The 144,179-nt window shown below is 42.7% G+C and overlaps 3 protein-coding genes across 8 annotated transcripts in view; all 3 read left to right on the top strand.

Annotated features, from left to right (window-relative positions):
• Positions 1 to 27,919: 27,919 nt before the first annotated feature.
• Positions 27,920 to 91,799, top strand: SCUBE2 (signal peptide, CUB domain and EGF like domain containing 2). 6 transcript variants are annotated; one of them, XM_045484439.1, is made up of 23 exons: positions 27,920 to 28,371; positions 29,725 to 29,847; positions 36,779 to 36,904; positions 41,319 to 41,453; positions 46,663 to 46,788; positions 49,474 to 49,590; positions 50,335 to 50,424; positions 55,599 to 55,715; positions 56,669 to 56,791; positions 59,216 to 59,332; positions 60,617 to 60,739; positions 61,167 to 61,283; positions 61,544 to 61,630; positions 63,578 to 63,682; positions 66,296 to 66,451; positions 66,850 to 67,056; positions 80,176 to 80,346; positions 82,231 to 82,398; positions 83,105 to 83,266; positions 85,271 to 85,468; positions 86,664 to 86,816; positions 90,769 to 90,848; positions 91,487 to 91,799. In XM_045484439.1, the coding sequence occupies exons 1-23, from the start codon at positions 28,251 to 28,253 to the stop codon at positions 91,637 to 91,639; spliced, it is 3,075 nt and encodes a 1,024-aa protein (XP_045340395.1). In that variant the 5' UTR covers positions 27,920 to 28,250; the 3' UTR covers positions 91,640 to 91,799. The 6 variants fall into 6 exon arrangements, with proteins under 6 accessions (XP_045340395.1, XP_045340400.1, XP_045340394.1 ...); XM_045484438.1 differs by lacking the exon at positions 27,920 to 28,371 and adding an exon at positions 28,605 to 28,893; XM_045484442.1 differs by lacking the exon at positions 27,920 to 28,371 and adding an exon at positions 28,964 to 29,492.
• A 14,748-nt stretch (positions 91,800 to 106,547) lies between these two features.
• Positions 106,548 to 131,532, top strand: NRIP3 (nuclear receptor interacting protein 3). The gene is made up of 7 exons (XM_045484437.1): positions 106,548 to 106,851; positions 123,930 to 124,091; positions 124,593 to 124,675; positions 126,620 to 126,759; positions 127,948 to 128,000; positions 128,127 to 128,221; positions 128,505 to 131,532. The coding sequence occupies exons 1-7, from the start codon at positions 106,678 to 106,680 to the stop codon at positions 128,518 to 128,520; spliced, it is 723 nt and encodes a 240-aa protein (XP_045340393.1). The 5' UTR covers positions 106,548 to 106,677; the 3' UTR covers positions 128,521 to 131,532.
• A 12,041-nt stretch (positions 131,533 to 143,573) lies between these two features.
• TMEM9B (TMEM9 domain family member B) overlaps positions 143,574 to 144,179 on the top strand; it is a 14,696-nt gene continuing 14,090 nt past the window's right edge. Inside the window, exon 1 of the mRNA XM_045484436.1 lies at positions 143,574 to 144,179. This exon is cut by the window's right edge and continues 149 nt beyond it. The gene's annotated coding sequence lies outside the window, so the exon portion shown is untranslated.

Here is a 144,179-nt window from a genome sequence, read left to right as displayed (position 1 = left end):
AACTGTGTATCTCCAGTGCAGTGTGTGACCTGAAAAATTACAACACACAACAGACTCACCCACAATAGGTCCCTGCATCTTAGGGGATAAGGGGAGGGAGTCTCTTTTAGGCAACCTAGGAGTACTTCTTTGTCTTCCAGCTTTTAGGTGCTCATGCCAGTCAAAGGTAGATGACACTGTATGTGGGGATGAGTCTAACTTCTAGAACTATCCAGTCATTCATGGTTCTGTATGGTGGGTGTACAGCACCCAGCACTTGGATATGTGCTTTAGTGGAGGGTGCTAGTGGCCTCAGGCAGCCAAAACAGTGCAGGAGCAACACCTTTTCCAGCAGTCATTGCTGAGAGAGTGAGTGTGAATCATGTTTTATAATCAAGACTCTTCTGGGACCATCTATCTCTCTATTCCTTCTAACAGCTGATTCTGCTGTGAATGTCTCACTTTCTACTGCATTTTGTTTTATAATCTGCAAATCCTTTTTGAAATGATGTGTGATTGAAGACAGCAGACATGTTCAGTAGCTCAGTATTTCAAGGATGCTTGAGTCAATTGCCTCTCCAGTAGCTCTGGGTAGATCAATGCATTCAGTTCAAGTGCTGCCTGCTTCGGCATTTGCACCTGCTCTAATTCAATGCTTCTCAGATTCTAAGATTTTAGGGACTGATAAATAAACAAGCACACAAATGAGCTCAGTGAATTACTGCAGAATGAGCACCCTTGTAACCACCACCCAGGTCAAGAATAGAGCTTTATCAGCCTTCCCGGAGTCCTCCTTGTTCCCAGTCTCAGCTCACTCCTTCCTTCCAACTTCTTGACCTTTATAATAACCACTTCCTCAAGTTTATTGTTGTGTAACTCAAGTGTACACCCCTACATGCTATAGCAGTCATACTGGTTTTTAACTTGATACATCTTTAAAGTCTCTTTTAATCGAAGGGGTCCCCTCTCCCCCTTTATTTTCCTTACAGTTTGTCTCTGGAAGAACCTGGGCTATTTGATATGTAGTCCCACAGCTTGAATTTTGCTAATTTCATGCTGGTGGTGCAGTTCAATGTGCTCCTTTATTCTCTGCATTTCCTGTGAATCAGCGGCTAGATCCAGGGACCTGATTTGCCTCACGTTTGATCCCTTTGATGAGACCCTATAGGTGGTGGTATACTCATTCATCAGAAAGCATGTCATATCTGGTGTTCACTTTTTAAATTTCTCCTTATTTTCTTATTTTATTTTAGAGAGAAAGAATGAGGGTATGAGCCAGGGAGAGGGGCAGAAGGGGAGAGAGAGAATCTTAAGCAGGCTCCATGCTCATTGTGGAGCCCTGGACTTGATCCCACTACCTTGGGATCATGACCTGAGCTGAAATCAAGAATCAGATGCTCAACTGACTGAGCCACTGAGGTGCCCCAGTGTTCCCTTTTTTTCATATTAGCAGCTGTCATCCTGTAAGTAATTCCCTGGGGGGTTGCAACATGGGGATATTCTAATCTATCATTTTGTTTCATTTATTAGGTGGAATAATTTTATAAGGAGATGCTGCCCTTCATGTATTTGATTTCTCAGTAGAGTGTATAGGAAAGGCGGGGTAAGTGCTTACTTACTTAATTCTTTCTTTTTATTAACTTTTAAGATAATGTAGTGGACTGGTTCCCTGCTATCATCAGAAGGTGGCTATTTTTTTAATTATTACTTTTTAGGGTTTTTTAAAAAAGTGTATTTCTTTTGAGAGAGAGAGAACAAGCAGGGGAGGGGCAGAGAGGGAGAGAGACAAAGAATCCCAAGCGGGCTCCATGCTGTTAGTGCAGCACCCAACACAGGACTCAATCCCATGAACCATGAGATCATGACCTGAGCTAAAATCAAGAGTTGGACGCTTCACTGACTGAGCCACCAGGCACCCTGGAAAGTGACTTTTTTTTTTTAAGTTTATTTATTTATTTTGAGAGAGAGAGCACAAGTGGGAAGGGGCAGGAAGAGAGAGGGGAGAGAGAGAGAATCCCAAGCAGGCTCTGCACCACCAGTGCAGAGCCCCACGTGGGGCTCGAACTCATGAACTGCAAGATCATGACCTGAGCCAAAGTCGGATGCTTAACTAACTGAGCCACCCAGGTGCCCCAGGATGTGGCTATTTTTAAAAATAATGTTGTGAACTCACAGACTTAAGTGTATTTCATGGGTTTCATTCCATTGCACTTACTATCTTTATTGTCCCGTCTTGCCTGTTGGGAGCCTCTTCAAATTGCCTCCTGAGTTGGTTGACATGACTCTGGCAGTTGCTTTCTGAAATTTCAAGATGACCTAGGCTCATCTTGTACATTTTCTGTCCCAGGATTCAAATCAGTTATTTATGAAGCAATTTCTCTGGGTTTCACATGTATTTTACCCATCCCCAATGTATAAAGGCAGCCCTGCCACCTCCTGTTGTTCAGGCCCAATGGTTTCTGCCAAGATGGTGACTCTTGTCTTCTGCTGCAAGAAGTCCGAAGTACCATGGTGGCAGCTGACACTTGTGGTTCAATGCACTGGGACCTACAGAATGTAGCTCTGTGTCCCCTGACAAGATTGTGACTCTTCTGGGGACCAGTACTTCCATCTTTGCAGAACTTATATGTAACTTGCAGATATACAAGGCACAATGTCCTTCAGTGAGTCCTCAGAAGTAATGGTAAGTGTGGTCAGTCTTTCTTCTGCCTCTTGGTTCCTAGACTTCAGTATTTTTTATGTGGGACTTAGCCCCACATAAAAGTCTCTGATGTAATGCAAATACTAGATTCTGAAAGATGGCACCCCATTCTTACAGATTATTGCCTCGGATGATCGAAGCCACTGCTTCACTTGTGCCTTCAGTAGGCCCTTCCAGCTCTCTTTGAGATTGACAGAATCTGGATGGTGCATTGTATTATATGACCTGTATGGTATATATGACTTAATGTTATGGCCCACTCCCTAACTTCCTTTACTGTCTAATGAGTATGCTGGTCGGATGCTATGCTGGATGGAATTCCGTACCTGAGGATTAGATATTCTGTAAGCTTTTGGATATCGGTGCTGGCTGAGATTCTATGGACAGAAAAAGCAAACCTATTCCCAGAATATATCTCTATCCCTGTGAAGAGGAACTGCTGGCCCTCCCAGAATGGAAGGGGCCTGATGTAGTTGATTTACCAACAAGTGGCTGGCTGGTTTCCTCAAGGAATAGTGCTGTATCTGGGCTGAGCATTGGTCTCTTTTGCTGACAGATTGGACATGCAGAGACAGCAGTAGCTAGATTAGTTTTGGAATGTGGGAGTCTGTGCTGTTGCGCCTATGTGTGACCTCCATCTCTGCCACTATAACCAACTCCATTCATATGCCTGTTGTGCCAGTTCCAGGATGGCCAATGACAAAGTGGCTGAGTCATTTAATCTACTTAGTTGTTCTTTTTGGTGGTAGATGCTCTCTGGTGTGTACTGACATGTGATACAAAAATCTTCATACTTTGTGCCTACTCCTAAATGTCCAGCCACATGCCTGTTCCCCAGACCTTCTTGTCTCCAGTCTTCTTGATGTTTTTCTTCCAGTCCCCTGACTAGCCAGCTAGACCATTGGCCACTGCTAAGGAAGGTACATGTAGTCTCCTGTACATAACCCTCTTTCCATAACCAGGTGTACCGTTTGCAGCTCTGCTCGTTGGGAAGATTTTCCCTTGCTTTTCTTTGCTTCCCACTGTCTTTCAAGGCAGTCCCTGAATGTGATTGTCATGTAGCCACTATCCATTTCTATTTTCCACCCACATACCAAGCTGACCATCAGCTAATCAAGCTTGGTTACCATGTCCATTTTACAGTGAACTACTATTCCATTTACAGTGAACTACCCAACTTTATGGTTTGGTAGAACCCAGTTCATAATGGGAAGTTCTTGATGTATTGTCACTTGATGCTCATGGTTAAGCATTTCATCTAAACCAGAGCCCAGTCATGTGCCAAGAGCCGTTTCATAAAAGGTATATAATTCTCTGTTGCACATGGCATGGTTTTGCTCCAGAATCCCAGGGGCCTACTTTGTGATACTTTCTAATTGTTGAAGCTGGATGAAGTACATGGAAACTCATTAAATATTTTTTTTTAATTTCATTTTTAATTTTTTAAAATTTACATCCAAATTAGTTAGCATATGGTGCAACAATGATTTCAGGAGTAGATTCCTTAATGCCCTTACCCATTTAGCCCATGCCCCCTCCCACAACCCTTCCCGTAACCCTCAGTTTGTTCTCCATATTTATGAGTCTCTTCTCTTTTGTCCCCCTCCCTGTTTTTATACTATTTTTGTTGCCCTTTTCTTATGTTCATCTGTTTTGCCTCTTAAAGTCCTCATATGAGTGAAGTCATATGATTTTTTGTCTTTCTCTGACTAATTTCACTTAGCATAATACCCTCCAGTTCCATCCACATAGTTGCAAATGGCAAGATTTCATTCCTTTTGATTGCCGAGGAGTACTCCATTGTATGTATGTATGTGTGTGTGTGTGTGTGTATATATATACACACACACACACACACACACACACACACACACACACCACATCTTCTTTATCCATTCATCCATCAATGGACATTTGGACTCTTTCCATCCTTTGGCTATTGTTGATAGTGCTGCTATAAACATGGGGGTGCATTTGTCCCTTTGAAACAGCACACCTGTATCCCTTGGATAAATGCCTAGTAGTGCAGTTGCTCGGTTGTAGGGGAGTTCTATTTTTAGTTTTTTGAGGAACCTCCATACTGTTTTCCAGAGTGGCTGCACCAGCTTGCATTCCTATCATTAAATTTTGTATTAAAATTTTTTTTTAGTAAATACGGTTCTTGCCTTTATGGAGTTTGTAGTCTAACAAAGAGATAGATATCAATTTTTAAAAAAATCACTCAAATGTTAAGTTGCAACTGTGATAAATTCTATGAAGACACCCAGTGCTATGAGAACCTAGGGGATTTGGCCTACTCAGTGAGGTCAGGAGGACTTCCCTGAGGTTGAAGGTTGAAATTGACTGGGCAAGTGGGGAGGAAGGGAAGACTGTCTAGGTAGACGAAGCAACGTTATACCAACTGTCTGTGCTGGGAAGGAGCATAGAGTGTACAATTCCAAAGGCTGGCTTGCACAACTGGAGCAGAAGATGATGGGGAGTGTGGTGGGGCTGAGGCTGAGAGAGAGTGGGAGCCCAGCTATGCAGGGCTATGGAGACCACCTGAAGGACTTTTATGTTTACTATTTGTGCTCTGAGAAGTCATGCAAAGGTTTCCTGGAGGTGGGTGACATGTTCAGATTTTCATTTTGAGGAAGGGATGTGAGGATCCCAGTTAGTGGCCAAAGGGGAGATGATGGAAGCTTGGACTAGGAATGGTGGAATTAAAGGGAAGGGAGTCTAGAGTTGCTTCAGAGGCAAGACTGAAAGGACCTGGTGATGGATTGGGTACAGGCTGAGAAAGAAGAGTTGTCAAGGGTATCTCCTAGGCCTTAGGCCTGCATAGTCTACACTTCAGTTCACTGTGCAGACTTGTGCTTTTAGCCAAATTAAAATGTATGGGTTGGTGTGTATATCCGTGCTTACTGACCCAGTCACCCATGGGACACCCTGAAGCTCTTTCGAACTTCTTTTGCTCATATTGATTCTGAGGGAGGTGGGGCTGGCTGAGCACTCGAGAATCCTTGGAATTTGAGGTTCCTCCCTGCCTTTCCTCACGCTACAGTTTCCTCCAGGGTAAGGCAGGCCCTGAACATTTCTGCTTTAGTCCTCAGACTGGGGTTGCAGTGATCTCAACTTCCGAAAGAGGCTTATTGTAGGGTCTGACCTTTAACTCGAGCTGCACGGCAACCTTAATTGCTGAAAGGTTGGTTTCAATTGCTTGATTGCTGACCTCAGTGCTTGACCAAGAGCCATTCCTAGACCAAACTGACCAAACTGTATGTTACTTTTCATCTTGGTCCAACTCTTGGTTCCTAATCTCCGGCTCCATCTTTGGTAAGTTCTGGCTTTGGGGGCAAACAATACCTTCCCTTCCTCTGTGGGCAGTCCTGGGCCAGACAACTCTTTGAATCTTAATGTTCTACTTTCCAAAATGTTGCTGTTCCTATTGATGTTACAACTGAGAACCAAAGACATTGAACACATTAGGGATAGGTCTTATTCTTTTTTTAAAAAATGTTTATTTATTATTACTATTATTTTAAAGTTTATTTATTTATTTATTTATTTTTTTTTTTTGAGAGAGAAAGAGTGCAAGCAGGGGAGGGGCAGAGAAACAGAGGCACAGAATCCAAAGCAGGCTCCAGGCTCTGAGCTGTCAGCATAGAGCCTAATTCAATGCTCAAACTCACAAACCGTGAGATCATGACCTGAGCTGAAGTTGGTCGCTCAACTGACTGAGCCATCCAGGTGCCCCAGGGTTAGGCCTCCTAATAAAGAAACCTTTAAGTAAGATCTTGTAAGACTTTGTAAAAGCTTCCTGGTCTTATGTTTGTGCCTCTTTATTTCAGTTTTGGGAATTGGAGAAAACACCGGTGAGAACTGGAGTTGCATGACCTTAGCCCACCACAGTTGCTCACCTAATTGTGCAGTTTGCTAAGCTTAACCCTCTAGCATGATGAGACAACATGGATTTATACAGTTTTGTAGCAAAAAGCAACCAGAAGTTTGAATTACATTGGTGCTTGGTTTTATTTGCAACATATTTCAATTTACTGAATTCACAAAGGTGATTCTCTTAGATATTTCTTTATTTAGAATAAGGTTGCTGATGATGCACAGGGGAACTTGTACCCCAATGTTTATAGCAGCACTATCAATAATAGCCAAATTGTGGAAAAAACCTAAATGTCCATCAACTGATGAATGGATAAAGAAATTGTGGTTTATATACACAATGGAGTACTACGTGGCAATGAGAAAGAATGAAATATGGCCTTTTGTAGCAACGTGGATGGAATTGGAGAGTGTGATGCTAAGTGAAATAAGCCATACAGAGAAAGACAGATACCATATGTTTTCACTCTTATGTGGATCCTGAGAAACTTAACAGAAACCCATGGGGGAGGGGAAGGAAAAAAAAATGAGGTTAGAGTGGGAGAGAGCCTAAGCATACGAGACTCTTAAAAACTGAGAACAAACTGAGGGTTGATGGGGGGTGGGAGGGAGGGGAGGGTGGGTGATGGTTATTGAGGAGGGCACCTTTTGGGATGAGCACTGGGTGTTGTATGGAAACCAATTTGACAATAAATTTCAAATATTAAAAAAAAAAAAAAAGAATAAGGTTGCTGAATCCCAAATGCAGACTTTAATCTGGGAAGCTGAAGCAGCTATGTTGCAGTCTTAAAATACTGTGGGTCCCACAAACTCAAATAGAGTGCCTTCCTGTTCTCAGTTTCCTCATATGTGAAATGAGCACATTAGCCTCCTGTTACTGGTGTGTGCTGAAGATTAAAAGACCTAGCAAGTAAATGGTTTTCCAAAACAAGTCACTAGCAATTAGGCAAGAAGACTAAACAAAATGCTTCCAAATTGGAAACGAAGAAGTAAAACTATATCTGCAGATAACATGATCTTGTATTTAGAAAATCCTAAGGAGTCTACTAAAAGCTATTAGAACTAATAAATGAGCTTAGTAAGGTTTCAACATATAGGATCAATATACAAAAACAAGTTATATTTCTATAAAGGAGCAATAAACAAACTGATAATTAAATTAACACAATTTTATGTTCAATAGTACCAAAAAGAATAAAATACTTAGGAATCTTTAATGAAAGAAATCACATACTCTGAAAACTACCAAACATCACTGAAGGAAATTAATGAAGACCTAAGTAAATAGAATGAAATCCACGTTCATGGATTGGAAGACAATATTGGTAAGATGGCAGTACTCCCTAAATTGACCTATATAGTTCGCTGCAGTTTCTATCAGTATTCCATTTGACTTTGCAGGAATTGATACACTGATTCTAAAATTCATATGGAAATTCAAGGGATCCAAAATAGCCAAAACAAGCTTGAAAAAGAAGAACAAAGTTGAAGAACTCACACTTCCCAATTTTAAAACTTACTACAAAACCACAGTAATCAAGACAGTGTGGTATTGGCAGAAGGACAGACATGTAGATCAGTGAAGTAGAATTGAGTCCAGAAATAAATCCTTAACATTCACAGTCAATTGATTTTTGACAAGAGTGCCAAGATAATTCAATGGGAAAAGAATAGTCTCAACAAATGGTGCCGAGACAATGATATCTACATGCAAAGGAATAAAGTTGGATGCCTACCTTGCATCACATACAAAAATTAATTCAAATTGGGTTTCAGGGCAGGTAATGCCCATGTGTAGTTTCTTAATTGGCCTATTTCTTCTCTGCAAAGTTTTAATCAAGTCAGCATTGAGCACAAGTTCTGTGCTGGCACCTGGGCTGGATGTGATGAATAGAGATAAATCATACCAGGCCCTGCCCTGGGCCTGGAGAGCTTCCCACATATGCCTGTAAGATGCCTTGGTCAAGGACAAAGTCTGTAGACATAGTGACAATAATAATGATGATGATGGTGATGCTCACTAACCTTATGGAGTACTAATTCCTGAAACAAGCACCATTCTAACTACTTTATAAGTATTTTTCCTTTGATTCTCACAAATATTATTATCCCCCATTTTACAGATGAGGAAACTGTGGGGAAGGTGGACTAACTTGACACACAGCTGTACCAGAGCTAGTGAGAGAGAGGACTTTCAGGGAAGGCTTCCAGGGGAGGGGACAGCATCTGAGCCAGGCCTGGGCAGATGATATCAATAGAGAGGAAAGGGGAAGGCATCATGGTCCTCTGGGGCAAGGTCTCAGCTTGTTTGCACAGGCCAAATGTGTCCTTGGAGTTCTGTTGCTGACCTGTTCACGCTGCGCTCAGCAGCCTTATGGAACTCTGGACCTCCCTTGGCCTCCACATTCCACACTGCGTAATGAGCATCTCCTCAGCCTGGCATGGAGTTGTGGGTGGTTGCTGCAGTCATGGGACTTGACATTTATACTTACTCATGGGCTGAACTCCTGACTTCTGTGGTATCTCTCCTATAGAAAATAATTTGTGCCTCTTGTTTCAGTTTTGAGGATTGGAGGCAATTGTGGTGAGAGCTGGAATTGAGTGAGCGCAGCCCACCACAGTAGCTCACCTGGTTGTGAAGTTTGCTCAGCCTGCAAAACAATTACAAAATGATACATAAAGTTATTATAGAAAATGCACAGTCATTACGCATGTAACGGGAAGACAAACAGAAGAACTGGCTCTGGCCGCTTTTTCAGGTTGGAGGAAATGACTCTTAAAAGAGTTCTTTTTTTTTTTTTTTTTTTTAAGATTTTATTTTATTTTTGAAAGAGCATGTGTGCAAGCAGGGGAAGGGCAGAGGAGGAGAGAATCTCAAGCAGTGTGGAGCCTGATTAGGGGCTTGATGCCACAACCCTGGAATCATGACCTGAGCCAAAATCAAGGGTCAGACATTTAACCTACTGAGCCACCCAGGCACCCCAAAAAGGTTCTTGATCATCTTGTGCATATGAAAGGTCAAGATTTTTCTGCTGGGAAAAGTAGAGGCCCAAAGGAGGCCTCATACTCTGTATAAGAAAACAAAGGACTTGAAAGATTTGGTAGTTTGGTAGCAGGTAAGGACCTCTAGAGAGGGTTCCAGCCACTTGGTGAAAGGCAGGGATGGGAGAAGAATGTCCAGTGAGAATCCCCAAGAAGCAGGGTCAGCCAGGACATGTAGGAACAGGAATCCTTCTGCTGATATTAATGTTTATTTTAGAGAGAGAGTGAGAGCATGTGCAGGGGAGTGGCAGAGAGAGAGGGAGACAGAGAATCTGACGCAGGCTCTGCACTGTCAGTGCAAAACCCGATGTGGGGCTTAAACCACAAGCTGTGAGATCATGACCTGAGCCTCAGTTGGATGCTTAACCAACTGAGCCACCCAGGTGCCCCCCTCCTGCTGATTTTAAGTTGTCTTCTGTGCCATGTAGAACTTTAGCCCCCTCAGCAGTGCCTCATGTAAGGCAGTCTTTGGGGAAATCAAGGAAAAGGGTCAGTGTTCCATATTTGTTTACTAGGGACATAGAAAAGGGAACAGCTGCAGAAAGTGGGATGCCACGGTAACTGAGAGTGGCAGGAAGAGGAAATCGTAGTAAACATAAGAACTAAGCACCTGGATATTTGCACTAGTGTTGGGGGAAGGCATCAGAATTTGCTTATATATATTTGCTTACATTTAAGTATATTTGCTATATACTTTCCTCAGTATATAGGATGAAGATTTCAGCCATTTGTTAAATGTTTGTTTGTTTATTTTGAAAGAGTGAGAGTGTGAGTGGGGGAGAGGCAGAGAGAGTGTGGGGGAGAGAGAATCCCAAGCAGGCTCTGTGCTGTCAGTGCAGAGCCCAATGTGGGGCTTGATCCCATGAACTGTGAGATGACCTGAGCTGAAATCAAGAGTTGGTTGCCCAATGAACTGAGCCACCCAGGTGCCCCTCAGCCATTTTTATTTAAATGTTAAAGGGTAATCTTGTGAAGCCAGAAGACTTGGGGATACAGAGATGGGAGATATCTGTGCATGTCATCTTGAAGTCTGCTTTTACCACTTAACATCCTTCCATTTCAATAATATTCATCTTGGCATCATTTCTAGGTATCTTGTATGGAGATACCATAGTTGACATACCTGATCACACAGTCAAGTCTTGATATTTTGATTTTAGCTACATGTGTTTTATTTTCATCCATTTTATTTATTAAAAAAAATTTTTTTTAAGTTTCTTTTTAAATGTTTATTTTATTATTTTTGAGAGAGAGAGAGACAGAGTGTGAGCAGGGGCAGTGGGGAGGCAGAGAGACAGAGACACAATCTGAAGCGGGCTTTAGGCTCTGAGCTGTCAGTACAGAGCCCGACATGGGGCTCGAAATCATGAGCTGTGAGATCATGACCTGAGCTGAAGTCAGCTGCTCAACTGACTGAGCCACCCAGGTGCCCCTTATTTTATTCAAAATTTTTAAAATTCAAGTATAATTAACATACGGTGCTATATTGGTTTCAGGTATTCAATATAGTGATTCAATAATTCTGTACATAACTCAGTGCTCATCACAATAAGTGTACTCTTAATCCCCTTCACCTATTTCACCCATCTCCCCACCCACCTCTGGCATCCACCAGTTTGTTCTGTATGCTTAAGAGTCTAGGAGCACCTGGGTGGCTCAGTCGGTTAAGCGTCTCTTTATTTCGGCTCAAGTCATGATCTCATGGTTGTGGGATCAAGCTCCAGGTCAAGTTCCACACTCAGCATTCTCTCTCAAAAAAAGAAAAAAAAAGGTTTTTTTCTTTTTTTTTTCTTTGTTTTGTTTCTTGAATTCCACATATGAGTGAAATCATATGGTATTTGTCTTTCTCTGGCTTATTTCACTTAGCATAATACTCTCTAGATCTGTCTATGTTGTTGGAAATGACAGAATTTCATTCTTTTCATGGCTGAGTAGTATTCCACTGTGTGTGTATATATGTACCACTTCTATATCCATTCATTTATGGATGAACACTTGGTTTGCTTCCATATATTGGTTATTGTAAATAATGCTATAATAAACATAAGGGTGTATGTATCTTTTGAATTAGTGTTTTTGTTTTCATTGGGTAAATATTCAGTAGTGGAATTATGGATCATATGATAATTCTATTTTTAAGTTTTTGAGGACCCTCCATACTGTTTTCCAGAGTGGCTTCACCAGTTTGCATTCCCACTAAAAGTGCAAAGTGCACAAGGGTTCCTTTTTATCCACAATTTTAGCTGTGTTTTTATGATAGACATGCTCAAAGTTTGAAGAACCAACTAATTCTATAAAATTTGCTGTGAAAAATAGCAATCAATCCCTTACCTACTCTCCCTCTGCCTGGGAGCAAATGTAACCACTTGTATCTCCTTTTTAGCCAATTATTTTGGTATTTACCCCTGTGGTTCTAAATAACTGCCTACAATTGCTCTTATTGATTTTTTATCTTAGGTTTTATTTCTTGATAGGTTGCTATGATTTTTTGCTACAGAAATTGGGGATTTATCTCTTTCCTCCTATGCTTCCAAGTCATATGCACATTTCCCCATTCTCCTATTCTCTTGATAAAATGATATGGTAGTTTTGGGTAGATCAATAGGTAAAGTTTACATTATTATAGTTATATAAATTTTATTGATAGATGCATAGTATAGTAAAATATGATGATTGTCCTTCCCTCCCCAAATTTTCTTTACTCTGGAGTTGTCTTGCATTGTAAGTTGGTGTGTCCAGAAAGCAAACTGTGAGATGGAGCTTAGTGTGTAGGATATTTATTAGGGAAAGTACCCTTAGGATCAACACCTGTGTATAGAGAGGAAGAAGATAAATTGGGGATTTGGGAGAGAGAGAAGATAGGAGCTCAGCCTTGAGTGGTGTTATGGGAGCTCTGGGGCTAGAGTGGTCCTTACAAGTGGTTCCTCCAGAGTTTCTTTGTTTAGCGTCCTTGAGTTAACCACTAATTTAACCTTGAACCCTTAGCTAGTTGTCAAAAATCTCCTCTTAATGCATTAGTTTGCACCAGGATGTTCAGTGCATTCCTGTCTTCTTAAAGAAGTCTCTCCTGGATCCTTGGACCTGCTCCAGGCTGGACTGGTGACTGCCTGGGGCCCACTGTCATCCTGAGGTCTCCTCTCACCATCATCCTGGCTGCAGGGCATCTCACTGTATACTGTATACACTCAGCCTCATTGTATAGAGGCTGTGGTTATTGTACTCTCCGGTATTAAATATTCTGTCTTCCTGGGTCCCATGCCTTCCTTTTCTTTAGTTTATTCCCTTGTTTTAGTGGAACATATCTTCCGGTAACATCCCTAGGAAGCAATCAGCTGTACATGTTCTGAGATCTTACATGTATGAAAATGTTATTCTGTTCTTACAGATTCCTAGTTTGGAAAAATATAGACTTCTAGCTTGGAAATACTTTTTCTTAATTTAAGATGCATTGCCTCATGCCTTCTAATTTCCAGGGTCACTACTCAGAAGTCCAAAGCCATTCTGACGACTGACCCTTTGTATGTGACCTGTGTTTTCCTTCTGGGAGCTTGTGGCGTCTTTTTTTTTTATTTCTGATGATGAAATTTGCCTAGGTGTGTGTGTGTTTTCATCCATTATTAGGCACTTAATAGGCCCTTTCAATTAATTTGGATTAATGGGCTTCATTTCCAGGAATTTTCTTTTTCTTTTTCTTTCTTTCTTTTTTCTTTTTTTAATGTTTACTTCTTTTTGAGAGACAAAGACAGAGTGTTAGCAGGGGAGGGGCAGAGAGAGAGACACACACATACAGCGTCCAAATCAGGCTCCAGGCTCTGAGCTGTCAGCACAGAGCCCAACAAAGGGCTCGAACCCACGAACTGCAAGATAATGACCTGAGCAAAAATTGGGCGCTTAACTGACTGAACCACCCAGCTGCCCCTCCAGGGAATTTTCTTAAATTATTCCTTGGAATTTTTCCTCCTCTTCTTTTTCTGTTTTCTCTTTCTGGAATGTCTGTTATTGAGATACTATATGCCCTGTACCTCATCTGCCTACTCACTCATTTTCCCATCATTTTGTCTTTGTTTTGGGGAAGATTTCCTCAGTTTTATCATGTAATACTTAGTAGGTTTTGTAAATGAAATATAACACACAAATGACAATGTGCACAGATCATAAGTGTGCATTTGGATCAGCAAATTACCACCACTGAAACTGAAAACACTTGTGTAACTCCCACCCAGGCCAAGGAATGCAACATTACTGCTGCTCTCAATCCTCACGTGGCCCTCCCTCCTCCCCACACCCTCAAGCAATCACTATCCTAACTTCTAACACCATAGATCAATTTTATTGTTTCTGGTGGTTTTCAAACTGCAGTGTACATGAGAATCAGCTGGAAGATTTGTTAAAACAGATTTCTGGAACTCATCCTCAGAATTTCTAATTCAGTGTGTACTGAAGGTGGAGAGTTTTCCCTCCTAACAAGTTACCAGATGATGCTGATGCTGCTGAGCTGGGACAGCTCTTTGAGAACTGCTGGCCTATTCTTTAACTGATGACAAATGGAATCATACAATGTGTCCTCTTCTTTTGTGTATGGTTTCTTTTGTTCAGTGTTAACTTTGTGAGGGTTGTCTTCTTTTTTTTTTCTTAGTGTAGCTGAAGTTCATTCATTTTAATTGCTGATAGTAACAGTACACTGTGTAGTATGAAGTTATTTATTCATTCTGCTATTGATGGTCACTTGGGCTGTTCCCAGGATTTGGTTACTATGAATAATGGTGCTAAGGAAGTTCCTTTAAAGTCTCTGAGTGAAAATGTGCATATATTTCTACTGGATATGGATTTTTATATATATGCAGAAGGGGAATTGCTGGTAGGCTACATGTGTCAAACTCTTCCAAAGTGATTGTATCAATTTTCACTCCACCATCAGGGTGGGAGTACTCTCCTTGCTGTGCATACTAGATAATGCTTAATATTGTCAATCTTCTTTTATTTTTAGCCATTCTGATAGGAGTACAGTGGTATCTTATTGTGGTTTTAATTTGCATTCCTAAAATGACTGATGATATTGAGTACATTTTCATTTGTGTTTTGGCTACTTGGCTATCCTTTCTGATGAAGTGCCTGTTCAAGTTTCTTGCTCATTTTTCAAAATTGATTTGTCTCTCTTTTTCTTATTGACTTGTAATGGTTCTTTGTATATTCTGGATATGACCAATTAGTTATTAGTAGATATTGCAATATCTTCTTCCCTTCTGTGATTTACCTTTATACTGTTAATGGTGAATTTTGATAAACAGAAAATTTTGAGTTTTGTATGTGTGGTGACAGCACCTGAATTCTACTCTTTTAGCAAATTTCCAGTATAAAATACAGTGTTGTCAACTATAACCATCATGCTGTACATTAGATCTTTAGACTAATTCATCCTACATAACTGTAACTCTGTACTCTTTAACCATCTCTCCATTTCTTCCATGCGCCTTCCCCTGGTAACCTACCATTTTACTCTCTACTTCTATATATACTTTTTAACTATATATACTATATATACTTTGATACTATATAAGCTTTTTAGATTCTATATACAAGTGGGATCACATAGTATTTTTATTTCTTTATCTGGCTTATTTCACTTAGCATAATGTCCTCCAGGTTTATCAGTGTTGTCACAAATTGCAGGATCTTCTTGTTTCTTAGGGCTGAATAATATTTCATTTTCTATGTATATACAGAAGACACAACAGAAGACACAGAACAAGATGAAGAAGAAGAAATGGATGTAGGAATGGATGACGATGAACAAGAAACAGCAAAGAAATCTATAGTTGAAAACAATGAATTGTAAATTATACTCTCACCACTTGGATCCTGTGTGGAGAGGGAATGTGAAATTTAAATCATTTTTTTGGGAGAGACTAGTCCTTGTACCAATGACTGTGGCCAAGAAGATGGAATGTGCTAATTTATATAAACCAATTAGGGCCAACTCCTGGAGATGGAATTTGGGTCAGTTTTCCAAAGCACATGAGTTACTTAGGGAGAGGTGGATGGATACCTGAATGAAATGAATGAATGAAAATCTGTGCATTGTTAGGAGTAGATAATGGGTTATGGAGGCTTGAGAGGCAACCAAAAAAATATCTTGCTACATTTTCCAGTGAGCACAATGAGCTTTGGCCTTGACTACTTTTGGATCCCCCTATTGACAGAAGTTGCCCCAGTTTAGTAGGAACTAAATAACTCTTTCTGTGATAGATTTGTTGATATGGTCGTCAGCACTGACTTCCAAGTCCCTCTAGTATTCCTTCCAGCAATGCATAGTCTGCCAAGCTAAAAAAAAAAAAAACCCAAAAAACAAACCAGCATAAACAGCTCTTCTAGGCTCCCTTGCAGCTAGGGTCCTGGATGTGACCTATATTCTGCTAGTGAAATGTACTCATGCGAGATTTGAAAAGTAGGGGTGAGACAGAGGCTATTTTCCATTAGCTTTTGGCTTTATTTGTTTTTGCTCATAAACAAAGTTGTAGAAATAATTCCATAGGTGTTGAGAAGCAGATACTATGATGGCAACTTCCTTATCTTGATTCTTGAGAGGTTAAGTAACTTGCCCAAAATTACATAGATAACAAGTGACAGAGTTCAAGATCAGGTATCTGAATTCACAGCTACTTGGAGAGTTCTTGAGGTTTGCCCTGGTTGTGCAGAAATGGTGGCTTCCCTGCAGATGAGTTCTGGTGTCTTTGGGAATCATCCCTGAAGCCTAGCCCTCTTGCTTTTCCAAGCATTCCATGAGTTCTCAGTTCTCTATATTAGGTAATTTTAGAGCCATTCAGTTTCCTGCATTGAAACCTCATTAGCACGAAAAAGCGAAACACCCTCTGGGATCTGAACAGAGCTAGCTTATCTCCAGAAATTCCAAGTTTCCTAATTACAGTCATGCCACGGGTATGGATTAATAATCAGGTTTCTTGCAACAGGCAGGGGCAAGTACCTGTGCTTTGTCATAGCCATAGAATAGCCCAAATAGAAGAACTTAGGAATATGGTACCAGCCAGCCTTGGCTTCCATGGGTCTTACCTCTACTGGGTGTGTGGAGGATGAGACTCTCTTTCACTGTGTGCCCACTCTGTGCCAGAACCTGTACTCAGCGCTTCACAAACACAGTGTCATCCGTAACTTTGACCCAGCAAAGCAGGTATCTATAGTTTATCTATTGGAAAACTGAGACTCTGACCAAGATCTCACAGATAATAATGACAGGATCAGAATTAACATTCAGGGCTGTCTGCACACTCAACCTATACTCATTTACATTAGCAAAAATCTTCTCCTTTTTTTTTTTTTAAATTTTTTTAATGTTTATTTTTGAGAGAGAGAGACAGAGCGCGAGTGAGGGTGGGGCAGAGAGAGACAGAGAGAGAATCAGAAGCAGGCTCCAGGCTCTGAGTTATCAGCACAGAGCCTGATGCAGGCTTGAACTCACGAACTGAGAGGTCATGACCTGAGCTGTCTTCTTAATTATAAAAGTAATACATGTTCATTGTAGAAACTTCATCATCATCCCTTTGGTGTCATGGTAGCAAGACAGAAATAAGGGCTACTTTTTCTACAAATGTATTTACCTAACTGTAAGTCCCTGTTTCTTCTATTACATATGCTGCCCCAGTTTTGATATACGATATATGAACTCTATTTTTTTCTTTTCTTTTTTTCTTGAATATTGGCATGAATAGTGTTTTAGAAATAAGAAATAATTGGGGCGCCTGGGTGGCTTAGTTGGTTAAGTGGCCAACTCTTGATTTCAGCTCAGTTCATGACCTCACTGTTCATGGGTTCGAGCCCAGTGTGGAGCTCTGCGCTGGCAGTGGGAGCCTGCTTGGGATTCTCTCTCTCCCTCTCTCTCTGCCCCTTCCATCTCTCTCTCTCTGTCTCTCAAAATAAATAAATAAGGGAACTTAAAAAATAAAAGAAATAATTGACAAACTTGCTTGTGTTGACTTAGTAATAAATGAAAGGGCATTGTTAGTTTTCTGCAAGAAAATTGCAGAATGGATAAACAGGTAATTGCAAGGAATCTTAGGTCACACTTTGACATATTACCTTATTATTAATAGGCTCTAAGAGCTCATTTAAAAGGATAATAGTATCTCTAATATCAGTAATCTTATATGATAATTTTAAAGACTGACCAGTTGTGTGTGTGTGTGTGTGTGTGTGTGTGTGTGTGTGTGTGTGTGTATTTTGATTTCCCATTCTCTTCCCACAGGCTTTGGGCAATAGTTAGCAATGTTGCACAAGAATTCAAAAAATGTTACCTGTTGCCTCTTTCGCCTAAATTGGTCCAGGATGATAACTTACCATAGTCAGGTGTCAGCAATTCTAGGGCAGCAGGAAAAATTCACTTATACTTTATGGCTGAAAATGGACTACAAACAAACCTCACACTGAAAATTTTCATGATTTTCAAAAATTGTTGGGATCTAGACTTCATTCAATTTTCAGTTACTTTGGTGGTCATGATAATAAAAACCACCTCCACTCTAGTTCTTCTCTTCCTTCTTCTTCTATGGCAATATAGTCACATGACTCAATAACCTAAACATATAAAGAGATAATCACTGGAAACCTCCCTCCCATCCTCCACCTCCATCTATCCAGCCATTTCCTTCATTTCTTGTATATCTTTCTAGATTCTTTATGTATATGTAAACAAATACAAATACAGATTCTTGTTTTTCTTCTTTACACAGAAGGTGGCAGAATATCTACATTATTCTGTACTTTGTTTTTCTCATTTATTTTTTTTTTAAGATTTATTTATTTATTTATTTATTTTTTTGAGAGAGTGTAAGTGGGGAAGGGGCAAAGAGAGGAGTCAGGAAATCGAAAGTGGGCTCTGTGCTGACAGTAGCAAGCTTGATGTGGAGCTTGAACTCACAAGCAGTGAGATCATGACCTGAACCAAATCTGATGCTCCACCAACAGAGCCACCCAGGTGCCCCTGTTTTTCTCATTTAAAAGTATATCTTGCAGGGGCTCCTGAGTGGCTCAGTTGGTTAAGTGTCCAACTCTTGATCTCAGCTCAGGTCTTGATCTCAGGGTGGTGAGTTCAAGCCTGTGTTGGGCTCCACACTGGGTGTGGAACCTACTTAAAAAAAAAAAGTATATTTTGGAGATCTTTCCGTATTAAAACTGTTAAAATGGGGGTTCCTGGGTGGCTCAGTTCGTTAAGCATCTGACTTTGGCTCAGGTCATGATCTCACGGCTTGTGGGTTCAAACCCTGCATCGGGGTCTGTACTGACAGCTCAGAGCCTGGAGCCTGCTTCCGATTCTGTCTCCCTCTCTCTGTGCCTCCCCTGCTTGCATTCTGTCTCTCTCTCAAAAAATAAACATTAAAAAAAACCCCTATTAAAATGTATAGAGCTTCCTCATTCCTTTCTGCGGCTGCATAATGTTCTATTTTATGGATGACACATAATTTCTATTTCCAGCCACTTATTGATGGACATTTGAGTTGCTTCTAATCTTTTGCTGCCACAAACAGGCTATAATGAATGGCTTTGTCCAGATGTCATTTTTTTAAACATGAGAGTCAATCATATTATATATACATGTATTTATTTAAATCAATATTTTAAGATTGCTTTTTGTAGAATTTATGTCCATATACACTCTTACCACTAATGTTTGAAATACCCATTTCCCTAGTCTTGCAAGGAGAGTGTGTAATCAAACTTTGGATTCATGTTTCATATGTTTAAGATTCACTTATATTTCTTTTAATTCATATCCTTTGCCTATTTCCTTTTGGATTTCTGGTCTTATTGATATCTAATGGCTCTTTATGTATGAGGGATATTACTCCTTTGTGACCTGATATGAAGATATTTCTCCCAGTTTATTATTGATTTTTTGACCTTACTTATAAAGTTTTTAAAACATCAGAGTGAAGTGCCTGGGTGGCTCAGTAGGTTTAAGCGACTTTTTTTTTTTTTTTTTTTTTTTTTTAGTTTTTATTTATTTTGGGGGGAGAGAGAGAGAGATACAGAGTGCAACCAGGGAACAGGCAGAGAGAAAGGGAGACACAGAATCGGAAGCAGGCTCCAGGCTCTGAGCTGTCAGCACAGAGCCCGATGCAGGCTTGAACTCAAGAACCGGGAGATCATAACCTGAGCTGAAGTCGGGTGCATAACCGACTGAGCCACCTAGGCACCCCAAGCATCCGGCTCTTAACCTTGGCTTAGGTTGTGATCTTATGGTTGGTGAGATCAAGCCCTGTGTTGGGCTCTGTGCTGGCAGTGTGGAACCTGCTTGGGATTCTCTCTCTCCTGCCCTGCCTGCCCCTCCCCACTCATGCTCCCGCTCTCTCTCTCTCTCTCTCAAATAAATAAACATTAAAAAAATCAGAGTATATTTTTGGAAGGTTGAACCTTTTTAAAAGTTTATTTATTTTGAGAGAGAGAGAGAAAGTGAGCACAAGTTGGGGAGGGGCAGAGAAAGAGGGAGAGAGAGAGAATCCCAAGCAGGCTTCGGCTGCCAGCGCAGAGCCCGATGCAGGGCTTGATCCCGTGAACTGTGAGATCATGACATGAGTGGAGATCCAGAGTTGGACGCTTAATCAACTGAGCCACCAAGGTGCCCCTGAATGGTTGAACTTCTTAATCTTTTATGGTTTCTGGATTTTGGGTGATAGACTTTCCGATGAAGGTATTTTCCCATTTTTCTTTCTGTACTTTTGGAATTTTTAGAAAAGTTAAGTCTTTTATGCATTTGAAATTAACTCAGGGAGACATGAGGAGTGGATTCGACCTCATTTTTGTCTCAGTGGCTACTCATTTGTCCCAATACCATTTATTTAGTGGTGTATATTTTCTCCAATGAGATGTCAGCTTTATTATATTGTATCTGTGTATAATTTTGTGGCTATTTCTGGATATTATATACTACTCCATTAGCACTCCATCTCTGTTTATGCGAACATTACACTGTCTGCTTACTGAGTTTCGTAACATCTTTTAATATGTGGTAGTATGGATCCACCTCTCCCACCATTGCTCTTCTTTTTCACACTTTTTCATTATTCTTGCTCTTTTATTTTTCTGTGTAAACTTTAGGATCATTTTATCTAGTTAAAAAAAAACCTCTTGGATTACACTAAAAGTTTTAATTAAGTTATAGAAAACTGACATTTTTATGATGTCAAGTATTCCTGTCCAATAGCATGTTATATTTCTACTTGTTCAAGTTTTCTTTTGGATGGTGTTTTAGCAGTATTTAAAATTTTTTCCTCACATAGGCTTGAATATTTCTTTCTGTATTCATTCCAAGGTATTTAATTTTTTGTTGTTATTATAAATAGGGTATTTTTATATCACATCATTTATATTGAGAAAACTTGATTTCTGTATTTTGATGTTGTTCCTTACTAGTTTACTGCATTTCTTATTGCTTGTAGCAGTTTTTCAGTTGATTTTCATAGATTTTCTAGATATACAATTATATTTCCTACAATATGCCTCTCTTCTAATTTTTATACCTCTAATTTATTTTTTCTAGTTGATTTCACTAAAGATTAAAAAAAAATGTTTTTAATGTTTATTTGAGAGCTAGAGAGACAGTGCAAGTGGGAGAGGTGCAGAGAGAGAGGAAGACAAAGAATCTGAATTAGGCTCCAGGCTCTGAGCTTCAGCACAGAGCCTGATGAGGGCGTCAGATTCACAAACTGTGAGATCATGACCTGAGCTGAAGTCAGACACTTAACCTACTGAGCCACCCAGGTGCCCCATAAGCAGGAATTGTCACTGTATATTTTGGAAGAGGTATTAAGAATGGACTTTTAGGTCTTTGAGGGCAGGATTTGCCTCTGATTCATCTTTGTGTCTTGTATAATGCCTAACACAATGCCTGGCACATGTGGGCTGTACAGAGCAGTGGTTAAGAAGAAGGATCTGATGGCAGACATTTTGGCATTGCGTCCTGATCTGCCACTTTCTAGCAAGTTACTTAACCTCTCTTCACTTCAAATTCCACATCTGTAAAATAAAGATAATGGTGATATCCACTTCACAGAGTTTCTATGAGGATAAAATGAGCTAATGCACATGAAGTACTTAGAATAGCATCTGACATTTTGTATTCACTCAAATGTTAAGTATTATCATTTTTAAGTAAGTATTTACTGGAAGGATTTGTAACCCTCTCTAAGCAAAAGAGAATGTTGATGTGGTTTTTAGAACCATTGAAAAAAATAAATGGAGTCCTGGCATTTACACCAAGATAACATCAACCTTGTAAATAAAACAGTCATTTATCTCTTAGGCTCCTAAGAGGATTCAATTCTACCCAGCTATCTTTCTTCCACTTCATTGAGAGGATCACCTGCTACTCAGCCAAAGTTTCCCAGTGGAGGCTTATATGGAACTGAATAGGAATATTTGGGGGCTGTAAATAACAGAAAACCTAATTAAAAAAAAAAAAAACCAACCCAGTGAACTACCCCTTCACATCCATTAGGATGGCTATTATTTAAAACAAAACAAAACAAAACAAAACAAAACAAAACAAAACAAAACAGGGGTGCCTGGGTGGCTCAGTCTGTTAAGCAGCTGACTTTGGCTCCTGTCATGACCTCATGGTTTGTGGGTTCGAGCCCCACATCTGGCTCTGTGCTGACAATGCAGAGCCTGGAGTTGCTTCAAGTTCTGTGTCTCCCTCTCTCTGTGCCCCTCCCCTGCTCACACTCTTTCTCTCTCCCTCAAAAATGAATAAACATTAAAAAAAATTTAAAACAAAACAGACTGTAAGTTTTGGCGAGGATATGGAGAAATTGGAATTCTTGTGCGTTGCTGGTAGGAATGAAAAATGGTGTAGCTGATATGGTAAACAGTATTGAAGTTCTTAAAAAAATTAAAAATAGAATTGCTATTATGATCCAACAATTCCACTTCTGGATATATACTCAGAAGAATTGAAAGCAGAGACATAAAAAGATACTTGTACACCCATACTCATAATCATATTATTCACAATAGCCAAAGGGTGGAAGCAACCCACTGATGAGTGAATAAACACAATGTGAAATACACATACAGTGGCATATTATTCAGACTTTAAAAGAGAGGAAAGGGACACCTGGGTGGCTCAGTCGGTTAAGCATCCTGACTCTTGATTTCAGCTCAGGTCATGTTCTCACAGTTCGTGAGTTCGAGCCCCACATCGGGCTCCATGCTGCTGTGCAGAGCCTGCTTGGGATTCTCTCCCTCTTTCTCTTTGCTCCTCCCCCACTTGCACGCACACGTGCACACACACTTTCTCTCTCAAAAATAAATAAATAAGCTTTAAAAAATTGTGCATTTACTTTAAAAAACAAAAAAGGAAATTCTGACACAGGCTACAGTATAGATGAACCTTGAAGACTTTATGCTTGGTGAAACCAGCCAGCCACATATAATGCATGATTCCATTCATATAAGGAAACTTGGAGTAGTCAAATTCATAGAAACAGAAAGTGGAATTGTGGTTGCCAGGAGCTGGGGTGGGTTGGGGTAGGGGGATGAGCAGTTATTGTATAATGGGAACAGTTTCAGTTTTGCAGATGAGAAAAGATCTGAATGTGGATGGTGGTGATAGTTGCACAATGCTGCTAAATTGTACATTTAAAAATGGTTAAAATGGTAAATTTTATGTTGCATATATTTTACCACAATTTGAAAACAAAGAAACAGGCCCAATTCAAACAATAAGAATGTGCACTGGCACATAGAACTAGAGACCCTGAGGTGGGGAGTGCCTCTGGGTTGGCTCTAGTGTTTCCCTTGGTTTACCCTCTTCAGGTTGGTACCAAGATGGCTACTACAGTTTCTCACTCACTGTAACCACATCCCCGGAAGAAAAGAGAACACTTCCATTCCAGCCTTTCAAGCAAAGGGACTGAGCTTCACTTTGATTAGAGTGCTGTCATATGCTTATCCCTGAACCCATGACTGTTGCAAGGGGAATAGAATGAAAGATACTGTCTCAGCCAAGTCCAGAGCCTGAAGTTGAGGATGGGGCAGCTTCCCTCAGGAACGTGGCCTGCCTTAGGAAGGGATGACTAACTGTTAGGAAAGAGAAAGGAGCAGATGGGGATGAGTAGGCAACTAGAAACATTTGCTACCTCACATCCAGCTCAGACATATTGAAAATGTTTTTCAGGAGATGTGAAAGCCATCCATGGAGGAGAAATTAACAGGTGAACAAGAACAGATAGGTTTTCCTTTTAGCATTAATTCTTAGGAACTGCTAACCTGCAGACTTCGGAACTTTCATCCATACCTCATTGCTTTTGGGGGGACATCTCAGCAAACACCTTTTTCTCTGAGGTATAGTAATATTCATATTACTGGATAAGATGTATCATTTCATTCGCTAAATATTTAGTTTTTAAAGTTTTATTTTTGTTTATGTTTGAGAGAGGGAGAGAGTGCGTGCACACATGTGAGCAGCGGAGGGGCAGAGAGAGAGGAGGGACAGAGGATCTGAAGCAGGCTCCATGCTGACAGCAGAGAGCCCAATGCAGGACTTGAACTCATGAACTGTGAGATCATGACCTGAGCTGAAGTCAGATGCTTAACTGACTGAGCCACTCAGGCACCCCTAAATATTTGAGACCCACTTCCATGTTTTTTAGGCCAAGGGATGAGTGTGGGCAAAAGAAAAGATGTATGAAGGAAAAATGATAAACTACTGGTATAAGTAGTTTGATGTCTCTAGAGCATAGCCTGTGAGAGAATGATAGGAGAGAAGCTGGAAAGTAGAATGGGATCAGATCATAAAAATCTTTGACTAGGCAGTTCTTGTTTCAGCTTACTTAGGTAAAACACAGTAAAGTGCATTAAGCTTAAGCCAACATCTCAATTTTTACATATGTATATAAATCCATACAATCACCACCCAGATCAAGACCTAAAACATTTCCAGCATTCCAGAAGTTTCCTTCATGCCTTCCCCAGTCAATCCCCATCCTCAGAGGGAACTACTATTCTGGCCTCAGTTGCTGTTAATTAGTTCTGTCTGTTCTTAAACTTCAGAGAAGTGGACTTGTACAATTTTAGCCTTTTGTGTTTGGCTTCTTTTACTCAATGTGATGGTCATGAGATATCTCTGTGTTGTTGAACGTGTGAGATTTTGTTCATTTTATTGCTCCATAGTATTCCATTGAATGAATATCCAGCAATCTGCTTATGCATTTTCTAGTTGATGGCCATTGGGGTTATTTCCAGTTTTGTGCTAGTGTGACTATAGCTATTATGAACATTCTTGTACATGTCTTTTGGTGAACATGTGTACTCATTTCTCTTGGGTATATACCTAGAAGTGTGTAGGCACGTTTTTGTCTTAGTAGCTATCACCCAACAGTTCTCCAGAGTGGTTGCATCAAGGGAGTTTTGACTTTAGCCTGAGAAAGACTGGAAACAGTGGGATGAAATTTACATTTTACTCTGGCATCCCCTATGGAAGATGGGTGAGATTGTAGACAGACTAGTAAGGAACCACAGACTAGGAGTAATAGACCAGGTGAGGGATGATGAGGCCCTGAGTTCTGGAGGCTTGCATGGAGGGAGAGGATGGTACTGAGAGATGATAAGAAGATAGACTTGACATGGTTGTTTGCATGTAGTAGGGAGGGAATGGAGTCTAGGATGACCGCCAGGTCTCTGACTTGGTGTTGGCAGAATGGCGGCACCCTTCTCTGAGAGAGGGAGCACTTAGAAAGGAGCAGGTTTGAGGCAGAAGATGAGCTCTTTTTTGAACATCTTGAATCTGAGAGACCTATGTGAGATCAAGGTGGAGGTATCCAGTAAGCAATTGGATACATGGAACTGAAGTTATGGGAAGAGATCCAAGCTGGAGATTTCTGTTATGGAAACAAGGGAATGGGTGAACTTTCAGGAAGGGGATGTAGAAAGAGGATCCCAGAAAGGTGATTGAGAAGGCATGTCCTGAGAGGTAGGAGAAAAATCAGGAGCTTGGCCTGCTGTGATGAAAATCCAGGGAAAAGGAGTTTCCAAAAAGAGTTTCCAAAAGCTGCTGAGAAATAAAAAAAGATGGGCATTGAAAGGGGTCCGGTGAATACAGAGTTTAACCTAGCCATACATGGTGCAGAGGCACCCAGGGTCTTCTGTCTCCACAGTCTTTCTGTGCTAGAAGCCCACACGGGTGAGATGGGCTGATTGGGGCTATCTTCCCTCTCAGGTCTTGTTCACTGGCCTCTCAGCCTGAGGCAAGGGAGAAGGAGAGGAGGAGGGAGATACAGCCTCAGTCTAGGGACAGTGGCTGTGGCCTCTCAGAGAAGTTTGTGGAGACCTCAGCTGGACAATAGAGGGCAGATGGCAGCTAGTGCAGGGCTCACCAAGTCCCTCCTGACATTGGAACACTGAAAACATTGACATTTGAACACAAATTTCCCCTGGAGCCTTTCCCCTATGGAAATTTCCAGTTATAAACCATACTGACTTTAATCTGAAGTGTCAGAAAGGTTGCCCAGGAGTCTGGGAGCCAACCAGCTGAAAGCACATTTGTGTGGAAGTCGGGGCAAACAAGATAGGATTCAGAACATTTTTTGAGATTTGCGCCAGTGGTGAACTTTTCCAGGAAACATGACAAAACTGACCCTCTTAAGCAAAACACTGGGTCTTATCATAATTAATTTGTATTCTTCCTGAAACATAAACTTGGGGAAATGGTGAAGGGAAAGAACAGCACATGTCTTATTTCTTTACCAGGCACAAGGGGCTGGAGGAGGCTCCTCTAGAGTTTAATGGGCAGCTTTATGTATTTCTATGCTTTGACTGGAGCTAAAGAGGTCTGTGCCACACAATGGGCAGTTTCTAGTTGGATTTTAAAAGAAAATAACTTTGATCATTTCAAAAGCAATGAAGCCTGATGCAGCGAAGAGAAAAGAAAGCGGTAATTTATGGCTACCATTAAGGACACAAAGACAAAGGCGGAGGGAACATTTCACTAAGTGAAGATTTACAAATGTGTAAAAACCATCCTTATGACTAAAAATAGCGGAGTGTCTCTCGGTACCAAACAAAAGGGGATAGGAGGGAGGGGCAAAGACAGAAAGAGGGATGCAACCTGCCTGCCTTCACTGGGGATGAAAAGGTCAAAAGAAAAACAACCACAGAAAAGTTATTTTCTCAGATTCTCCATCAGGCAGCAGCACTAACAATGAAGGCCCAAAGAGGCAGTCTTCACCTAGGCCCATGGGCATGGGAAGGACAGGGGCCGCAGTGGGGGTGTAGTGCTACAGAGTGGAGAGCTCTGGGAAGGGCATGGACCCCAGGAAGACATGTTTTTGTGCATGAGTTAGGTGGGTATTTTTTGTGATGTTTATTTTTTTTCTGATTACCAAAGGTGTGTTTGTGTGTGTGAATAGATAGATCTATATATACACTATTCATATATATTCATTATTGAATTTTCTTCTGTAAATATATACACACATACACATACGTATGTATGTATGTATGTATGTATGTATGTATGTATATTTACAGGAGAAAATTGGATAAAGAGGAGCTCTGATTAAAACCACTCAGTATTTTCTTGCATCTCGAAATTGTAGCGGCATTTGTTCCTGGAGTGATGCTGAGTGTAGTGGGCTCTGTCATCCGTGGCAAGGGGGGTATGGGAAGTCCCTGTATACATGGGTTCCCTTGTAAGGACTGTCTTGCTTGGAGGGCCAGCTCACATTTGCCACCTGCATCTGCAGCTGGCCCAATCTGACATTATGAGTTCAGGTGGTCGTAGATACCATCTGTGCCTCAGGCAAAATTGGTGGTTTCTTGTCCTTGGTGCTCACCTTTGACCTCTAGCCCCCTTTCCCTTCACGTTTTGGCTGCCCTGTACATACACGTTGAACTAGTGTTCAGTGAGATGAGCATCTTCTGCTGTGATTCCTGGCCCATTAGTGCACCAGAGAGGCACAGTCTAAGCAAGTGCCTCAGTGGGACAGGTGGGACACTGCCTGGGGCTGGGGATCACAGAAGGCTTGGGCTGGACAGAATGGAGAAGGGTGCAGAGTGTGTGTGAAGGTGAGCAGGGAAGCTGGGGTTGTCTCCCCTGAATCTCCTGAGGGTCCAACCACATTACTCACCCCAAGTGGAGAGGTGGGAAAGCCCTACAGGTGGCCTTGGAGTTCAGGGAGTATAGGATTCTGAGCTACACAGGACACTTTCTGGGAGCCTCGAGTCTAAATATTTCAGGCCAGAGTGCTATTTGTCCTCACAAAGAGGGACTGGGTCAAGTTGTAGGGCACTGCAAACAGGCAGAGCATGAGGCTCTGAGGGCTGGAACGGAGCAGCGGGGGTGCAGGAGCAGCGGGTTTGGCGACGGGGCCTGCACTGGGGACGCTGACAGCCGCCCTCCGGCCACCACGGCCGCGCCCCCTCCACCCCGAGCCCGGAGGGGGAAGGGAGGGGGACGGGAGGGGAGGCACTGCCCCCCGCGCCGCCCGCCCCGGCCCGGGGAGGACCGTGTGAAAATGAGGCCGGGGCTCGGGGGCCGGGCGGGGCCGGGCCGGGGGTGTCAGAGCGCGGCGGGCAGGGCGCCCGCACACACCTCCCGGAGCCGCCGCCACGCTCGCCGCCTCTGCCCGCAGCCGCCGCGCCATCCATGGGGGTCTTGGGCCGCGGCTGCCCTGGGACGGCCGGGGCGCTGCTGCCGCTGCTGCTGCCGCTGCTGCTGACCGCGGCCGTCCCGCCCGGCCGGAGCCGCGCCCCAGGGCCGCCTGAGGGTGAGTGTCCGCACCTCCGGAGCCTCGGGGACGCACCTGGCAGGGGCATGCGGAGCCGGCGGCGGGAAGGGGTCCCGGGTCCCCTGGTGGGGTCGAGCCGCGCTGGCCCGCCCCGGGCTCGGCTGCGGAAGCTCCGCGTGGCCCCCGCTCCCCTGGGGCCTCACCCGCGGGCCAGGCCACGGAACCACCACCGCTTGGGCTAGAGGCCCAGGGCCTGAGTGCTGCGGCCCGGCCTCGGACACGGGGTAATGACAGTTCCCAGCCCGGTCCCGCCGCCCGGGGTCCCTGGAGAGCGCCTGCTAGTCAGACTCTCACCCGCTGAGAAAGACGGAGGGCACCGGAGTCACCGGGGTCCGGCTCCTCATTGTGTAGATGGGGAAACTGAGGGCCCCGGGCGGGGTACGTCCGTGAGGTCTCGGCAGCATTGCTCCTTCTTTTCTTCTGGGGCCGGGAAGTTCGGCCGGCTTCAGGGTTGGCTCCGGAGAGTTTTCTGCCGGTTGAGGATCCATCTGGGAATACCCCGTAAGCCGCAACAAACCTGGGTTTTTTGTTTTGTTTCGTTTTGTTTTGTTTTCTGCTGCCAGAGAAAAGTACTCTGAACGTTCTGTATTAACAGGACTCGTAATATTTTCAAAACTTTTGTTTTTAATTAACATCCTGGAGTGGTGTCAACCCAGGAAATACTTCCACCAAGGCCGGTTTCCAGGTTGAGAGGGTGAGCAGCTGGTTGATGGGGTGTGGGAACCATTCCCACTTTGCACCTCCATCTGAGGGCTGGGGATGGTGTGGTCAGAGCCCAGGGCAAGCTACTCCCCCATCCCCCAAACCCTGAGAAAGCTGACACTGCCTGGTTTTCACAGTGTTTTGTTTTGTTGTGTTGCCAACCTGGTCTTTCCTTCAACAGGCATTTGTTATTGCCTACTCATGTGCCAGGCACTGTGCTTGGCATCAGGGACACCCACTCAGTCTGTAATCAAGACACCATTTAGAGGGGAGGACAGGCAGGAAAAGAGAGAGTGACAATTCTGTGTGATATGTGCTATGAAAGGAGATAAATATGGGAGCAGGTCGTGGAGGACACCCACCTACACTGGGGGATCATGGTAGGCTTCTTGGAGAAGGTGAGTGAAAGGGTGTGTGTGTGTGTGGGGGGGTGTATTCTAGTCAAAGGGAACAGGCTGTGCCTGGGAAAGGAGCCTGGAAGTGGTATGGTTCATCCCGGGGTTCCCAAAGAGTTTAGCTGATGAGGAGTGAAGGGGGGGTTCTGGTGGGAGGTGAAGCTACCAGAGGACCAAGGCCAGATCGCAGAGGGCTTGGGGCACCATACCAAGTGCTTGCTATGCTCTTTTGCAGATGTGGACGAGTGTGCCCAAGGGCTAGATGACTGCCACACCAATGCCCTCTGTCAGAATACACTCACCTCCTACAAGTGCTCCTGCAAGCCTGGCTACCGAGGGGATGGCAGGCAGTGTGAGGGTAAGTGACTGGGGTACCTGTGGTGAGTGGGCCAGCAGCTGAAGCTCCCTACCTCCTCAGCACTTGTAGTGACCACTCATGTTGGTAAAAGTGCTCCTCCTCTGCCCCCCCCCCAGGTCATACCACCCACCCCCAAAATCCATTTCAGACCTTTAAAGCACTAGGAACATCAGGTCTTTCCTAGAGCTGATCATACAGTTTTATGTGGTTCCGAAATGTCCTTTTGTCTGGCTTGTGAAAAAGAAAAGAGGTGCTTTAGTATTTTTGGTGCCTATCAATTTGGGAGCAGAAAGCCCCAATCAGGAGAGCCGTGCCTGCCAGGGAAGGGCTGATCCTGCGCCTCCCTGGGGCAGTTTACACCCTTGCCCAGGAGTCTGAGTGCAGGAGTCTTGCCCTCCACTGCTGGCTCTGGAGGCTCCATCTTGTTCTTGGCTTCAGGCTGGCGTTGTGACCTCCCAAACTTTAGAGGTACACCAAGCGCCAGCCTTATTTGAAGCTGCATGTTCACCCTGGAAAGATGTAGGCAGAGGGATACCTTGAGCCCTTGGAGTTCCAGATCTTTGAGCTAAAGTCTGATCTCTGTCATCCTGTGTTCTGGGCCAGCGTCATGAATTCTGAAATTCGGAACTAGCCAGAGACTGGGTACTGAAAGGAGGAGGCTATTCCTGGGGATGGAAATCATGGCATGTTGGAACTGGCAGGGCTCTTCAGGGGAGCTCTGACATTCCTATCCCTCAGATGTGAGACCCTGAGGCCCCTGGGGAATTGAGAGGGGGGCTTGTGGCCATAATAACACAGTTAAAAGAAAAGTGAAAGAAAGTCAGATGTCTACCCTATCTCTGTCCCTGGACCCATATCTCTTGTATTCACTCAGCCTCCTGATGTCCTTCTTTGGTGAGAAATCCTGATATTTATACTTTGTGCATGAGGAGCAAAACTTGCCTCTCCTATTAGAGGAGACATGCTCCTGGTCAGGTTCGTAGCAAATGGGGTTGGTAGTCTATCCTTAAAGCCCTTGTGTTTCTTCAAGTTCGTGTTTTCCCAGAGACAGGCAGCCATCTCTCACCGAAAGACTACCTCTCCCTGAGACATCTCTCTGCAGGTTCCTCCATACCACACTCTCACTGTATTAAATATTCTATTTATGGTACTGGAATTCACACATGTTGGTACCCTGCTTGGGGGAAAAATGTTCACTCTTTCACTGGTTTTCCAGTCACTGTATACTCTCTGGGGGTGGAGATGGGCAGAAACTGTGCTATGGTTTCTTTGAGTTAGAATACATATTTAGTAAATGATGTTGAATGACAAGTGGCAGGAATTTCCTTATTCTTAGCTGTTGGGCTTGACGTATGACACATGGAATTGAATTGCTGACAGTTTATAGCTGAAAAGCCTACTATTTAGCTTAAAATAACTAAAATGATTGACTGGAATTGTTGCTTTTATATATTTAAATTGGCTCTAAAATGATAATATATATTATTGGTATAAAAGTCAAACAATACAGAAAATGTATGAAATAGTATCTTTTATTTATTTATTTTTAAGTTTACTTATTTATTTTGAAAGAGAGAGTGAGAGAGCATGCCATGAGTGGGGGAGGGAAAGAGAGAGAGAGGGAGAAAGAATCCCAGGCAAGCTCCCTGCTGTCAGCACTGCATCCTACCAGGGACTGATTGAAGGGCTTGATCTCAGGACTGTCTCAGGGCTCAATCTCACAAACCATGAGATCGCGACCTGAGCAGAAATCAAGAGTCTGATGCTTAACCAACTGAGCAACCCACGAGCCCCTAGAGGGATTTGATCTTTTAAATGCTTGTAATATTTTTGAATACATATGAAGTTACGTTTTTTCATTATAAGAATTGATATGGTAGGAATTGACACAATAAGTGAATGTCCTGTGTTTCCTCACAATAAAATTAAGGTTATGCATTTGTAGTAATACACAAAGTAAAAGTAAAAAGTAAAAGAAGCTTTTGTCAAGGCTACTATGGAAGTGCTATTATACACTTTTTAGTGCATTACATGGGGAGGAGACACATGATGTTAATATATCCCACTACTGGTGATATTAACCTTGATCACCTGGTTAAGATGGTGCATCCTGAGGGGAAAAAAGTTACAAACAGAGATGGAGGCAAACCATAAGAGACTCTTAAATACAGAGAACAAACTGAGGGTTGATGGGTGGGGAGGGCAGGGAAAATGGGTGATAGGCATTGAGGAGAGCACTTGTTGGGATGAGCACTGGGTGCCGTATGTAAGTGATGAATCATGGGAATCTGCTCCTGAAGCCAAGAGCACACTGTAGACACTGTGTATTAGCTAACCTGGCAATAAATTATTAAAAAAAAAAAAAAGATGGTGCATCCTGGGTTTCTCTGTTGCAAAATTACTATTTTTTCTTTTTGCAATAACACATATCTTAGGGTAGATACATTCAGCCTGTGCTAATACTCTGTTACTTCTCAAGTCTTTTTTTTTTTTTAATCTTTTTAAAAAATGTTTGTTTATTTTTGAGAGAGAGAGAGACAGAGCACAAGCAGGGGAGGGGCAGAGTGAGAGGGAGACACAGAATCCGAAGTAGGCTCCAGGCTCTGAGCTGTCAGAGCAGAACCTGATGCAGGGCCCCAACCTACAAACCATGAGATCATGATCTGAGCTGAGCTTAGCCAACTGAGCCACCCAGGAGCCCCTCTTCTCAAGTCTTTGCCCACTGATTTTGGCATCCAACTGTGGATCTTGTCTGTAACAATTATTACTATGATGTAACAATTGGTAATTTTGTATTTCCCTCATTCCATATACATCTATTAACTGAGATTCTTCTGTAAGGAAGACTTGTTGCTTCTCCCCCATTTATTTATGCATTGATTTATGTATTTATGCCAGTATGGACTGGTAGATATTTAATTATATGTATAGTTATTTATTTTGGGCTCAAATTGTTTCAGCTTTAGCCATTGGGAGCTCCTTCACATTGTTTCCTGTGTCCTTTCGACATGCCCCCATCCTTTTTGGGGGCAATTCTTTGTTTTCTGGTACCATAAGATACCACAGACTCATCTTGTATTTTCCCTTCCCAGCCCTGGAACCAACCACTTCTTTAAGGAGCCCTGGTTTCTTTTATTGGAAAATGGTATATAGAAACCAAGATCTGAATGCTTGGTGTTCTTACTGTTACTGGGATGTCACTGCTCCTAGGCTATCTCACTGCACAGAACTAGGAAACATATGTATGTATTCTAACCCACATATACACATTTATCTATATTTATTGCTTATATTTATCCATTTGTATATATATTAAAAACAATGACTTACACTGATGATGCTTTGGATTCCAAAACAATGCCACAAGATTCATTGAATCTCCCTCTTTGGTTATTCATAACTTCTTTTTCCAACAGTGAGAAAGGTGGCTCTCATTATCTGCAAAATAGTTACTTGTTTGTTGAATCCAAGTGTACACATAAATAATTTACAACACTATTAATCTATAGCCTTGCAAGTAAAACAGATTTACGAGAGTACAGTATCTGTTTGTAGCTATCTTTATTTTTAGCCTTACAACATTCAGTTAATATATTGGTTTTCAGAGTCACTTGGTGTTAGTACTTTTTTTTTCTACATTTCCTTCAGTGTGGTTGTTATTCATTTGTAATACAGTTGAGTTCATTTGTTTCTGTTTGTATCCTATTTTTTATGTGTTCTTCCCCCACCTCTGTATACTAGATTATATATGTATGTACATAAGAAGATATGTATTTACTTATGTATATATGTATGTATTCATCTATGTATCACTATGGTGCTGAGAGTCAAAACTATATAAAAAGGCATACTCAGGGGCGCCTGGGTGGCTCAGTTGGTTAAGCGTCTGACTCTTGGTCTTGGTTTAGGTCATGATCTCACAGTTTGTGTCATTAAGCCCCACATTGGGCTCTGTGCTGACAGTGTGTAGTCTGCTTGAGATTCTCTCTCTCTCTCTCTCTCTCTCTCTCTCTCTCTCTCTCTTTCTCTCTCTCTATTTAAAGTTTAAATAAACTTTAAACATAAAATAGAATAAAATTAAATTAAATTAAATTAAAAGGCATACTCAGAGCAGTATTACTCCTTCTCCCTATTCTTGTTCCTCTGTTCCTCATTCCTCCTCTCTCTCTCTTTTTTAATGTTTGTTTGTTTGTTTGTTTATTTATTTATTTATTTATTTTGAAAGACAGAGAAAGAGACCATGCATGTGAGCAGGAGAGGGGCAGAGAGAGAGCAGGGGAGGGACTGTTGGGGCAGAGCCAGATGTGGGGCTCAATCTCACAAACTGTGAGATTGTGACCTGAACCAAAATCAAGAGTCCAATGCTTAAACCGACTGAGCCACCCAGGTGCCCCTCATTCCTTCTTTTCATCCTTTTCCCACATACCTTGGATTGATTACCAATCTTTTTTAGTTTCTGATTTATTCTCCTGCCTCCTAGATTTCTTTTGCAGCAAATGTGTAATTTTCCTTTTAACTACTTTAGTGAATTCTAATTTGTATACCATAAAAGACACCAATTCTAAATAAGTATAAAAATCAATGATTTTGAGTAAATTAGCTGAGTTGTGCAGCCATCACATAATCCACTTTTCAAACATTTCCGTTGTCTCAGTAAGATCCCTTATGCCCAGGTACAGTTAATCCTTATTCCCAGCCCCAGCTCCAGGCAGCCTCTAGTCTACTTTCTGTCTCTATAGATTGGCCTTTCTGGATATTTCATATAAATAGAATCATACAACATGTGGTCTTTTGTTTTTGGCTTTAAAAAAAAATTTTTTTTAAATGCTATTTTTTAATTTATTTTTGAGAGAGAGAGACAGAGCGTGAGTAGGGGAGGGGCAGAGAGAGACGGAAACACGGAATCTGAAGCAGGCTCCAGGCTCCAAGCTGTCAGCACAGCCCAACGTGGGGCTCAAACTCGTGAACCACAAGATCACGACCTGAGCTGAAGTTGGCTGCTTAACCAACTGAGCTACCTAGACGCCCCTCACCCAGCATGTTTTTGAGGTTCATCCATGTTGTAGCCTGTACTGGCATTTTATTTTATTTTTTAATTGTTAACTAGCATTCTGTTGTATGGACATACTATATTTTGTTTATCCATTCACTGGTTGATGGACATTTGGCTTGTTTCTACTTTTGGGCTATTATAAGTAATGTTGCTATGAACATTTACCTGCAAAGTCTTTGTTATGGACATAATTTTTCATTTCTCTTGAATATATACCTAGGAGTGAACTTTCTAGATCACACATGGTAAATTTATGTTTAACCTTTTAAGAAACTGCTATACTGTGTCCAAAGTGGTGCCATCTTACATTGGCATCAGCAGTATATAACGGTTCCCATTTCTCCACATCCTATTGTCTGTCTTTTTAAAAAATAACTATTTATTTATTTTTGAAAGAGAGAGAGAGAGAGAGAGTACAAGTGGAGGCAGGCCAGAGAAGGATCTGAAGTGGGCTTGGCACTGACAGCACAGGGCCCAATCCATGCAGGGCTCAAACTCATGAACTGTGAGATCCTGACCTGAGCCGAAGTCAGACGCTTGTTTAACTGACTGAGCCACCCAGCCTCCCCTATTGTCTGTCTTTTTTTTATCATAACTGTTCCTGTGAGTGTGAAATGGTATCTCACTGCAGTTTTAATTTGAATTCCCCTAATAATTAATGATGTCGGCCGTCTTTTCATATGCTTTTTACCCATTTGTATATCATCTTTGGGTGACATGTCTATTCAAATCTTTGCCCATTCGAAAATTGGATTGTTTGTCTTCTTTGTTGTAAGAGTCCTTTGTAAGTCCTTTATAATGTATGTGATTTGCAAATATTTTCCACCAATCTGTGGCTTGTCTTTATTTTCATAAGTATAAAAGTTGTAAATTTTGATAAAGTCCAACTTATTAATTTTAAAATTTATAAATTGTGTGTTTGGTGTTGTATCTAAGAAATCTTTACCTAATCCAAGGTCTCAAGATTTTCTCATAAAAGTTTTATGTTTTCTCTTTAAAGTTTTATAGTTTAAGCTCTTATATTTGGGTCTCTGATCCATTTTGAGTTGATTTTTGTGGAGATATGAGGTAAGGGTCCAAATTCATCTTTTGCTGATGGATATTAATTGTCTAAGCACCATTTGTTGAAAAGACTATCATTTCTCCCAACAAATTGGACAAGACGATCATTTGTCCCAACAAATTAGACAAGAGTGCTAAGGCACTCTTATCTAAAATCAAGTGACCATAAATATAATGGTTTATTTCTGGACTCTATTCTGTTCCATTGATCTGTTTTTCTTTATGCCTATATCACACTGTCTTGATAACTATAGATTTTTGGTAAGTGAAAGTCCTCCAAATCTGTTCTCCTTCTTCAAAATTGTTTTGGTTCTTCTGAGTCTTTTGTGTTTCTATATAAATTGGATAAGCTTGTCCAGTTCTGTCAAAAAACATGCTGGAATTTCATGTGTGTGTTTTTTCATATTCCCTTATTTTTTTCCCCTGATAATAAACTATGGGTGCTCTCACATTTTGATTTTTTAACTTAGTAGTATATCCTAGAAATCACCCTAAATCAGTTCATAGAAATCTTTCTCATTCTTTATTTTTTTAATTAATTAATTTTTAACAGCTGCACAGTATTGGATCAAATAAATGTACCGTAGTTCTTCAACTACTCTCTCCTATGTATGGGCATTTCGGTTGTTTCTAGTATTTTGTGATTACAAACAGTACTGCAGTGAATTACCTTGTGCATATTTATTTTCCTGTTGTTGGAGATGTGTCTTGAGGATAGAGTCTTAGAAGTGGGATGGCTGGTTGGAAGGTAAATACATTATATCTCCATACTAAAGAAATGCCACCTGTCTGGCTTACTTCTGTTTTATTCCTCAGACATTGATGAATGTGAAAATGAATTCAACGGAGGCTGTGTCCATGACTGTTTGAATATTCCAGGCAATTATCGCTGTACTTGTTTTGATGGCTTCATGTTGGCTCATGATGGTCATAATTGTCTTGGTAAGGAAAACAGTTGGAAATCGCAATTCTACTCTACCTACCCTCCGGCACCCCACCCTTTTCTTTCCTTTGATGAAAACATACTCATTAAAACACAAAGGGGATCAGAGACTTGTGTTTTCTGGCCCCCTCAAAATCATAGTCCCTGAGAGAAAACCAGGTAAAGTGCTTTGGTTTATATGTGATCGTTCATAATGTAAATTCTCCATTAGTCTAAGGAGATGGACAACATCATTGTTACTACGTATTGACTTTCTAGCATTGACTTGTCACCTTTAAGATCTTTGATTTAATGCTATAAGTATCTCTATTCTAGAATTAGGTAAAACTACTTATTCTGAAAATTCCAAATATGTGATCGGATTTCAGCCAGGTAACCCCACCTCCTTTATTCTTGAAAGGCAAAGGAGTTCAAACAGAAACCTTCCATTAACATCATCCTATTATCCCACAAAACAGAAACATCTATCGGAGTTTTAGTTCCTGAGTTACGGACTGCAAAGAGCATTGTTTATATTCGTTGCTTATGCCAGGAATAAACAGAATTCAGAAATAGCAAGCAACTGGATGGGACTGGGTGTGGAATAGTCTTAGAGGATGCAGCACACTTGGCAGAAAGGTATTCATGGTCTGTTTGCATTTTAAGGCTGGTGTTATCAGTTGTGCAGGAGGACATCATGGGACACAGATGGCATCAGGGTCCTTTGATGCTGATGACCTTTTATGCGATTAACCTGCTGATATCTGCTTGGCTGACCAAGGAGTAACTTGAACCAGGTCCTGACACAGAGTGGACAGCTACTGAGATCCTCCCTTATAGTACAGGGGGAATGGCCACTTGATTAAATGCTTTGAGATCAGCATAGATAAGTACAGACAGAACTTGTTTTTTGAGTGGTAGAGAAGGAAAGTCTTTCCAAAGTCTTTTGATTCTGGGAATCAATCCTTGTATGATGTTTATCCCGATTCACTGTCACCTGGAACCCCATCCTGAATTAGATTCTGTCCCTTCCTATTTGTGCTCTGTGTGAGAGGTCAGTCTTTGGGTCAGACTACTTGGCCTTCCAAGCCTGTAGCTGTCAGGAAGATTTAATTGAGGGCTGGGGGCTCACTAACCCCTTTGCAGACTGTCTAGGGCAGCCAGGCCTCAAAAAGACACTAGAGAGACCATCATGACAGCAATAATCAATTGAGATTAATTAAAAACTGAACAAAACATGAAGTCACTTTCAGTGTGTAATATTTTGGGAAGCATGCAGTATGTTTGGAGGGTTTGGCTTTGTTTTTTACCATTATCTGGGGTAAATCTCACATGTCCTTTTGATTTGCCAAAAGTGGCATTTTGGGAATTTATATCTAATGGCAGATCTAGTCATTACAGTTTTGCCTAAACCCCAAGTTGTGCTTGGGGGAATGTGTGAGATTCTTAAGAGCAACAGGCCAAACTATGCAGGGTTTAAGGACCTGGGCCAGCGTTGGGTCAGGTGGTTTTGAGGAAAGGCCAGTTCAGAAATCCTCAGCCCAGGAGTCTTTTCCTTGCCTTGTCTGCTAACACAGATATTTCAGCAGCCTCTCTCCATTCCCCCTCTTTGGGGTCTCTTTGTGGACTTGGTAGCAAGGATCTTCCTGACAGAAAGATCCTGAGTATCCACTGAGGGTATCCAAAGGGGCAAACGATTCTTTAAAGGAAGCCATGAGAAATAAAGTGATATAGTTAGAAGAGCAGGACCAGCAGATACAGAGATTTCTCTGCCATTTAGACTTGAAAGGGTTGAAGCATTTTGTGACAAGGAAGCTCAGAGCCAGAACTTTTCAGGAGCAGTACTTTCCTGTGTTCTCTGGGATGACCCCTTGCCTCTCCTCAGCCCCTTACCACATACTAGCTACAATATACCAGAATATACACAGTACAAATACTACTTAAATCTGGCACCAAACCCAGACTGCTCCAAGATCCTGAATGCCATTGACCTTGAAAAATGAAATGTAGCTCTTCCACATAGCTCACCTGCCTGAATTCAGTTTCCATTTTTTGAGTGTCTGGGGGTGCATTGTAGCTATTCAGTGTGGGGGCTGTGGTTCTCAACTCTGGCTGCACGTTAGAATCACTGGAGAAGTTTAAAACAACACCACTGCCTAAGTCTCATCCAAGACTAGTTATATCAGTGTCTCAGGAGGTGGGGTCCAAGCATCTGGGTGCTAACATGCAGCCAGGGTGGAGAACCACTGTTTTGCAGTCTAGAGAAACTTGCCAGGCTAGTGATACCTCTTTGTGCATGTGAACACACACACTTTTGTATTAATTCAGTCAGAGTGTGTCACTCAATGGCACATTTCTAATTGCTTTGGAGAAAGGAATAGTGGGTTAAATGGAGGGTGGGTGGGTGATGGCTCAGAGGGGAGCACACCTTTACTCAAAACCAATCCAGGATTTGGTGTTCAGGGAAACAGATCTCTCCAGCCCACCATGAGTCCTCACCATGGAACATCTTGGCCAGGTGTGTTCCACAGTAGCTCATCCTTTGGAATGTGCTCCCTTCACCCTTTGGCATAGAGAAGGGCAAGTTTGTTAGGCTTAAGGGGATGGCTCGGGTCCCATCAGTTTAGAAAAGCATCTGCCTGGTAGTGTGGGAGGATGCATGACTGTAAGATCAGAAACTTGAAACCAGATAACAGATATTTAAATGTGAATTTTCTTGTTATGGATGTGCCCAGAAGCTAATGATAGGCACATGGGAAATCAGGCTAGAGAAATAGATTGCTTTTATATCAGCCTTCTCCTTGAGTCTTTGTCATGTCTGAAATTTTTCTGGAAGTTTCCTCTTATTTGGCTCTAGTGATGCTGTGCTCTCCTGCTTTTTTGTTCATGCATTGAACAATTAATGTGCACCTGAAGTTCCAGGGCTATGCTAAATAAAACAAAGGTCTCTGTTCTCAAGGAGTTCACAGTCTAGTGGAGATGGATAGGTAAAAGATTTTGAGGGGTCCAAGGTACAAATTAAAAAAAAGAAGATTTTGAGAATACACTATGGTAAGTGTATTGGTAGAGCCATGCACAGAGTAATTTATGACACAGTGGAAGGAAAGTCCCCTAACTCCATCCTGGGGGGCACAGAAAGACAGAGGAAGATTCACCCCCTTTCTGTCTTTCTGATGGCTCCTCTTCTGGGGCTTCTGCTGTCTCACCTACCTCCTGCTGCTGGTATTCCCCCGAATTCTACCTCTGGCTATGTGCTCTCTGCAACCCTTCTGTCCTTCCCACACTCCTGCCTGGGGCTTTCTTATCTACATCCACCACTTTATAAGGCCACCACAAGTAAATGACTTTCAGAGGTGTCTTTACAACACCAGACTCAGGTTTCCCTCTGCTACTGGACCAAGGCCTGAATGTCAACATCTCACATATATCACCTCCCTACCGTGGTGGGGGCCAACCACAGCCCCATCCCCATTTCCCTACCCAGGTCTGGTCTTCACCATGTTTCTTGGCCACCCTACCCGATGCTCATGTGGCTTTCCACCCTGCAGGCACCTTGCCCACAGTGCTTCTGATTTTTCCTTCCTAGGCATCCCCTCAGCCAGGCCCCAGGCCCTGTCCCTGACTAGCACCAGCTGAGGCTATTTCAGGTTCACATGTGAAGCCAGGCTTTTGATTCTTCTCCTTCCTTGTGTCCTACCCTTGGCTATCACCTTATTCTTCCTAACTCCAGGATCTGGCCATGCCACCCTTGCTACAGTGGTTCCAACTGCCTCTTAGATTAAGAGACAGGTATTCAAGGTCCTCCACAGAGTGACCCAATCTATTCCCAGCTTTATCTCCTATAACTTCCCTGCATGTACCCATGCTCCAGCCAAACGAATGACTCACCCTTATCTGAACATGCTCCATGCTCCCCAGCATTTGTGCTATGCTCATACTCTTTCTTTTGTCCAGAATCCCTTCTCCTGATTTAGAACTGAACACATCCCATCTTCCATCAGCTTTTCCATAAAACCCAACCTGATACCCCACAACCAGGTAGCCTCTTTTCCCCTTGTACCACCTTTTACTGTATCTCACAATTACTTGTACGTTTGTCTCTTTCCCTTTGCTGAAGGCCATGCTCCTAGAGCAAAAGAATTTGATCCTACTCATCTGTGTTTTACTGTCCCCTCTAGCACCATACTTTGGAAAGAGAAGTTGTTCAATAAATATTTACGGAATATATTATCTTGTATTCATGTGGAGGGCCTGCTTAAGTGAGCCCCAGAACTTTGTGGTCTTGGGTCCCTGCTAGCGTCAATTCTGAGAGTTTCTGTGATGCAGGAAATGAAGAGGGACCTCATCTCTGCTTAGCGGGTGTCCTGAGATGCTGGGAGGGGTGGGCATTTGAAACAGTCACAAAAGCAAAGGCTAATCCTCCTCTCCCTCCAGATGTGGATGAGTGCCTGGAGAACAATGGCGGCTGCCAGCACACCTGTGTCAACGTCATGGGGAGCTACGAGTGCCGCTGCAAGGAGGGATTTTTCCTGAGTGACAATCAGCATACATGCATTCACCGCTCCGAAGGTGACTCTGCTCTGCTGTGGGCCTGGGCAGGGGGGGAGGGTGCAGGGGGCAAGGAAACCCCTCACCCTGAGTGAGTTTAGAGGGGAAGTACGGAGTATAGACATTCTGGAGGCTTGTGGATGAATCTAGACCCTGCTACTGGGTGAACCTTGGGCAAGCTATTTTAGCTTCCACTTCCTCACCTGGCAAAATAAGTGGGTTGGGCTGGGTGAGCTCTGAGAGCTCTTTAAACTCTCACATTCCTGATTCTAATCTTTAAATAGAGAACATTTCAAACATGACTAGGTGTCTCAGGAAGAATGTAATGGACAATCTGCCAAGTTTTTCAAAACGGTGCTGCAAACCACAGCCCCAAGCGCGAGCCTGCTCTGAGCTCTGGGTGGGCAGGGAGGGGCTGGAGCCTTTTTATAAGGACTTGCAGACCCAGATCTGGCCTTCCCTGGGTTTCCCATTTTTGAACCCTGAGCCTCTGGCGTTCTAGGACCCCCTCCCTACAAGTGGGCTTTCTATGCTGTGGTTTTCCTGTGTGGCTGCTTATGATTCCTCCATAAATTTGTAGACAACTCTTCTGATGGCCTCCCTTTTGTTCTCTTTGCTTTGGGCCTATACTTTTTTTTAATTCCTCTATTAGTTCAGTGGATTCTTAGGAGGGAGAGGCATTAGGAACATGTGGCCAGTCAGCCACTTTTAACTGAATGACATGTTTTTAATTCTCTGCACTTTCTTAAGCCAAAGAACCACATTTTGGTGGCTGTATTTCTCCTGGGGTTGCCTGAGTCTGTTTTTGAGGGAAATGCTCTAAACATTAGACTATTAACTCCTTTTGGCATGTGGTGCTGCTTGTTCATTCTCATAACTTAAGAATGAGGTGATTTCAAGTTCTTCTACTATTTCATCACACATTTGTAGATTTATTGTTAAATCATGGTTCTTGTGACTTTCCAAGGGTGTCTTTTTGGAGGATGATTTCTGCCTCATTTTCCAAGAATGATGGCTCCTTCCTTGTACCTGACTTAGGAAGCCTGTTTGGGTAGTAAGAAGAATGGTCATGGGCCAGTGGGTTTGAGGAGTCTTATCATCCTGAGCCTGCTAGTTCCCAGGGTTTGGGTGGGATGGACAAATACTGGTTCTAATCCAGCAGATCTCTTATCTCATGCAGGCATGGCACTTGATAGAGGAACAGTTGGGTTTAAAGCTCCTGGTAGGTGCTCTGGATTTTTCTGTGAGCCCCGCATCTGGGAATAGGCAGGATTAAGACTCCAGCAGTTAAAAGCGATCTGGATCTCTGGGCACCTCCTCTTTGGTTGCTCAAAGCTGCTTCCTGGGAAGTCACTTGGCTTTCCCTACAGGTGGTGGGGAATGGGGTGGGGACCTGTAGGTCATGCCATTGCTTGAACACAGTATGGATCCTACCCAGTCACAAAGCAGTTCGCAGTGATTAAGATTATCTCTTACTCTTGCACTTCCAAAGCAGTAGCTCAGCCCCTTTCTCCCCTCTGGCGAGACCTCCAGACTGATTACAGACACAGGCTCTTCATAACAGAAGTAAATACAAAAGCAGTTCCTTTTTGCAATCTGTGCTTTCTAAATTTTCTACAATTCAGACATTCTTGGATTCCCTGAAGAGTATTTAAAATGAACTTATTTGTCTGGAGCTAAAGCCAAAATCCAAGAATTTGAGTTGTGGTCTAAGTGTGCTCTCTGTGATTTTCCATGGTGTTTCAACCTGATTGCTTGGTGAATTCAGGGCAGTGTAAGCCAACAGATTATAGCAGTCTGTAACTGAGACCCTGTCCATCCTAGGGTTTTAACTCTTCAAATAGATCAGTCTGTACACAGTGTTCCTTTAGGATTTCCTCCTTGATGTGCACATTAAACCCTTAGAACCTGTTATTAAAATGGACTTTAAAACCCATTGTTGATACTCCAAAATTGGTTAAAAGAAGGTGACATTACAAGCTAGTATTTTCTAGTGTTGTGGTTACTTTTAATAATTATTTACTAAATGTTCTTCAATTTAGGGGATCATAATAGATGATTCTGAGGGAAAGCTTAAGCTATTGATTTTTTAAAATTATTATTCTTAGAGACCCCAAAGCTCTGATAAAGAGACTGTGTGTTTTCACCCATGTAATGGGGGTAGGCTGGAGAGAGACATACTGCCCCTGCTGGCCTTTGTCCCCATTCATGGGTGCTCAGGCTCTCAAAATGAGCATTCCTCTTTTGTTTTGTCTGGTCTGAGAATATTTTTCGATGCTTGCACCGCTGCCCTTGCAGAGTAGGGGGAAGGTGTCAGGGTAGTGAGGAAGGGGCTGTGCTCTCAACAGGGCCTGTCTCTGTCTTTTGTAGAACATTTCTTGCTCTGTTCGCAAGGCATATATTAATTCAGTTTTCAGAAATATTCTTCAGAGAGACTCTGAGCTGGGGACCACCGCAATAGGCTATTTCTAATGTTTTTGTGAGCTATTTCCCTCCCGGTAAACTAAACAACCCTAAACATGACTGCCAGCCCAATTTCTGGGGGGAGCCAGAATCTTGGCTGGGCCTCCCAGTTGGGACCGGACCCATCTGCTTCCCCTAGCAGTGGCATTTTTTTGTGTGTGTCAGGGTACTATGAACAGCTTTCGGGGCACCTTTTGAAAAGTCCCCAGCATTTCCAGAGTCATTTTAACCTCTATTACCTCCTGGTAAGTTTAGGTCTGGCTTGATATGAAGGACATTGGGGGCAACTTTTTGTGTATCCCCATGGCATCTGACACAGTCAATTCTTTCGTTCTTTCTTTCTTTCTTTCTTTCTTTCTTTCTTTCTTTCTTTCCTTCTTTCTTTTTTTAACTTTTTAAAAAGTTTATTTATTTTGAGAAAGAGACAGTGCAAGTGGGGGGGGGGAGCAGAGAAAGGGGGAGAGAGAGAGAGAGAGAGACAGAATCCTAAGCAGACTCCATGCTATTGGCAGAGTCCAATGTGGGGCTTGAACTCATGAATCATGAGATCCTGACCTGAGCTGAAACCAAGAATTGGATGCTTAACTGACTGAGCCACCCAGGTGCCCCAATTCTTTTTTCTTTTCTTTTCTTTTCTTTTCTTTTCTTTTCTTTTCTTTTCTTTTCTTTTTTCTTTTCTTTTCTTTTCTTTTCTTTTCTTTCTTTCTTTCTTTCTTTCTTTCTTTCTTTCTTTCTTTCTTTCTTTCTTTCTTTCTTAGTTTTACAGTCAATTCTTATGAAATATTTCTTGTGTAAGTGAATTACTCCTCTGAGGTGGTAAAGGTCACTTTGCAAATGTCTTAGACTTGAAAACAGAGTGAAGAGAAGCAGCAGCTGACCTGTTTGGGGAGCGTACTTTGCAGGTATTCCTGCTGCCTTTTCTTGGGCACTGTTATGTTTAGCCCTGGTACTCCTGGTGCCTGTCATTCCAAATGCTCTGTTGATCCATGAACAAATGTAATTCTTGCTGGGCCTTCCTAGGAGGACAGGGCGCTGCTTCTGGAGACAGCTCTCACCTCCTGTGCTGTCTCAGTATTGGGAGCAAATAACATTTCCAAAAATCACCAGCCAGAACTAAGAGAGAGCTTTGCTCTGATCCAGTACAAGCCCCATTCTGTGTTAACTGACAGCAGCCTTGGCATGGGTGAATGAATCTCAGCAACTTCCAGCAGACTGAGTGCTGGAGTTCAAACAGCTTGTAACTGTCAGATAAAAAACAAAATGGCTTTAAGAGAATATGGGATGTATTAACAGTTACGCTGTCTTTTGGAATAGGAATGACATCTGTTTGTATTAAATCAGCTATTCCAGTTAAGCATAGATCAATGACTCTATGGTGAGAATTAGCGAGAAGTGACTTTTGACTTAATTAGGACCAACTGATTCTAATTAAGTCAAAAGATTTTAGGGGCACAATACAGAACAGTGTAGGATCCTAGAGAAGTTGAATGAAACTTTTTGTACTCATGTTTAAAACAGTGCTACTTTGGGGTGCCTGGGTGGCTCAGTCGGTTAAGCATCTGACTTCAGCTCAGGTCATGATCTCGCAGTTTGTGAGTTCAAGTCCCGCGTCGGGCTCTGTGCTGATGGCCTGGAGCCTGCTTCAGATTCTGTGTCTCCCCCTGTCTCTTCTCCTCCCATGCTCATGTTCGGTCTCTCTCTGACTCTCAATAATAAATAAACGTTAAAAACTTTTTTTAAATTTCTACTTCTAGTGTTAGAGAGTGTCTTGTTGGTTGAAAACAAAAAAACCTACTCTCAAAGACACTTATTGTACAGAGGCAAAGAAGCATCACATGGGCATGTATTTAATATAATAATGCAGTACAAACTGAGCAGAGGTTTTGAGAATACTCTTGGGTGTGATGAGAGTTCCTCCAGAGTTCTGGCAGGTGGCAGGGTCTCAAAGAATTGGTTTGAGAAGAGCCAGGATTCTGGCAAACCACACAGATATACATTATGTTATGACCCCATCATTTAAATGCATATTAAACTAGCCAGGAAAAGAATCTTCTTCCCAGCTCTGTTACCACAAGATTGGACCTAATGAAAATGATAGTATACCTGGAAAGGATTTTACAGCATATGTGTGAGGTCTCTTTCTGTTCTCTCTGTTGTGTTGTTGCTATGCTCTGAACCTGCTGAGGGAGGGCCCAGAGACTAGGTGAGAGTGGTCACAGAAGAGAGGCCCCTGGGCTGGTGTTCACATGCTGATGCCAGAAGATAGTAGTCAGAGTCCCCTCCAAAGTGTGGATTTGGTTGGGGTAGAGAGGGGAGTTGACATTTTCAGAAAATCATCTTCAAGAGTATGTGAACCAGTTGGGAATCTTCGTCTCTGCAGATTTCCTTAGAGAGATTGTCCCCTCTTTGTATCCTTGGTCAGCATGGGTAACAACCTGGCAGAGGTAAGAGTCTAGGTAGCAGTTCCCGGGGTCTGCAGGCTGTGGTTCCACACCCCCCAGAGAGCTCTTGTGCTTTCTTTTCAGTGTATTTGGAAGGCTCCTACCTCTAGGAGACTTCAGACATTGTATCTCTTGGGTGAGATAAAACATTTTTTATGTCTCTGTTAATTGACCTGACTGGATTCGGATGACATGTTTGTTTAAAATGTGGGGCTGATGGAGACCCAGGCAGGCAGGTCCCCCCTCTCCCCAGCCTTTTGCAGTGCCCCTGGGGCTCAGGACTGTGCCTACAGCCTGCTCACTGGCTGCATGCTGCTGTTTTGCAGAGGGTCTGAGCTGCATGAATCAGAATCACGGCTGTGGTCACATCTGCAAGGAGGCCCCGAAGGGCAGTGTCGCCTGCGAGTGCAGGCCAGGTTTTGAGCTGGCCAAGAATCAGAGAGACTGCATCCGTAAGTACAGACTGGCACACGCCTGTGCTGGGAACCATCCTACTCCACAGGTTGTCTTCTGCAGCCCAGGATCAGAAATGCCACCTCATGGTGGAGCAATCACATCAGGAAAGGCAGCCATCTTAAGATACTGACCTTCACTGAGGACTAAGTTTGCTGCACAAGGGTAGTCTCTGATAGGGAAAGGAAATGATACTTTTTAAGGGAACCAATCAGAAGGAAATAAAATTTGGGAGTGAGGACTGTGAATGTTGGGGGCCAGTCTCCCTGTTCCCACAGAATGAAACCAAATGTTGTCATCTGGCAATCACAGCTCTTTGCTACCTGGTCCTGCTTCTTGTACAAGCCACATCCACCTCCTTTTCCCAAACACCGACCTATTTGCCTGCTGGAGAACAGCCCATGTTCTTTCATGCCTCCAAGCCTTCTCCAAGCCCTCCTCCTCACCTGGCTTGGTGAATTCTCACTCAATTTTTAATATTCTGCCTAACGCCTAATAATGATAAGGATAATAGCTACTTTTGGGGAACATTTACTGTGTGCAAAGTCTTGTCCAAAGATGTACCAATTCCATTCAGTTCTTAATATCACCACCCTATGAGCTAAGTATTATTATCCTCATTTTTAGTTGAGAAAATTATGGAGAAGGTAAAGCAACAAGGTCACACAGGGAGCACATGGCCAATTAGGATTCGGGTGTCGATCTCGCTCGAAGGCTCTTTAGCACTTTGCTAGACTTCCCCAGAAGCCCTGGCAGACCGGGCAGCCATTTTGTATTTTGGCTCCCACAGCACTGTTGATTCCTCAATTATAGCACACGACACCAGGGTTGAATTGTGTATTTATGTGTCTGTCTCCCCAGCTGTGAGCCCCCACAGTCAGGGACCTTGTCTTATTTTTGCTTCTTAGTCTTCCCCTGGTGCCTACCACAGAATGTGCTCACTACACATTTATTTATGAATGGATGGATCAATGGTGTACCCAGTCTGGACACAGCTGCCATACAACGATGAAACACAATAATGAAACTCCAACTGGTAATAGGGAACAACCTGCCATTAAAGGTGTTCCTAAACCACTATCTATGCCAGAGGAGACAGATGGTTTTCCTTTAGCAACTCTTCCCAAAGCCATGGACTTTCTATAATTCTCCTGCAGTTTGCGGAGGATGGTTGTTTACAGTGAGTTGACCTGAGTGGTTAAGAGATGAGGAGGTAGTTTCTCTGGTGAGAGACTTTTCTCCATTGTCTCCATCACAAAGCAGAGTGCAGCTCTGAAACCTGCCAAACCAGGGCTGGTGCCACCACCAGAAATAGATTCTGACAGACTCTTAGGACTCCTAAAAGTGAGGCTGTCCCTGCGAGCTTCTAGTGGGCTGAACCAAGTGGCTCCACTAGGTGCCTTCACAAGGAGGACCCGTGTCTCTAGAGGAGACTCACCTGTGAGACTCTTTGGCAGTTCAGTTTTTCAGGGGCTAGTAGAATACCTGGAATTTAAATTTTAAAATATTCTTGAGATGTCACTTCCTCAAAAATTATTATAATTACATTTGAGGAAAGAACAAAAAGAAAAACAGAATTCCACCACATAACCAGCTGTTTCACTGTTTTTGTTTGTTTTTTGCTCTTCCCTCATGTCCCTTCACTTTTTCCATATTCCCATTTAGTTGTTCTCAGACATACTCAATTTTTACACCACTGTGACCACAGAACAGTTTCTTTCTCACGTCACAAATATGTATTTCGTTCTTTCACATTGGAAACATTACAAATGCTTATGTAAGAATTTCAACAGCCCTAAGTGTGTAAAGAAAATCTATAACCTTCCCTTTCCCATTTCTCTTGCCAGAGGTAACCACGGTTCAGTTTGATGATAGGTCATTTTGAGTTGGCTTTTTTTTTTGGCTTATCATCAGTGAGTTCATACACAGTCTTCGTAATCGTTGGTTAATGTTGCATTAACTGTGTGCAGTCATCATTTCCTCTACATTCCCTCCCTTCTAAGTAATCTAGATAGAATCTGATGAGAGAAATTCTAACGTATTTGTACAAATAAGTATTATCTGTTTCTTCCAGAGTAAAGTGCTAGAACATTTTCTAAAGCCCCAGTATAGCTGTATTAATATGCAAACTTCTCCTGATAGAACAAAGCAGTAGTCTAGAATCTTTTGGCATAATTCCCCTGGAATAGTGATAATCTCTCTTACCTTCCTGTTGCCATTTTCCTGTATAACTGCTCAAATCTGTCATTCAGCATTTCTTTTTTTTAAATGTTTTTTTAAGTTTATTTATTTATTTTGAGAGAGAGAAAGAGAGAGCAGGGGAGGGGCAGAGAGAAAGGGAAAGAGAGAGAATCTCCAGTGGGCTCTGCACTGACAATGCAGACCCCGATGTGGGTCTCGAACTCACGAACTGTGAGATTGTGACCTGAGCTGAAATCAAGAGTCAAGATGCTTAACCTACTGAGCCACCCAGGTGCCCCAGCATTTCTTGAATTGATACTGTGACTATCTGTTTACATAGACAGCGTCTGGCTCTGAGTCAGGGTTACTTCTTTTATGTGCTGTGCCTCGCACACAGTAGGTGTTCAAAACTTGCTGAATGACAAGCAGAGATCTTCTGAAGCAAACCCATCCCTGGTTGTGGAAAAGTCAGTGCTCAGTGTGTTGCTTGGGTTTCCTCTTAGTGACCTGTAACCATGGGAATGGTGGGTGCCAGCACTCCTGCGAGGACACCACTGAAGGCCCGGAGTGCAGCTGCCACCCAGGGTACAAGATGCACACAGACGGAAGGAGCTGCCTCGGTGAGTGACCCCTACACTTGGTGAGGGTCTGCCCCAGCCTGCCCACCCCTAACCCCAAAACTGAACCTAACTGTTAATGGTGTTTAGCACCAGATTCAGGGTATTTCCAGAGCATTTGCCTCCAGATGGGTTCCGTGATGCTTTACATGTGGTGGTGGGAGTAGTCTAGTCCTGGGAGGGTGTCCCCTCTCTCCCTGTGCCACCATGGAAAGCCCTTTCTCTTCTCCTAGACTAGGGGGGCTCCTGAAGATGGTACTCTGGAGACTGGGACAATACATCCTAAAGGTCCAGGGCGACATGAAGTTAAAGCTAGCCATTTGTGATGACACAGTGGCCCTTATGGTCAGCAGAAGCCCATGTTGCCTATTTCTGTCAGGATGCTATCCTGTACTTCATGGTCCGTCCTTTGCTAGCTCCATTTTAGAGGTTCCCAGGCCCCAGGTTCTTTTTGTCCTGGACCGAGGGTACTGGAGTGAATCTGAAGCCTACATTCCCTAGTGTCTCTTTGGTCACTGCAATATGCTTCAAAAATCTTTTCCATATTTAATGTTTACTAAGGCTCTGCGGCCATTCAACATACTGTGTTTCCCGCAGAGCCTCTTTACAACACGTTTTTATTGAGGGAACAGAGTGGCACATCTTACATTGTTCTCGTGTCTGGGGTTTCGGCAGAAGGGGTTGTGCAGGGGATGAATAATCTGATTCATTCAGTCTGAGAACTGTGCTGTTTTGCGTCTCTTATAGAGCAAGAGGACGCTGCCTTGGAGGTGACAGAGAGCAATGCCACATCAGTGGTGGACAGTGATAAACGGGTGAAACGGCGGCTGCTCATGGGTAGGCACTGCCCCCTCTTCCTTGGCCACTGTCCTGTCCCTTTCCCTCCTTAACTTATTACATCAGGCCTGAACCTGGGCCTAACTTATTACATCAGGGCCCCTACACCCTCAGACCAGCTGGACCTGGGTCAGCAGCTCCTGTCAAGCTACATTGTGTCTGTTCTTCACCCACTGCTGTTACTTAGTCACCATCCAAGGACTCTAGAATTGTGGGAAGGGCGCCGGCCCAGCAATCAGAACAAGCAAGTTAGCCTCCTAGCGCTGCCCCCAACTGGCTGTGAGACTCGGGCAAATCCCCCTGAGCCTCGGTCTCCTGGTCTTTCTTTGAAACGGATATAATAAAACCTACCTCTTAGGGTTATCAGGAAGCTCAGTTATGATAATAATATGCAAAAGTGGCCATAGTCCAATGCCTGGGACTTAGTGGGTGGTCAGTGAATGTCAGTTCCTGTCCTTCTGAGTAACTAACTGACCAGGGAGGCACTTTGGGCAGGCAGCCCCTAGCTTAGCATGGTGATTTGTCTGGGTTTTTGTCAGCCGAGTCATCTTCTCTCTGACTTCAGCCCATGTTAATGGCAAAAGAGATGAATGGAGAAGAGTGGCACTTGGCTGTGGGATATAGGAAGGTCTGCCAGCAGATCTGCCAGCGGAGCTGGAGACGGGAACAGAAGTAGAGGCAGTGGCTGTGTGGGTGGCAATCAGATCCTCTGGCACATTATTATTCTGGAGAAAGCTTGGCTTGACCTAAACAAAACCAGTTTTTTGATAGCTTCTATATTTAACAGGTAATATATTGAGCAGACATTGGCCCCCAGGCAGGTGACATTTCTGAGCTCTTTTCTACCCTATTAAAATTATTTTTAATTGCGTTAAATTAAAATACTGCATACGAGTAGTATAAAAAACCTTAAAAACTTTAATCAGTGCTATTAGGCATGTAATGAAATACATCATTTCCTTGCCTCAAAACTTCCCTTTCCCTCATCCCATTTGACAAAGGCAACAATTTTCATTTCTCCTAGTTGTTTCTTCTTCTAACTTGCCCTCCACCATATTTCTGAAAAGTATATATAGTTATTTCTCTTTTTCCCACGTATATTGTGACATTATACACTTATTTCTTGATGTGTCAGTTTTAGATATTTACTTTGACTTCCTATTCCAGGACACAACAAGTTTTAGCTCTCTTCTGCCCTCTCCCCTAATGCATACACTCCCTCTCCCATACCCTTAACGTGGTTTTATCACTATTTAAATCAATATTATGTATTTACATCATTGTGATTATGAATATCTAAATATGATTCACCTGAACCACGTAATGTGCTATGATTATTATTTTCTCTGCTTAGTTTTCTAAGTACCTCTTAGCAGTTCTTTTGCAAATTTCAGGCAGAGTTCTAAAACCCTTTCAATGTGTTCAAATACAACAATTGTCTCATCAATTCCATTTTCTTCTTTTTATTTTATTTTATTTTTTTTTCAGTATATGAAATTTATTGTCAAATTGGTTTCCATACAACACCTCCATTTCCTTCTTAAAAAGTATCTTCTGGGGGCGCCTGAGTGGCTCAACCAGTTAAGCTTCTGACTCTTGATTTCAGCTCAGGTCCTGATCTCGTGGTTTGTGAGATCGAGCCCCACGTTGGGCTCTGTGCTGATGGAGCGGAGCCTGCTTGGGATTCTCTCTCTCCCTCTGTCTCTGCCCCTTCCCCGCTCAAAATAAATAAATAAACATTAAAAAAATGTTTTTAAAGTGTCTTATGAGGCTTCCCTGCCGTAGAGGGGCCTGATTCTTCAGGCTGGCTGTACACTTCTCCTCTGGGCCTTCCCATTAGCACCAGCCTGGGAATGCCCTTCACCATGCTCCTGTGTCAGTAGACCTCATGTCTTCTCTTTTGTTAGTTTACACGGGTAGGTATAGGTTTTTAAAAGCCTTCCACGCCTGAGAATGCCTTTCTACTCTCCTTTTATTGAGAATTTAGCTCAGTATAGAATTCCGAGTTGTGAGTAGTGAGTGCTCTATTTTTTTCAGGCATTCAGTGTTGTTTTAAGAAATCTAAAGTCATTTTTATTTTTGATCCTTTGAATGGAATCTATGAAAGCTTCTGTCTGGATGTTTTCAGGGTCTTATCCTTGTCCCTGTTGATGTGAAATTTCACAATAATGACCCTCACTATGGGACTTTTCCCACCTGTTATGCTGAAGGCCACTCAGTTGGCCTTTTCAATATGGATATTTGAGTCCTTTAGTTCTGAGACAGTTCCTTATATTTTTTCTTTGATAATTTTCTTCACTCCATATTCTCTGTTCTTTCTCTCTGGAACTTGTGTTAGTTGACCGTTTAACTCCTCTAATTTTCTTCTCTTTTCTTAAATTTTTGTTCTGTTTCTAGGAGATTTTCCATTTTTTTCTTCTAATCCTCTTCAGGATTTCTTTTTAAATTTCTGTTTTCATACTGTAATTTTTCAAGAATTTTACTTTGGTCTTTTGTTGTAGGTACATATTCATGTTTTGTGAATGCTTTTCTTATCTCTGAGGAAATTAATTACAAGATTTTCAAAACTTTTATTTTTTTTCCCCTGTATTAGCTTTGTTTCTTCCAAGTTCCCTCTTCTTTGTTTGTTTGATTTGGTGCATTTGTTTCATATTAAAGGCCTTCTTGAACTGTCTGGTGATTCTATGTTGAGTTTTCATATTTAATAGTGAAATACTAAAAAGCCAATTGGACATTCTATCAGTTGGTAGGCTTTCTACTTGGATGACTAGGCAGTGACTTAACCATTTCATCTGGAGATCTTCAAATGCTAATATCTATACGTCTTTTCACTTGGGCAGGCCAGTTCAGTCTCCTGCCAAGCAGACATAGTCTTGCCTGTCAGTGTTCCCAGAGCTGGGATGATGGTGGTGGTGGTAAGACTTTAAGATCTCTCTTTTCAGGGTATAGATTTTTACCTAACAGTGTCTCTTCCTCCCTCTCTGTTAGTCCTGGTACCCTGGAGCGCAGTACTTCTCTGGTCCCACTTCTCCAGAGGATAAATTTCTCTGTTGTAGCCCGAATAGGGAAGGGGGAGTCACCTGGCTGTGAAATTTAGGAGGGGATCTGAGGGTTTATCTGTTTCTTTCACAGGCTTATAATCAATCTTCCTATTTTTAACTCCTTCCTCACCTCCGCCTCTAGAGTAACTTCGTATCTACAATCCCCAGGCCTTTCTGGGGTTCTGTGGCTCATATGAGCTTACCACCTGTTGGCAACCCCTCTGCAGACCACTAGGGTTTATCTTTCTGCTGTGCCCATTACTGCGCCTCCACTGATATGCCACTTCCAGGATATTTATATTGTCTTGGCTCCCATTTTCTTTGTCCTTAAGGATTTGTACTTAAAAAAAATTTTAATTTCAGTATAGTTAACATACAGTGTAATATTAGTTTCAGGTGTACAATATAGTGATTCGGCACTTCCATACAACACCTGGTGCCCATCACAAGTGCACTCCTTAATCCCCATCACCTGTTTCACGTATCCACCCACCTACCTCTCCTCTGGTTACCATCCATTGTTCTCTGTAGTTAGGAATCTGTTTTTTGGTTTGTCTCTCTCTTTTTTGTCCTTTGCTCGTTTGTTTTCTTTCTTAAATTCCACATATGAGTGAACTCATATGGTATTTGTCTTTCTCTGACTTATTTAGCTTAGCATGAAAAAAAATTTTAAGTGTCTTCGGAGTATAGAGTATTGTAACTCCATCTGTGTTGTTGCAAATGGCAGAATTTAATTCTTTTTTATGGCTGAATAATATTCCAGTGTGTGTGTGTGTGTGTGTGTGTGTGTGTGTGTGTGTGTGTGTGTGTGTGTGTATCATGTTTTCTTTATCCATTCATTCATCAACGATGGACACTTGGGCTGTTTCCATAATTTGGCTATTGTAAATAATGCTGCCAGAAACATGGGGGTGTATGTGTCCCATTGAATTAGTGTTTTTGTATTTTTTGGGTACATATCCAGTAGTGTGGTTACTGGATTGTAGGGGAGTTCTATTTTTAACTTTTAGAGGAATCTCCATACTCTTTTACACCAGTTTTTAAGGATTTATACTTTATTATTTTTTGTTTGTTGTGTGTATGTGTGTGTGTGTGTGTGTGTGTGAGAGAGAGAGAGAGAGAGAGAGAGAGAGACAGAGACAGAGACAGAGACAGAGACAGAGACAGAGACAGGGAGAATTCCAAGCAGGCTTCTCACTGACAGTGCAGAGCCCAACACCAGGCTCTTTGCAGGGCTTGATCTCACCACTGCAAGATCACAACTCAAGCTGATATTGAGAGTTGGATGCTTAACCAGCTGAGCCAGCCTGGTGCCCCAAGGATTTATACTTGAAAAAAATCTGTTTACTCTCATGTTAGGTTTTGAGAGGAAACAGATATACCTATTCTACTGTCCTATTTAATTAGAACTAAGCTTCTCCCCCCAAGGCTCTACAGTGAGGTAGCTATGGAAGTAAAAGTAGTAAGTGAAACTAGAAGGACATTTGCTTGTTGTTCCTCATCTCTTTAGTTGTGACTTAACAACTTTGGCTGATTTTTTCATGTACTTCTGACAGGTCTTTCTCCTTTCAGCGAAAGGTAAACTTCTAATCTGAATTAATTGGCAGTTGCAGGGATGAAGTCCAATGGCTTCCCTTCTGCAGCAAGGGAATAGTTGGGGTAGGGGAAGCTTGCCCTCTCTTGCTTCTCCTATTACTTATATTGAAGGGAGAGGGTTCAGGATTGAGGAAGGGACATCCCCCTTTGCCCTGTTCTGCATTCACATCTAGCTTGCCAGATGTAGCCACGCTTAGCAGGTCACTGGCTGTGGATCAATAGGAAATTTTAGTGGCTTCAAATCTGCCAGTGGGGGATTGGGAAGGCTCAGCAAGTTGGAGAGAGAGACACTGTTAGCCTTGTATCAAGCTTCTTTGGGAGATGTCACTTATTTAGATGGGAGAGAGGAGCTGCACCTACTGTCTCTTTAGCTCACCTGCAGGTGGTAGAGACTTGGGATACAACTGTGAGTACCCCACCATGCTTCTTGGATTTCATGAACTTTGCCAGTTATTAATACTGCAGCGATATCCTTTCCTCCCAGCTGTATCAGCATTTCTTTAGCAAGCTAACTGTTTTTTCTTACCTCCTTGTCAGAAACGTGTGCTGTCAACAATGGAGGCTGCGATCGCACCTGTAAGGATACTTCAACAGGTGTTCATTGCAGTTGTCCCGTTGGATTCACCCTCCAGTTGGATGGGAAGACTTGTAAAGGTAGCCTGTGCCTCTCCATGCTGCTAATGTATGGGGATGAAGGAAGCTTTTCCCCTCCATATCTCCTGAGTGATTCCGGATTTGCTTATGATTCATATTGATCGAAGCTTTTCTTCCCTGTACTAGTGGAAGGTTATAATTGAGTAAGCTTAATTAGAACCAACTTAATTACACTAACTATTGAGAAGGTCAGCTTCAGCAAGCATCAGATGACCCATTTCAGGTAGGGCCTTATTAGAAAAAGGTGGAAGCTCAAGAAAACATTCATTTGCAGGTGATAATATCAACATCTTATAAATAACAATCTAGAGACTATTTATAAATAACAACCAAGATCATTATCTAGAGAACATAATGAATAACTATAAAATTAGCTTTTACTAATGAATAGATACCTCAGTGACCTGCTAGCATTTCATGGGCAAGAGTACAAAGGCTTAGTTTTTAACATGATAAAAAGTAGACAACCAGTTACCAGATGAAACTGAGAGAAGATAAGATTAATTTGAGTATCAGGAATCATTTAAAAGCATTGAGACTACTTGATTGTTGTGTAATTTGCCAAAGCAAATGTTCTAATTCCTTATAAACTGAAGCATTAAACTGGAATGGAAAGTATGCCCACGGGAGCCATCTTATCTTGAGAGAGCAGGGCAAGAATGATACTATAATAGGACATCACCATTCTTTCCCATAATATGTGTCCTTAATGCTAGTCCGGGGTAGCACAAGTCAGAGTTCTCAAGGGGACAAGACACTTGTCTTTCCAAATCAGTTAAGCCAGACTAGAAAACATGTGTAAGATTAAAAACATCAGCAAACATCCTTAAACGCTTTTATGGGTCTGTTTTTGTTTCAGAGAGTAATGAAGCACGCACACAATAGCACTTCAGGGATTTGTGGAAAACCAGGCAAGTATCGCTCTCTGATTTGCCGATGCTTACCTGTTACAGATATTGATGAGTGCCAGACCCGCAATGGAGGTTGCGATCATTTCTGCAAAAACACCGTGGGCAGTTTTGACTGCAGCTGCAGAAAGGGATTTAAATTATTAACAGATGAGAAGTCTTGCCAAGGTATGTGCTGAAACATAGCTGTGCTGTGCAATGCCCACTGGTTGGAGCAGAGAAGACGAAAGCCCACTTTGGCAGAGACTGGCTCATTGGGCTTCTTGATAGAGTCATTAATCCAACCTCCAGTCCATGCTTCACTTATTTCATCTGTTGGTAGAGTAAAAACACCAATGTAGCTCACAAGTATTAACGATTAGAGAACACCTTAAAGAATCCATCTGGTGTGATTACAGCAGAGCTGGCTGCTAGAAATGGAATGGATCACAGAGTGTAAACAGGGTTGCATTAGGGTGTTGAGATTATGAAGAATTTTTCTTTTCTAAAAATTTCCTTTAATTTTGAGGATTTTGTAATAAAACTTGGTGGGAAAAGTATGTAGATTGAGTTAACATACCTTACCTTTTCCTAGCGAAAAGTTGGGGTCAACCCATAATCAAGGTCATGTACCAGTTGATCTCTTCCTTATAGCCCTTGTTTTAATGACCAGCCTTTGGTGCTTGGGGAGAGGGACGGTGGAGGGGGAAGGGGAATTGAGTGGAGGCAAGGCTGGTGGGTCCTCGGGCAGGATTGCAGACCCCCTCTTACACGCTTTCCTCCCACACAAGAGGTGTGGTAAGGGAGCATCTTTGGGGAGCAGTTGTTGATATTAATAACTCTTATGGATGGGAGTAAGCTTTGTTGGGTGAGAAGCATCATATCTAGTTTCAGATGAGCACCTTTTATGCCCTATGGATATATAGGAAGCAGCTTTCAGGAAAGATGTACTGTCATGTATTCTTGTTCCATTTCTGGAAATAAGAATAGCCTAACTTATTTTGTTAGAAATCCCAGAATTAAATTAAAATCGGAAAATAATATCTGATTTCACTTTAGGTAATAAAAATGGAACATTACCTTCTTTTAGCCTTATGGTATGAATTAGGTTTCTCTCTTGTTTTTTTTTTTTTTTTTTTCCTCCCAATACATAATTTGTCAGGCAGTTCAAGTATAGCCCCCTTTAAATTCAGCAAGATCATTCTAGATGAGTATTGCATGGCTTTCTTCTATTTGACTTGGAAAGCAAATTTGATGTTGCACATAATGTTTCCTAATGTATAGGGCAAGAAATACTGTTTAAGCTGTGTAAACACATTAAAAAGGAATTAGAAAAGTGATCTCATTATTTTTGGCAAAGCAACAGCCCATCATGCGCAGCCAAAGCCAGCTACTGAACAAGTCCACATTCCCAACAACTGGTTGATGTTAATCACAGAATTCAGAGAGTGACATCAATTACTAGGGAAGAAATGGACTTTTTTCCTATTTTTCACTGATCAGAACAAATATTTTCACAGAACAAATTTACTGAGGAAATTGCCAAGATTTCTGGGAAAAGCAAATGATGAAGAGATTTTGTAAGAATTTGCCCTTTCTAATTTCATTTTTTCATTCCTCCAGTTCCTTCCAAATGTTTGGTTTTTATTAACATAGTTTCTTGTGGCACATTTGGTGTTGAAAAAGAGATCTAGCTCTGGGCTAATTGGCTTCCACTGAGTTCTGTACTGGTCCTGGTTTATCCATTTGGAGACACAAGTCATAACTCTATTTAAAAAAAAACCCTCCAAAGAGTTGAGGAAATGAAGCACTGAAATTCTAGTCTACAGGAAAGATGTGAAGACCAAACCAGGGAAGAAGAGATGATTAAATCGACAAAGGCAGCCTCCTGAGGCTAGTCTCCAGGACCTCAGCTGAAGCCAGCAATGCCTCCACATTGAACCAGGACAGGAGGGGCCTTGTGGGGCTGAACCATGGCAGAAGAACAAAGCCAAGGGATTGGCCAAGAGGATCCAGTTTGGAGCTTAAACACCAAATTTTCGTGTCTGCAATAGAAACTCACTGAGGATGTTTGTGTTCATGCATTCTTTTAGTGCAGAGGACATTAAAACCGAGGATAAATTGGACTCCTGGGGCCAGAAGACTAATTCTGGAAAGACAGGAACCACATTTATCTCCAACCCAGCTGTTTTCTCCTTTCAATTTGCTAGAGCTTATATAATTAGTACTGCTGTTTTACCAATAGTAATATAACAACAATAATGTGTGGGTTGCACCTTATAGTTTACAAACCCTTTTAAGGTATGCTGTCTCATTTAGCTTCATTTAAATATTTTAAATTACTCAGCTCTGCAAATAGGCATGTGAGAAAGACCAACTGAGCTTAAAGACAAGTGCAGTTTGCAACAGAATTTGGAAATAAGGATTCTGGTTGTGAGTATACTTATTATAGGCTGCCCAACATTGTCTAAACACAAGTGAGCAAGAGAACTGATACTTTTAAAATTCTGTTTATGTTGTTTTTGTTGTCAGTCAATAGGTGGAATTACAAATGCTCTTTCCACTCGTCCCTCAGAGTTGGTTTCAGCTCCCCTCTCCCTTTGACAATTGCAGATGTGGATGAATGCTCTTTGGATAGGACCTGTGACCACAGCTGCATCAACCACCCTGGCACATTTGCATGTGCTTGCAACAGAGGGTACACCCTCTATGGCTTCACCCACTGTGGAGGTGAGCAGAATGTCCCTCTAGAGTCAGGTGAACCTGGGCCTGCAGGGGAGGCCTAGCTCCCAAGGTTTCTCCAGATCAGGGTCAGTTTTCCTATATTGGGGAGTGAATGGGATGTTTTAGTCCCTGTATAGTCATAGTGGCTTCATCAACTCAAGGGAAACATCTGCTAAGGGAAATCTATCACACTGATCCCTTTAACGTGTTGAGTGTGAAATGGAGCAGAGAGAAGAAGTGAGCTAATCAACTGTGAATTCTTTGTTGACTTTATTGACATAGTTGTATTCAGTGGAAGGGTCTCTCAGGAGCTGGTATCCTGTCTGTTGGAACTTCCCAGTGGATAGGAAAGTCACAGTCCTCAGAGAGGGCACCAACCAATTCCACAGCCTTGCTGTGCACAGGAACTAGCTGAAAAGCCTTTTTAAAGCTTGGAGCTGGTCTTTGGACAGGTCTTTGAGCTGGGAGTGGGACCGTCGACTTGATCTCTCTGTCCTGTGCCCATGTAGCAGCATGTTCTGATGTCATTTGTCCTTATTCTCATGTAGACTATGGCATAAATAACATTTGACATCAAATGACTCCCCCCCACAATTCTGAATGACTTGGGCTTCTTAAAGGTATTACTGAGTATCCAAATATTTGGGAACTACTGGCCTAAATACTTCCTGCCCAATCCTTGTGTTCTATACATAATAAGAATGGAGCATAGTGGGATTTGGTATAGATAGTATTGTCTCTCTTCTTTTCGATACATCCTTGGCATATCTAAAAATGTACTTTTCCAGTCCACCAAGAATATATTCAAGAAAATATTCCCTGAATATGGATGTGTGTCTGGGTTTTTGATGGACCACCTTCCAACCTAGACTCAGTCTCAGGTTGATGGGAATTAGTGCAAGTCATTTTCCTTTTCTATATTCCACCTACTGAATATGAACTGTCAAGTGAAGAATCCTAATTCTATCTCCCTTGGTATGTAGCCCAGGAGGATGGGCTATGCAGTGCTTGAGCTTGGACATCTGAAAGTAGAGTGTGCCCCCCTTCTGAGTATCCTGAATGGGAGAAATGTTTGGTCAAGAACGGAACTTGAGACCATCCTGGCGAGGCCTATGCCAGGAAATCCACTGAGTGGGGAGTGGGGTCTGCTGGTGCCAGGTGCACATCCTGAAGGCAGTTAGCACCTTCCCTTTGTTTAGCGAGTTCAACCATGTGACTTCCTCAAGGGAGGGACAGCGCCAGCCCGGTCATCCATGGGCTGCTGTGACAGGAGAGTGTTTTGTTCCACAGACACCAACGAGTGCAGCGTCAACAATGGAGGCTGTCAGCAGGTCTGTGTGAACACTGTGGGCAGCTATGAATGCCGATGCCACTCTGCATACAAGCTCCACTGGAATAAAAAAGACTGTGTGGGTAAGGGGTACCGAGGCTCACAGTCAGCGGGCTCACACTGCCACTGGCAGCTCTCTCCCATGTCCAACTGGGCCCGGAGTGCACTTGACCATCCCTTCACTGATTCTTCTCCCCTCAGCAGCAGCAGCCATTCTTTAAATGGTTCAAAAACAGGAGATACTTTACAGGCTCTTTGGTGTTTCCTTCTGTGCTTCTGTGTATGTTGGAGCACTTCTGTTTTTCTGGTTGTTTTTCTGCATGGAAAAAAATAGCATACAAATAGCTTCCTTACCTTGGAGGGACATGGTGCCCTGTGTCTTGTGTTCTGTGCTGGGTATCAGTTCCACCTTCTTTTCTTGGGGCCTTGGATGTCTGGAACTCAGCTGCCTTTATCATGCCTGGAAGTGTCCTTCTCTTTCTATAAGTGTCTGCTTTTTGTCCTGTCTAGAAGTGAAGGGGGTCCTGCCCACTAGTGTATCACCCCATGTGTCCCTGCATTGCGGTAGGAGTGGTGGAGGAGACAGATGCTTCCTCAGATGTCACTCTGGCATTCACCTCTCTTCAGGTGAGTGGGTCTCAGTCCCTGGGGCAAGTCCTCATGCCAGAACCAGGCCTTCCTGGCCTTTAGGTGTTAAACACCCTCAAAGGATTTCCAGGTGTTTGACCAGCTGCCCCCTGACCACCAGAGGCCCATGACTTGACACCCATATGCTGAGCATTTGTCTAGTGGTCCACGTGGAATGGGAGGTGGGGGGTGATTTTAGCTCCTACCAGCAGAGACCGTAACCTTGCTTTCATGTTGACAACCCACATTCTGTCTGTCAGGACTGCAAGAGGCCTACTCTGTCACCTGCGGCTCTTCCTCTTCTCTCAGGAGCAAACAGCAAAAATCCAATGACTCTGCTTTCGGGGGTAATTACCAAATCTGCGTGTTCTCTCTGGGGTTCACTGTGTTAAATGGGCTTCATTCTTGAGGTGCAGTTCTGGGCATTGGCTTTATTTTCTTTTCTCTTAATCTCCTCATTGCTGTGAGTGCGTTACAGGATGTTCTTGCCCACAGCCTTGGTGCCTGAAAACTGACTCACTGTGTAACAAATACTTACTGACTGTCCACCGTGTGCTAGGATGCTCTGTGTTCAGCCCTGGTGGGTTGTCATCTTGGGCAGAGGTGCACAGAACTCTGAGATCTGGAGGTTCGGGTCTCCCAAACTCCCTGTACCCCAGAGCACCTCAAAGGCCCAGAAAGCAATGTGTGCCTGGAGCACATGGAGTTGGTAGAGATAGACATGGGCATGACGGGGCGCAAGGATTCTCTCCAGAGAAAAAGGCCTGAACACTTTCTCGTTTGTCAAAAGACAAAGAATGAAATTTAAAGCTTTTAAGTAGCCTTGTCCTCCTTGATTTAGATATCTATGATTATGTCATGAGAATATCTGAATGAGCAAATAGTTCCTGATGTCTGTATTACATATATGAGCAGAGCTAGCTGGTAATAATACTCGAATATATTTATTGAGCAGTTAAAACATACCAGCCTCTGTATTACACGTGTTATCTGATCTAATCCACACTGCAACCCTCGGCGCAATTTTGCTATTATCCTCATTAACCAGATGAAGAAACTGAGGTTCAGAGAGGTGAAATGATATACCCAATGTGACTCAGATAGGAAATAGTGGAGCCAGGATTTTAACCAGAAGTCTAGATCTAGAGTTGTAAGCATCATCCTTCACTGCCTCTCTTGCCTAACATTTGGACCCAGTCAGAACAGATATCATGGTCTGTTTCACCAAATCCCTCAGTGATGGGCACTTGGAAATTTAGGCCACCCCCAGGATGGGCAAGCAAATAGTTAATAGTCATTCAGTTCTTACTTTGTGCCAGACAGTAGGATAAACTTTTTTTTTTATTATCTCATTTAATCCTCATAAGGATTACATAATCCTCATGTAAGTACCCCAATTTTGTCTGTTTTACAAATGAGGAAACTGAGGCTTAGGGAGCTTTAGTAACTTGCTTAAGTTCTCATCATAAGTCAAAGAGCTAAAGCATGAATCCTGGTCTTTGGCTCCAGAAATTGACATATGATTAAGACTGATTGTGGGAGGGAGAGCAGAATTTTGCACAAGAGGCCCTAAAAGTGGGACTGTCGCTTTCCCCAGACCCTGAACATCCTAGCCACATTTAGTGAGTGCCATCCCTGTCTGCTCCCTCAACCTTGTCGTCCCAGGAAAGACTTATCCAGGAGAATCTGCCCTTCACCATTTCCATCAGCAGTCTTGTTTAAATTTGAACTAGGAGGGGCGCCTGGGTGGCGCAGTCGGTTAAGCGTCCGACTTCAGCCAGGTCACGATCTCGCGGTCCGTGAGTTCGAGCCCCGCGTCGGGCTCTGGGCTGATGGCTCAGAGCCTGAAGCCTGTTTCCGATTCTGTGTCTCCCTCTCTCTGCCCCTCCCCCGTTCATGCTCTGTCTCTCTCTGTCCCAAAAATAAATAAATGTTGAAAAAAAAAAAATTTAAAATAAATTTGAACTAGGAGATTCTGGTCTTCTTTCTTGGGAAGGCATAAAAGTGACTTCATGGTTCATCTCAGCGTTTAGGTTGTTTTAGGTTCTCTCCTTATTATATTCGAACACAGGATTCACTTCAGATGAAGGGATAAGTGTAACTCTTAGGAGGCTCCTGGTGTCCCCAGCCTCAGGGTAACGGGCACTCCATGATCCAAATCTTTTGTGGTCTCAGGGTAAAAGAGGAGCTCAGGGTGTGCAGTGTATAGCCTACGGATAGCTTGCCACTACCCACCAGGTATTTCCATTCCTTTGTCTCTGAAGATAACATCTCTCACTTGTTTCTTTCTGAAGATGTCGCCACCATCAGGACAAGTGTAACCTTTAAACTAAATGAAGGCAAGTGTAGTTTGAAAAAGGCTGAGCGGTTTCCCGAGGGTCTGCGGCCAGCACTACCAGGTATGGAATCAGATGGCTGGTGCAGGGAGCTTGCCTGCATGTTGGGAAAAGGGCCTGTAACAAGCCGAGCCCTTCAGATGGGATTGAACAGTCCAGAATCTGCAAGGACTCTCTTCGCAGGAGGAAGAGGAGCTAACCTAGCACCTCTGTATAGTTCTGGAGTTATACTTCAGGGTTTCCTTTGCCAGGTACAGATGGTAAAGCTCTGGGGTAACATATGAGTTCACAGGAATCAATAAGGACTTTAAGATGCATTGTCAATTTGTGATCGTATTGGGTTAAATTTTCTAGATCTTAGAGTCACTTGGAATATAAGCCAAAGAAATGAAAGAGGTTTGGCTCAGGATAATCTTTGATGAACTAAGATGTAATATCCAGCTTTCCTGCTGGATCCAGTCTTTGGAGGCAGTGACTCCATTAGCTTCAGCAGAACAAACACCATCCAAGTAGAACTGGCCTTTTAGAGAACAGAATGCAACACTCCTTCTGCAGCTCACATTTCCAGTATTATTTCATAGAATAATTTTAGAGATTAAAAAAAATCAGGATTCATGGATTAGGGATGCTTCTTTCCTTAGTTTACCTCTAATAAATCATACAAATGAACAAAGCTCACTGTAGTCACTTTTGCCTGTTTTTTTTAAAGAAACTAATTGAGATTAATTTTGGTACCTCCATTTGATGGGATTTTTTTTTAAGTTTATTTGTTTACTTTTGAGAGAGAGAGTGCATGTGTGCATGCGTGCATGCATGCATGCGAGCAGGGGAGGGGCAGAGAGAGAGGGAGAGAGAGAATCCCAAGCAGGCTCTGTGCTGTCAGCACAGAGCCCAACACGGGGCTCAATCTCATGAACCATGAGATCATAACCTGAGCTGAAACTGAGATCAGTCAATTAACCGACTGAGCCACCTAGGTGCCCCCATTTGATGGGATATTATGCAGCTATTAATTATGTATTTCCAAAGAATGTTTAATGACATAGGAAAATGTTCTTATAATAAAATGCTAAGATGGAGAAGGGGAGAGTAAGATTTTGTGTATCTAAACAATCCAAACTATGTAAGAAAAAGTGTGACTAGATGGAAAAGAAGGGAAACTCACCATTTCATCAGTAGTAGTAATAACTAGGTGGGAGGATGCAGGAGATTTTAATTTTTAATTTTTTTTTTGCATTTTCCAAATTCTCCACAGTGAGCATTTATACTTTTAGATCAGAGGGAAAAAGCATTATTTTAAAAGAGACTTGGTCTTTAGTTTCTTTAATGGTATTATACTATGTTAATTTCTTAGTGTTGATAAATATACATGTTAATGTAAAATGTTAGCATTAGGGGAAACAACCAAGTGTATACGGGAACTCTCAGTTCTATCTGAGCAATTTATCTGTAAATCTAAACTTATTTCAAAATAAAAAGTTTAAAATATAGATTTGGGAAAATTGAAGGAGAGAAATATTCAAAATGACTGTTTAGTTTGAGATTTGAAGTTAGCCTTTTGAAAAGGTAAGATGGATTTTTAGGGGAAATTTAGGTGTGAGGGAGAATTAATCTGCCTCCTCCTTCCTTTGGCTCCTGATCACCCATTGCTTTGAACATCCTTGTAGTGTTGAAGAAAAATATGATACAGATGATACATCAGTTGAGTAAAGTAAGAGTTTAAAATATAGATAAATCAGGGGCACCTGGGTGGCTCAGTCAGTTAAGCCTCCGACTTCAGCTCAGGTCACTCACGATTGGTGAGTTCGAGCCCCATGTTGGGCTCGGAGTCTGGAGCCTGCTTCGGATTCTGTCTCCTTCTCTCCCTGCCCCTCCTCCACTTGTGCTCTGTCTCTCTCTCTCACTCTCAAAAATAAATAGACATTAAAATTTTAAAAATCAGACAAATCAGTTGTGTGGATGATAATGTGGTTTGGGTTAACAGCCATTAGTTAAAATATACACTGGAAACCATGGGGAGGGGAGGAGGAGAGATGGCCAGAGTCTGGAATAGGGATGTGCAGAGCCTTGCCTTACACAACACTTTCCCTCCCACCCTAGATGCCTTCGTGATATTGTTTGGTTCTCTAGATGCTTTGTGCCGTATATTGCTCCTGGTTATTTCAAAATGAGACCTCACTGTTAATGTGCTTTCCAGCTTCCCCTTCAGGTTAGAATTACTCCAAGGTCAGTTTGCCTGAAAGCAGGAGTTGGTTTTCTTTCTACTTTTATGCTCGTTCCCTATTTGAAGCCTCAGCCCCTGCTTGGTACATCACAGTCCAGCTCTAAGGAAACCAACTGTGAGAACACGAACACACCTTAGCAGACTGTCAGTTAGGAATGCAAGGCGACCCTGGTGTCCTGTCTTCCACATATGTGGCTGGTCAGTCAGAAACATCTAGCATTCACCCATGCAAATAATTTTCAAGGGCTAAGTTGTTAAGTTATATAGGAGGCAATACTGGCTCTTTGAATTTAAAATGTCATCGTGCTCCTAGCTGCAACGTCTTGGCATCTGGAGTTAATCACTTAGTCCCTTGAGAGTTGTTTTAATGAAATGTTTACTGAGCTCTAGCGAATGTTCAACTGAGTGCTTTGCCAGGATCTGGCTTCCGATAATTTTGTTTCTTCATACAGAGAAGCACAGCTCAGTAAAAGAGAGCTTCCGCTACGCAAACCTTACATGCAGCTCTGGCAAGCAAGTCCCAGGAGCCCCTGGCCGACCAAGCGCCACTAAGGAAATGTTTATCACTGTTGAGTTTGAACTTGAAACTAACCAAAAGGAGGTGACAGGTTGGTTTGAACACAGTCTTTGGTGTCAGGCTGCTCACAGCTTGCTCCTTACTCTTTTGCCTTTCACTTTTCATCATTCTTGGGGGAAAAAGTACTGCAACCACTGAAGTATCTCCTGTTTTTTGTTTTTTGGTTTTTTTCACTCCCAAACTAGACTGAATTGGTTTGGAACCTCATGATTTAATCTGCTCCATAAAAACTCAAAGCTTCAGTTTTGGTCAACAAATTTCTGTTGGAATCAAATGCTGCCCAGCCTGCTAGGTGCCCAGCCCCAGGTGTCCCCCCACTCTGTCCACAGGGAACAGTGGGTGTTGGTGGGTCCTGCAGCGGGTGTCTGGACATCCTCATATCCTGCAGCCTGACCTCCTTCCCCACTGCTGTCTCTCTCATTCCCGTAGCTTCCTGTGACCTGAGCTGCATCGTAAAGCGAACTGAGAAGCGGCTCCGGAAAGCCATCCGCGCACTCCGGAAGGCTGCCCACAGGGAGCAGTTTCACCTCCAGCTCTCGGGCATGGACCTTGAAGTGGCAAAAAAGTCTCCCAGAACATCTGAACACCGAGTAGAGTCCTGCGGAGTGGGCCAGGGCCATGCAGGACACCAATGTGGTGAGTGACCTGCTGGCCAGGACCTTCTCGCTAACGGAATTGTTTCGATCTCCATGAAGACTAAGGGTAACCCAAGGTGTGGCCTGTTCTCCCTCTCTGGACTCACTCCAGAGAACACCCTAGACACCACTCTTACTTGGGATCTATATGTTGGTGTCTGATGTACCTGCTGGACCAGGAGCTCCCCAGCACCTGGCACAGTGTCTGGCTTGTTGGTGGGCACTTAATAAATGCTGGATTGAGGGATGGAAAGGAAGAGGTAGGGTTGATGACAAGAGGGAGTGCTGACCTTAAAGGGTCTGAGCGATGATGATCTTCAGAGCCTTGTGGTCCCGGGCAAGGGGCAAGACTATAGGTGTAAGGCACCCTTGAGCCTTCTGCACGCTCCACTCTCAGTTCCCCATTGTCTCCCTCTGGCTCGACTGATGTTGGCAATGAACAGTGTTAGCAATGAACAATCTCCTGACCATAGTTTTGTGCAGAGGCAAGGCTGGGGGGGGGGGGGGCACTTGGCAGCCTAATGAGATCCCTGAGCTTCAGCCCAAGGCTCCTAGTAGTGTCAGTTCCATATATGGGTGTGTCTGTGTGAGTGTTTCAGAATTAAGTTTGAGTCCCGGCATTTGAACTACACCAATTCTATTTCTCTGATGAAGTTCTAGGTAGGAGGTTTAAGGGTGGTCGGTCTTGAGATTTGTTGGTGGAGAGGAGCTGTTTTGGGCAATAATGTGAGAGTCTAGCTTTATAGGTAATCACTTTATAGTCTCACATTATAATAATCATGGTAATTTCATCTGACACAAGTACGACGTTAAGCACGGTATCTGTAGTATCTCCTTTAACCCAGTCATCTTACCAGGTAGGTCTTATTATCTCCACTGAACAGAGGAACAATCTGGAGCTCAGAAGGCCAGGTTCTTTGGCTGTAGATCACACTGATGGTCTGACTCCAAGCCTGTGGTCTGGTCTCAAGTAAGGTGCATTTTGATAACCAGACCCCTCCAGAAAAATTGCTGTCCTTTCTCAAATGGCATTAGAATCACAAAGCCCTAGAAATGAGGCTTGTGCTAAGGAGTAATAAGCCAGTGTTTTTCAAGAAGCAAAGCTGAGCCCAGGGCACTCATTCAGAAGAGTTGTGGGCAATAACCCCAACTCTGTTGCTTTCTCAAAACGAAGTAAAAATCAAGTATAAAATCAAGTGTAATTGTCCGCCAGGGGCTGGTTTTCAAATAGTCTTGAGTTTGATTCTAGCTAACTCTTTTAAAAAGAAAAAAAAATTAAGAAACAACCCAGCTGGTTGGTTTGTTCTCATTTAAAAATCTAGAAGTTCATTTCCGTACCAAAATGGTGATGAGAGTTGGCTGTTGCTGCCCTACTTTACGGAGTGAGTTGCAGAAACTGTCAGGGACAGGCAGACCAGTCTTCCTGCTGGCCTCTGAGAGCTAAATTGCATCCCCTTTCCCCATTTGCTATTCTGGTAGAGAGAGGCCTTACGGGCTTGCCAGGGAGCTTTGTGGCCAGTGAAGAAATCAGGCAAAACTAAAGTATTACTAATACTACCATGGCTGTGCTCCCATGGAAAAGGGTCAAGAACGAGGATCAAGAGTTACTTAAACAGAGGCCTCATGACCATGACAACTTGTGAAAGACACTTGGTATGGGGTTTATGTCACTGTTGTGTGTATTAATGTGTCCTGAGATGCTTGTCATGCTAAGTTAGGTTGAATTTGTTGTTGAGAGGCAATGTGTCTTGTCTCAAGAGCTCCCTCTAGCAATGGATGAATTTTGTAGCCCACATGGAACCAAATCAGGTTCACCCTGACAGCAGTGTTGAAGATTTTACCATGTAGAGAAAACAGCACAAAGAATTATCAGTGAAATTTCTTCCTTGGTGAAGGGAGAAAGTGTGTATAAGAAGGGGCTGCGTATGTTAATTAGAAAGGTGTTTTTTTTTTTTTTTTTTTTTACCCAGAAGACCATGCCACGGGCAAAGGGGCAGGGAATGAGTGAGGGGGGACAGGGAGAGCTTGTCGTATGTTCCTTATATTCCTGGACTATTTGAACATCATAAATCCCAAGCTTACTGTTTTTTTCTGAACTCTGGATGGTATATACAGTGGAGACATGCCTAGGATAGTTCTTTTTGGAAATTACTTTCAATGTCAGCAGAAAGGAGCTCCCAAAAACATTTTGAGTCACTGGGAGGACAGATGGAACCATTAAATTTTTACTTTAAAATATTTTTTATTTAGTTTTCCATTACCAAATTAGTGTACATTTCAAGTGGTACAGAAATGTATACAGTAAGGGTAAAAGCTCTCCTAATCCTACTCTTAGGAAAGAATCCCTGTCAACAGTTTGCTATGTATTTTTCTATATCTGTTGTTATATACATAAAATGAAATTTTATTTACTTAGTAATATTTATTGAGCACCTACTGTGTGTCAGGTACTATTCTAGGAGCTGGGAATCCAGTAATGACACAAAAAGGCAAAAATCTTAGCCTTCCTAGCATTTACAATTCTGGAAGAGGAAGACAGACCACAAACCAATAAAGAAGGAAATATGTGGTGTAGTGGATGGTGATAAGGGTATGAAGGGTAAGCAGGGAAGTGGAATAGAAAGTGGCAGGGAAGGGGGAGGGCTGAGGAGGAACATACTCTCCCCTAATGTAGACTATGGTCAGGGACTGTGGTTGTTGCAAAGTGTCATTTGGACAGAGATGTGAGAGATGGAAAAAGCAAGCTATGGGGATATCTGGGGGAAGAGTCCCAGATGAAGGAAACAGCAAGTACTGAAACCCCAAGGTAAGGGAAAGCAGGCCAGGAAGGTAGGTGGGGGAGGGAGGGTAAAGGGAGGATGTCAGAGCAGTAGCCAAGGGCCAGACCAGGTGGGGATGGAAATCTGGGTGAGGGCTCTGACTCTGACTCTGAGTGAGAAACAAAGCCAGCGAAAAGTTTTAAGCAGAGGAGTAACAGGGTTTCTGACTCATGTCTTAAAAGGATAACTGGCAGCTATAGGCTGATGTATGAAAAAAACATTTAAAAAAAAATGTATCAATACAATTTGAATAGTGCTGGGTTGTTTCTAAAAATAGAGTAGATCATGAACATCCTTCCATGCTAATAGAGGAGTTAAATTTATTTCTTTTAAAGCTTCCTAGTCTGTATTTGTTCTAAGATACTAGTATTTATTAACCATACCCACATTGGTGAACATTTAATTAAGTTGTTCCTAATTTTTTTAACAACAAAAAATGCTGCAGTGAATATCCTTTTTTGTGCACGTGGCCTGTAGGTTTGAAATGTCATAGAAGTCTACTTCTACCAAGTTTAACTTGTTTTTCTTAGATTATTAGTAAAACCGAGTATGCTATCATACATCTGTGGCCATTTGGATTTCTTCTTCTGGGAATATCTGCATTCTTTGCCTATTTTTCCACCAAATTGTTGCTTTTCCAATATCACTTAAAAAATAAATGTTAAAGTCCTAAGTTACATCAAAGAACATAATCACTTCTGACCGATAAAACACTTTATTTATTGTACTTATGTTTGCATAGAAAGGTCTCATTCATTTGGCATTTAAGAACTTTGGGGACAGTCTGCTGCAGGTGACCTTTGTACCATCTGTGATCAATTCTAGCTTGATGTCAAAAAAAAATAGTGATTACATTCTCTGAGGAACAAATTCCTTAAGCTCCATAAAATTCACAAAGCCCTTTATACCTAAAGAAAAAATAAAGATGACATGGATTTCTATTTTTCTTTCATAGCCATTTATCCTTTTAGAAAGGATGAATTATTTAAGGAATATACTTGCCAAAATATTTATTTTTATATTTGATTATTCTGAAAACTTGCTGAAATTTTTAGAAGACACAATCCAGGCAACTGGCAAACTGGGAATAATTTTGTGCCTGCGTTCTTGAGAGAAACTGACAAGGTTTAATTCAACTTTCAACAGCAGTGACTTTCCTCTGCAGCAATTGAGAAAAATTAATTCAAGCAATATTTATTGAGATACCACTCTGAACTTAGGATGAAGCAGTGAACATAATGGGTGAGGAGCTTGCTGTTATAAAGTTCACATTCTAACAGAAGGACATGGACAATAAAAAAGTAAAGAAAAAAATAATTTCAGAAGTTAAAAATGCTATGAAGGTAATAATACAGAGGACAGAAGGGAGGAGGGATTACTCTCCACAGTTGTTCAAGAAGGCTTTCAGAGCAGGTGACATTTGATCTAAGACCTAAATGAGAAGGAGCTGGCCTTGTAAAGCTCTGATGGGGGCAACGGACGTTCTGGCTGAGGAGGGATCACCAAGTGCAAATGGCCTGAGGCAGGAATGAGCCAGACATTTTCTTCTTAATTATTTCAGAATTGAGAAATTATTTGGAATCGAACACGCAGAAATTTTCTTATCTGTTTTAAATCATGGAAATTATAAAGCTTATATTAGCAATATGGACCAATATTAGACCAATACTTATCACACAGTCTTGGTAGGAAATTCTTTTATTTTTTATTTATTTATTTTTTTTAATATAATTTATTGTCAAATTGGCTAACGTACAGTGTGTAAAGTGTGCTCTTTGTTTTCGGGGTAGATTCCCATGGTTCATCGCTTACATGCAAACACCCAGTGCTCATCCCAACAAGTAGTAGGAAATTCTTTTCATTAAAAGAGTTTAAAAAACAGAATTTGACAAAATGTTTACATTTATTAAGCACTTACAATGTGTTTAGCACTGTGCTAAGCACTTTACACATATTATGTCCTTCAGTCCTCATTGCAAGTCTCTTTTGCATCATGCCTTTTTTACAGATAAGGAAACTAAGACATAGGGAGGTAAGGAGTTTTGCCAATGTCACTCAGCAAGTAAGTGGCAGAGCCAGGGTTCAAATCCAGATCTGTCTCAAGAGCCTGTATTCCTCTCTCAGTGTGAATGCTCTCATTTCCGGGTACAGCGTGTGTCGTGTGATTCTCTAACTCTTATGGCACTCATATAGAGAACCCACAATGGGCCAGCTCTGCAGTGGGTGCTGAGGAGGCCTGGATAAATAAGACACAATCCCTCAAGTCACCCTTAGCCCTCCCAGGGAAGAGTTAGAGAAGCCTTCCCCAAAGAGAAGCCTTCACTGAATTTTAAAGGATGCACGGAGGACGTGTAAATGGGGAGGAGTATTCTGGCAGAGGAGTAGCGCTGGGGAATGAGACTGAGCAAGATGTGCCCCTGGGGGTGGTTGACACCTCAGTATTACCAAACCAAGAGCACAAAGTAGGATGTGGTGGGTAGCTAGGCTAGTGGGAAAAGCATGCAGGTCATGAGAGACCTTGAATATGTTGCTAAGGAGCCTTGACTTTATATCTAGGTGACAAGGTGCCATTAGAGGGCTTGTAATCAGGGAATGTCCAGGTCATATTTGTATTTTAGAAAGATTTCTTTTACTGCATTGAGAGTCAGGATCAGAGGCAGAAAACCCAACTTGGGAGGCTTTGAATGCTTTGCATGAGAGATGTTGAGAACATGAAGGCACTAGATGGAGTAGAAAAGAAGCAATGGATTCTAGAAGTATTTAGCAGGAAATGTGAATAGTATTTGGTAATAAATTGGATTAGGGATTGAGAAGAGGAAAAGTCAGTGTGAGCTCAGAGGTTTCTGACTTGGCCTCGATCCTTCATTTCCTTCCCATAGGTCCTTCATCTCACCCAGCCCTGTTGCATATGCAAGGAGGCACGAAGAAAAAGCCTGTGGGTTGGTTGAATGGCTGGATGAATGTGATCACTGGGGAAGAAATAATCAGAAAAGATTTATAGGAAAAGCAGAAAAAAATAGGCTCTTGAGAGAGCATGAGAAAGAAAGAAAACTCAGAAAAGGAGACTAAAGGCTGAGTTCTGAATCAAAGATGCTAAGAGGAGTGCTGGGAGTCAAGTCAAGGAGGTTTTGGAGTCAGGGAGGGAAGCAGTCTGAGAAGTACTTTAGTATGACTTTATGCTGTGACAGAGCTGAAGCAGGGAGGAACAGAAGTCAAGGGAAGTAGTTGGGAGGTTATTCATCTCTAGATAGGAGATGGTGAGGATCAAAGGACCCTAGTGCCACAGAGGTGAAGATTAGCAGATGGACAAAAGGGACACAGCCACAGAATGCTGCAGCTGACTGATGGGGCAGGGAGGAAAGAGGTCTGGAATAATAACTACGTGTGGGATTGCAAGGGTTGGAGTCTTGGTGCCTGGGGGAGTAGAGATGCCATTTATAAAGAGCAAAGCCAGAGGGGTAGGAAGGACTGGGCAGGGAAGGGAAGAGAAGTATTCCCTTTGAGCAAGTTAAATTTGAGTTGCAGCAAGACTTCCAGGCAGTGATGTCCATGAGCTTCTGGGAGGCTAGGAAAATGACTTTATCTTATCATGTACAGACCAGCCCTCCTGTCCTGCATCTGTTCACACATATTCTGACCCACTTCCTGTAAAAATGGATGAATAGCCCATGTTCCTGCCAAGGTCAGCTCCTCCAGTTGGGCTCTGGAGCCCATTTGCTTTCACCTTCTCAAGAACATTGCTCCTGTTATTGTCCCCAGTGACCCCTCATCTCAGAATTCTTCCTCTCTGCTAGATCATTTCCAACAGCACACAAACCTATCTCTTGTCTGAAAAACCAAACAAACCTTCCTTTGACTTCATGCCTCTCTCCAAATACTGCCTCATTTCTTTGACCACCCTCCCACCCCCAGAGAGCCAAACGCCTTGAAAGAGTTATCTAAACTTGCTGTCTTTGCGTCCTCCCCTCCCATTTTCTCCTCAACTCTAGTCAGTCTGGTTTTTGTTCCCAACCCCTCTACTGAAACTGCTTTTCCCAAGAAAAGCACTATTACGCTTTTTGAACCACTTTCATGTTACCAAGTCCAGTTGCCAACTCTCATCCAGGTACTTATTTCCACTCCCTCCTCCTGGAAGCACTCTCTTCTCCTGAGTTTCAGACACCACACTCTTCTGGCTCTCCTCCCACCTCAATGGCTGCTCCCTTTTTATTTTACATGTTGCTTCTCCCTAATTTTTGATCTCTAAACATCAGATATCCCAAGGCTCAGTCTTCTGTCCCCCATCTTGTATCTTCACACTCTCCTACATGACCTCATTCGCTGCCAGATCTTTAAATACCACCATGTGCTGGTGACTGCCAAACTGCCCTCTCCAGCTCTAACCTCTCTTTTGAATTATGGACTTCTTTATCTCAGGGTGTGTTCAATGTTCTTTACCACACACACACACACACACAGTGAAATATTTTTGAATGTATGAATGTTTATGTAAAAGTCACATACTTATACTATTGGCTAACATATCATGCTTATCATAAAAGATAGAAGAATGAGTTACAGATTAAGTAAACAAAATTTAAAAATAACTGGCCAGCATCTTAAGGTACCATATTTATAATTTGGAAAGGTTCATTGCTAACAGTAGTGGTTATAAAGCCATCTTTCAAATAGTCTTTTTGTGAGTTGCTAGTGTTTTGGCTCAACTCTTGTCAGGTCTGATGAAATCATTACTGTTTCCATCTCTTGATGTTTGACAAAGAACTAGTTCGGTTGTGAAAGGCATGTCCACCTGGCTCTTCCCTGCTGTTTACCCATACCTGCTCAGTCCAGGGTTTCTGTATGATTGTATGAAGCTGCTCTTTATTTTGTGCCAGTTAGCTTGGTTGAAACTGGATAATATAATCAAGAGATCTATTCAACTAGGCAAACTGTAATTCTCAATACTTTGAAAAGAAGCAAAGCAGTCAGTACCTTCCCACCTTCAGAGCTGTGGATGCCTGTTTTTCCCTTTCCTTGGAGACCTTGTTACTTCATATGTGTCTCTGACTCATGGAGATGTGGACAGACTGTGGGACCAATCTTATACCCTACACTAAACCAGTGAACCTTTCTTTATTTCTTATTTTTTTTAGGTAAAAATTAATAGGCATAGATGGGAAAATGCTTTGTCCGCACCCAGTGGATCATTTTGTAAACCCCGAGGTGTAATATGCTACCTTGGAGACCAATAGTAAAACCAATGCCTTCTCAATGTCAATACTTGCATGGCCAACAGACATCTTAAACTCCACAAAACATTTTATCCTGCTCCCTCCCTCCCTCCCAAGTAAAACCTGCTTCTCCCTCATCTCAGCAAATAGCACTTCTATTTACCTCATTGCTCAAATTGAAAACCTCACAGTCTTCTTGACCTCTCTCATTCTTTCATGCTTCTCATCCAATCCATTAGCAAATCCTATCATATCTGCTTTCAGATTATATCCTGGATCTACTTAGTTTTGTCTTCCTCCATCATTACCGCTCTATTCCAAGTCACTATCATCCTGGGCCCAGTCTATTGTGACAGGCTCTGACTCGTTTTCCTACCCTTGCCTGACTCAGTGTGTTCTCCACATAGCAGCCATACGATCTGTTAAAACATAAGTCAGATCATGTGGCTCCCCTATGCGAAGCCTCCAATACACCTTGTGTAAGGTCTAATTTTCTTGCCGTGACCTTCAAGAACCTATGTAATCTGGCCCTTGCTTGCTTTTTAGAATTCCTCTCCTATCACCCTGACCCTTTCACTGTGTTCCTGCTACACTGGCTTTTTTTTTTTTTTTTTTTTTTTTTTTTTCCATTAGGCAATCCCATCACAAGGCCATTTCCCTCATTTCAGTCTGGTCTCTGCTCAGAGAGGAAAGCCTGGATGCTCTTTAAGACAACATATATACAACCCCCACTCCACCACTCTCCTACCTTCTTACCTTGTTGCACTTTCCTCCATTCATACTTACATCTAGGTAGCATTCTACTATATATTTATTTATTTGCTTACTTATTGTCCCTATTCTCCACTAGAATGAGAGCCCCTTGAGGGCAGGACCTTATCTGTCTTCTCTGCTATATCTCCAGTTCTGTTTAGAACAGTGCTTAGCACATCATTAATGCTAAGCATTTAACTGAAGTAATGAATTTTCACAGGGACAGCAGATGAAATCCCAAGGATAGCCACCAACATTAAAACAAAAGAGGGCAAAGGGCAAATCTTTGGGGAAATATTTAAATCCAGGGCAAAAGAGGCCCTCTGAAGGAAGTGACATCTCAGCCCCAGTTAACTAGGCAGGAAGAGAACACAGCATGCCTTGGGGAACCCCCCGCCCCCCCAGAAAGGTGTCAGCTGCACTCATCTCTCTGCCCCAACTCTAAGAACGTTTTCAAACAGCAAACCTGAGCACACACCAGAAACCTGGATGGGTGTGACAGCTCAGCCTCTCAGCCCCAAGGGGTGCTCTTTCCTGTTATTCTGAACAGCTCCTTTAAAAGAGCTTCAAACCAGAATCCCAAGGCCACAGCATTGTCTTAGCCTCTGAGCTGTGACAAAGCAGCAGCTCCAGAACACCCTGGGAATCGGCTGGCGTGGGCAGCTTGTGGCTTTCCTTCAGAAGTCAAGGCGTGCCTCGTAAGAAAACAAGTCAGATGCTAGAGAGTGACCTCTTTTATTAGGTTCACCATCTTCACCACAGAGAGACCATAGTGTTTGTCCATAGCCTGAAATACTCAAAGGCCATAGTGTTGAAAAGAGGGTGAGCCTTCAGGTCTCTTTGTCGCCATTAATCCTGGTCCCTGCTGGTCTCTCCTTTTTGCATCAGAAAAGCTTTCTTGTATTTTTTTTTTTTTTTTTAACAGGGGGAGAAAACAGCTGTGTGGGATTTGAGAAAGGGATTTTAATGGTCACTGAAGACACACAAAAGCTTTGCTGTGATCGTGAAGTGTTCTGGGGGCAATTGACTCCTTTGTCTGGGGCAGCAAAACAAGCTGGCTGCTGGAGGAGAAAAGAGAACCAACTGGAACGTGTGATTGAGGCCTCTTTAGGCCAGATCTTCAGCACATTTGCAAAAAGCTGTTTTCAGGCATCTCTTCATGACATTCAGCATCACTTTTTACTGTTTAGCTCATTTTTCCCTTGTGAAAGAAACAAATTAATTTGGAAGGTGCTTGGCAGGAATTATTTCTGTAGGTCTTTCTGGAAGGAAAATGGAAACTGTGAGTGACAATATGAGTTTGTTTGTGTGAAGCAGGCCTTTCACTGGGAGAAAAAAGAACCAGTGCCCTCTTTTCTGCAGGGCAGCCCAAGGGGCCATTTCTCAGCCCTTTGCTCAGTTGGAAAATTGCAACAGATGTGGGACATTGTGAGGCTTCTCAAAATGTAATCTTGAAAAGGCTTTGGGGGGTTTAAATTGTTCTAAGGAAGAGTGGAAACCCAGAGCAGCAGGAGCCCATCCAGTTACTCATTCCAGTGAGAACCAGAGCCATTCCTGTCCATCCATGGAAGGGATCCGTTTTCCAGGGCAACTATGATGGAACAGACTGTGCTGATCTGACTCAAAGTTATGATTCTTGGGGCTTTGAAATCATTGCCGCCGTCTGGTACTTTCCCTCTAGGCACATGCATGTTACAGAAATGGAAATGGCTTGGCTGGAGGGAATCCGGACAGACAGCCAGGTTTTATTTACTTTCTGCCAGACTTCATGACAGTTGACTTGGTAGAGCCATGAAGGAGTTACTCTGTCACTTACTGGCCTGCTGTAGGCCCATCCTAGGTCAGTCAGGAGGGACACAGGATAAGAAGTCAGGAATTCCTAGTACATAATCCAGCACCACTTTTCATGGGAGATGAACTGAAACCAGAGTCATTATGGAAACCACTATCCAGTGGTTCTCCTATTTGAGAATTAGGTCTGGAATTATAGGCTCTGTCGGCCACATATCTGTACATTAGACTCATTATAACGTTTGCCAGGAAAGCAAGAGAGCTTGGTTCACTTTCAATTTTTAAAAAAATATGATAAAATTAAATAAAATGATACTATGAATGTTATAAAAGACAATCCAAACAATATAAAAAAGTATTAAAAATTTGAATTTAGAGTATACTTTATTGATTGATGACATTTAATTGTAGAAATAATTTTGAAATATGGTATATTTTGGCTTATTATGATTTAGAAAAAACCTCGTTTGGGGTTTTTTTTTCTTTTTTAGATTTTGAAGTGAATAATGAAAAGACATTTTTATTAATGGTAATAGAGAGCCTTGCCATGTTTAACCCTAAAAGTATAAATGCAAATTGCATGAAAACAGATATTCCTCCTCAGAGACATTGAAGAGATATGATAGCTAATTTTATCATGTGACATTTTATTTTCTATTTCTTAGCAGCTTCAGTAGAAAAGAGAATGTGTTGAGGTGCCTAGGTAGCTCAGTCGGTTGAGCATCCAACTTCGCCTCAGGTCATGATCTCATGGTTGATAAGTTCAAGCCCCATACTGGGCTTTGCACTGACAGCGTGGAGTCTGCTTCAGATTCTCTGTCTCCCTCTCTCTCTGCACCTCCTCCCACTCATGCTCATTTGTGTGTGCACTCTCTGTCCCTCCCTCTCTCTCCCCTTCTGTCTCTCACAAAAATAAGTCAACATTAAAAAAGAGAGGGGGGCCTGGGTGGCTCAGTTGGTTAAATGTCTGAGTCTTGGTTTCAGCTCAGGTCATGATCTCATGGTTTGTGGTTTCGAACCCTGAATTGGGCTCTGTGCTGACCGCAAAGAGGCTGCTTGGGATTCTCTCTCTTTCCTTCTCTCTCTGCTCCTCCCTTGTGCTCTCTTTCCACCATCGCCCCTCAAAATAAATAAATAAATTTAAAAAAGAGAGAGAGAGAGAGAATATGTTTATTCTAGTGAAGGTCCCCTAATGCCACATAGAGAATCCTTGGGAAAGGCTTGAATTATGATTCCGCACTTTTGTTAGAGAACTTTCTTCCCCTTAAATCCAAGACTCTTAATCTCACTGTAGGTGTATTTCACAGACTAGCTGTGGGACCTTGGCCAAATTATTTCACGTCCTTAAGTCTCTATTTCTGTAAAATGTAGTTAAAAATAGTACCTAACTCCTTAGGGTTGTTAGATCCTAAGGGTTGTGTTTGTTTGTTTCTTTGTTTGTTTGTTTGTTTTTAAGTAGGCTGCATGCCCAAAGTGGAGCTTAAACTCATGACCCTGAGATCAAAAGTTACATGCTTTACTGACTGAGCCAGCCAGGCACCCCTATAGGGTTGTTTTGGGGGATATGAGATAATGTACGTAAAGATTTGGGCATGGTTAACAGGAAATATTAAGTACTTAGTAAATGTTAGCCATTAGAAAGGCTATTTTGATGGTTATGATGATGTTTGAATATGATATTAAAGAACCCAATTAAGCATATTTATTTTATATTTATATTCTAAAATAAGATATAAATCTATATTTAATAACTACTAATACCAGAAATAAAGTCAGAAGCATAGTTTATTAATTTCCTTGTAGTTTAGTCTTTCAGGAGACATTTACCATGGTTTCCTCTTTATAATATATTAATTTGATTACAAACATGAAGCGTGCTATGTTGGAGAGCTTATTGGTAAGACTTTTGAGATCACCCTCCTCACAGCCACCAGAGAGTGAATGTTTCAATGGTTCCTCTACCTGAAGAATAAAATCCAAATGCCTGGCATTCAAGAATTTTTAAAATCTATCCTAAACTTCCTTTCTTCCCTCTCTTCCTATATGTCAAGCATGACCTTTTATGACCTGCCCCCTTTTCTTCCTGGGGAGATCCTATTCATCCTTTAATGTCGCACACAGATGTGGCCTCAAGGAAGCCTTCAGGGATGCCATCAGCCAGAATTAATAGCACCCTCGTTTCTATTCCTTTAGCGCTGGGCCTATGTTCAGTGAATGATTTTCACTTTATAATCCTTCTGACAGCTCTGTGAAATAGGAAAAGTCATCAAGTGCTTGTGCTCAAAGATAATTAAGACCACTGTGATCCCTGCTTCCAAGGAGTTCATGGTCTAGGGAGAGAAAACCTGTAAACACCTCTAACAGTGGGCCATAGGGATCATGGCAGAGGGGTGTGCACAGAAAACCCAAAGGTGGCACACATTCTGTATTCAGGGGTTTGTATGAAGGAGTGTGGGGTCAATGCCATCTGTTTACTGTTATCTCTAGCACTCTTCCTTTCTTGGCCTCTGTCCCCTCACTGACCAGATCATTTCCCACTTTGGCTAGTCAGTTGCAGGGCTGGGACATATTATGATGGAGCACAAGAACGCTGCATTTTATGTCCAAATGGAACCTTCCAAAATGAGGAAGGACAAATCACATGTGAACCGTGCCCAAGACCGGAAAATCCAGGAGCCCTGAAGACTCCAGAAGCTTGGAATATATCTGAATGTGGAGGTAAGGGTTCCATCTGCTCCTTCTTATTCCTCCAGTCTCCAATATTGCTTAGATGGAAGGTGTTAAGTAACGTTTCAGTGCAGACAATGCATACTGCACCATGGGCTTCCTATGGGCAGGGACCACATTGGGTTTATCTTTGGCTCAAGTGCCTACCTTGGTGCCCAACACATGCTCGGGTGATGCTCACTTGGACAAATAAATGAAAAGTTGATAGAAGGCATTGTCAGAAAAGAAGGTGTAAGCGTTGCTAATGCACACTTTACTCACTATAAATAAATATACCTTGACACCTGAATGATTTCCCAGTGTGTAGTGTTACAGTGGAGAAAGTGGTTCTCACTGTTTGTCCAGTTTTGGTCTCAAATTCATACCGTATTGATTTTTAAGGAGTAACCATTTGGTGACTTTGTTAAAACTCTGTGAAGAGTTTTTCATGTCACTTATGTTAACTCTAGAGCCAGGTTGATTTAGATTTTTGTGGGCTTATTTCCTATTTATTTTATTAATAAAATAATTTGATTTTTGATTAAGTGGCCAGCTGTATTGATGCTCTGTGGGCTCGCATAGAAGGTGTGATCTGACACGGCAGTTTGTAGGTGATGTCTGTGGTGGAGAGCAGGTGGCCCCTGCCTCTCCTCCCAGTGACTCCCAGAGTCAGCTTTAGTTCCCACCTACATGACTCCAGACTCAACTGTGGGATCTTTCAAAGGGTTTAAAAATCTGAGCCTCAAACTAACTGCGTGACTCCTACCATATCTTTGGCCTGTTATGAAATCCTAGGACCAACTGTGGGTTGATAAGGAAGCACTTTGGAGCATCTATTTATACTTGTATGTGACCTTATTAAGATATATTTATAATAATAATGTTAGTAGTAATTATAATAATAATAATTTCTAACATTTATTGAGTACTTACCTATGCCAGGCATAGGCAAAGTATATTACATGAATTCGTCCTCTGCTTGTTGTATCACTACAACAACTTTATGAGGGTCAGGGAATTCACTGAAGGTCACACAGCCAAAGAGTGGAGGATCTGGCATCAGAACATAGGTCTGACAGATTCCAGACTCTTCCCCTGGGTGTGTGTTCATTAAATGTCATTATATCTAGAACTTATAGGTAGAAAGAAGACTGTGAAAATTAATAAGGGAGAGATCAGCAGTACAAGAGTCAACAGATTTTCATAATACCTTGGCAATGACAAGCTAATTCCTAAAGAACATGTGCTTTTAGAAGTCCTTTGGTTTATGGCTGTGCTTCTTGCCATAAACTTAAAAAATAATAAAGTAAGGTGCTTAAAGTCCCTCTGGTGCTTAAAGACCCACTGGGTCCCTCTATCAATGTGGATTCGATTGGTTGGATTTAGTAGGGGGAGTCCAGGGCACACTCTAGTGTAAGATGTAACTTAGTGTATATAATTGATAAAACAGGGAGACTCTTTCATGACCAGAAGAGTCTTTATATCACTAGGATGTAGCAGCTGGGTAAGAGTGTACTTCTGGGACAGATTACCGGATTGATTCCAGAGCAGAGAACCCTCTCTGGGGGCTCCTGCATTGCAGGGGCTATCTGGGCACTGTGTAGTCCTAAGCCTTAAGCAAATGCAGGCCTCATCCCAACTTTGGAAGCAGTTAACACTTGGCTCCTTGGTCTCCATCTTGGCACCATGCTTTGTAGCTCTGTGTGTAAACATCAAGCACTCACATGCCACCTACTCAGGGTCAGTGGCAGGGCAGGAGAGGGCTCCTCTCACAGAGGTGGGAGCTCAGGTCAGCATAGGGCAATAGGTCTCACCAAGTTCTGAGCTCATCTACAGAGAGATGGGAAAGGGTCTGCCCAGGGGGCCTTGCTCACTTAGGGTCATTGGTTTCCCCAGGTCTGTGCCAACCCGGTGAATATTCTGCAGATGGTTTTGCACCCTGCCAGCTCTGTGCCCTGGGCACATTCCAGCCTGAGGCCGGCCGTACTTCCTGCTTCCCCTGTGGAGGAGGCCTCCCTACCAAACATCTGGGAGCCACTTCCTTCCAGGACTGTGAAACCAGAGGTGAGGACTTGGCAGCTTGCTTTTTTCCAGAGCTGAATTTCCCTTTTGAGAACCGTGGGGGCCTGGTAAAGCTCCTATCAAGCCCAGCCCAGAGGTGCCTTGTGTGGTGTCCCAGTAGCTGAGAGGTCAGGTCCCAGCACCATCCACTCCTGCAGGATATACAAGGAGCATGGGAACTCCCTAGATGTGGACTCCCCCAGCCACCTGGCCCCCTTCAGACAGGGCTGACTGGTCTGGGAGAGGTGAACAGGTTTTATGCAACAGGTTCTTGGCTCCTTCTTTCCAGCCTTTCTCCCTCTCAGCCCCCTCCCCGGCCTCCCTCCCGTATAGGTCCTGCCCTTCCCCAGAGACCCACTGCCACCTCTCCCAGGACCTGGCATCAGTTAAGCACCCTCACAGCTCACAAGCGTGCTTTGCATGAGAACTCAGGCTGTGCTCATTTATGCCTGACTCTGCATGGACTGTAAACTCTGTGAAGATACACCCATACTTTGTTCCCTTTGTATTTTTCTCAGTGTCATGAGTCACAGGTCCCACCCAAGCTGGCTATTTAGGGAATTAAGTGTTGATTAACCCCAGATTAGTAGGAAAGCAGTACTTCATTTGGGCATACAAATTTATTTCACCAACTGTGAAAACTTTTATGTGACCGTTGATGAAAACACAATTTTTTTTTCATTTTCTCCACCCTCCCCCGACCCCACAGTTCAATGTTCACCTGGACATTTCTACAACACCACCACTCACCGATGTATTCGTTGCCCAGCAGGAACATATCAACCTGAATTTGGAAAAAATAATTGTGTTTCTTGCCCAGGAAATACTACCACTGACTTTGATGGCTCCACAAACATAACTCAATGTAAAGGTACGTCTCTCTAAGGCTTTCACAGTCTTGACCAAGAGGGAGGTGCCTGGGTCCACCTGGGACTGGGGGGGGGGGGGGGTTGGTGCAGGGGTCCCAGGTGCCTTGAGAACCATGAGGACACGGTTAACCCAGCTCAGGCACTGCAGGTCAGCACCGAAGAACCAGGCTTGGCTCCCAGGTACTTACTTGTGTTGATCCTGGCTACTTCTCTGGGCACATTGACAGGCTATGCTCGCTGAAATTTCCTCCCACAAGCAGAGTTTCAGTTCAGCAAACATTGTTTGAGGACCTGTCATATTCGAGCCCCTCCAAGCAGAATAAGTCCCTTGCCCTGCAGGCAGCACAGGCTGTAGGATTGAAGAGGAAAGAGCAATTAACTCTGCCTAGAGAGATGAGGGAAGGCTTCTGGAAGGCATGAGAAGGTTTTGATGGAGAGGGTGGGGGGAGAGCAGGAGAAAGAGCTTTATACCCAAGACCACAGCTGGAAGGAAACACACACTCAGAAAAATGAAAGGCTTTTTGAGAGACCCCCTAGACCTGGATCATGGAATGTCTGAGTGGAATCTGAGGCAGAGCAGGAAGGGAAGCCTTGAATGCCACACAAAGGAATTTTATTTGTGTCCTGTAGGAATGGGGAGCAGATCATTCAAGGATTTGTTGTATATTTAGCTGGTTGGTTGGTTTTTAACCATTATGTAAAATTCTCCACTAAAGGTCAGAAGTGAATCTCAGCTGACTCATTGTCATTAACACAGTGGTGTAGGGGAGCAAGGAGGCCTTCCCAAACTGGAGGAGTTTGGGATTGAAGTTCACAGTGTTAGAAAATTCTTCCCTGTACCCAGATGAAATCTCTTTCCTTGTCCTCCCATCCCCAACCTTTCATTGGCCCTTAGGAGCCACATGGCACGGATCTTCAGGCTGTCCTTCAGACTTGAAGCTGAGTCCTTCTCAACTCCATGGCTCTCCCCACTCCACCCCCTTCCAAGAAGAAATTTTTTCTAGTGGGAATAATAATTCACAGTTACAGGGCACCTGGGTGGCTCAGTTGGTTGAGTGTCCTACTTTGGCTCAGGTCATGATCTCATGGTTCATGGATCCAAGTCCCACATCGGGCTCTCTGCCTACAGCATGGAACCTGCTTTAGGATCTTCTGTCTCCTTCTCTCTCTGCCCCTCCCCCACTCACACTTTCTCTCTCAAAAATAAATAAACATTAAAAAAAATAATTGCCAGTTACAATTAGAGAGGAAAAAAATAGTCCCTTCAACATCCTCTCCTGCACAGGTTCACCTGACAGTTTTATACAATAAGCCCCTTGAGGGCAAGGACTGTGTCTTTCTCATTTCTGAACTCCCAGAGCTTTTGCTAACATTTATTGGATGAATGGAGATTCAATGGCTGAGGGGTGTGTGTGTGTGTGTGTGCACGCGCACGCGAGTGCTCCTGATCTTTGCTCCCAGAGGTGAGTATCCAGCAAGCCCCATATTGACTGAGACCTAATTGGAATTTTCTTCAGCACCAAAAATAAAATGTGGTCTTGACCCGAAAGAAAAGAGAAAGAATATGGCTATCATAAATTCATCAAGGTCTCTAGGAAAAGGTCACATATCTTCTAGTTAGCAGTCAGCTCTGTTCTCCCTATTTTTAAAGACCTAGAAATTCTATGTCATGGGTTCCCCTGGCACCTAGACTTTGTAAGCAAAATATTGAAAACCAAATTCATCCTTTGTTTCATGAATGCCTTCCTCTGATCTTGAGCACCTTCAAGTTAAAGAGAAAATGGTAACTCAGAGGGGAACTCAGTGGGGTGAGCTCTGTGTGGGGAGTTGGTGTAGTTAGGCTCCCATGGGCGACCGTAGGCATTACAGGACACATTAATTCCTGGGATGGTGCCATTCCTCAATGGCAAGAGGATGCAGTGGTTCTCCTCAATTGAGCTGCTGGTGGCCATGACAGAATGATGAAAATGCTGTGCCTTCATAACTCATGGCATTTCCTCTTCCAGACAGAAGATGTGGAGGGGAGCTGGGAGATTTCACCGGATACATTGAATCCCCAAACTACCCAGGCAATTACCCAGCCAACACGGAGTGTACATGGACCATCAACCCACCGCCCAAGCGCCGAATCTTGATTGTGGTCCCTGAGATCTTCCTGCCCATAGAAGATGACTGTGGAGACTACCTGGTGATGCGGAAAACCTGTGCGTCCCCTCTCTCCCCTCCCCTCTAAGGCTAGCGTGGAAGCCTGCTGGCATGCTCCCCAGCTTTAAATGTGAGCAGCAAGGCTAGAGTGTCACCTCTGTATTAGAACAGAGATGGGACATGAGTTTATAGTGTTTGCCAAGAAACAAAATTTAGACAAACTCAACTTGAGGCCTCTTGCTGAATCCCAGAGGTAGTGATTCTGCAGGTCAGTCTCCCCCCCGGGCTCACCGGGGACCCTCTTCCACAACATCACACAGAGCCAATGAAGCTCATGGAAGCCAGGCCCCAGACCGTTGTCTCACTGTGGGAAGCCACTCGTGGCTTTGGGACTGACCGAGGCTAAAGTCATAGTCCAGCCAGGAGGGACCCTCCTCCTATCCTAATGCATGACCCAGTGCCCATTAAGGGACACTGCCAGCAACACAACTTCAAGGCAGTGTAGTGAGTGAGCTCAGCAGCCAGACTGCCTAGACCTGAACCCAGCTTCACGTTTTGTTAGTTCCGTGATCTTAGACATACATTCTGATTCTTTCTGCAACTCCTTTTTCTCATCTGCTAAAATGGGGATGATAATAGTTGCTACCTCATAGGGTTATCATGAGGAATAAATGACTTCATGTACATAAAGCACTTAGAATAATAATGACACATGGAGCCATTGTGTTTGCCACTCTTATTAGTGGTTACAGTGTCTGAAGTCAGGTGTGGGTTTGAATCCTGACCTATCCACATACTGGCTCTGTGACCCTGGGCAAATGCTTAAACTCTGTAAATGAGTTAACAATGGCACTGACTTCCTATGGCTTTCAGAGGATTAAGTGAGATAAAGTCCATAAAGTGCATAGTGCACCACCTAGTCTCTGGGAGCATGCGGGGATTGGTGGTGGTTATTGCTGGATGACAGCAGGTAGCTCTGGAATTAGACGGCCTCTCCTTAGCCCCTGCAGTGAGCACCACAGCCTAGGCTGCTGCTGTTTGCCTAGCCATGGGCATTTCAGTTAGCCTTCCCTGGGGGCTTGCAATCACCAGTGGAGTCCACTCAATTCCCAGGACTTTGGTTCCTATGAGCTGAGCCCAAAGAGCTCTGGAGCATAACTTGTTTTACGGTGTTTTCCTTTGAAACAATGAGTGTTCATTGTCTGCTGCTCAGGATGAGTCCTGAACCCTGCCCTCTCTAACTTCCCTTGGCAGCTTCATCGAATTCTGTGACAACATACGAAACCTGTCAGACCTATGAACGCCCCATCGCCTTCACCTCCAGGTCAAAGAAGCTGTGGATTCAGTTTAAGTCCAATGAAGGGAACAGTGCCAGAGGGTTCCAGGTCCCGTATGTGACATACGACGGTAAGCGCTGTGAAGCTTGGGCTGCTTCACAGAAGCAAGGAGCTTCTCTGCTTTCGGGAGAACCAACTTCTGGGCCAGCTGGTAGATTGCTGACAAGCACACGTGCTCAGAAAGGCAGGTGGAATAAGGAGAAAGGACACTGCTGACTCACATGTGTCAAATTTTAAACAAGCATTTGGGGACACTGACTACAGGGATGAAAAGATGTTTTAGAAAATAAGTAAAAGTGAGCATGGGTTGGTGGGGAAGCACATGGGCCAGCCTCGACCTAATCTCTTCAGTGACTTTGTGTATGTTACTTACCATCTCTAAGTCTCATGTTCTTAATGTGTAAATGACGATAATCATTAGATCTAACATGGCAGTTAATGGGGCGCCTGGGTGGCGCAGTCGGTTAAGCGTCCGACTTCAGCCAGGTCACGATCTCGCGGTCCGTGAGTTCGAGCCCCGCGTCGGGCTCTGGGCTGATGGCTCAGAGCCTGGAGCCTGTTTCCGATTCTGTGTCTCCCTCTCTCTCTGCCCCTCCCCCGTTCATACTCTGTCTCTCTCTGTCCCAAAAATAAATAAATGTTGAAAAAAAAAAAAATTTAACATGGCAGTTAAATGCGATAATCCACAAAGGACTTGGTGCAGTGCCAGGCACATAGTAAATGCTCAGTAAATACTAGCTAATTATGACTGTGACTTTCATTACATGGAATCCTGAGGAGCAGGGGAGAAAGACCCAAGTTCTGGTCCTGTCTCTGCTACGAATTTGCTGTGTAATTTTGGGCAAATCAGATGACTTCTCTGGTTTCATTTGCTTCTTGTTAGGTGAAGGGGTGCCCCGTGTGAGCCCTGGGGGCCTACCTGGGTCTGGGACTTGGTTGATAAACATTTACTTAAAATACAAAATGCACTGGAAAGAATACAGCAAAATCTCAAGAGATTTGGGCCTTGAAAGAACATATGAGTTGTGTGTGTGTCTGTGTGTGTGTCTGTGTGTGTGTGTGTTTTGTTTTGTTTTGTTTTGTTTTGTGTTTTTTTTAATAATGGGAAGAACATTAGTTAGAGAGAATGATCTAGGCCAAAGGATAGAGTACCTGGCATGTATGGGGACTGATTAATGGCCTGATTTGGTCAGTCGGTAGGGTGCATGGGGCTTAGCAGTGAGAGATAAGATTAGAAGCGTGTGGAGTTGGGTGGTGAAGGGCCTGGAGTGCTAAACTCAGAAGGGTGGGCCTAATCTTACAGGGGGCCATGAGCCATTGAAGGTTTTTACACAAGTGCTGACAGTAGATGTTTTGGACAGATAGTATTCTATGGATTTTATAAAAGCATTTCACATTTATAACATGTTCCAAATCCAGGATTATCAACTCTGTGCCTGAAACCATGCCAAATCCCTCCTGATAAGGGCTCTTAGGATCAGAGCCCTAGGTGGACACAAACGCCTCCCATGTGGCTCTGCTGAGAGAGACAGAACACCTCATCTACCTGAAAGCAAACAACCAACAGCCCCCCTGCCCCCAATCTGGAATCAGTGAAAGAACCAAAAAAGACACGGAGACTCCAGAATAAATATCACTAAAGCTCACATCTTTTTGCTTGGCTGTTCTCAACTCTACCTTTGTGATACATGAAAACACCTTTTTTTTTTTTTTTTCATTTTCTCAAATAAAGAGTTGTAGCTTGAACCAGGGAAATTACACATAAAGCTGCTGAGGCCCATGAGAGTGTGTCTTATACATGTCACAGCAGATACTAGTTGAAAATTGCTGTTAGTAATATAGAAGCCTTTTAGGTCTTTACTCAGAGCTTATTTCATCTTTTTTTTTTTTTAACATATATTTCAGACAAGCTTGATACCTGGTTTCCAAGCCCGGAAGAATAGAAATCACATTTAGAAGGGGCAAGTGAGGCTGCTACAGAGTGGCTTACTGACCACTGGAGGATCGGGAGAACTGTAGTCCCGGCTAACTTGCGCTGAGTACGTGTACTGAGTACCGGGCATGTGCTGAGTGCCTTTGACACCGCACAGCCCTCATAATTGCCATAGACACGATTCTTTTCTGATTCTACGGACAAGACCACTCAGGCTTAGAGAGTAACTTAGACTAACTGGCCTGAGGTCAGGAGGACAAAGTGGCAGAGATCTTTGGGACTCCAGGTCCTGAGTTCTTACCTATGACTCTTGACTGCTTTTCTCATGACAGTTGTAGCAAGGGATAAAACACGGTAGTTCTTGATAGTGGAGGGAATGTTTTTAAAAGACAGCAGTCTGGGGTGCCTGGGTGGCTCAGGCAATGATCTCATGGTTCATGAGTTCAGGCCCTGCATCAGGCTCTGTGCTGACAGCGCAGAGCCTGCTTCGGATCCTCTGTCTCCCTCTCTCTCTGCCTTCCCCAGCTTGTATGCTCTCTCTCTCAAAATAAATAAGTAAACATTTAAAAAAGACATCAGTCTGGGAGCATTTGGTGTGGTGGCAAACAGTGCTTCAGTTCTCTCTTACACTAGGACATGGCACAGCAACTGGTCCTCCTAGTGGTGAACACCCATCATCAAGAGGAGCTAGTTCTCTGAGCAAGAGACTCTGCAACAAAGGAATTCAAGATAAACATGTACTCTTACTCATATTTGATATTCACTAAAGTAGAAGAATAAGAAGGAAGATACCACATGAATAGAGCACCAGTGAGGTTGAACCTATATTAAATTAGTAATCATGAGAACCATACGATAGTTAATAGTTAATAAATGTTCATTAATCACCACTTGACTAGGAGAAACTTTTTCAAGCACTCTTTCCACATAGTTCCAGTGATATTCTTATGATTTGTTTGGTTTTATTTGTACATGATATGCATACAAAGAGGCATTCTTTTCAGCCTGGAATTTGGAAAAGATTGTGTTTTGCATGTGCTTGGTTTGAATTATGACTAGGAAGTAGGCTAGACTTTGAAAGGTGGGGATTTAGATTTGGAGGCAGCTTACGTTGTGTGCACCGCATTTACTATGTACATCAGCACCAAAAATTAACTAATAAGAAAATGAACATAGCTTTCTTCCCTCTTTAACCAATGAAATTCTCCCCACCCCCTCCAAAAAAAAAAAAAAAAAGAGGAAAAAAGGAAAGAAGAGTCTTGCTTGGTACTAAGAAGCTTGATTGTTTTACATAATACAAGGGCAGAGAGAAAAAAGGGAGGACAGAAGGGAGAAAAGTAGAGAAGAAGAGAAAAGCCCTGAGGCTGGTGAACTCACCAGAGAGCAAGTATAGACGGAAGAGATGAGAACCAAGCTCTGAGCCCTGCGACCCTCCCATAGTAAGAGGTCAGGGAGAGGAGGAAGAATAGCAAAGGAACTTCAGGCAAAGTGACCAGTGAGGTAGGAGGAAAACCTGAAAGCATGGTATCCCGGAAGCTGAGTGAAGAATTGGATCGAGGAGGAGGGGTGACTAGAGACAGTGAGTGTTGACAATTCTTTTGAGTAGTTTTGCAATAAAGAGGGCAGAAATGTAGGATGGAAGCTGAGGGAGAAATGAGGTCAAGGGGGGGACTTTTTTGGGATTGCAGACATAATAACATGTTTACATGCTGATGGGGAAGGCCCAATAGAGAGAGAAAATGTCATCATGTAGGAAAGAAAGGGCAGAAGTACTGGAACAATGCCCTTGACTTGGTGAGAGGAGATGGAGCCAGTGGAAAAAGTGTAGGAAGGGTGTTGACTGGATGCACAGAGGGTTCATCCAAGGGAAGATGGAACAGAAGAGGTGGGTGCAGAGGCTGGTAGGTGAGAGAATGTGGGAGTCTGTGGAAGTTCTCTTCTGATCACCTTCTCAGTATCACAGCAGTCACTGTTCTGATAGCAGCTGCAGAACAGGCATTTCTCAGAACCTTATTTAAAAATGAAAGTAAGAGTGAGTTTGGAAATAACTAAATCCCATGAATGTCAATCATGTCCTTTATTCCAACAGAGGACTACCAGGAGCTCATTGAAGATATAGTTCGAGATGGCAGGCTCTATGCATCTGAGAACCATCAGGAAATACTTAAGGTGAGTACATAGTGAAGGTGGATGCTGCAGTCACCCATGGAGCTCCCAGGCACCACTGGAGGAAGGTTTTCCTTTTGCTCCATGTTGCCACCTTTCAGACACCAAGCCTGCTCTGGGGCTTTCTTCAGTGTTGTCAACTGAAACTGTATTTTTTTTTTTTTTTTAATTTGGAAATGCGTGGAGGAACAGTGGGAAACTTGCTTACTCTAAATCCAGGCCAGTGGCAAATCATGGTTCCATGTTCACTCTCCAAATAACTGAATATCATTGACTCCTTGTTTATCCTTCAAGCCTAAAGTCCACCAAATTTTAGATGCTTATAAGTACTTATAAGACACTTGCCATCTCACTAACCCTATAAATATTCCCCAGGTTCCAGTGTTGCATCTCATCTGGTTTAGAAAAAGAAAACCATTTTTTATTTATTACCCTTTCCTTTATAAAAGTAACCCATGTTTTTTGTAGATACTTTGGGAAAATAAATACTGGAAAAGATAAAAATCAGAGGAAACAATTTTCACTAAGTGTTTCTCAGCTCAGCAACCTACTGTCCAACACTGGGACATTATAGTTCCATTGGCAAAATGTTGGAATGTTTAAGTATTCTGGCCCAGTAACAAAACTTGTGTTCTTTTTAGGATAAGAAGCTGATCAAAGCTCTGTTTGATGTCCTGGCCCACCCCCAGAACTATTTCAAGTACACAGCCCAGGAATCCCGAGAGATGTTCCCAAGATCTTTCATCCGATTGCTACGTTCCAAAGTGTCCAGGTTCTTGAGGCCTTACAAATGAGCCGGGCCACGTGCCACTCAGTGCCATGATCTGCCTGTGGGCTGCTGGGACGCAGCCATCTGCCTATGCAGCCAACATAGTCGGATATCGCTGCCTCCAGTAGCAGTGACTCATTAGAGTTCAATTTTTATAGATAATACAGATATTTTGGTAAATTGAACTTGGTTTTTCTTTCCCAGCATTGTGGACATGGGCTATGAATGGCAGTGAGTCCCACCATCTTTCACTGTGGTGGGTGGATGTCTTGGGGACATCAAGGGCTGGCTGAGCTGGACGTTAGTCAGCTCAGATGAGACTCACCTGTCCTTCCTGGTTCTCACTCCTCCTCAAGGGGGCCGTGGTGGAAAGGAGTCCACAGAAGGGGCTGCCTTACCTGAAACTTCAGCTTCCTCCTTCCCAGTCCTCCCTAAGGGAGCCCTCTGCACCCATGCTGTGACCAGGCAGAGCAGGAAAGAAGGAAGGGAGGGTGGGAGAGCCCTTCAGGCATCATGCACCCACCTGAGACCCAGGAGGATTCTGTTTCCCCATAGCCTTCTCCAGCCTGTGTGACCAGAGCTTGATCCCAGGACCCTGGGTTCTGAGCAGTGATCATTTAAGAATACTTAAAGCAGAAAGAATTAGAAATAAAAAGATAAAAACTAAGCACTTCCACAGATGTAATAATGTGGATCTATGGACGATGGCCTTCCTAGTTGCCAGCTTCCACTCTGCAGCGAATGCACAGTGCTGGTTTTAGCACCTTCAGCTGTGCCTTCAGATGCTCCGCTGGGCCCTGCATCAGGGCCTGGAGAGTTCAGGCCGGATGTGATCTCCTTGGCGGATGAGAGTCACCCACTGTTATGAAAAGGAGATTTCACAGATCCTGAGTCACTACTGCCAAGGGTGCTACTTCTCAGTGGGCTTGCCTCCACAGGTGTCTGAGGGCCCCGTGGGCCACTGTGCAGCCAGACGGTTATGTTTGCCTTCCTTGCCCACTCTTCAAGGTCAGGCACTGCTGCAGCTCTGAGGATGTGAGCAGCACCACTAAGGGTGGGCTCGTTCTCTTAGTCACCACACCACCGCCAGGAGCCGCTGCACAAATCCCCGTCTCCAGGTACTGCAGAATCACATTTGGTTGGCACAGTGGGGACTCATAATCATTTTCTTCCACAGAATCTTGAATTTTCAACATTACTTAATTTGTAAAAATTTAAATCCATAGGCAAAAATCTCATTACAGTGAAGAAAAAAAGAATCCTATCAAACAAGCTGCCATTTCCCTAATGAATGGGCTGAACTACACACACCTATAGTGTTTTGTTACTTCAAAAACAAACTAACTCTGTACACCAAAGTACTAAAAAATGGTTAGCAAATATTTTTAAAGAAAGCAGAGCCTATTGGGAAGCTCTCTTTTCACCTCAGTTATTGTTTTTTTAACCTACTTACAACATTGATTAAAAAAAAAATACCCTAATCCAAATTTTCTTCTTTATTTGCATGGGTCCTAAATACCCATTTCCAAATTGCTTTTCAAAAATGTGAATATTTTCATTTTTTACAATCATCATCAAAATAAGCACTTGGAGTTTGTCATACAAGGATTTCGTCTACATTTCTGAGTCTCATCATAAGATGAAAATTCAAATGTAATATAACCTGAGTCAGTGACCCGATCCATGTGGAGGAGGGGTGAGCTGAACTGTGTCATCCTGTCCTAAGCACATTAGTAACTCTATGTTCATGACTGTGTGATGCTGTATTGCTGAGGTCACAGGAAGACTAGGGATGGAAATGCACTGTGGGCTGAGACCCCACACGAGAGCTGTGCTCCTGGTACAAGCATGAGCAACTGAGGTCCTCCCTAAGCTTCCTCTCTATCCCCGTCAACCACCCTGAGAGATGTTGTGGTGGGCTGGCTGCCTGGGGCTACTGTTGCTACCTACTAAATCAATCAATATTTATTGAACCTCTGCTCTGTGCCAGGTACTGTTCTAGGCCCTAGGGATGCCCAGTCACAAGGCAGACAGGGTCCTTGCCCTCATGGGACTTACATTTTAGAGGGAGGAGATAGTCAATGACTAAACAAATCACCACAAAAAAGTATCAGCTAGCATTAAATGTTATGTTGTAGGTTAATGTGACACATGACTGTGTCACTACTTTAGAATTATGGATTATGGATGTCCTTTCTGGGGAAATGACATTTCAAACTGAAAATAGCCAGAAGGAACCAGTCTTGGGACAGGAACAGTCAGGGCAAAGAGTACTGCAGAGAGAGGGAAACCAAGTGCAAAGGCTGGCCGGCAGAAGCCAGCGTGTGTGGGGGTCACAGTCCAGTGAGGAAGCAAATGGGATGAAGTGAGACCAGGGGACTGGACAGGAGCCAGAGCACATCAAGCTTTGGAGTCCAGAATGAGGGGTTCGGGTTTAATTCTGAATATGTTGTGAAGCTTTTAGAGGGGTTTAAGCAGAGGAGTGGGATGACCTGATTTATGTTTGTAAAAGATCGTTCTGGTTACTATATGAATAGATTTCAGAAAAAGGCATGGAGGCAGAGAGCCATTAACAAACTATTGCAACCAACCAGGCAGTCATCCAGGTAGGAGATGAGTTTGTCTGGGTTAAGGTTGTAGAAGTGGAGATGTGAGAATAGTTTCCGGACATGTTTTGGGGCAGAGTCAAGAATTCGCATGAGGATTGGATGGAGAGGAAGGGAAAGGCAGCAACCGAAGAGGCCTCCTACTTGCCTGAGCAACTGGTGGCTGGAGGAGACCACAGGAAGAGAGAGTCTGGGACATGTGACCATTTTAAAACATGTCCACAACTTCTTTGATGCTTCTTCCATGGAAAGTTGGTGGTCTTTTGACCCTCCCCTTAACTTGGAGCTCTGTGACTGCTTCCCCAGTTTAGTGTGGCAGAAATAACATTTTACCAGTTCCCGGGCCCAGGACTTCAGACACTGGCAATTTCCACTTCTTTTGCTCACACCGAGAACTCAGTCACCACAGCCTGTAGAGCAGCCATGCGGAGAGGAACCACGGCCCCCCACCCATAGCCCAGCTGAGCTCCCAGGTGACAGCAAGTAAAACTATGTGAGTGAGCCATGTGGGAGTGAATTCTCCAGCCCCATGTCCAGCCGCCCTAGCTAGTACTTCACAGAGCAGTTCCCATCAAGCCATACCAAAATTGCAGACTCATGAGCAAAATCAATGGTTATTATTTTTTTTCGTCACTAGGTTTTGGGGTGATTTCTTATGCAATAATAAGATACTGGAAAAGGAGAGCTCAGTTTGGGCCATTTCAAGTATAAGGTACCTGTTTAGGAATCCACACTCAAGAGTTCAGGTAGGCAATTGATTCTGTGAAGCCCCAGGAGAGGTCAGTGCTGGAATATGAATTTTAACATCACAGAATTTTAACATCATCATGAGACATGAGGTAGCGGTCACCTGGGAAAAGTATGTACATGAAGACCAGGGAGCTCTGAATTCTGGGATTCCCTGTGTGGGCACAGGACCAAGACTTGGAGGCACTGCTTGTTAAGTAAACAGGAAGAGGTCAGAGCTGTTTCCCCTGCCCTCCAAGAGAGCTCTTTCTGTGGGAGGACACTGAGTGGAAGTGAAATCTGTACAAGACCTTCCTTCCAGCTGTGGATATTGTTCTTGAACCATTTACTTAAGTGCTTCATTTGTGGATTTAGCAACGTTTCCCTTGAGTTTCCAGTGCTAATAAAAGAGTGTTTGCCTTTTCACACTACCAGATGATTATCTTCACTGTGGAAAATTGCTTCCTCTGAATCATTCTCTGAGCTGTTAAATGTGTTGTCTGTAGGCATTCACTGGATTTAGGTTTGCAGGTGATTTTAAAATTGTCATGTGGTAATCTGGGATTGTGGCTGCACAGCACAAAGCAAGGACTCACTTGCCCTCAGGCAGATCTTTGTGGGGAGAGCATCAGGGCTGTTGCTGCAGGCTGCTTTAGTGGGTGGGCCCATGTGCTGGGAAAGTGCACCCACACCAAGCCCAGCCTCTATCCTCTCTTCAGTCCAGAAGGGATGCCTCCTCCTAGGGCTGTCAGCATCTCTGCTTCCTTTCACCAAGCAGGGTGAGTCCTGAGAGCCTTACCCAAGCCTATATCACTCTTAGCCAGTATTTGGGAGGCAAATGGATTAGATGAGGAGTAAAGCAGTTTCCTCACCAAGTTCAGGGAGGTTTGTTATCTATGGCCTCCTTGCTTGGCAAGCCATCCTCGGAATCCAGGCCCTACGTGTGGCCACTAGGGGCCCATCCATAGGAAGTGAGAAGCCTTGGTGAGGCTTCATTTCTGTGGCATCTTCTACTCCAGGGGACTGTGAACCCAGCTTGGGTTTCCTGAGTATGTGTGGTTCCCTGCTTCCTTCTCCCTTCAGGTAGTCCTGATTGGCCTGCAGGAGACCATCCTCAAGGACCTGATGGCCCAGCAAGGCTGTTCCTGTGATAGACAGTCACAAAGACCTAACTACTCAGCGGGGATCACTTTCCAGAGAACACAGTAGGATCAAAATAGAATTATAGATTTAGAAAGTGAAACCACTCTAATTCTCAGGGAGGCTGCTTTAAAAGCTGAATAAAAGGTCACAAATTCACCTACTGCAAATAATGATAGTAGCTTAGCATTATTTGGTTTTCAGAGTATCTCATTAGGGGAATGCTACTACAGATATGAGTTACTAATAATTATTTGTTATGTGTTCACTCATTTATTCATTTATCCAACATATTTCTTGCACGCTTACTAAGCACTAAGTACTGTAGGAGCTGGTGTGCTGTAGTGAGCAAAATAAAGTCATTGCTTTTGTGTTTATATCCTAATGGAGAGAGACAGAAAATAAATAAATATAAATAGCAAAGTCAAGTGTGGTAACTGTTTAAAGGAAATAAAGAAGGGTAAAATGGTAGAAGATGAATAGGTGGTGAGAGGGAGTTGCTATTTTAGATAGGGTGAGCTCATCGTTGGAGTCATGAATCCAAGCCTCTCCCAGGGCACTCGCTCCTGAAGCCTACCATGGCAGTGCTGGCCCTGGCAAGTTCCCCTACGCACCCAGCAAGCACTTGACATTTCATCTCATGCCAGGCTGACCAGAGCTCCAAGTTGTGAACAAGCCATTTTGTAATTTCTAGAGCACGCACCACCTAGTGGTTGTAAAATGGAATAGATCAGTGTCTCATTCACCCCCCTGCTTTGGAGTTTAAATGGCCACAATTCAAGGCAAAATGTTACCAGTGAGATGTTGTGGACCAGGGCTGTGACTGATTGCATGTTGTTTAATACAGCCCTCAGAATGTATCTGTTTAGATCTTTTCCTTATCTCTGCCTGGCTTAATGACTAATGACCAGGTGGGAAGTCATTGAGTTGGGTCTTTTCAAACTGTCAACAGTGCTCTGAATCATGTCCAAACACACACACACACACACACACACACACACACACACACCTCATTCATTCATTCATTCATTGTTAATGGTCTAGGCACCATGCTAGGTTGGATATATACTGCTGAGACAGGAGGGAAAAGGAGTTGAAAGAATGAGGGAGGAGAATCCCCATATTGTAATCTTGTGAAATCTTTTAGCACATGTAGTTCCAGGAGCTACCATACCCCTGACCTTGGACTGTCCTCTGATCCTATAGTCTACACTAGGACTGAAGGATAACTTTGAAGCACAGTTTGGAGTTTTCTGTCTTTTCCCTACACAGTGCAAAAAGCAGAAATACAAACCTACCTCAAATGGGCTTTGGTGCTGGCTTTGCCTTTTTTTTTTTTTTTTAATTAAAAAAGTGTTTATTTATGAGAGAGAGAGAGAGAGAGACAGAGCATGAGCAGGGGAGGGGCAGAGAGAGAAAGACACACAGAAGCAGAAGCAGGCTCCAGGCTCTGAGCTGTCAGCACAGAGCCCAATGTGGGGCTTGAACCCACGAACCAGGAGATCATGACCTGAGCAGAAGTCAGATACTAAACCAACTGAGCCACCCAGGTGCCCCTGGCTTTGCCTTATTATACACACTTTGTGATTAAAGAAAAAATAATAGCTGCTGAGCAGGAAATGAAACTAATGCCCCAGGGAGGACAGAGCCCAGCAATGTGTAACATCAAGACAGTGTGGCAGTTAAAGAGTGTGAGCTTGTGGTAAACCCTGGCCAGGTCTTCTGTGCTCAGCCCTCCGCAGCCTTGTGGGTAACTCACTGTGTGACCACAAACTGGTCATTTTCACACACTGCCAATGCAGCTGCATGTGCATGATATCTGTCCAACATATAAAACTGGATGATATAGCAGGATGGTAATGGCGACAAAGAAGAATGTGTGTCCAGAATACCAATGTTAGATCCAGGTGACCTGGCTTGAGGAAGGGAGCTTTCAGCAGCCACAAAGGTACCCAAGCAGGAATTTTAGGTGATGTGGATGCAGGTATCAGAGGCCTGGTAAACCCTTACTGAGGACTTCCAGTAAGGAACTGGTGTGACTCAAGCAGCATCAGTCATCCAATATCCCCCCTCCCAGAATTCCCAATGTTCTCTTTATGAATGCATTCTCTCTGTTTATCTTAGTGAAAGGTTTCTCTAAGAGTGTTTCCTAATGCTCATTTTCTCCAGGACTCCTATTATGTCCTCTGCAGTACCTGGATTGGTATCCCAGCTCTGCCACTTAATAGTTGTGCGACCTTGCACAAGTCACTTTACCTCTCTGTGCCTCAGTTTCCTCATATGGTATGTACACTGACTGGAGAGGGTTGTTGTGAGAATTAAATGAGTTCCTCATGGAAAACTCTTAGAATACTGCCTGGAATGTAGGAAGAGCTCAGTAAATGTTAACTATTATCATCACCATTATTTCCCACTTCTGAAGACTTGAGAAGTTAAATCCAAGATGCTTTTTTTTTTTTTTTTTTTTTTTTTTTTTTTAACATCTGCTGGGTTTATTTGAACATTCAGAAGACAAGGCAGGAAACAATAATAGGAAAGAGGATGGGGTGTAGCAATCAGAGCTCAGAGTACCTCCCAGAGCCAGGAGACACTTAACTTAGCTCAGTGAGTAGTCAGGGGAGCCAGGGCCCTGGAGCGCCAGCCATGTCAGCACCATGGGAAAGAGGACTCAGGTGAGTCCACAAGCAAATCTCTGGCCAGCAGATGTGCCCACCTCAGGAGATGCGATGGCGGGAGGTGTCCGCCATTGGTCACCTACTAGAGGGTGTGCTGGGCCTTCCAACCACCCCATGGGTCAGCCTAAATCCCAAATCTATTTTTAATTTTTTTTTCAACGTTTATTTATTTTTGGGACAGAGAGAGACAGAGCATGAACGGGGGAGGGGCAGAGAGAGAGGGAGACACAGAATCGGAAACAGGCTCCAGGCTCTGAGCCATCAGCCCAGAGCCCGACGCGGGGCTCGAACTCACGGACCGTGAGATCATGACCTGGCTGAAGTCAGACGCTTAACTGACTGCACCACCCATGCGCCCCCCAAATCTATTTTTTTTTTTTCAACGTTTTATTTATTTTTGGGACAGAGAGAGACACAGCATGAACGGGGGAGGGGCAGAGAGAGAGGGAGACACAGAATCGGAAACAGGCTCCAGGCTCTGAGCCATCAGCCCAGAGCCTGACGCGGGGCTCGAACTCACGGACCGCGAGATCGTGACCTGGCTGAAGTCGGACGCTTAACCGACTGCGCCACCCAGGCGCCCCAACCCAAATCTATTTTTAAATGGGTTCACACTATGCTGGTTTCTCCCATCTCACTGAAACACAAGGTCCTTTAGTCACAGGCTTTGTAGTGGGATGTGTTCTAGGAACAGAATTAGAGCTTGAAGCAGGAAAGAAAGGCCAGAATGCCTGACTTCGGTTCTCACACAAGACCTCTGAAAACCCTTATCTTCCTGAGCAGGGAAAGTGAAATGGAGTTGTCCAATCTCCTCAGACTGCTCTCAGGTCAGGAACAGCACACCGCACAGAGGCCTGTCTGTCCTTCATTTTTCCTTACTTCCAGTCTTCAGCCCCTGATGTGTGAGGACGTCAGTACATCTTGCTGAGTCCAGGATAACACATTCTCCAGAAATGTCTATCTCGAATTTGATGTTACCAACATGGCAAAGTCCAACTTCTAACTCCAGAGAGGCAGTAATCAGGGTTGTAGGCAAATCAAGCCTACAAAGAGACTCACTAGGCCAGGATGTGAACTCAGGGCCCAAAAGGAAAGAGTGAGGAATCTGTATGAGCCCTCACGATCAGCAGGACAAAGTCCCTGATGAGACATGAGGACACAGGCCTGGCCAACGTGGGTGTGACCACCACGCAGCACGTGCCTGGGAGAGCACCGAACTCAAATGTGCTGATGGAGTATAGACAACCTGGAAAAGAGAGAATTTCATCTTTCAAAAAGTCATGAATGGAGGACGAAAAAAATCTAGTAATTATACAGAAGAGAAATACCTTGATCAGATGTTCAGAATTATCATCTCCAGTAAAAGGCATAAGGACATCACATGGCTCCACATCCCCTGAAAGAACATACCATCACCTATACAGTACTCAGGCCAAGAATGCAAAGCCTCAATGTCAATACAAAGAAATTTCAGATACAAACAAAATGAAGAATACTCTATTTTTAAAAAGGGAGAGGAGTTGAAAAACAACTTGTACACCAATGAAATTTAAAACTTTTGCATTTTAAAAAATACCATCAAGAAAGTGAAAAGGCAACTCATAGAATGGGGAAAAATGTTTACAAATCATATATCTAACAAGGGTCTTGTAGCTAGAATATATAAAGAACTCTTACAGCTCAATCATAAAAAGGCAAATAACAAAAATGAGCAAAGGATCTGAACAGATATTTTTCTAAAGAAGATAAATAAATGGCCAATAAGCACATGAAAAGATGTTTGCCATCATCAGCCATTAGGGGAATGCAAATCAAAACCACAATGAGACACGATCTCACACCCACTAAGATAGCTACAATTAAAGGGTCAGATAATAACAAATGTTGTTGAGGATGTGGAGACATTGGAATTCTCATACACTGCTGGTAGGGATGTAAAATAGTGTAGCCACTTTGGAAAAGTCTGTTCCTCAAAAGGTTATATCTCTATAAAATAATTTTTTTCTATAATATGGAAGACTGAATTCTTCAAAAATGTCAATGTCACAAAAGACAAAGCTTTGGAACTATTCCAGACGAAAGGAGGCTAAAGAAACACAGCAACCAAATACAATACCTGACCCTAGCCTGGGTCCTACATTGGAGGAATATGTCACAAAGAACATTATTGGATCAATGGATAAAACTGGAATATGAACAGTAGGTTAGATAAAAATGTTATATCCATGTAAATTCGAGAAGTTTATGTCTATACTGTGGTTACATAAGAGAAAAATCCCTATTCTTAGAAAATACACAATGAAATATTAGTGGTAAAGGGTGATGATATAGGTAACTCATACTCAAATGGTTCAGAAAAAAAAAGTGTGTTATGTGTGTTGGGAAAAGCAAATGATACAGCAAATGGAGTAAAATGTTAATAATCTGGTTAAAGGATATAGAGCTGTTCTTTAGACTGTTTTCATTTTTGCAACTTTTTGTCAGTTTGAAATCATTTACAAATAACCACAAATGACTTTTCCCTATGGGCCGTGCAGAGCTGTGTGAAAATAGGTCAGAGTAAATGTTGTATGAGTGTGTGTGTGTGGTGTGTAGATGTCTGCACACCCAAGTGCCTATACATGTTCCATAGGGCGCTTTGTGTCTCCTATACTATTCGCCCCATTTGGCCTTGGACTTGCTCAGCAAGGGCCACTGGCCTCTCGCTGTCACACCCAAGGAATTTTTTTAGCTACTGTGGGGAAAGCAGTAGAGCCTCTGTGTGCCTGAGGCAGGCGGAGGTAACCAGAGTGAGCTGCCCTGCAGCTTTCTTGCCTTCGGCTGGGAGCAGGCAGGTCAGGCCTAGGCTGCATTCTGAGAGGCTTGCCATCTTCAGAGGTCTGTTTCCAGACTGAAGAGCTCTCTACTGGCCTCTGGAGGGCTGATCTTTCTCCAAGTTCTCTGCAGTCCTGGAGAGGGGAATGAGAAGGAAAGAGGACTCATATTTATTGAGGGCTCACTTTGTGCCAGGCCCTGTGCTTTGCATGTTATTTTATTTAAACCACACAGAGCCCTGCCAGATGGGTAAACTGAGGCTCAGAGAGCTGCAGTAATTTGGCCAAGGTTCCACAGTGAGCAGGAGGCAGAGCCAGATTTGGAGCCAAGCCTAGATTCCCCTCTTTCCCCCAGAAACTCTTGCTTCAGATACTGAGATTTTTTTCCCCTTCCTTCTCTCCTCTTTGCTGTCTGATTTGAGGTCACAGCCTGTCCTTATCCCAGGAAATGAAACAAAATCATTGCTAACAGGAATGAATCCAAAAGACCTAGCCAACTTTGGAAAACACCAGCAGGGCTGCCATCAGCCCTGTTTCTATGAGGCTACGGTGATGCTGGGAATCACTCCGAAGGAAGAAGACAGAAATATCTCATCTTTGCTTTAACCTGCCAAAGTAGACATAATCTTTGGGGCTGTGTGCCAAGGCATGGGTTCTGTGTAGCCAGAGATCCTGGCACACATATGGTACCTGCAGTGGACAGGTGTTTGAAGAATCTTCCTGACAGAGGGAGTTGGGGTGGGGTGGAGGGCACCAGAGGAGAAAGCAGACTCTGCAGCTATAAGGATGGGGGTGGTGAGCAAAGGGGGTTCTGGGCAGTGGCCATTACTTCCAGGGGTGCCCAAGGGCAAAGTCAGAGCAAAATATGCATAGGTGGGAAAGAGGGGGATAAAAACTCTTTAGAAATCTCCACTTTCTCCTCTACTCTTCTCATTTACTCTTCTGGTCTCCTGGCCCCAGCACTCTTTCTATACTCCATTCTCAAAGGTCTTCCTATTAGCTGAAGACTCAGAGGAGGGGTGCTGGGAGAACAGATTATAAACTGGGAGCTGCTGACAGTCACAAGACAGGGAGAGCCTACCTACGGTGGCATCACCTCAGTGCCTAGAGTGGTAATGTCATTTGAGCCCTTGGATCCAGCCATGCCTGAAGTCCCTGCACTTTTAAATAAGAGGACCCAAAGGTTTACACTTTTGTTTAAGAAATTTTCAGTAGGGCTTCTGTCACTTATAATAAGAACAACACAAATAAAATCCTGATTGAAACAGCATCAATTTGTCTCATACACTTTTCAAGGACTAATCCTCTACAATAGCCAAGGCAAGATGCAGGGAACTTTAGTACAGAACCATATGAATGGTAAATTCAGAATCCAGAGGCACCATGGACAGGAAGAGAGCTGGCCAGCCCCTGCCTCAGGAGGCCTTGGCTCCAGAGAAGGTATAAGATGCGCAGGTCCAAATTGCATTGCCTGGAGCTTTATAGAAAGGCTTGGAGCAGGCATAGGTCAGGGCCCACTCTGAGACTTAGCAACCTATGGGTTTTCCTGAGTCTGTCTCAAGTGACAACTATGGTAGCTACCTTCTGCTGAGCCTTTACTCTGTGCCAATATGTGTTACGTGTATTACTTTATTTAATCCTCACAGCAGCCCTGAGACAGAGATGTTACTGGCATTGCTTTCTAGATGAGGAACTAAAACAGTGGTGAAGTAACTTACTAGTCATATAGCTGGTAAGTGGCAGAGCAGGGATTCAAGCCTAGTTGTTTTTAAAATTTTTTGTAATGTTTATTTATTTTTGAGAGTGAGAGAGATAGAGCATGAGCAGGGGAGGGGCAAAGAGAGAGAGAGGGAGATACAGAATCCAAAACAGGCTCCAGGCTCCAAGCTGTCAGCACAGAGCCCAATGCGGGGCTTGAACCCACAAACTGTATACGATCATGACCTGAGCTAAAGTAGGACGCTCAACCGACTGAGCTACCCAGGTGCCCCTCAAGCCTAGTTGTTTTTAAGAATTACATTATACTTCTTCCAAGACGGGCCAATAGGGCAGGGAAGGTTGGCTATATGGAGAATTAATGATCTTTTCTGTCGGTAAAGCCCTCCAGAGTTCGCAAAGGTTAATTTTATATGCAATCTTACTGTACTCATCTTACAGATAAGGAAACTGAGGCTTAGAGGCAGGAAGTGACTTTCTCATAGTCATTTGGGAAAACTGGATAAACTTACCAGGGATGATACTCCTCAAACAGAGCGGCCAGGCTGCAGTTTGCAGGAACTCATAGTGTATGTGCAGGCTAGCCTCACTACACTGACCCATGCTTAAGTGAAGTGATGCTATCAGTCTGGCTGAGGATGATCTCTAAGAGATAAGGGGACCAATTGTGGTTGGGCCACAGATCCAATTGCAGAACACAAATCCCATTATAGCAAAGAGCTCTGCATTCATAAAAAGATCCCTAGCTCCAGCCAAAGTCCTGTTTAGTTTTCAGCAACACTTGATATGGACAAATTCCAGTTCAATCAGAGACATTCAGCTTCCTGGTGTTCCCAGAGGGGGAGCAGGGAATCTTGCTATAAAAGGAGCCCCTTACTTCCACTGGGCCATCCTCAGCAAAAGGGCTGCAAGACTGAGTTAGTTGCCTAAGGAGTGGTAGCTGGAATCTGCCTGCCTGGCTTCCTCCCAGAGGAAAGTAGCTGTCCCAGCTTAAGCCCCAGGGGCCCTCACTGTTGGACCTGCCTTGATGCATTGCCCAGTCAGAGGTACCTGTCCTAGAGAGACAAGGCAAGGCTGTCTTTCACTGTTCCCTGGGTGATTCATGCCTGGAGGAGTGACCAGGCAGGAATCCAGGCAACAGGACAGAAGGGGCCAGGGCAGCCACTGTTGTTCACTGCTGGAAGCATACCAAAGGACTGGAAGGTGAGCTGCAATCCCACCTCCTTTTTGCCCCTCCCTCCAAGAGATCCTGCCCTTGATGAATGGGGCTAGGGGGCAGGGGCTTTCTTGAAGCCAGGTGAGTAGCCTTCCGGACTTCTGGATTTCTTTTCCCACAAGCAGGCTGTGAGCTGTGAATCTAGGACAAGTGTTGAAGACAGGAATGGAAGGTAAGAAGCAGGTTCATGAGTTGAAACCCAGTCCTTCCAGGTCTGGGAAGTCCAGCACATGTTCTGGGGGCAGACAGTCTTTCCCAGCTGTGCCACTTGCCTTCCTTGGGCAAGACCTTAACTTCTTGCCATACTTACACTAGTATTTATTGAGCACCTTGTATGTGCTGTGCTAGGGATTTAATGGTAAGCAAAAACATAGACTCAGTTGCCTTCTTAGAGCTTACAGTTAGTAAAGAAGATAAATATTAATCAAACAACCAATAAGATGCCCACTACTACCACATACACACACAAGAAAAGTCCAGGAGAGATGTAGAGCATATAATTAGGGAAAATTCACCCACTCTGGGAATTGAGAGAAGGCTTTCCTAAAGAAATGATAATGGAGCTGAGGTCTGTTTACTGAACAGGGTAGAAGGGACATTCCATGCAGAAAGAACAGGATATTCAAGGGTAGGCCATGTGGCAAGGAGAATGGCTCCTCCAAGGAACAGGAAGAAGGCTCAGGAGGCAGAAGTGCAGATTGGAGACCCAAGTGGGGACAGACCATGCAAGAATGTGGGTCTTAAGAGCAACAGACAGTTTTTTGTGGTGCTTTAAACAGAGAGGTGAGATTAACACACTTGTAGTTTGAAAAGTTTACTCTGGCAGCAAAAAACAATGGATTAGAAGAGAATCAAAGAACATTCAGGAGAGCAGTTAAGAGGTCTCTGGCATTTGCCTGTAAAATGGGAATAATAGGTAATACTATCTCATAAGCTGTTACCAGGATTTCATGAAATACCGCATTTTAAGTATTTATGCCAGCACCTGACACACAGTAAAAGCTCAGTTAATGTCGTTATTGTTACTTTTGTTGGTTCTCTTCGTAGAGCTGATCTTTCTGCTTCGTATCTGCTCCTGTCAGACAAGGTGGGAGAGGGTAGTGGCGGGGGTTTCTAGGGTGGAAGTGTGGTTTGTCTTAAGTCGCAAGGTAGAGGCCAGAAGCCAGATGCCTGAAAGGCTCTTTAGAATGGCTTGAGAGTATCAAGGACTCAAAAAGAACACCGAGTTCCGATTGCTCTCGGAAGCATGCTGGAGAGTGAAAGACCCTCCGACGGTAAGCCCTAGGGGTGCTTTTCTCCCCGGTGTTCCGAAGATCAGGTGTGGGGCACCATGCACTCCTGTGCAGTAGCGCGGAGGCGGGAGCCATTGCCACTCCTCAGCCCTAGGCTGACTCTCAGGATTCCAGCCAGCCCTGCGCCCCCCGGCTCGCAAGTGCGGATGCGTGTACATGGACAGAGGGTGCCAGGAGGTGGAGTGGGGGGTGGCGGAGGTGTCCCCGGAAAGCCGGCTCCAGCCAGCCTGCAGGGGCTGCCCCCTCCCCAGTCACGTGGCCTGGTGGGTGGGGACCGACCTGAAGTTGCAGAAATCCTGAGCCATCCAACTCTGAAGTGCGCTGTGGACGTTGGGGTTCCTGGAGGGGGCGCGGAGGTGGGAATTTGCAAAGCCGAGCAGCGGCGCGGACGGAGAGACTTGGGATATGGCTCAGCTGGCGGTGATCCCGGGGTCCGCCACGGCGTGGCCAGGTGAGCGGCAGTCGGGTGCTACGGCGGCTGGGGTGGGAGAGGCTGCTCCACCAAGGGGCCCCCACACCCTATCCCGGTCCAGGGGATGCGGGGCACCCGCAACAGGAGAGGGCGGTGGGATAAAGCGGCCGTGGTAGAGCCTTGGCACTCTGAGTCAGTTCAGCCAGCGTCACCCCTTGTCGCCGATCCTTCCCTTCAACGAGGTGCCTCAGAGACCCGCAGCGGCCCGCGGACGCTGGGGAGCCGTGAGCAGGGAGTGGGCGCTCCGCTGGCCCCGCCCCTCGCGCGCGCACTGGCTGCTCCCCGTGACGTCACGCTCGGCTATAAAACTCTCGGCGCGCGCCTCTCGCGGCGCTGGAGGAGCTCGAGGCTGAGGGCTGGTGGGGAGAGGAGAGCGACGCGGACGCCGGGCCGCGGGCGCCTCAGCGATGTTTTACTCAGGGCTCCTCAGCGAGGGCGGCCGCAAGGAAACGGACATGCGGGAGGCCGCGTCGCTGCGGCAGCAGCGCCGGATGAAGCAAGCCGTGCAGTTCATTCATAAGGACTCCGCCGACCTGCTGCCCTTGGACGGCCTCAAGAAGCTGGGCTCGTCCAAGGACACGGTGAGCCCCCCGCAGCCGCGCCACCTGGGGATGCCCGCACGCGGCGACCGGTCACCGTCGCGCCGTGCGGTCTCCCCGGGCCCGCCCTTGGCCGCTTTCACTGAGTCACCCGCCCGGCCTCCGCCCCCGCCTCCGCCCGCCGCTGTCCGCTGTCTCGCTCTCGCTGGCTCGGATTCCTGTCCATCCAGCATCTCCCTGCTTCGCTTTCTGTCGGGATTCCGTCGTAGCTGTCTTTTCTAGCTCGCGCTGCCTTCCGCTTCGTGCCTCTCTCTAGAGTAGGAGACCCTGCCCTGCCTTCTGGCCCTCTGGTCGCCTTTCCTTCCCGTTATTCTCATTCGTAGTACCGAATTCGATTGCAAAGGGCTTGAGCCTCGCTTGGCCGGGCTGCTTGGCCAGTCCAGTGACCCAGACAGAGGTGACTCCTTAATGGGTGTGGGAAGGAGAGGAAGAAGTGGGAAGGGGGGTTTCTTGGCAGTCACCATACCCAGATGATTTTGTTACATCCATTTCCCCCTTTGCCAAGTCTACTTCTCCGTTTGATTTTGGGCTTATCTACCTTGACCTTCTTCTGAGGAGGGAGAGAGAAAAAGGGTCGAATGTGAAGGTTTCTTGAACCCCAGACATCTCTTCATCATTCTCATCCACCTCTACCTCCAAAGAGTGGATACAGGCAGCCAGGCTGCTCCATCTCGCTGGCCAGCTAACGTGTGGAGCTGGAGCTGGCGCAGGCTTTTTTTCCAGCAGGGTCGTTCTTTGCCTTAAGAAGGAGAAACTCCAGGACAGGAGGTCTGGGTTCAAAGACCATGCTGTCCTCTCTAGGAGGGGGGTGGATGGTTCAGGATTTAAAGAACTGTGCTTGACTCTCATCCTTCAGTCACTGTAGTGGAACTGGGCCAAATATATGTTTAGGTTTGCAGTTTTATCTGGAGTTTTCTTGTAGTTTACTTGTTTTCTTGAATTTCACAATCTCGGTATTATCTGGGCAATAGGTTATGAAGCATTAATTAAATGTCTTTTAAATGAGATAGGTGGTCTGCATAATTTTTTCAGTATTTTTTGAGATTTTGGAATATTTAATTTGGCATTAATTTGGCCAAATAATATTTGGCAGAGAAAGAAAGGTGTCAGCCTGGTTCACTGAAATTGCCATTGCAAGCCCTAGATACTATGGAAGGTAGAGGTTCTGAATCCACTTCCTTTTTTTTTTTTTTTAACCATGACTAATGATACACAGATTCCAATATCAGATTTGCCCTCCCCCATTATGATAGAGAATAATTTTAGTTATTTTTGAGCAGGGAAAGGCTATCCAGTTATTTTTCTCTGATTTTTCCAAGGTATGTTACAGGATAGTCAACCTAATTCATACTCACTCAGAATCGTGAGTGACTGAAATGCATTCCTGGAAAAAAGATAACTCTCTGTCTTCCCTTCTTTCACTTTAAAGTGATCTAGATTCATGTAGCAAACCAGGTCTAAATCCTTTAGGCCAAAATAATCCTAGTTCCTAAAAGCTTCAGGAACCAATAAAGAGGGAAGTATTTAAGAAAAGAAGTAAAATGTGGAATGTTTTTCTTGCCCTTGTGCTGGATATAAGAAATGATTGACATTTGGTTGTCCTGGTCTGTCAGAGTTCCCTAGCCCTGAGGAACTACCACTCTATCCTTCTGCTTAGCATTCCTTGTATTACTTCATCCTGTGTAGGAAGAATTCTATCTGCTTTTCTGACTCCAGTCTGTGTCACTGGAGTCACACAGGAGCTGATAGCATAAAACATAGGCAGTCAGTTGGAAGGAGGACGCATCCTCAAGAAGCAAGTTACTGCCACGGATATGATGCATAGCAGTTTACTGTGAGACCTTGAATTAGGATTCACACTTTTTCTCTGAAAAAGAGAGAAATCCATTGCCATGGATTTGATATCCCTCTCTCACTGTTCTCACACTCTTAATGTGAAAATGATTACACAGAAGAGCTAGAACAGGTCACAGAAACCAAGGCATATTGGGGTAGGGAAAGAAAAGCTATGAGTACTGGGGTGAGGTAGCATGATTAAGCTCTCTTGAAACTGATGTTGCTGCCTCAGTACAATCTAAGAAATAACCTTAGAAGTACCCTATCACTTCACTTTATGCCTATGTCTGGTAGTGTAGACAATGACTGAATTTTCTTTCACCGAAGTGAAAATTTGAGCCAAAACTAATTGATAGGTCTGTGGTACAAACCCAATAGAAGAGGAACAAGAAAAAGAGGGAGATGGGGAAAAGAAAAAATTAGGTTTTTGTTGTTGTTGATAGTACAGAAATAAAGAGAGGAAAACTTAGTTTGAGATTTCTTTTTTTTAATTTTTAATGTTTATTTTTTTTAATTTTTTTTTAACGTTTATTTATTTTTGAGACAGAGAGAGACAGAGCATGAACGGGGGAGGGTCAGAGAGAGGGAGACACAGAATCTGGAACAGGCTCCAGGCTCTGAGCTGTCAGCACAGAGCCTGATGCGGGGCTCGAACTCACGGACCGCAAGATCATGACCCGAGCTGAAGTCGGCCGCCCAACTGACTGAGCCACCCAGGCACCCCTTAATGTTTATTTTTAAGAGAGAGACAGAGAGAGCGTGTGCAAGTAGGGGAGGGGCAGAGAGAGAGGGAGACACAAAATCTGAAACAGGCTCCAGGCTCTGAGCTGTCAGCGCAGAGCTTGACGCAGGGCTTGAACTCACAGACAGTGAGATCATGACCTGAGTCAAAGTCAGATGCTTAACTGACTGAACAACCAGGTGCCCCAGGGCAACTTAGTTTGAATTGACTTGGGTTTGTGCCAGTGAGGAGATTGTGGTTTGTTTTCCTCACCCTAGTGACCTATATTAGAATTATACTGTTGGGTTTTATGAATTATCTACCTTTTAACATGCTGTTTCTGAAATATTCACTATTTGATACCAGCCTGCCAACTTTTTTTTTTTTTGGATTGGCAAAGAGCACCTGTGGGCAGTAAAATGTGGTCTTGTTCTCTTGGACCCAGGGAAGTGCCTTTGTCCTATTCCTGTTTATGTGTAGTTGGCTGCGACAAAGTCTGCTGTGGATATAATCTTACTTCTTATGTCTGGTTACCTTATTTTGTTTATCCTTTCATTTTGTGATTTTTTTTTTTCTGTATAAGATTAAGAACCAAAGTCAAAGATATGAATGAGTAATATTTGATTTGATTTATTTTTTTTTTTAAGTTGATGAAGTTGGAGAAAAAATTTCTACTCTTGGAATTTTGCCTCTTGTAATTTCTTTTGTCTTAGCTACCAGTTTCATAAATGTTCTTTTCATTGAGGTAAGGACTTTTTATTTTTAAAAAGTGTTTGTTTAATTTTGAGAGAGAGGGAGAGAGAGAGAGATCTAGAGTGCAAGTGTGTGTTGGGGAGGGGCAGAGAGAGAGAGAGAAAGAGAGAATCCCAAGCAGGTTTTGCACTGACATTGCAAATCCCAATGCAGTGCTCGATCTCATGGTGATGAGATCATGACCTGAGCCAAAATCAAGAGTTGGATGCTTAACCGACTGAGCTACCCAGGTGCTCCAGGACTTTTTAATTTTTAAAAACAATGCTGTCAAATAGCTGTCTTTCCTACATGATAATATTATTGACCATCAGGTTATATCTTTAGTTTTCCAGCAATAGAAAGAGTTTTTCTTTCCCATCTATGATTGAATCTACTTATAGCCAAATGCTTTAGAAAAACTCACTAGAATTAGGAATGAAGGCTGCAGTAAGGATGGTAGAACACAGCAAAGCCACCTGACCATGAAATCACTAGTCCTATACTCTGAGCATCTGATCTACCTGATCACAGAATGCCATAAGACATCCCTACTGGTATATATTTTGAATCAGAGAACTTTTGGAGCCTTAGAAGAGAAGCATGAAATACCAGTATAACACCAGGGTCTGGTGCAAACTGAAGAGTCAGAGCTATGATTGTATCCAATTATAGCAAACATTATTTGAACACTTGCTGTGTTCAGGACACAGTACTAGGTGCTCAGACCACAAAGAAGATAGCAGTTTCTTTCTATAAGAAGTTTATAAATCAGGGGAAGGACAGGATAAATTAATTTAAAACAAGTAAATGTGTAGTATATCAAGTAGCAATAAGTGCTATGGAGAAAATAAACTAGGGTAAGGGGAATAGAGAGTACAATGGCCAGGGTAGGGTGGAGTGGAACCTTGTACTTTATACAAGGTGGTCAGGTAAGGCCTCTCCGATAAGATTACATTGTAGAAGATATTGAAGGAAATCAGAGAGCAAAATATCTTGGGAAGGAATGTTTTAGGCAGAAGGAATAGAAAGTACAGAGGCCTGAAGTGTCAGTATGCTTGATGTGACTGAAAAACTATAAGAAAGTCATTGCGGTCAGAGCAAAATGAGTAAGTGGGAGGGTGATAGGAGATAACATCAGAGAAATAGTGGGAGGCCAAACTACTCAGGACCTTATAGGTCATTGTAGATTTATTTGGCTTTTAATCTGATATGGGAAGCCAGTAGAAGACTTTGTACAGAGGGGTGACATGACATGACTTATTTTATAAAAAGATTTCTCAGACTACTGTGTAGATTAGGCTGATGATGGGCAAGAGTAGAAGCAGGGTGACTGATTAGGAGTTTTGTTATCTAGTAATCCAGGCGAAAGATGAAGGTGGCTCAGAGCAGTGAGAAAGCAGTGAAGGGGACAAGGAAAGATCAGGATCTTGAAGGTAGAACTGACAAGTTTAGTTGATAGATTGGATTAGAGATCTGAAAGAAAGTAGTCAAGAATGACCTTAAGGTTTTTGATCTAGCAGTTGGAAGAATAAAGTTGCCATTTACTGAAATGGCTAAGACTACAGGAAGAGTAGATTAGGGGTATGGATTAGGAATCAGGAATTTGATTTTTGAATGAGTTAAGTTTGGGTTATCTCTTAGTTAATCAGGAATCAGGTGTAGTTGTTGAGTAGACAGCTCCATGAGAAGACAAATAACACCATCAGGAAGCCTATGCTTGTTGCCATGGTGTTATAGTCTATAAGCACTAGAGGAGTTCAGTGGAAGAAGTGATTACTTTGGCTCAGTGTGGTAGTAGTAATGGAGGTCAACATCTGATTACAATGTCATCATTTCATAGTGAGTCAACTGACTACAAGATGTTATGGAGAGGAGGCTGCCAGAGTGTGCCCTATGGAACCTCAGAGCAAGAACTTTACAGTTTATCTGGTCCAGTCCCTGCCTGTGTGAATCCTTCCTAACAAAAATGCAGCCTGCCATGGGCACCTGAGAAACTGCTCAGACTAATCCACAAAGCAGATAACAATCAGGAATAGGGATCTTCTCTTTGAAATAACATGTCTGTGAGCTACACAGAAGGTCTGGAGCAACATAATGGCCTACCTTAGACAGAGCCCCATTTGTTGTTGTTGTTATAGTTGTTGTTGTTGTTTATTTTAGAGAAGAAGAGAGCAAGAGCAGGGGAGAGAGGCAGAGGGAGAAAAAGAGACTCTTAAGCAGGCTCCGTGCTCAGTGCAGAGCCTGATGTGGGGCCCAAACCCGTGACCCTGGGATCATGACCTGAGCCAAAATCAAGAGTTGAATGCTCAACCAACTAAGCCACCCAGGCGCTCCAGTCCCCATGAGTTTTTGAATAAATGTAAACCCACAGACAACTTGTCTATGTTCCCATGGGGGTAGAATGGGTCACACGTTATATATGCAATGAGTAAACAAAGAAGAGAAGGCACAGATACTAGTGCTCTTTTAGATTTCCAAGGCCTGATAGATCTGTATATTCAGCTTGAAATGAGAGTCAATCAGGAGTCCATGTTTATCCACAAATTTTAAATGAGGACTAAATGGAGTAGGATAATTTCATGCCCTTTTAGGGAAAAAAAAGAATGGTAATCAGTTTCAATTTTAAGCTGAGCATGAGGATTTTAAATATGTATATACATATATATATATACTTACTAACACTTGAGCACTTACTCTATACCTGATGTGGTGTTAAATGTTCATATGGATCATCTCATTTAATCCTCACCAATGCACTACAAAGTGCTTACTAACTTGAATTCAACTTTGTCTGACTCCAAGGTATGTATTTTATTATTTTTTTTTTATTTTTTATTTTTTTGGAAGGTGGCAGGTTTAATAAGCAAAAAGAACTCACATATGAGGCTTGTCTTGGGCATCAGTAAGACAAGAAGACTCTTGCACCTGAAGTTTATTGGGAGGCCTTGATTAGGTTCACTTACACATACCATGAAGGTGTTCTCAACACATCTCTACCTCAACACTGTCTATGTTCTTGGAGCAGCCTCTGGGAGTGGGAAGGGCAAGTGGAATTCACATTCCAAGGACAGGGGTGGGGGTAAGAGCCTTGGATGGTACAGTGCCAGCTCATGGGTCAACCCAGTGATCATATCTTTTCCATGACTTTCCCCAACATTTTATAATAACAAGATAATCCTAATTCCTTTTCCCATCTCTCGTGTCATTGCCAGTATTAATTTCATTTCACCTATACATAAGAGTATATCAGCATCTACTATATAAAAGCATTGTATAAAATCATATGTAATAAAATATATTGTTGCTATTATAATTTTGAAAAAAACTGTTATTTGTTACCTTAATTAAGAATAAAAGAAAGGAAAGGCCTTATTTTAGTTTCACTTTATTGCTTTTACAGTACTCTTCCTATCTTTATATAGATCCAAGCTTCTGACATGTCATTTTCCTTCTCTCTAAAAAGCTTCTCTAATATTTCTTGCAAGGCACATCACTGGCAACAAATTCCCTTAATTTTTGCTTTTCTGAGATACCCTTTATTTCTTTTTCACTTTGTTTATTTTGAGAGAGAGAGAGAGAGAGAGAATGCACAGGTGAGCAAGAGCAGGGAGGGGCAGAGAAAGAGGGAGAGAGAGAATCCCAAGCAGTGCACTGTCAGCACAGAGCCTGATGTGGGCCTCCAACTCAAGAATTGCGAAACCATGACCTGAGCTGAAATCAAGAGTCGGATGCTTAACTGACTGAGCCACCCAGGCTCCCCACTTCTTCACTTTTGAAGGATAATTTGGCAGGTACAGATTTTGAGATTAGTGGGAGTTTTCTCTCAACACTTTATTAATTTAATTTATTAATTTTATTTTATTTAAAAAATTTTTTAAAAATGTTTATTTTAGAGAGAGACAGAGAGACAGAGCATGAATGGAGGAGGGGCAGAGAGAGAGGGAGACACAGAATCCAAAGCAGGCTCCAGACTGTAAGCTGTCAGCACAGAGATTGACATGGGGCTCGAACTCACAAACCGTGAGATCATGACCTGGGCCGAAGTCAGATATTTAACTGACTGAGCCACGCAGGCGCCCCTAATTTTAATTTTTTAAATATAGTTGACACACAACGTTATACTAGTTTCAGGTGTACAACATAGTGATTCAACTTCTCTATAGGTTATGCTATTCTCACCACAAATGTAACTATCATCCATCACTATACAATGCTATTACAGTATCATTGACTATATTGCCTATGCTGTGCCTTTTGTTCCCATGACATATTCATTGTATAACTGGAAGCCTGTATCTCCCACTCCCCTTCACCCATTTTGCTCACCTCTCCCACCCCCTTCCCTCTGGCAACCATCAGTTTGTTCTCTGTATTTATAGGTCTAATTCTATAAAGCATATATTTTAAATACTATTCTAAGCAAGGGTTGACAAACTTTTTCTATAAAGGACCAGATAGTAACTGTTTTCAGCTTTTTAGTCCAGTCTCTGTCTCAACTACTCAACAATGCTATTGTAGTGCAAAAGCATCCATAGACAGTAAATGAGTGGGGTTGGTTGTGTTTCAATAAACCTTTATTTACAAAAATAGGTATCAGGCTGGATTTGGCTTATGGACTGTATTTGCTGACCCCACTTTCAAAGTGGTTCTAGTTGTGGTTCTATTGCTAGCTAGAAACCTTGGGTCTCTCTTCTGGGAATAAAAGCTACAAATGGGAGAGACTTATGTAGTTTCAACCCTATTGTCTGGTCTGGTCTATTCTGTGGACCACAAAATTCCATTAGTTTGATTCTGTCTGGCTTCAGTGCAGTATAGGTAAAGGGATTAAGAAAGTGGCCTTAGAAGTTCTTGCTCAAAACATGATTTTGTGGCATTCTGCAGTATAATCTACTTCCTCTCACCTCACTTTTCTTCCCACTCTATAGCCTGATTAGAAGAAGAGATATTTAAGCAGATTGGGTGCCAGATTGAGGAACCTCAGCTATTTCTACCCAGAATACAACACTGCCCACAGAGTGCATTTCCTTCAGAAGCTCCTGATAATAGTGAAGGCAGCACATTTGAGCTTGCTGCTAAGGTTTAGATGCCTAAACCCTGGTTAGGGTTTAGCAGCCACATTTCAGGAACAGGAGAGAACCAGGGACTGCTTAGGTTAGTAGTACCTTGTTGAGGTAAAGCATAAAGCAAGATCCATGTCAGTAGGATCTGGAGAATTATGTCCAAAGGTCACCAGAGTGCCTGTAGCACCTTTCTAACTAATTACTAATGTGTGTCTTGAAGGACTTCAGGAAACTAGAATACAGTTCTTGGAAAGCCAATTTTTCAATAAACATAAAAATAAACCACCTAAGTAAATTTCCTAAGCAATAGTCAAGGAGTGGGAAAGTAAATTACGAACTATGTAATGTGTAAGTATTGAAGGGATTCTGAAAGAAAGATCTAGATGATGTTAATCAAGAAAGGCTTTTTGAAGAAGTAAAGAGTAGAGATTTGTTTATTCAGTACTATATCAAGAACTAGGGGTATAGCTGTGATCAAGACATTTATGGTCCCTGCTCTTGTGGAATTAACAACCTAGTGGGGAAGTGAAATAGTAAACAAGTAAATAAGCAAAATAATTGTGGATTTATAATTACTATGAAAGAAAGAGTAGGATATGTTAATAACTGAAGAGGTGGGGTACCCACTTTAAATAGTATAGTTGGGGGGGCATCTTTGATGAAATGACATTTGAGCTGAGACTTGAAAAAATGAGAACAAGCTAACTATTTGAAGCGTTAGTGGGAGAACATTGCAGACAGAGGGAATAACAGGTGCAAAGGCATTGGAATGGGGAAGAGTTTTTGAACAAGGAAGTATGGATGAATAAAGGGAGTGTGGCATGTATATGGTGTGTAGATGGAGGTTGGAGCAATGGACAAGAACCAGATGATGCAGAACCACATAGACCATGGTAAGAAGTTTGAATTTTATTCAAAGAACAATAGGAAGCTATTGAAGGGTTTGGAGTAAGGGAATGTATTATCCAACTTATATTTTTAAAAACTCACCCTGGTTGCTATGTAGAGAATGAACTGGAAAAGGATGAAAGAAGAGGCAGAAGATAAGTTAGGAGTTTTTTTGCAGTTCAGATAAGAAGTGATGAACCAACATGTAGAAGCAACCTAGGTGTCCATCTGTGGATGAATGAACAAAGAAAATGTAGTATATATATAATATTCAACCATAAAAAAGTATTAAATCTTAACCATTTGTGACAACATAGATGACTGTGAGGGTCATGCTAAGTGAAATAAGTCAGAGAAATACAAATACCATATGATCTCACTTATAAGTGGAATCTAAAAAACACAACAAACAAACAAAACAACCAAGGTCATAGATACAGAGAACAGATTGGTGCTTCCTGGAGGGCAGGGGAGCGAAATGGATGAAAGTGGTCAAATGGTACAGACTTCCAGCTATAAAAAAATAAGTCATGGGGATATCATGTCCAGCATGATGACTATAGTTAATACTAGCGTACTGCATATTTGAAAGTTGCTAAGAGGGTAGATATTGAAAGTCCTCATTATAAGGAAAAAAGGGGAAAAATTATAACTATGTATGGTAATGAGCGTTAACTAGACTTATTGTGGTGATCATTTTGCAGTATATACAAATATGAAATCATGTCATATACCTATAACTAATATAATGCATGTATAATGTAATTATACCTCAAAATTTAAAAATTGCATTGTTTAAAATAAAACTTAGAGGATGAGGTCAATTAAAGTTACATTGCATTTTTAAGGTCTAACAAGCTTTGAAGGTTTTCTGCAAGTATAAAAGACAAAAAAATGATGATGGCTTGGATTAGATTGGAGGCAGTAAAGATGGGGAGGAGTAGATTAATTCCAGATATGTTTTAGAGAAAGCAACAATGGTACTTTGGGATGGAAGTTTAGGGAAAGGAAAGAATCAAAAATAGATGGGTGTATGGTGGTGCCATTTTACCAAGTTGGTGGAAAGGAGACATCCAGAATGTTAAAACTGAACAGGACTTGGAAGCCCAAACAAACTTATTTTATTACTGATGAAGAAAGCAAGGCTTGAGAAAAGTAATGCCTACCAAGATTAGTGATTGGCCCAAGATAATATATGACAACTGATCATTTTGCTGAAAGTAGAAAGTCTTCCTGGAGGAATAAAGATAAGTTTGGGAAGGAGGATGAATGGTACTGGAAGATCTTTAATGTTAAATTGAAGATTTTGTGTTTGATATACTTGGCCAGAAAACCTCTGTAGGTTAAGGAGACCATGAAACTAGTCTTTTAGGAGATTTCTTGGATTTAGCAATAACAGTAGAAATGGAGAAGGAAATATAAGGTGTTAAAGAGGTAGCAGAGTTTCACTCACCGAGATAGGGAATAAGGGAGAAAGTTCAGGTTTTGTAGGAAAGATCAGTGTGACAAGTTAAGTTTGAAAGTGCCTGTGGAATGTCTAAGTAGAAAGTTCAAAGTGGCAGTTGGATCTAGGAGTCTAAAACTCAGAAGTGAGATCTGGGCATGAGACAGCGTCATCATCATAAAGGTAGTAATTTATGCAATGAAAGTAGATAAGGTTGCTCTGAAAGAATATGTAGAGTGAAGAAAGGACCAAAGACAGATTAGTGATTTAAGAAACGAGCAGAGGTAAGGGAACCAGTAAAAGAGATAGATGCCAAATAGAGACAGAAAGGTGGTTTTAGAAGCTAGTGGAGTGTGTCAGGAAAAATGGAATGGCTGTGTTTTGTTGCAGCATTGTTTCTAATGGCAGACATGTAGAAACAATCTAAATGTCCATCAGTAGTTAAATAGTTAAATTGAGGTATATTTGAACCACAAACTCAAATGTCTGCAGAGGATATGCTGTTTTAAAATGCAGAAAATAGGGCAGATGTAAGAGAACAGGTGTCAAGGTGGTTACCTACCTAAGTTACATTGTTGGTGCCTGTGCATACACGCATGCACACACACTTTGGTTTTTGCATGATTGGGCTGATACTGTTAGATAGCTAAATCATCACCCATTCTCAGACCTTTTCTACCTGCATGTCTCCTCTATAGAGATTAGAAGAGCTGAATTCTCTCCCAACTCCCTTTGCAGTTAAGACTGGGCATGTGAATTCTGATCAAGAAGATATAGGGAAAATACTGAGGGAACTTCTGGGAAAACTTTTGCTTTCCTGATGAAAGGGATAGATGGCACATGGTCCCTTCATCCTTCCTCACTCCTTGAGGAATATTTATATGACCATGAGGGGATATCCAAGAGTACAGAGACAGTAGCCCCGAAATTGTTAAACTGCTGAATTATTGCCAACATCTGTCTACCTCCAGACTTCTTGTTACATGAGAAAAAATACACTTCCATTTAAGACATTGTAATTTGGCTTTTCTTGTGGCTGAACATTTTCCTACTATATAGGGTATACTGTTTCATGTAATGTTTGTTTTTATAAAAGATACATTTAAAAATTTAGACTATTCCTTGTGTAGGGATCTCTATATATCTAGGTCAATGGTGATATTATTATTTCTTGACTTAATTGATTTTATCATTATCTATTGATTTTCTACCATAATAGGTAAGGGCTTAATTCTCTTACACCTCTTCATTATGTCCTCTCTCCTAATATACTAATATTCTGTTAAATAACTGTTTTGGGTCCAATCATCATTTACTGCTTAGTAAATAAGAAACTGGAACTGTTCATATTATTCACAGCTGGGTCAAATAATGTACTGTATTTCCTTTCTCATACAAATATTTGCTTTTCTCAATATTAATAGTTGCCAGCTTATTTTTTATGTAAAATTTAAATCTCCAAGTACCTTAAAACTGTAGATGATATACCAGGTCCATCACTTTTTTCTTGGAGACATCCTTCCTGGAGCCCTCCATCCTCTAATTTCATTTTGGACTGGTTGCTCTCAAGGCCTGTTATATATCCTATATCCTAGACTTTTCCTTCAGCATCATTTTCAGAATATCCTTTGCCTCTCTTCTCTATTGGATCCTTTGTTCTTGGACCATATGATTTTTTTCTTTGTTCGTTGGTTTCCCTCACTTTGGTGGAGCATGTCCTTCAGTAGTTTCTTAAAGATTCATGGGAAATATCTTTCCTGAGTTTTGATCGATAGTTTGGCTAGGTTAGGAAACTATGCACTGTCAAATTTTTAAAAAGTATTATTCCATTGTCTTTTAGCTTCTCTAGTTGTCCCTATGCCATTTTGGTTCCAAATCCTTTGTATTTGGATCATCTTTTTCTCTTTGGAAGATTTTGCAATCTGTGTCACCCATAATATTCCAAAAATTCATAGTGATGTGAAATTTTGTTGTGGGCCTTTATTCTCTTATTAGATGAGGCTCTACGTGGATTTTTTCAATCTTTAAATCCATATCCTTCAGCTCTGGCTTAGTATGGTACTCTATCCTCACCCTTAGCTGTTCTAGAAATCTGACAGTACATAATTTCTAAGCCTAGATAAACTATTAACCAGACAGAGTTTTTTTTTTGACTTACTATTTAAAAAAGAATAAACTTTTGGCATACTTCCCATTTGTCTGGGTCAAGTGGGAGTTTTATGAAGCCTTTATACTGATCTATTTCCAACCCTCTAACGGTAGAGGTTCTAATACCTCTAACTCCTCAGCCTTTTCAGAGTTTTAGTTTGAGTAGGAAAACTGCTTTTACAGCTAGACCCCAAAAATATAATAGCTCAAACATAATAGTTTATTTTTTCTTAAGTAACAGTACTAGTAGAAAGGTCAGCAAGACAGTCTTCTTCCATATAGTCATTTAGGGACCTAGACTGACAGTGGCTCTTCTGTCTTTAACATGTCACCTCTAAAGGTTGCCTGGGTGGCTCAGTCAGTTGAGTGTCTGACTTCAGCTCAGGTCATGATCTTGCTCATGGGTTTGAGCCCTGCATCGGCCTCTGTGCTGACAGCTCAGAGCCTGGAGCCTGCTTCAGATTCTGTGTCTCCCTCTCTCTCTGCCCCTCCACTGCTCATGTTCTGTCTGTCTGTCTGTCTGTCTCTCTCAAATACACATTAAAAAAATTTTTTTGAATGTGACCTCTAAGAAGGTTATCTTAAGGATCATTTCCATTTCAACCAGTCAAAAGAGAAAAAGAATGGAGGAATGTGCACAGGATATTTTTATGGATCAGGTCTAAAGTGGTACATGTCGCTTCTCCTCACATTCTGTTGGCTAGAAGTCAGTCATATGGCCATGCCTAACTACAAGGAAGTTGTACTGCACAAGAGAACATGGATTTTGATGAACAACTGGCAGTCTTTGCCACTCTAGCATTGTATGGAGTGGAATGGTGTAAAGCTTTCTTTAGTCTAGGTCAGTTACCACTTTTCTGTTTGCTTCTCAGATTCCACAATCTTGTCTCTTTTTGTCTCTTCTTTTTTTGTTATTGTTGTTTCCTGTATATTGTTCTTTTTGTTCTTATAGGTTTAGGCCTTTCTTATTCCTTGACTATTATTTTAGTGCAATTTTGGTTGGGAGCACAGGTAAATATGCAGTTGCATGTCATTTAAAACCTGTAGGCATAATAAAATGACCACAGAAAACTATTTCTGAGGTTCATGTGGGTTTATTGGCTGTGAATTTTCAACTCCTAAACTATATTATGAATACTTTTAGTTATGAAATTGAACAAAGAGAATTATACGTATGACATAGAAAAATGTCTTTCAAATATTAAACAAAAGTAGAAAATGTTAGAACAGTGTTATAGTATGATCTTATTTTTGTATGTGTTTGTATATGTACTAAAATGTTTGGAAGGATATACTTCTAAATTGTGGTTATTTGTAGAGAGTGGGACTGAGGAATGGTTGAATTGAGGGACACTCCCTTTTGATTTTATATATTTCAGTGATATTTGAATTTTTTCACTGAGCATGTATTGTGTTTGAATCTTTTTTGGTTACTAAAGAAAAGAACACATAAATTGTCAGCAGGGTCAAATGCCCCAGAGAACTCAAGGAAAAACGAAGGCTGAAAAATATCTACCAGATTTGGAAATTAGGAGATTATTATTGGTGTTGAGGGATCAGAAGTAATCTCAGTGAAGAAAATATAGGATATCAGGAAATAGACATAGTGATTTGGGGCTTCTTTAAAAATAGACTATTCAGTGGGGCGCCTGGGTGGCTCAGTCAGTTAAGCTTCCACATCTTCATTTCAGCTCAAGTCATGATCTCATGGTTCGTGGGATCAAGCCCTGTGTTGGGCTCCATGCTGACAGTGCAGAATCTGCTTGAGATTCTCTCTCTCTCTCTCTCTCTCTCTCTCTCTCTTAAAATAAATAATTAAACTTAAAAAAAATAGACTATTCAAGACAAGGGTGTGATTAGAGGAGGATGTTGAATTGAGGGTCTGAGGTTATGTGGAGTTTTCTCCCCAATATATGAGCACTTTGAGTATGTTTTATAACCTGTGGAGGAAGGATTCTATATGGAGGGAGGAAAAATTCAGAAGAGCAATGACTTCAAGGAAAATAATTTCAGAATTTTCCTCATCTGTCCAGTGATGATTAGACTCCTTTGCAAGATTAGGAGTAGTGAGGTAAAGCCATGTTCAGCAAGACTGATGTAGAAAGAAAGCCCCAAACTTTCAGTGAGCAGGGCTTTCGTTAAATGGCCTTTGAATCCCTTCTAGTCTTCAGTTCTACAAAGGTAGTTTATCTGAGTTGGTTCTGCTGAGCATGGACTTGATTGAAGCAAACACCCTGCTTTAATATGACTTGAGCTAGGAATCCAGGCTTATTAATGAGAGAGATAAGAATGAAGAATTTCTGTTTCTTTTGAGGAGCAAAGCATTTTCCAGTGTCACATCAGGAAATCTGACAGAGTTAGCACTTCCTCTAGCTCCTTATCAAGTTAAGAAGCTCTCATTTTCTTTTTAAGTGCCTCTGTCTCCCTCTCTGTCTCTCTCTCTCTCTCCTTTTCCCAAGGATACTAATTTAGAATCTGTTTTGCCAAGAGTCTGTGTATTTTGGGAATCCATTTCTTCACCTCACCAGGGTTACAGTGAGTCATGGTTCTGACTCCATTCTTCCTCAGAAATTGTAAGGTGGTAGATAATTAAGACCTTATCCAGTTTGAACCCCTTTCTTGGGAAAATTCTAGGCTCTAGGCTTCTAAGAGTGATCCTCTTTGCCCTAAAATTGGAGAGGCACCTGGTATGTGTTATATAGAAACTTGGAGTTAGACTCTTTCCTCTGAGAGATTTTAAATATTATTGTAAACTGAGGATAAGATTCTTGTGTATAGAAATTACTCAGGTCAAATGAGTTCTTATCAAGAGGTAACCTATATTTTCTACAGGCCACTTTGTGTAGAAAGAGCAGAGCATGGATATGGCTGCCCTATGAACTCTCCAAACAGAATTTCTGTCAAAGAGCAGACTTGAATTCACATTCCTCATTCTGCCTCCTAATATTAGGTATCCTGGCATAGATATAAGGTCTTATTAAGTCTCCTGTTTCTTGGTCAGTCTCTTCCCCTTTTACACTCCCACTTTTTGGCCCATTGGAGAGAGAGATAGTGGATAACAAGCATCTGACAAGAGTTGCCTTATGTTTCTTGAGGTCCAGAGGATGTCAGTAAGGATTAGTCATATGGGTTCTGCCAGGTTCCAAAGTGTCTCCTGAGAGGGTTGCTCAGCAGGTATGGATTCCTCTCTTCCTGCCCCAACCACCCCTTGAGTTGCCTAGCCCACAGGACAATCAGGTCACGAAGGCATATGAAGACTGGGTCCAAAAGATGAGACTGTAAGGGAGTGAGACTTGAAATAAAAGTGGGCAGGGACATCTGGGTGGCTCAGTTGGTTGAGCGTCTGACTTCAGCTCAGGTCATGATCTCACATTTGTGGGTTTGAGCCCCATTTTGGGCTCTGGGCTGACAGCTCGGAGCCTGGAGCCTGCTTCGAATTCTGTGTCTCCCCCTCTCTCTGCCCCTCCCCCACTCGCTCTCTGTCTCTCAAAAATAAATAAACATTAAAAAAATTTTTTTAAAAAGAAATAGAGGGCGCCTGGGTGGCGCAGTCGGTTAAGCGTCCGACTTCAGCCAGGTCACGATCTCGCACTCCGTGAGTTCGAGCCCCGCGTCAGGCTCTGGGCTGATGGCTCAGAGCCTGGAGCCTGTTTCCGATTCTGTGTCTCCCTCTCTCTCTGCCCCTCCCCCGTTCATGCTCTGTCTCTCTCTGTCCCAAAAATAAATAAAAACGTTGAAAAAATAAATAAATAAAAATAAAAAAAAATAAAAAGAAATAGAAGTGAGCAGAGCTTCTGACAACCAGTACTGGGTAGGTTTCTTTGGTCTGTGAGAATGAGCTGCCTCATCTGTAAATTACCTGGGAGGATACATTTCTTCCACATAGACTAAGGTCACTTAAGCCCTTATAAGGGAAGGGAAGGCAGTAGACCTTCCAAATCACAAGGGTCCCTCAGTTCTCTTTAGCCATAGAATATTCACTGGCCCTATCCACATTTTCCAATGTCCCACCTTGCTCTTTAATTCATTCAGGGTGGCCTACTGCAAATTGATTCATAGTACCTGCTCTGATAATACCAATGAAGTCTCTACTTGAAGGAGGAATAAATAAGAAGCAAAGATAGAGCGCAGTTATGTGAGGTTCCTTCATTACTTCTGTGGGACCTGGGGGACAATGGGAAAGGGGGGAAATGACCTGTCACTAAGATGCCTCTGCTTTCTATTCCTCAAGCAACCTCATAACATTCTGCAGAGGCGCCTCATGGAAACCAACCTGTCTAAACTTCGAAGCAGCCGTGTTCCTTGGGCCTCCAAGACCAACAAACTGAATCAGGCTAAGTCTGAGGGACTAAAGAAGTCTGATGATGATGACATGATTTTGGTTTCTTGCCAGGTAATATTCTGAGAGTAGTTTTTCCAGGGTTTTCTGGAATAGGATTTGGGCCCATTGTGATCCCCATAGTGGGGCCCTCTCCTCCAAACTATAGAGTGTGGGTCTTATCATGGACTCACCATAAGTGAGTTTTACAGGAAGCATATGCAGCATTTTTATGCATGTATGTCTTTATGGGAAAAAGGACCAAAGCTTTCATCATATTTGCAAGAATGCGTAATACACACACACACACACACACACACACACACACACACTTAAAATTAAGAGCTACTTGGTGTATAGAACTATAAACACACAAAATTCTTTGGGATCCTCTGTCAGCTCTAGATTCAGCAGGAAAAAAGCTCCCTAAAGGAGATTCTGCCATGGATAAAGATGAGACATTACCAGCCCATAATGGTGAGATGCTCTCCAGCCCTGCCTTTCATATGACATCTGCTTGCTCCCTTCCCTTTTGCTTCTCTAGCTCCTGTTGAACAGTATGTTTCCTCTCCACAGTGTGCTGGAAAGGATGTGAAAGCCTTGGTTGACACAGGCTGTCAATATAATCTCATCTCTTCAGCCTGTGTGGATAGACTGGGGTAAGTAGCCACTTGTACTGGGTGGGAATCAGATGCTAATGCACTCTTTTCCTGAATCTATTTTGAGGTTAGAGATGGTGAGGGTCTCTACCAAGGCTCCAAGAGAAGTGTGCAGAGTTCAACTAGTCAGCTGGAATTAGTCCTTAGTAGAGGGGGCATGGTAGATTCCCAGGCACGTGGGAGAAATCAGTGAGCCAGGAAAGCCTCAGGTTTTCCATCAACTCCCACCTATTAATTTCTGAGCAAAGACTTTGAGGGTCTATAATGAGAGAGTGTGAGATCCTTGGTTCATTGTTTGCCATGGCCTGATTCTGATATGTGCCCTGCCGGGACAACAGATTAGAAGGAGCTGTCCTGTTGGTATATCCCAGATGAGTAAAAGCAGGGATGCACTTTATCTTAGCTTACTCAGCGTACTTCTGGAAGCCATACTGCCTGTCCCAAGAAGATAGAACTTAGAATAGGATGGCTATTGCTGCTGGGCCTGAACCATCGTAGGTGTGATTAGCTAGCTGTTTCTTAGTGCCTTTCCTCTCTGTAAAGAACAGGTAAAATCAAATCTTACTGCTTCTCCAGCTGGGGATTGGGTGTGAAGCAGATACTTCATATATTGAATGTCTTTGGTTATTTAACAGCTAGAATTGGGTTCTTCCTCTTCTGGTCAGAGAAAGTCATTTTGTATCTTTCCTCCTTTTCAGTCAATAGGTACTTTTATTTCTTTCCTTCTTCCTTCTCTTTCCTCCTAAGTAGCAGGGGGGCCCTAAGGTCTAGCCCAGAATTGGAAGAATCAATCCAATGTCATTTTCTACTTTTCTAGCCCTCAGTACAGCAAATCATTCCTAGCTCAAATATCTTTATTGAAACAATCACTAGTGTAGATAAAATGGTCCATTCTAAGCTACTTTCAAGATGTTCATATTCTTAGGTGGGACTGGAACAAAGCTTGGTTTGTATAGTTAGTGACCTCTGCCACCTGATCTGTTCCTTCTTGTTTCTACCCTGTCCTCACCCTCACCACCACTGTAACTCTTTGAAGCTGGCTCTGTGGGATTTGTACACTGATATTTAGGCTGGTGGGAGGAGCCCAGGACACAAGTGCTCCTGTGGGAAGAATCCTGAGCTTTTTTATGTGGTGAAGAGGTGAAATACAGTGTAACATGATGGTTCCAGAAAGACTAATAATGTCCTGATGCATAATTAGGCACCAGTCTGCCATGGTTCCAGCAGAATTAATAACCATCTGTAAAACTGCAGTTATTTTTCTTTTGGATGAGCTATAACACCAAAAGAGAGGAAATGGAGTAATGCAGAAGTATTGGCACAGAAAGTCCATAATTAAGTTTTTATCCACCAACCCATAATAGCTTGGGTGCTAGCTGTTCCAATCAGCTTATATAACTGTGTAAAACCTGGGTGCTGTTCCTTTCCTTTCTCCCCTGCAGAGACAAGTTAAATTAATTATGAATTTCTCCATGATATTCCTTGCTGATATCAATATCAATGTGATTACCAAATAAGTACCAGCATCCACTAACCTTATATCCTAAGGCTGATGAGGATAAACTGCCCTCTCTGAGGGCAGTTAGCTGTTAACTAAGTTGCCTTGCATATAAGTGGGGATTTTAGGATGCAGAATAGGATTTTCTGAGTGTATCAACTTTCATTTACACCAATGCAGATAGTGACATAGCTTTTTGAGAACAGCAGCTAAATCTTTCAGTTTTTGTATCCCCTGGCATAGGTAGGACAAAATTCTGAAACAAGAAGTATAGGCTTTCTAGCACTTTTTTTTTTTTTTTTTTTTTTTTTTTTTTTTTTTTTTTTTTGGTAAATTAAACCCAGGAAAGCCTGGAAAATTACACCTGGGGGCCAGAAGGTAGAAATTGCCAGATTTTATCAAAAACCTCTGCCAACGGGATTCTGATAGTTCCCTCTCTGATGCAGACTCAAGGAGCATGTCAGATCTCACAAGCATGAAGGAGAGAAACTTTCTCTACCCCGGCATCTGAAAGTAGTGGGCCAGATTGAGCACCTGGTGATCACACTGGGTTCCCTCCGTCTGGACTGTCCAGCAGCTGTGATTGGTGAGTAGAATTGAAAGTGGGACCTATGGAACCCTTTTGTAAACCCTCTCCCTTCTTCCACCAAACCCTTGTGAGGTCTCATGCCTGTAAATAACTGACTTCTTCAAAATCCCAGGTTTCCACTTTTTCTGTACTATAGACTTGTCCCAATTTTTACTCTCCAAAGTACCAGATGGGCTCTGAGCTACATTCAAGACATGTTGAGAATCACTAAGAAAAAGGAGTGTGTAATTCAGGATAAAAAAATTTAAGTGTAAGAAAATAGACATTTTTGTGTGCCAGTGAAGATGGTTCCTGAAAGCTTTCCCTGAGCTATTGGAGGTAGAAGGCAAGATCCTCTTACTCCTTTGCCATAAATCACTTTCTACTACCTCTTGTACTTTCCCTTATGTAGTCTCCTCTACACTACTGTAAATCCTGAGTTTTGTCTAAAGGCCTTTGGCTTTTAGAGTTTTTTTTTTTTCAATATATGAAATTTATTGTCAAATTGGTTTCCACACAACACCCAGTGCTCATCCCAAAAGGTGCCCTCCTCAATACCCATCACCCACCCTCCCTTCCCTCCCACCCCCCATCAACCCTCAGTTTGTTCTCAGTTTTTAAGAGTCTCTTATGTTTTGGCTCTCTCCCACTCTAACCTCTTTTTTTTTTTTCCTTCCCCTCCTCCATGGGTTTCTGTTAAGTTTCTCAGGATCCACATAAGAGTGAAAACATATGGTATCTGTCTTTCTCTGTATGGCTTATTTCACTTAGCATCACACTCTCCAGTTCCATCCACGTTGCTACAAAGGGCCATATTTCGTTCTTTCTCATTGCCATGTAGTACTCCATTGTGTATATAAACCACAATTTCTTTATCCATTCATCAGTTGATGGACATTTAGGCTCTTTCCATAATTTGGCTATTGTTGAGAGTGCTGCTATAAACATTGGGGTACAAGTGCCCCTATGCATCAGCACTCCTGTATCCCTTGGGTAAATGGCTTTTAGAGTTTTAAAGACCTAGGTTTGAATCTTGGCTCTATCATCTTTTAACTGTAATGATCTGGGAAAATTATTTAATATAATAAATGCTCAACAGATGTTTATTGGATGGATGGATGGATGGATGATTAGATGGAACCCAATAGTGATAAGGCTGACTTCTAAACCAGAATGGCAATAGTTGAATCTTACTTTTTTTTTTAGAGGACAATGAGAAAAACTTGTCCCTTGGTCTCCAGACTCTCCGATCCCTTAAGGTAGGGTTGATTTTATTTTCCCTTTGATACTTACTCTCTGGGTGGGGGGTGTGGGGGGTGGGGGGGATCCTTTTGCACTGACAGTAGGATTATTGACAGTGCCCAGTGATTCTCCTTTGTTTTCAGTGCATAATAAATTTGGATAAGCACCGACTGATCATGGGGAAGACAGACAAGGAAGAAATCCCTTTTGTGGAGACAGTTTCCTTGAATGAAGACAAGTAAGTGCCCAAATGAGTCAGGTCAAGTAAAATCCACTTGTCATTAGGTGGAGGGTTCTCATACAGGATATTGGGTTGTGTTTGTTCTTCAGTCTTGCCATAAGTACATTCACCCCTAACCCCTAGAGTTCACCATCCCACAAAACTCTCTAGCCCATATTCTGGAATGAGTAGTAATGATACTGGTGGGGAAATTAAGTAGCTTTTAAACTAAAATTGTACTTGCCTTCAACCTAACTTCTTTGAATTTGGTATCATTTCTTCTATTTCTTTCTCATTTCAGCACTTCAGAAGCATAACTACAGACTGCAGCATGTCTGCACGTATGCGTACATACCAGGTTGACAGATTGAGAAACCTGGGTTTGAACCAAATGCTGTAGCAACTTGCTGTGGACCAAGTCCTTTCCTCTGATAGAAGCTCCAGGGGCTCCTTCCCACCCAGACCTCTCTAGACTTTAGTCTGTGCTTAGAGATCTTATCTGGTTATAGCCATTGTTTTTTACTCCTCTGATCACTTAATTTATAGACCTTTTGACACTGCCAGGTCTCACTTGTGGCCTACTTCTCTGCTTCTTCCAGGAATTTGCTTTTATTAGTCAGGTATAGGGGCTGTCAGGTTCTATTTCTCTATAGATACACTTGCTTCTTTTCCTATAGCTAAAATGTATAATAAACAGGAACCTGACCTTTATCTCCTTTCAGCTGTTTCAAAGAGGTGCAGGATACCTAGGTCTCAGAATTAGAATTTCTTCTAATTCATTCGTTGATTTATCAAGTACAAATTTATCTGAAAGGGCCAAGAGAGATCATCTAGTTAAACCCTTTTATTTAAAGGTCCAGAGAGGCAAGTGAATTGTCTAAGCTCTTATACTAAGTCAGTGGCAGAGGAACCTAGAGACTCAGACTTGACAAGCCAAGACTATGTTCATTCTCCCATTCTGCTACTTTTGTCTTCAGGCCTTGAGAGGAGAATGAAGAGGTGGGGGGTTGTAAAAACGCAGGGTAGGGGAAGAATCTGCTTTGGGGATGGGTGCCAGGAGGATCTGAGTAGCCCTCCCTCCTGTGTGCTAAGTCTACTAAAAGTCTCTGCACCCAGTTGTCACATATAGGGCCTTATTTTGGTGCCCAAAAGCTGAGGGTACAAAGATGAATGAGATGGTCTCTCACTATGAACTTCTTAGAGGGGAGAAGGGGGAAAGGAGCCACAGACAGAAGAACATTAATCACTTTCTGAGATGGAATTGAAGGCTATGTTAAATAATCAGGGGATCACTATTAGACATTGATACCTCCAAGATCCAGTCATTATTTCTGCCCAGTCTATTATTTGTCTGCCATGGACTCAAGTAGCTGGTATCATGAATAGGGAAAGGAGATGCAAAAAACCTGAAGAGGTCCAAAATAGAAGGAAATACTAGGTAGAATAAGTTGGTGGAAACTCCTACCTATGGAAACCTTTCTGGGGTGGTGGTCAGGAATGAAACTTCCAGGCAGGAAACTGAGGGTTGGGAAGCTCTTCAGCTTTGCTCTATTTTAAGGAAAGAGGCAGGGTAGGAGCTGGCAGTGTTAAGGACAACTTTTTCTGACTGCCCAATGTCCCCTGCCTCTTCTCAAAACATTGGAGGTCACAGGGGTATCTTGAAGCTTTTTTGTTGGGGTGTCAGCTTAGGCACACAGAATACCTATAATGGAAGCTCCCCTTCAATTTGGTCATAAAAGTACTTGGAGAAGTCAGAAAAATACTCAGCTATATCTTTTTAAGAGATTCCCAACTCTATCCTTGCTTCATGGAAGTAGTTTCCAGCGCATTTAACAGATCCCATGTTGAACTTTGCCAGGTCCCACCTATAATCTCATCTAGTGTTCAGCTACTGCCTCTACCAAACAACTTTTTGGAACTGTGAATGTTTTTAGGCTTACAGAAGCTCCCTAAAGACTAGGAACTTGGTGACTCCCACTTGAACAGCTAGGCAGCCATAGTACAGCCTAGGTCACCCCAAGGCTCCCCTTCTTATCAGCCTCTATAGCGGAAGCAAGATGGAAAACTAAGCACAGCCACAGCAGAGGAGGCCATGCCTGAACTTCAGCAGGGGTGATCCCAGTTTACCAGCCTTCAGTGCCCCCTCCAAATTTACCACATTTTTTCCTGGGGTGAGGGAGACCTGTGCCTTTCCACTGAGGCCTCTCCACTCTCTTGCCCTACCTATCATGGCATCACTTTGGCCTGCTCTTTACCCTAAGGCTGAGTTGAAATACTTCACCCCTTCCTTCCCAGGTTGAAAATTCCACTCCAAGCCTTGACTCTTGGCTACTCGACAGGCATATTGTAAGTTCCTTCACCTGGTTTATCCTTATTTGGATTCCTGGTGGACCAAGTGAGGCCAGAAATTCTTAGGTGTTAGAAAGATGTGACTGATTCTGACAAATTGAGTTGAGGATTATGTGGTGTCAGAGGAATGATCAGATTGCCTTTAGTGATCTTTCTGGCCTCTGAAAATTAATGATTTTCCAATTTTGGAAAAGAAACAATTGGGATGATCCGAGCTTAGGATATCATAACCTCATTCAGTGCAGTCAGATCATTTGAATTCACTAACCAAATAGTTGTGCTTTAAACCTCAGGCTTTATAGAGGTACCTAAAAATGTCTAAAGACAATTATGGGAAGTCTTGAACTTCATTAATCTTTAAATGCTGCCAAGTTTATTATTCTGGTAGCCCATATCTCTCTGGTATTCATGAGGGAGCACCTAATCTACTTTTGGGGAGCTGGCAAGGTAAAAAAGTAAAGTTATTCTCCCCAGAATTCCCTACAAAATTCTCTCTGGCACCTCTGATTCAGGATGTGAGAAGAAAGTGTCTACCCAGGTCAGAGTTCTCAAGACAGGCAGTAGCAGGCATTAACCCTGCAGAACTAGTACCCCCTCATTCCTTATTAGATCTCCATCTCAAGTACAAGAAGTTTGAAAAATATTGTTTTTGTTATTTGGTATATCTATGCCTGAGTTATTTGAGGAACAAATGTTTTCTGACTTTTCTATTTCCTTGCCCTGCACAGACCCCATCTGGTAAGATTTTCTATTCCTTAGCTCAAAGTGTCTGTAGAATGGAATGCTTATTGTGTCAGCTGCCCTGACTCTTGTGTAATAGAAGCATCCTTCCAGGCTGGAGACATGGAGGAGATGAACTGGATTCTTCCCTCCTTCTGTTGCCAAGCCTCTACATTGGCACTTTACCTGCTCAGTGTTTATGGCTGTGTTGGGTTTATTTGTGAGATTGATGTAACAATAAAGTGAAATCTTCCCCTCTGTGTGCTTGTCTGACAAAGTCTCTGTGTCAGGGCCCCTGGAAGGTGAGGGAGCCCACGCACAGCCTAATTGCATCAGTGCTTCTCTCATAGGGTCTTCTGAACACAAGGCTTTGAGGTCCTCATTTTTCCATTGCTACTGGTCCTTTGGCAGTCTCTTACTGGCTGTATGTCCTTGGGAAAATTAGTGACCCTCTCTGAGCTTGGTTTTGTAATTTTTAAAACATATTTCTTAATAGTATTTGCGACACAGTATCAAATGTAAAGTGGTTGTCATATAGTCGTCCCTTAAAGATTTAACTGCATGTGAGAATAATCTTTCATGGTGGGTCAGCAGAGTGTAAGAGAATAATTCTTCCAGAAAGGGAAATATTATTTAGTTAAAATAAATAGCATAGGTTTGGGAAGGGGAAATATTATTGAATGAGCCTTAATATATATTAAGTTAAAGCCATTGTCTAAATGACATTTCAAATAAATGCATTTTACAGATGATAGAAACTTTTAAGCATTAATATTTTAATATTTAAACAGTATGATTAAAGAATCAGCAAGAAACATTTTTTAACTATGACAGTGGTTATCACAATCTAGAATTATGGTTCCACTACTACTCAGATGATACCACCTCAAAAGGCTTTCTCTTATTTTTGTCCATTTACCATAAATTTTAAAAATTAAAAAGATTTACCCAATGTTACTCTTAGTCAATGGATGACAGATTTAAGATTCAAGATTATCTTAATAGAATGAAATAAAGAAAAATAAGTTTTAAAGAGTTAAAAAAATAGATCCTGACTTTCATTAAAAAAAAATCTATTGCTCTTGCACAGTGGGGGAAATCTTGGATTAACAGGTTTACATGAGGATGATGTTGGTGTTTTAATTAAGGAGTGTAGAATTATTAAGGACTCTGTGTAGGAGATGTCATTTGTAAGAGGGGAACATGTGCACAATTTGTGGAACATCTAGAACAGGGCAATGACAACATGATTACTGGCTTCAGAGCTGTCGTGGAAAGTGTTCCTTCTGGAACCAGAAGGCAATCATTTCCAGTAGGTGGAGGTTTCAGGGAGGCATACAGATCCTGGTTCAGTTGGAGGGAAGCATCTACTATAAACCAGGGACTATGCTAACTCCTGCAAAGAAGGTAGTATTTTTCACAGTTTTGCAGAAGGAAAAGCTAAGGCTCAGAGTGGTATCAAGATACAACTGTTTGGCACAATTAAATGAACCGTCTCTAAATTTTCTTTCACTGGAAGCGAAAGGTGGGATGATCATTTTCTAGCAATATTGTGAAAGATTTCTGTATTGCGTAGAAGGTTGGATAAAGAGACCTCCAACGTAATTTCTGATGCCAACATTCTTTGATTCTAGGATATCTTTATTAAATGGCATTGTGAATCAAATATAGTCTCTTGTCGACTCACTGCCATCACTACAAACAGACTCATTAATTTGGACTTAAATTATGATCTTTGTACCCAGATTTGAAGGGTTGCAGGTTACTGATCTTATGGAATCAGAAAGCAGAGAGAAACTGTGTATTATAGCTTGGACTCCTCTCTTAGCTGCCACTTCTTCCTTCCATTATTAGTGCATCCTGAGCTATAATATGCTACTGTCTTATTTTGTGCTCATTTGTCTGGCCAATGAACTACTGGCAGCTGTTTCTCACATGGTGTCAAGCATATGGGCATTGTGACAACTGTTTTCTCAAAGATGTTTTTATTCATGGGTCATGGTATATTCTGGAAGACTGGGGCTGCCAGATGCCTGACCAGAATAGAGAACAATGGGCCTTTATCTAATTTTATTAAGTGATTGGTCCAAAGGTTTTAACAACCTGATGACTACAAGCCTTGTTCTTTCTCTCCAGCACCTTTATCACCTTCTTTCCTAGACCTATGCCTCTAACCAGCAAATCCCAGCAATAAAAATCAGAGAGGGGAATTCAGTCTTAGCATTGCTTTTACTAGAACCATAGTAGCCTCCAAATTTGTAATTAATATAGAAAACTTAACTCTCCATGGAACTCACATACTTTGATATTGACATACTCAAACCATGCCTGTTGTCTAGAAGAGGAGAAATAGGTTGGGAAAGGGGAGTATGGTTGATCAAGTGGAGATACTTGTGTTTGCCAGGGGAGAAACTTGGAGGGGAAAGGGAGGGGAAATATAATCTTCTGTACTGTGAGCCTAGATAACAGGCATTTAATAACCTTTCTTTCATCATGTGGTAAACTAATGTGGAATGTCTTGGGATTCTTGATTCCTTGGATACACTAGATGACTTGTAATTGGGGGAGCTGCTAAAGTGGTTCTCATCTTACTTATTTTAAAAATGGGTAAGGAGATGAGAATTTGATTGGTACTGGGGCTGATCATATGAAAAAGCAATTACTCTTTTTTAAAAGTTCTACAGAAACTGTCTCTTACATGACTGACTGAGTTCATAATAGTTTGTGGCATATATGAATCAGTGGGGAATAGAAAGTATATTAAAGTTAACAGGTTTCATAAAGACCAATTAGACCATAGGTGTGTGTGAAAGGGGCCAGTTCTAAGCTCTGAGGAAGGGTAGCCAGAGAGTAAGGCCAGCTGGGGATGCTCACTGGAGTGTAGAATTTCAGAAATAGTAGGGCTCAGTATCAGCAGGTAAGGGGTGAGGGGAAGGGCAGGAATTGACAAGAGTGACAGTTAAAAGGAAGCAAAACCAAAGTGGGAATGCCAGCATAAGTTGATTCCACCACTGGTGTTGAGATCCGTCTGTATATACCAAAAGCCTGGATGGTGGGCCAGTCAGAGCCTATGTATTTGAGGGACTGAGGAGCATCCTGGGAAGAGTGAACCAGTCAGACATGTCTGACCCCTTAACAAAATTCTTGTTAGCAACATCTTATTAAAAATGGTGGACTGAAAATACAGCTTCCTCCCAAAACTCCACTAAAATAACAGTACGGGTGCTTGGGTGGTTTAGTCGGTTAAGTGTCTGACTTTTGATTTTGGCTCAGGTCATGATCTCACAGTTTGTAAGATCAGCCCTTTGTCAGGCTCTGTGCTGACTACATGGAGTCTGTTTGGGATTCTCTCCTTCTCTCTCTGCCCCTCCTCTGCTTATGCTTGGTCGTTCTCTTTCTCAAACAAACATTTAAAAAAATAATGGTAAAAAATATTAAATGACATGAATCAATGAGGACAAAGAACGTGGGAGAAAAGATAATAGCACCCAAACAATGTCAACAAAATCTTTGAATATGGAAAGTAAAAGACAAGCAACAATTGTTGGAGCAGTCTAGAGTAAGCAGAAATCTAGTGTGGGGAGTGGGGGCTAGGGGTGGGGGATAATATAATATAATATAATAATAATAATAATAATAATAATAATCAAGCACATGTGTGCCACAGAACCACAGAAAAGACTGAGTGAGGAATTGGAGACATCAGTCATCTGAATATCAAGTGGCAGGGGTAGAGGGCTAAAAACACAATGATTACTTAGGCTATAAAGTAAGTTAGAGCTGAGATCCTCACCTGTTATTCATTTGTTTGTTCATTCCTTCGTCCCCTGGAGAAGCTGAATTAGTCGGAGTCACCAAGAACAACTGGGAGGTGGGAGAAGACATCCCACTGAAAATGGAGATTTAAAGTTGAGCATTCTGAAGCATCAGACACTTCTGTCCCTTGCTCTTTTCTTAAGACAGTGCTTTCACTGCAGCCCTTTCAAGGTGGTTTTTTCCTCCCACATTCCTATTATTGATCTGGAGTTGGAGTAGATGTGCTCCTTGTTCCTTATCACTGCTTCCAGATATTTCTCCCTTTGTCTTCCTTTAAAACTCCCCAGCTTTGAGTCTCATGCCATCAAATTGTATCCCTTGTTTCATTATTGTTGTCATCTACAAAATCTAGTCCCTGGGTCATTCACTATCATTTCTCAAAAAGTTTAGCTCTTGGCTTATTTCACTCCCCCCAACACTACTCTGTTTTAATTCTTGGTGATTTAATTATATACATGGATGATCCTTTCAACACCCTGACATATTGGTTCCTTGAATAACAGTGTTCCATCGATTTTATCCTCTCCTATTCCCTGCCATTCATTCCCATGTTCATACCTTTGATGTTATTTCCAAACACTCTAACTCCTCCATGTCAGGCTCATGTATCTCACTGTGTGACCACCACATTCTATCTTCCAGCCATGTCCTAGTAACTTGATTCCAACACTACTTTGGCTACCACCTTTCACTGTCCCTACCCTCTCTCTCTGAGTTCCTCTCTTCCCATCATTAACCAATTTGGGTCCTAGGGCCAGTCATTACAATGATTCACTTGCATATACTTTTAACTCTGTATACCCTCTTTTTCTCACACCTACTTCACAAAACTACAATGTTAGTTAAAACCAGCTCTTTGCTTACTCTGTGCCTGCACATGTGCAGCAACCATGCTGACTGGTCTCACTTTTAGTTTTTAATTCCAGTGTAGTTAACATACAGTGTTATATTAGTTTTGGGTGTACAATGTAGTGATTCAGCAGTTCCATATATTTACTCAGTGCTCATCAAGATAAGTGTACTCTTAATCCTCTTCACCTATTTCACCCATCCCACCACTAGTCTCCCCTCTGGTGAAAGTCTGTTTTTTGGTTTGTCGTCCCCGCCCCCCCACCCCACTTTATTCATTTGTTTTGTTTCTTAAATTCCACATATGAGTGAAATCATATGGTATTTGTCTTTCTCTGACTGGCTTATTTTGCTTAGCATTTATACTTGCTAGATCCATCCATGTTGTTGCAAATGGCAAGATTTCATTCCTTTTTATGGCTGAGTAATATTCGGTGTGTGCGTGTATACTGCATCTTCTTTATCATCAGTCAGTGGACACTGGGCTGCTTCCATAGTTTGGGTATTGTAAATAATACTGCAATAGACATAGGGGTACATATATCCACTCTAATTCATGTTTTTGTATTCTTTGGATGAATACCCAATAGTACAATTACTGGATCATAGGATAGTTCCATTTTTAGTTTTTTGAGGAAGCTGCGGACTGTTTTCCACAGTGGCTGCACCAGTTTGCATTCCCACCAATAGTGTACAAGGATTCCTTTTTCTCCATATCCTTGCCAACACTTGTTGTTTCTTGAGTTTTTTATTTTAGCCATACTGACAGGTGTGGGGTGATACCTTACTGTGGTTTTGATTTGCATTCCCTAATGATAAGTGATGTTGAACATCTTTTCATGTGTCTGTTGGCTATTCTGTATGTCTTCTTTGGAGAAATGTCTGTTCATGTCTTCTGCCCAATTTTTAATTGGATTATTTGTTTTATTGCTGTTGAGTTGTAGAAGTTCTTTGTATATTTTGGATAATAGCCCTTTATTGGATATGTCATTTGCAAATATCTTCTCCCATTCAGTAAGTTGTCTTTTAGTTTTGTTGTTTCTTTTTCTGTACAGAAGCTTTTTATTTTTAGGGTGCCTAGGTGGCTCAGTTGTTGAGTGTCTGACTCTTGGTTTTGGCTCAGGTCATGATCTGATACTCATGGGATTGAGTCCCACATCAGGCTCCATGCTGAGTGTGGAGCTTGCTTGAGATTCTTTCTCCCTCTGTCCTCTCCCTCACTTGATCCCTCCCTCTCTCTCTCTAAAAAGAAAAAAAAAGAAGCTTCTTGATGTAGTCAATAGTTTGTTTTTGCTTTTGTTTCCCTTGTTCAGGAAACATATCTAAAAAAATGATGCTACAGCCAATTACTGCTTGTGTTCTCTCTTCTACGATTTTTATGGTTTCAGGTCTGACATTCACGTCCTTAATCCATTTTGAGTTTATTTTTGTGTATGGTGTAAGAGTGGTCCAGATTCATTCTTTTGCATGTAGCTGTCTAGTTTTCCAGCACCATTTGTTAAAGAGACTATCTTTTTCCCATTGCACATTCTTGCCTCCTTTGTTGAAGATTGTGACTGGGCTCATTTTATTTCTTTTAAATAATTTTTTAATGTTTATTTATTTTTGAGAGAGAGAGACAGACAGACAGACAGAGAGAAAGGGAGACACAGAACCGGAAACAGGCTCCAGGCTCTGAGCTGTCAGCACAGAACCTGATGCGGGACTGAAACCCACAAACCATCAGATCATGATCTGAGCCGAAGTCAGATGCTTAACCAACTGAGCCACCCAGGCGCCCCATGACTGGCCTCACTTTAAATTCATGTCCATAACTCTCAGGTCCTTACCTCTGCCCAACAATCCTATTTCCTTAGTCATTCCCCTTCCCATTCTCCTAGATCAGAGATCTGCAAACTATTTACATAAAGGACCAGATAATAAGTATTTTATGCTTTGCAGGGCATACAGTCTTTTTAATAACTAATCTACTCTGCCATTGTAGCAGAATGGCAATATGTAAATGAGTTGAATTTGAATTTTATATAATCTGTATGTGTCACAATATAGTATTCATCTTTAGATTTCTTCCCCCAACCATTTATTTTTTTTTAATTTTTTTTAAACGTTTATTTATTTTTGAGACAGAGAGAGACAGAGCATGAACAGGGGAGGAGCAGAGAGAGAGGGAGACACAGAATCCGAAACAGGCTCCAGGCTCTGAGCTGTCAGCACAGAGCCCGACGCGGGGCTCGAACTCCTGGACTGTGAGATCATGACCTGAGCCGACCTGACGCTTAACCGACCAAGCCACCCAGGCACCCCTCTTCCCCCAACCATTTAAAAGTATGAAAATTATTCTTAGATTGCAGGTTGTACAAAAACAAGACTTGGCCATAGGCTGTGGTTTGCTGGGCTATGTCCTAAGTTATTTCATACCTTCTCTTCTTCTCAAGTCTCTAATACCTCTTTTCCCATTCTCTCAGATGATGACCTTGCTTTCTACTTCATTCATAAAATAATCAGCAACACTTACTACCCCTACCTTATGTAGCCTCTAACTACCCTCTCACTTGCATCTGTATACATATATTCAGCTTTCTCTTCTGTTACTGTTACCATAGCACAACACCTAACTACTGTATAATTTACCACTTTTGTTTATTGTCCGTTTCCCCCTCTAGAAGCTTAGTTTCAAGAAGATAGGGAGTTTTTCTGTTTTATACACTGATGTATACCCAGAACTGGAACAGTGTTTACCATGTAAGTATTCAGCAAATACTTGAATGAATGGACACACACTCCCAGACCAGCAAGCAGAAGTTTAGAGAATTTTTCTTCAGAGAAACTTATCTCTCCTTCGAAGAGAAAAGACTTACCTATCCTGTTATTTGGAGATCTCCTTGAGCACACCAAGTGGTAATTTTTCAAATTTCTTTAAAAAACATCCACAGTAAGAAATCCCCATTTTATGGGATTGACCCAGTACTTGAAATGTACATATGGTGTGTACATAAAAGTTCCATAGAATAACTTTTTTATATGTGATATATTCTGATATATTTTCCATTCTTTTCTGTCATTTGGGGCAGCAAGGGGCAGGGATTGGTTGCAACTGATTACATTTATTTCACAAACCACTAATGGGTTTGCAATCAGAATTCTGAATACTGCAGGGTGTCCTAATTACAAGCCCTGTCCATGTACACTGAGCTTCCAATCAGCTTTCTAAGACTGCACTCTTAGCCAGGGATCTATAGACATTAAGAAAAGCTTCTCATACAAAAGATAGAAACAAAGACTGAAAAACTCAATGCAGACAATTCAAGAAATAAAACATTAGAAATATTCTCAGATAAATAAGATATTGCATCCCCCAGATGGAAGAGAATGCTATTTAAAGAGTAGAGGGAAGGGTGGACAAGAAAGTACTCTAGTAAGTATAAGGCAGGATAACTGAAATGTAAAAATTCAAAAGAAGATTTGGAATATGTAAATCTTTCAGGAAAAAAAGTAGAAAAGGGAAGAAATGATAAATTATCCTAGGACAAAAGCTGTGCAGTAGGCTTAGAGAATAACTGGTCCAGAGTGAGGGAGGATGATGGATTCTTAGAGGGTTGTCTCCAGTTTAAAAAACAAACTGATTTATTTGAATGTATTGAGAGAAGACTTTCAGATAAATTAATTATAGATACTTGAGTGCTAGCCACTTAAGAAAGCATGGAAAAAGAGGCAATGGCTAATTTCAGTCAAAAAGCCAAAATTTAGTATTATGCTAATGGGGTCAACTATGAATAATACGTAGTCATAATATAATGAATGGTTATTTACCTAAGGTGTTATTAGATACATTGAAGGATAGAGAAATATGTGTTTATGAGAGGGCATTAAAGTATAAATGCATAGTCTATTTCCTATAGCAAGAGGTAAAATAATAGACCAAACTGAAAAATCAAGAACTAGTAGTATAAGCATGTTATTAAGAAATATGGAGAGGGGCACTTGGGTGGCTCAGTTGGTTAAGCATCCAACTCTCGGTTTCAGCTCAGATCGTGAACTCTTGGTTTGTGAGATCAGTCCCATGGCTGGCTCTGCACTGATAGTGCGGATCCTGCTTGGGATTCTCTCTCCTGTTCTGCCTCTCCCCTGCTCACACACTCTGTCTCTCAAAATAAATGAATAGACATTAAAAAAATATGTATGGAGAGGGCTGCCTGGATGGCTCAGTTGGTTGAGTGTCCAACTTCGGCTCAGGTCATGATCTTGCAGTTGGTGGGTTCGAGCCCCGCGTCAGGCTCTGTGCTGACAGCTCAGAGCCTGGAGCCTGCTTCAGATTCTGTGTGTCCTCCTCTCTCTGCCCCTCCCATGCTCATGCTCTGTCTTGCTCTATCTCTCAATAATAAATAGACATTAAAAAAAAAAAATATATATATATGTATGTATATATATATATATATATGGACATAAATCCCAAGAGATAGCTAAAAGGTAAAAAAAAAAAAAAAAAAGGTTGTCTCTGAGGAGCTGAAATTGAGAGTGTAGAGGGCTGGGGCAGAGTCTGCTGTGAAATCCTATTTGATTTTTTAAAATATACTATATTGGTAAAAATAAACACAAATGTAGATTTCATTTATTTGAAAATCATAATGGTTTAGAGAGGAGGGACTGTTATCCTTAAGTGTTCCCTTAGAACACTGGGAGACCAACAATACAGATTTAGCAGCCTTCTGAAAGAAACTCTTAAGATTCTTCCAGCTTTGGTACTAAACCTTGTATTGTTTTGTTATTTTAGGGACTTCAGTAACTTATCAGCAATAGTTGCACCAGCATTTCTACGAACAGGGAGAATATTCTGGCCCCATATATTGTTATCATGGTGGGGACCAGCAAGTGATGTGGCATGGCACACTTAACACAGCTTTACAGGCAGCAGAGGGTAGAAAATCTCACTAAAGGAGGTCAAGTAGGAGGAAGTATCCTGGTCAGGCACGTGGTAAAGGAGAGGGCTCATATAAGACATTCCTGGGTATGCTCAGAAATAACTGGAAGAACTTGTGTGTGTGTGTGTGTCCTGTCCTGCCGTAACCACTACAGGCACAATCCAAGGAAACCATCATCATTCATGTTGTGCATGACTCCATTTGTTCTGGACTGGCATGGCCTGGGAAAGTGTTGAGTAGATCGGGTAGGGTGGAGAAATAAGAAAGGGGCATCCAGAGAGCTGTTTGATCACTGGAGGGGAAAGGAGGTGAGGAGGCTACAGACAGAGCTGGCAAAACCTTGGTCCCAGATACACTTGTCCTGGGTTGTTGCTTCTGTGCTTCCTAACCTTCTAACTTCCACATTTAAATCCCCCCACCAGGGAAATTTTCAGCCCTCAAAAAGAAGTGAGAGGGCCCCGGACAAGTGGGAAGGTGCCCCTGGATCTATGTCACTCCTTAAAAAAGAATGAAGTCAGGAAACCTAGTCACAGGGAAGCAAGAAAAAAGGAGGGGAAGAGTGGATTCTAAGGGAAAAGATTGGGTACTAAGGCCAGTCTTTCCTATAAAAAGAACTCTGATGTGGCCTGAAGGTCTAGGAAGATCCTATGTCAGAAATCTCCCCTCTCCTGCCTACTATGGTGCCCCAGATCCCATCCATAGTTCTTTGGGCTCAGCATCACCTTCTAATGGTCAGAAAGGAATCAAGTAGGGATTCAAGTAGGTACCTGGTTGTTTGAAACAGACCAGAGGAACCTCTCCTGTTCACCCTTTCCCTTTTCTGGATCCCCACATTTATTGGTTTTTACACTATCCCAGTCTCCAGGTACAAAGATAATAGGCAAAGTCCCTGCCCTCAAAGAGCTTGCAATATTTGAGTGGAGGCTGGGAATATAGAGGCAGATGTGAAAACATAATTTTACCATAATGGGGTAAGTTATAAGGTATTTGCACAAACACAGAAGGGAGTGCACTTAAGTCAGGTAAGTCTCTCTAGCTTAGAAGACCCCTGACCTAAGGGGGAAGTGTTATCTAGGTGTGAGCAGGGCAGAACAAGAGGAACTAACCTCTCTACTTCTTTTGCATCACCTAAAATTACTTTCTTTCCTTTTTTTTTTTTTTTTTTTTGGCGGAGATCTACCTCCCCTAAACCGTTGGCTCCAGATGTGCCAATTCCTCCCAGTCACCTTTCTCTTTACCCAAGCCTGAGTCTTCATTCAGCCTCCAGCCAGGCAACCATCTTACAGTCACTCTTCACTCGTGGTAGCCATATTCCATATTCTACAACAGTGATACCTAACATAAATATTAAATTCTCTACTAGCTACATTTAAGAAGTAAAAAGAAACAAATGAAATTATTTTAATAACATTTTATTTAATCCAATGTATCTGAAATATTTCAACCTTAATATAAAAATATTGATATTTTGGGGGTTTTTTGTATTAAGTCTTTGAAATCCAATGTCTATTCTACACTCAATTCAGACTAGTCACATTTCAAGTGCTCAATTACCACATGTGACTAGTGACTATGTATTGGACAGTGTAACCTTAAAATTCTGCTTCCATGAGTGTACTTGGTATTTCTCCATTAAACAGATGAGGCCTATCAGAGGCATTACTATATATTTATTTTAAGCCTTTGTACTCCCAGTCAAGGGAGAACAATTTTGAAGAAAAGGCCTATGAGGTTTTAGCCAGAGTACTCCCTTTAAATGCCAGACCTAGACAATTAACCCTAAATTGATCCCAAACTTGCTTTTAGCAATCACAGATCCACAATGCTTCACAGGCACTTCTGACCTCAGGTGTCTCCAGGTTGTTCTCTGGCCAACAGACCACCCACAACAAAGACTTGATATTTCACTAATGTGACAGTATCTTCACAGGGCAGCCTGGAGGGACTTTGATGGAAGGTCATCTAGTCCTACCCCTCTGATTCTGGTTGGGACTAGGTGCCATTTGGGATCGAGTGGGGTTAAATATTTGGGGGGCAACATCAGACACCTTGTGTTACATTCTAGCATCAACAATAATCACATGGGAGAAAAATACCGAAAAAATTCTATTAAAATATTTCTGCAAACCAGAAAAACCTGTAAGTTTTGTTTAAAGAAAGAAACATGGGTATCCCATGGGACAATTTGAAATCCACAGATAAAAGTTCAATCTCATACTGAACCAAGAACCAGAGGCTCAGAAAAGGTAAGTGTTTTGCCTAGTCATTCAGCAAATCTGTAGTAGTGGTGATGAATCCTGTATCCTTTCCATTATCCAGCTCCACTCTCCACTAAGTGAAAAATATTTTAATTGGAGACACTGTGCCATCTCCAGGGTTCTAAATTACCTATAGAGGATGACCTGCACTGGAAAGACCGGTCAGCGCTCCCCCAACTCTGACTTAGGGGCCAGTCGCCCTGAATAGGATTGCAGCACCGGGATCCCCCACCTTCTGGAGTCCTGGGCAGACGAGGCCACTAGGGTGGTTCTTTCTCCAACTCCACACCCTGCGGAGCCTGCCCTGGCCTGGCCCACGCCGCGTCGCTGTGGCCCAGTTCCGGCATCAGGGTGAACCTAGACGGTCAGCCCCCAGCGGGAGGCAAGTGGGGAGACCTAAACAGAAGCCAGACCCACGAAAGCAGAGACTTAAAAACCCTGCGGGGAGCGGCGTTCGAGAGGCGCATGGGCGGCAGGTTGGTACCCAAAGTGCCAGAGAGGACCCCAAACCCCTGGTTGAGGGGGTTAGGCTTCCCGGGAAAGGATGGCTCGGCCAGTCAGTCCCATAGCTCCGTTTCCACGCCTGCCACCCGCCCCCCTGCGCCTGCGGGATGGGCCGCCCTCTCAAGCAATCCCTGGGGCTTGGGCTCACTGCAGCCTAGTGTCCGGCAACGAACAGCTCCAGCCTCGCAGGGGTCGCTGGAGGTTCCCATCTCAGCTCCTGGACTTACTGGGGGTCTCCCTGGGCGAGCGGACTTTACAGAGCACTGTCGGTCCACAGCCCCCACTGCTACTGCATCCGAGAAAGGCAGCCTCGCGCCTCAAAGTTCTGCCAGGCCAAGGCTGAGCCCCGGAGGCTCCCCTTTCATTTTCGCGGTCCGAGTGTACGCGGGACAGGCGTCGGCACGGCGCAGCCTCTGGACCCTTAGCACCGGGAACCGCTTCCGGGGCGGAAGCTTTTTGTAGCTGACCCGTCGCGGCCGTGACGCCAAAGCCCAGACGGAAGTGCAGGCGGAGGAGCCGGAGCCGGAGCCCGAGACTGAGCCCCAGCCGGGAGCAGGTCTC

This window comes from Leopardus geoffroyi, chromosome D1 (assembly GCF_018350155.1).
Source record: "Leopardus geoffroyi isolate Oge1 chromosome D1, O.geoffroyi_Oge1_pat1.0, whole genome shotgun sequence".
Taxonomy (NCBI): Eukaryota; Metazoa; Chordata; class Mammalia; order Carnivora; family Felidae; genus Leopardus; species Leopardus geoffroyi.
Note: the sequence above shows the minus strand (reverse complement) of the source record. Positions and strands in the feature narration are given on the sequence as shown.

Coding starts and splice junctions, on each gene's coding strand:
- NRIP3 (XM_045484437.1), top strand. CDS start 106,678: ATGTTTTACTCAGGGCTCCTCAGCGAGGGCGGCCGCAAGGAAACGGAC. Junction 124,092..124,592: donor TGATTTTGGTTTCTTGCCAG/GTAATATTCTGA, acceptor TCCTCTCCACAG/TGTGCTGGAAAGGATGTGAA. Junction 126,760..127,947: donor CTGTCCAGCAGCTGTGATTG/GTGAGTAGAATT, acceptor TTTTTTTTTTAG/AGGACAATGAGAAAAACTTG.
- SCUBE2 (XM_045484438.1), top strand. CDS start 28,620: ATGACAGTTCCCAGCCCGGTCCCGCCGCCCGGGGTCCCTGGAGAGCGC. Junction 61,284..61,543: donor TGGCATTCACCTCTCTTCAG/GTGAGTGGGTCT, acceptor TCTGTCTGTCAG/GACTGCAAGAGGCCTACTCT. Junction 82,399..83,104: donor CCAGGACTGTGAAACCAGAG/GTGAGGACTTGG, acceptor CCGACCCCACAG/TTCAATGTTCACCTGGACAT.